A 125,441-nucleotide genomic window follows, 5' to 3' on the forward strand; every position below is an offset into this window, starting at 1 on the left:
CTGTGTCTGCTTCAATTAATTATATCCTACCATTTATTGAAGTGACTCAAATAAGTTAGGAGGATTTTTTTCTGTCTTACCCAAAAAATAGGAATTCCCTTGCATCACAAATTCATGGTACTGAAGATAAGAAAAAATGCCAAATTTGGAGTTGTTTGTTTACATTGATAAATATTCTAGGCACTTTGAAGTGCTTAAACTGTTGAAATAGATGTTTTGGAATCTATTTCTACAAATGAAAGCCTAATTAACTCAAAAGAACAAATTCACAATTAAATAATGGACACAACTAGCAAAGCCTAAATCTAGCTGGAAGTGCGATCAGGTGTCAACATGTATCAGCTAAAAAAGAAGTTCCACAAGCTGACCTTAATATGTGTGACTATCAGGTTTTCACTGCAGAAATAGGTATTTTTCAACATCCTTTTCTGAGCAGAAATCATGTCATTTATATGCAAATCAGACTATATTCTGCAGCTGTTTCATCTGTGCTGAAGCCATGGGAATTATTTGCACTTAATAAAGCCTCATAAATAGGTTTTGCCTCTAAATGGGTGGGGGAAGCAGCAAATATATCTTAGCCATTTGCAGTTACAAACATCTTTTTATTTTGAAAGTTATGTGCATCCTTTCATAGGAAGTTTCACAGTTATAAAGGAAATGTTGCTTCATTTATATAAACAAAGTACCCCTACAGCTTCAAACCAAAATGTTTTGCATTTTTCTCTATGCACAGCTATCTAACATGTAGAAATTTCCATGTAGCATCAATCAGAAGGACAGTCTGTATTGTCATTACATGCTAGCTCTATGTAATATATGTTAAATACAGGAAAAAATTCCTTGCTATATTACTTAGACACTTTTATTATATTTGGAAAGAACATATACCTTCTTTATACAAAGGATGTCCACCCAGTATAATCTGCATTTCTACAAAATGTGTACCATTTTCACATGCCACCAATCAGATGTGCCCCTCAAGTCCTGGCACATGGAAACTATTAAAAAAACTGCAGGAGGACATTCCACAAGACCAGAATGAAAGTGTAGTGGTTTAGCATGGTAGGTAGTAATACTAAAGTAAACTGGGAAACAGCTCTCCCTAATTGGTATAAACTGTCTGCATTGAGACCTCTTGTTAAAAACTGGAGTGCAAGGTAACAGTGGCATGGCTTTTCCGGTCACTTTCCAGCCACAGGGGAGAGCAACAGTGATCAGCACTATTTAAAGTCAGGAGAGAAAAGCCCCACAGCCCCTATCACTTAGGAGGATGCAGTCCTTACTCCAGATCATGCCATCTGAAACACCTGTCAAGAGCACACTGAGACCAAGAGTTACAAGACTGGGAGAAAAGTAAGGGCTAGGGCAGATGCAATCTTATCCCATACAGGTTTAAACAACAAATACACAAACATGACTCAAGTGGGGTGACCCCAAGCTGAAGAGTGGCAGCCAACACATCACTGCCCTTTTTCTATCTGATTTTGTCAAGCTGAATTTCACCACTGCAAACTGTCAACACACTGTGTGCCTCAGTTTATTCTCATGTAAGTCTCCAATAAATTTAATGTGGTGTTAGTCCTCTGCATGGAGTGAGTTTTGCTGTGACTAGTGTCTCCTCTTAGATGGGATCCTTAGAAAGGACCCATCAACTCATGGATCACATTTCCAGGGTGTAATTTAAAGATTCTGTCAACAAAACAATTGACATGATACTGCACTCTTGCAGAAGGGGTGACATAAAGAGATAAGGGAAGACACCCTTCCTTTTCCTGGTACCCCACCTGGAGTACTGTGTCCAGTTCTGGAGCCCCTATTACAAGAGGGATATGGACATGCTGGAATGTGTCCAGAGAAGGGCTACGAGGATGATCAGAGGGCTGGAGCACCTCTCCTATGAGGACAGACTGAAGGAGTTGGGGCTGTTCAGTCTGGAGAAGAGAAGGCTCTGAGGTGACCTAATTGTGGCCTTCCAGTATCTGAAGGAAGGCTGGGGAGGGACTTCTCAGGATCTCAGGTAGTGATAGGACTAGGGGGAATGGAATGAAGCTAGAGGTGGGGAGATTCAGGCTGGATGTGAGGAGGAGGTTCTTCACCATGAGAGTGGTGAAACCCTGGAATGGGTTGTCCAGGGAGGTGGTTGAGGCCCCCTTCCTGGAGGTGTTTAAGACCAGGCTGAATGAGGCTCTGGCCAGCCTGATGTAGTGTGGGGTGTCCCTGCCCATGGCAGGGGGGTTGGAACTAGATGATCCTTGTGGTCCCTTCCAACCCTGACTGATACTATGATAATGATGCCTTACAGAGGTTCCATTTGTGCTCTACAAAATGACTGATTTAAACTATTTTTCAGGTGCATTTTGGCTCCATACCATGACTTGTGTTCACTCTTTATTATTTCGGTGACTGCCTTTAAGAGCACCAACTTTTTGTACCTCATGTAGTTATTGTGTGAAGGCACATCTAAGTAAAACTACACTCAAATAACAAGAGTCTCGCTTCTCACAACTGCTGTTATTATTTTAATAATTAATGGGTTAAACATTATGGTCTTCAAATCCATGGGTAAAGACTACATAACTAAAATGATTATGGGACGTGCTGCATACAATTAAAATGCTGCCACAATGCATCTACAATATTCTATATGCTACAAACGTACTTTATACACCAATGTGTCTGGCAACATGTATAAACACTATACTTATTTTTCTACTAACAGTTTTCGAGGATCATGTTTTTGAGTGCATATTGCATTTTCTTCAGGCACAGATACGGCTGACCTCAGTTTGTATTTTGAAACCAATATATGTGATAGGACAAGGAAGAATATAAGGAAGTTGAAGTTAAATTAAAAGCAGGTATGAGCATGTATTTTATTACAGAGAATCAGACAAGATAGACAGTAAAATCTGACTTCTTGTCACGTTGAATTTTCTTTCACTACTCCATTATGAAAAATAGTATTTTTATAATGTAAATTTTATAGAATCATCCTCAGACTAAAGTCTGTGGCATTCTGCTGTATCTCCTAAAAATTACTCGTACAATTCCAATGATTCAAATTGAAGCTGCTCATGTAATGTTATAAACTCTATGCAGAATTAAACCCAAGGATTCTTTTAGACTTCAGCAACATTTTTACGTGTTTCAGTCTGCATTTTATCTACTGGTAGTAGCTTATTGAAATTACCTGACATTACATTGTTGAATTTAATTAGGCTGTTTTATCATCTGGGCAGCACCTAAAAGGAAACTGCAAGCAGCTGCATTAGTGGAGCACAGCCATCTTTTGGTGTACTGAAATAAGACTATTCTACTTAGAAAAGCTGGATAAAAGAACTCAGGGGTCTCATGCACAAGAAAGGCAAAATTCAGTGAGGCTGGCTGTGAACTCACAGCACAACAGCTTCTCCATGCTAAGTGTATGTGGTCACTTTCATCATACTTAATTTGCTGACTTCCACCAGAGAGCAATTCACCTCACTTGCAATCTGAATCATCTCATGACAGTGTCTGCCTCTTTCTAGTGACTAAACAGGCAGTCCAGGTAAATCAGCGCGTGGCTGAAGAGAGAGGAGGCAGCTTGAGGAGCACAGCTCTGGGAGTTAGCAGCCTTGTCCTAGGTGATCCTGCTTTGTCACGGGGGTTGGACTTGATGTCTGGAGGTCCCTTCCAACCCCTAACATTCTGTGATTCAGGACATTGATTTCTTGTGAAAAAGAGAGAAGAAACTATCTCATAAACAATCTGCAAAAGTCTTGAACGTACTGAGATGCATTTGCTCTCATGTATTCTGATGATGGATCACAGAAAAGTGGAAAAACACCTACAGTATAGAAATGGGAGCAAAAAACATATTTAAAAGGTATTTCCTTCGTACAGAGAAATATATGCATATTGTATTCATTTTTATGAACATCTAAGCACAATCAACTTCCACTATAGCTGCCATCTCACAATTCCAAACCTTTAGAAGAAGCTTCATGCAGACTACTGGGAAAAAGTGCAGCACCTGCCATCAGAGGCATCTCCAGTTTGCAGGTAAGGCCTGAGTAATCAGCAGATGAGTGAGGTTTTGGAAAGATTAAAGCTGTATAATTACAACATTATATAAATTATGTAATCATGATGTTGTCTTAATTGTTTCCTACCTCTTGTATTTTCCACGTTTGAGGTTCAGTTTCATGTTGCTGTGTAAAAGCTTTTGTCAAACGTCAAGAAAAGTGAGGAAAAGCTCAATTAGTTGTTGGCAGCTAAAACCCTAAGGAAAGGCAGAATACAAAGGCAACTAAAGAATACTATGTAAAATATGAGCTATAAATTGTGGTGGGGAAGTGCCTGTTTGAAACAGCAGGGAGGAAGTCAGGTGCTTAACCAGCAAGTATCATTTGAGATGCCATATAGAACCTGGAACATCTACATGTGGGATATTCATGCTTTTCTGGCACGGTAGATGGAGCCAAGGGGAGATTCTCTGGGCTGTGGTGGCTTGAAGTTTCCCCCCAGCATTAACTAAATTTTTAAACCATAGCCTAAAACCACCACACTGGGGCCACCTAAAATGACATTTGGCACATCAAGTCCAACCTATTATCCAACACCATCTAATCAACTAAACCATGGCACGAAGTATCACAGTATCACCAAGGTTGGAAGAGACCTCACAGATCACACAGTCTCAAACAATTCCAGTGATGGTGACTCCACCACCTCCCTGGGCAGCCCATTCCAATGGCCAATCACTCTTTCTATGAAGAACTTCTTCCTAACACCCAGCCTAAACCTCCCCTGGCACAGCTTGAGACTGTGTCCTCTTGTTCTGGTGCTGGTTACCTGGGAGAAGAGACCAACCCCCCACCTGGCTACAACCTCCCTTCAGGTATTTGTAGACAGCAATAAGGTCTCCTCTGAGCCTCCTCTTGTCCAGGTTAAGCAACCCCAGCTCCCTCAGCCTCTCCTCATAGGGCTTCTGCTCCAGACCCCTCCCCAGCTTTGTTGCCCTTCTCTGGACACACTGCAGCAATTCAACATCTTTCCTAAACTGAGGGGCCCAGAACTGGACACAGGACTCAAGGTGTGGCCTAACCAGTGCTGAGTACAGGGGCAGAATGACTTCCCTGCTCCTGCTGGCCATGCTGTTCCTGATACAGGCCAGGATGCCATTGGCCTTCTTGGCCAGCTGGGCACACTGCTGGCTCATGTTCAGCCTACTATCAACCAGCACCCCCAGGTCCCTTTCTGCCTGGCCACTCTCCAGCTACTCTGACCCCAGCCTGTAGCACTGCATGGGATTGCTGTGGCCAATGTGCAGAACCTGGCACTTAGATGTGTTAAATCTCACACCATTGGACTCTGTCCATTTGCCCAGCCTGTCAAGGTCCCTTTGCAGAGCTCTCCTACCCTCTAACAGATCAACACCTGTCCCCAGCTTGGTATCATCTGCAAATTTACTGTTGATGGGACTCAATCCCTTTGTCCACATCATCAATAAAGATAGTGAACAGGATGGGGCCCAGCACTGATCCCTGGGGGACACCACTAATGACTGGCTGCCAGCTGGATGTGGCACCATTAACCACCAGAATATAAATGTAAAGTTTAAGGAAACACTGGAGTCAAGTAAAATGTTATTAGCTGGAAAAATACACCCACATTAATGCAGCAAGACATAGTTGCATTTGGTGGCACTACAACCACTGCTGAAAGAACAGACAGACCAGATTCCTTTTGTGATTTTTTAACATTTTTATTCCACAAATTTTGAATAATTAACAGTAAAAAATAAAGTTCTCTTGGATTTTAGGCAATATAATTAATTTTTCTAACTACTGAACTTGCAAGGTCTACTGTTCAGATACTAGAGCTAGAAGAAGACATCCAAATCCAACGCTTGGTTGCCTAATCTTTACTAGGACATATAACCGCCCATTTTATGACCTCAGGTGTCAAAGTGAACAGCAAAGCACAATCTTAGACTATTATTTATAAACATTTTGTAACTGGTTTGTTGAGAGCCTGTAAACTCATTTGCTTTAAAGAAGTTGCACTTTTCTATTAACAAGTTGATAGTGCTGTCAAAAGGAATAAATTACCATGTCATTGCATTTAATTGTAAATCTGATTATTTTACAGAACCAGTACTTTGAAAAATTGAGCATTAGAGAAGCAGAGACACAAAAACAAAAAGCATTAATAAATTTCTGAGGAGAGACTCTTTCGTTCATTTAAAAAGTACTTGTGAGCAAGGCATGTAATAAACAGCTTCCTTTGTCTTATGTAATTTTTACTTCATCTATAAAAGCACCCTGAGAACTATTCTCCTTTAAAACATTCCAAAGTTTTCCTTTGCAAGCCTGCAAACAGCCAGGTCAAGAAACAAATATCAATTATTCACTGAAATAATATATAGCTAGAACCCATTAATTCAATGTTCTTATTAATAGACTCTGTGCAGCAATTCAGCTGTTATCAAACAGGTAAGCAAAAGAAACTAAATTCTTTTAAATGGATTTGAAGGCTTTGCTCTGTAACAATGACTGAAACATTTTTCTGCAGGACTTACAATGTATTTTGTTCATCTGTTTTACAAAATATCATCAAATATTCCAAGGAAGGGATTGACATCATTGATTTCATCATCAAGATACCTAATAAAGATGAAGCAACAGCAACAAAAAAAATATTGAGTAAATCAAAACCTGATGAATCAGGAACAGTGCACAAAGTACAGTCAAAAGATACATGACAATCCAAAAAAACTCCCTTCCCTTCTAAGAAAAGTTAGCTGCTGCTGTTACTGTGAAAAGTCATTGTTTAAAGTTGAAAATTAACACATTGCTTAAAGGTCTGTCTTCCATGAGGAACCAAGCACTGAACATTGAGTCAACAGAATAAAATAAAAAACCCCAAACCACAAACCCACAGCTTTTTCCTACCTTGGATTCACTTCTTTCTCATGCTCTTTAGTGAGAATAAAAAAATCCTCTTTCCTAGTGAATTTAGAAGAGTCTGAGATGATTTTTGAGACTGAAGAACACTGTACGCTTTCCAGCTCTTGTGACAGATTTGAACAGTTGTTTTCTTGAAAACTGAACTGCAATATAAATGTCATAAAGTGTGTATGGTTAAAATAACTAACCAAAAGAGAAACTGTCAGTGTGTTGCAGTATGTAGAACAGATATTTATACTGGTATTACGGTATTTTACAAGGACCAAGCACATGCTAAATATAATATTATACTAGATGACTTGCAGAATCACAATCAAACTGAGTAAATAGTTTTGAAGCCATACTATATATAAAGTAAACTGAAGTCCTACTTCTGTGTATTGTGAATATCACACTGAACATAGGATGTACATGTTTGGACAGCAAAGAAAGGTTCAGAAACTGAGTATGTTCAAACTGATTCGTAAGTTAGGTATAGTGAATGTATTTACATGTGCAATACTCTAATTACAGGAAATTCTGTTATCAAAGTATTTTTACTCACCATATTTATGTTTCCATTCTGTAAATTGACTTTCGATATGCTATTAACCACAGGAGTAGCTGAGTTCTGAATATTGGTCTCATCTTGCAATGTGCATGAACTGAAAATATTAGGTTAATACTGAAGTATTTTCACAGAAGAGCAAAATTATTTATTTTTCAGATCAGGAATTTCTATTTATTTCCCTCCACAGTTAAATAAAGAAAAATAAATTCAAATTATTCCACAATTCATACATTTTAAAAGTTGAAATTTCACTCACCTATGAGTGAATAACTTTCTATACGTTATACAGATACATGTGAAATACAAACAATATTCTTAACCAAATAAAACTGTAAGAACTTATACAATGCTTACTTTTTTGAAATGTCATTTGCAGATTTGCATCTTACATACTGGCAAAGTGGTTCGCACTCATCTGCAATTTCAAGGTAGACATTTCAGAGTTCCACATAAGAATGAAAGTTGTAAAAATCCCTTGTAAATATCTTACATAATAGTTTGAAAATTATTCAAATGTCTTAATATGTGAGATATTTCTTCTGTGGGGCTTGGGCTAATGTAAAGAGAAGCAGACATAAGCAGTCTGGTAAAATGACAAATACATAATTGCAGGCCATCCCAGAAAATTTTAATTATGACTCAGTCTCTTATCCCAAGTAACTGGCGACAAGAGAAGAGGAAATGGCCTGAAGTTGCATCAAGGGGCAAAAAATTTCCTTCCTAAAAAGGCTGGTCTGGAACCAGCTGGCCAGGGTACTGGTTGAGTCACCATCCCTGGAAGTATTTAAAATACATATACATATGGTGCTTAGTGACATGGTTTAGTAGTGATTTGGCAGCACTGGGTTAATGGTTGGACTGGATGATCTTAAAGATCTTTTCCAATCAAAACAATTCTCAGCTCTCTCTCTTAGGAAGAAGTTCTATACAGAAAGAGTGATTGCGCTATGGAATGGGTTGCCCGGGGAGGTGGTGGAGTCGCCGTCATTGAAGGTGTTCAGAAGGAGACCTGATGGGGTGCTTGGTGCCATGGGTTAGCTGTTTGGGTGGGTTGGATTGGTTGATGGGTTGGACACGATGATCTTGAAGGTCTCTTCCAACCTGGTTTGGTTTATTCTAAAGGTTTTATTCTCTCCCATCTGTATTAGCTATGTCTCAATACAGGTCACATTAAAAGGTCGAGTAATAGACCTGTCAGTCTAATCAATTAAGCAAAAGTTTCAAGTAGTTCCACTTACAGCATACTATAATAAATTGTTACAAAATAATTTGTGCATAGGAAACAAATTTTTAAAAATAACTGTACCTAATTCTCTAGTGGCAAAGTTGCTAGCAAATACTAGTTTGTCATCATCAATATCATCCCAAACATCACTATTCAATTCAAAGTCCACATCCAAAGCATCTGAAATGCAAGATCTGCTGTTATCCATCAAGTTATGTATTAAAGACTTGCAACATTTTTTTATGCCATTGTCTCTTGGCTCTTCTCACAAACATTGAACATTTTCAAGAGAAAGCTGTAATACATTTGAAATGGACAAGTACAAATTAAACTCTTCTATTTTTACAACCAGTTCAGAAAGAACTGTCACAAGTGCACTTTTTCCTCAGCCTTATTTTAAGAAAAGTTATCCTCATTATAGATTCTAGAAAAATTAACCTTCTAAACATCACTGCAATTTCATTCTTTCCCTGAAGGACTTCTTGATCCAAAATGTAGCACTTTTAATTCAGTCCTTCCTTCTCTCCAAAGTTTACCAAAACACTCTGAATGCTGGCTTTCTCTCATACAGATAATGCCTAAGATCTACCCATGATAAATGCATTTTTAAGCATTGTTGTTAAAGATCTTAATTAAAATGTGATAGTTAATGTTTTTAAATAGTTTTTTTTCAGGGTGCCAAGAAAACTTACTGTGTTTTTTTTTCTTACTCTCCTTCATTCTATTATCTTTTCATCACCAATCCAATTCACTCTAAGTTTTTTCTTCTCTCTTCTGCTGGAATCTTTATTCTGTTATCATAGCCCTAATGTGCCTAGGAAACCCTGATCCAGGTATCTCTTGCAACAGAGAGGGAAGCAGGACAGACTCACATCAAAAATCCTGTTCCACAGATATAGGCAACACCAGGAAGATACTGGTATTGTGGTTTTGGATGCATGCAGTCAGTATGGTGCATTATTGTACAGACACATGGACGTCAAATAAATTAGAGGTTTAGGTTACTCAAATTTCACAGTATATTATTAATTACCAGATTACAGATGCAGTTAACACTACCAAAAAAAAAAAAAAAAAAGTATATGAACCTTACTTTATTACAACTAACTTGTTTTGTGCATTTTTTTAAAATGCAGATGTTCCAATCAACATTACCTTTTCCAATCAGTTACCTTTTCTGCTACTATTCAGTGGACATGGGTTTTAGTCAGCAATATCTACTACATCCCCTTGATCCTGAATGATTTGCCTCAAGATGTCCTCAAGCACAGATGAGAGCTCTTTCCATGATTTCATTCTTTTAACACAATCATATCATAAACTGAGTCCCCATCTCCCCAGTTAACTGATGATGTTCCTATGAAACAGTCTTCCATTTTAAGACTAAATAACAGCCATAGCAGGTAAATCAGTATGTCAGGAAAATACAAAGCAGTAAAGGAACAGGATAAGAATCCCACTGTCAGTGTTAAATAAAAATGAAACTATCCAGCATAGGCACCACCAATTAGGCAGTACGAACTAAAAAACAATAAAATGAAAAAAAAAATCAATCCATTTCAACACAGTGTTTCTTATATGTCTGAGTCTGACCTAAATATCGGAGCTGCTACTTATTAGCTAAATTAGTCAAAGCTCGATTCGCATCAGTTTACTCTCATCAAATGCACTAGCGAAAGGCAAGCAGTGAAGAGAACATCACAGTTATATACTGATGAAGACTAATCATTTAACACCAAATGAAAAAAAAAATTCTAGCCTTCCCAGCAAAATCAAACCAGGATTTTTTTTCCCCAGTAGTAGTTACGACTCAGTTACTGAATGACATTTCGTCAACTACCAGAACAAAAGCTCATGTTTCACTGACTTCTTCCAGCAAAAAGAAGATACAGATATAGGGGTAAAATACCTCTTGTATTACAAGGTACACTTGAGATGCTTAGACCTACATTATAAATTCTTACCAATACCAGAAAGAAAGCCAATTAAGGCCACTGTATTTCTCCATACATTCAGTATTTTAAAATGCCATACTGTTTGCTGTAGTTATTCAAGGAATTTTCAGTTTACAAGTATAGTCAAAACTGGAAATAATAATTTTGAACATAAGCAGTAACTTACTACTCTTTGCATAATTCCAGGATTGCAGTTGTTTCTGAGATACTTCTATGCTATTACCATTATCCATCTGGTTCATTGAAGGTGATGAAGATGCTGAAGACAACTGTTCATTACTAGACCTATTAAAACAATAAATCAGTGACTGTCAGTAAAACAGTTGCAGAAAGTTGCAAAAAATTTATGAAGGAAAGAATATGTTAAGTTGTAACAACTAAAAACTATCTCATACATATCATATCATATTGTTACTTATATTAACCAGTACCTTGCCAATGCTGGTAATGAAGATTTAGGTGTAAAAACAAATTGCTTGAGGTCCACATTTTGAGCTTGATTTAACATCTGCATCTAAAGCAAGCAGATTCTGGTAACTAGAAGATATAAACTCTGAAAATTGTTGTTAACAATCTTCATGACTATCATTAATAGTATGTATCAAGTTATATATGATCTTTAAAAATAGTTCTAAAGACGTATATAAAACCTTTCTGATGTCTGCTTATCTAACGTAATCAGTTACAAATGTTTGAATTACATTCTTCTAAGTGGGGTTATTCAAGTACCCTGGCAAAGTTAGATTGTTGATCACTAATTCTTAACTGTATTTGAGGGATATGATTTAGTGCCGATCTGGAATGCTGAATTAATGACTGGGCTTGATGATCTTAAGGGTCTCTTCCAACCAAAACAATTCAATTAGCTACAGACTAAATAATTATTTGAAACAACCTAATAAAACTGTGAAGAGGAAATAAAACATTTCAGTATCTGAAATGCCATTTTTCCTGCAGAAAGAACTAGTGCAATACTGCATTCAAAGGGATAAAGTGTAAGCCATGAAATCTTCCAGAGGTTAAAACTAACTTATAAACAAGTGGATCTCTCTCAAACAAGTGGGTCTACCTGTTAAGGCAAAAAGATCTTTCAGTAGCATTACTCTGATAATACAACTGTTTTCATTCAGATCATATTTTGCCAAAACCAAGTCACAGTACATTACCTTCCAATGCCTCTGTACCTCACCCACCACAATCTATCAAATACCATAGAAGTAAAAAAAAAAAAAAGGTACATGCACAGAAGTGGATCATTTTTTGAAGCATCCCAGCAGTAGGAGACCATCTCAATGATTCCCGAACCTTTGATTTTTCCATTCCACACAGAAAAGACAAACGTGAATGTTCACAGTTATAAAAACTATGCAAACAATATATACAAATACATAAGAGATTGAAATGAATCTATTCAATAGCTGACTTCATTCAAATGAACCTTTAGCCGTTTTACTGGGGGTACACATAAGCTTGAGTTCCTGCTCCTTAAATCAGCTAGGTACAAAGAAAAATTTGAATCTCTGTTCATCTCTGACTTTGGAGGTACTCCAGTTTTACCTGAGGAAAGGAATTAAAATAATGGTTAGTTTAGAAAAGACAAGACTTAATTCTTTCCAGATCAATAGAAACTTTGGCACTAAGCATAGTATTTTCTGTTAAAAGATTCTAAAAGATTTAACATGCTAATATCTATATAAAAGTGTAATAAGCTTGAATTGCTCTTAAAACATATGCTAGACGTTGTGGGAAATACTAATATGTATTCGCTCTAAGAGTATTAATGACAAAGCTTTTTATTACTGCTTTTATGACTGTATCATAACAACAACTCAGGCCTGACTCTTGCTTACATTGCTTCTGTATGTGTAGCTGTTGGTATAAACAAAGCTATTTTAAGTTACATTTGTCTAAAAGTAACAGAAATAGTAGATTTAATGAAACTCACAGCAGTCATGTCCACACACATCTTTATTTTTACAGCGGTGGTTGCATTCTCTGTTTCCATATTTCTTGTAAGTAATCTCCTGTTTAGATCTGCTTTCTAGATAAACAGAACACGGAAACACATTGGGGTTTTATTTCATAGGTATTGTTAAGAGACTACTACACATGGCAAAAATGGGCTAGAAGTAGCCTGGGTCACTAAATTTTTGTGGCCTTTGACAAAGCTTTGGGCTGCTCAAACAATGTAATTGGAAAGCAATTCATCAATGTTACTTAAAAACAGAGGCAATATCACATTTCCAAATTCAAACCGTCATGCTAGATACAAAACACCTATAATTTTTCTTTCACATGCAAAGAATTGCTCTGCAGTACTTGACAAGTGGTAGCAGCAGCACTGTATTTTTATTATACTTGAGAAGGAAGTATTGGTAAAGATCTAGCTCTCCACTGAAAGCAAAATTCTTTGCAAAAAGCTTTGCTATTAGTCAGATCTTGTGATCTGTTTACCTGTATCTGCTTTTGCTGCTGGCAGACTTTGTGATGGGCCATAATACAGATCACGTGAAGACTCAGCTTTCAGTTTTTGATTTGTAACCACTTGATTTCCCACTGCCTTTGGTGTTAAGTAAAAGGCGGTATATGCTTGCTGTATATCAAGGCCAACTTTGAAAGAAAGACAAAAATACTTAAAAAAAATACTTTACATTTCTATAAACTGTTTCTAAGCAGATTACCTTCAGTTTTCTGAAGCATTTAAGAAAGTATTACAGGAGTATGACCAGCTTTGTATTGGCAAAGGGTAAAATGAGTATGTTGGTAGATGTTTTTCAAGTTGAATGACGATAATGGTTCTAGTTTTAATTAAACCAAAATTCATGTGAGACTATAAGAGACATCACTTGTAAAAAGGGTATTTTTGTATTTTACTCAGCAAGTATTGCTAGAAAACCAGACAGGCTTTTAAAACATGAAATTTCTTTCAAATCTGAAACAGAAGCAGACTTATATATAAATAGAGATGAGGAAGACCTGATTTTAGTGTAACTTGTTACCAATGTTACCAGTCTGAGAGAAAGTAACTGTTGTGTTGAGGTTTACTGAACTGAGTACAATGTGTAAACAGAAAAGCAGTAATAAAAGGACAATTTTTTCTTCATCTCTTTTCGTTAGAAAAACCTTCCTTTTTCCTGAGGTTTAGCCATAGGAATACTGATTATTCCAAGCCTGACTAATGTCACAGCTTCCATGATAAACATTGAGTATTGAAGCTATCAATTAATCTAGCACATGGCAATCTTTACAGGCAGGGCATGATGACAGAATTTAATACAGCCAGTCTATTTTTAAACTGTATACCAAAGTATGTAACTAGGACTGTTAGGTAATACTCAACACAGTAAAAACCATATAATAGAATTTTGTTTGCAGATAAAGTAATTTGTATATATATTTGGCTTGATATAAAGTGTATTAACAATGTATTCAAAATTATTATGCTTTTTTTTTTTTAATTAAAAGCATACTAATCAACCTACCATAATCAGAACTAATTAAATTTACACTAATATCCTCTGATTTAACAGCTCTTTTCACTTCAATTTTCTTTATCCAATTTCCAGTTTTCAGCAGCACAGAATCCCTATAATGTATCAGTAAAGTTTTGTTAGATATGGAAAATGAAACAACACTGTACACTATGGCATCTGTAACTAAGTGAAGAGCCTTTATTTGGTCTTAGTTCTTGGATTTTATTTGGTAAGTGGCTTAAGAATAACCTTCCAATAATATAAAATTTATGGCCATAAGAGAGCCAGGATCCTGCAGATTAGTTTCTGTTCTTCCAAAACCATCAGACTTCATGAAGAATTCCCATAAAGGTCACACAGCTGGAAAGAAAAAAATTCTTTTCTTTTTTCCCCCCATTTGCTCTAAGCATATCTTAGCCAACTGGAGAATTCAGTTCCATCTCCAAGTCAACAACAATTTCAACAATATAATTAAAAGAAATAGAGATAAGTAAGAGTAAGTAACAACTTGAGAATGTATCTTTTTAATAGGTATTTTACTTGTTTTACATGGAAATTATGATGTGTTCCATAATATGACATCAGTGTTGTACAGTTACACATCTTCCCTGTACTGACAAGTACAAAACACTGGTATGTTTGGGGGGGTTTAATCAATCTTGTGCAGCATTTTAAAATGACAAAAGTGACTAGAAAATGCAGTACCATTTGGTATCAGAATTGCAAAACCTGAAAAAGTCCCAGGAAGGACTGAAAGCCAACACTTTTGGAAAATGTAATGCATTTAAAAAATAAACAAAACAAAACACAACACACAAAAACCAACCAACCAAACAAAAACCCCAACAGATTATACATACGTAATTTTCTGATTAAAAATGACTTGGTTGTCAGCATCTCCTATGACCAATGTAACATAGTGAAAGTCGGTTGCTGTTCTTTTTGTCTGTAGCTGCTCATAGTTTGTTAACTTGACTGTTACTAAGATTTCAGCCAATGTATCACTGTATTTTGGGAGCTAGGAGAAAATGATATAAAAGACAACATAACTGTGTAAATATACAAAGTATTGTCAATACAAACACAAAAGTCCTATTCAAGTAATAGGAGGTACAGTTTTTCTTTGTTGCTCTGAAACACTGTTACACAGTACTAACTTGCCCATAGCTGAATATCCTAAATTTAATTATGTTCTACATTAAGTCATTGAAAAAAATTCTGTTCAATTGAAAAAGATGCAAGAAGAAAGCTAGGTCTACATTGGCATACTCTACATATATAACTGTTAAATCTTTCTTCTGAGAATAACTTTAAAAATATTCATCTGGCATTATGACAAATGAAAAATTAAAATAGAACAGGTCATTCTAACAACAGTTAATTCACACACTTATTGTTTGTCATGTCAAAGATGTCTTCATTTGTACCAACTTCATGAAACACTTTAATGCTATTTTTCATATTTTGCATTTCAGAAAGGCAGATTGGCTGTGACCTGTTTAAAGACACAATGCATTACCAGAACCTCAAAGCTCTTGATAGCACATGGAATCACACGCTTCCTTTGAAAGGGCACTAGCTATGTTAATATAGAAAAATTTACTGTTTCTCTATATTCCTAAGTGCAATGTAGAACATGCAGAAGTCAATGCTTCTTCAGTAAGTTTTACATAGATGTTTTGCTGTCTCAAGTTAATGTTCAAGACAGAAGAGACCTCTCAGACTAGCACAAAATTCTAGAATGTGGAATATACTAGTTTGCATCTGTAATGTTGAATGCAATTACCAAGACAGAGAGAAGCTAACGTATTACAGGGACTGTCTATTCCAAAGCTCACCCTTGAGGCTTAAGGGTTTGGCTATACACGTGAAGGTGGAAGGACATCACAATACCATGCAATCTATCAGTAAGGCTCAAAATTCAAGTTCGTATTTACTCTTTCGTTTAATAATACCAGCATAAAAACACAAAATAAATAGAAAAGCATTTACCTGTTCAATATCAAGCTCGTATTTTGGGAGGTGCAAAACAGATTCTTTTATCTGGTTTCCAAAAGGAGGATGCCTGTTTAAAATCTGGAAAGATTTGATTTCATTTCTGATACATTCAGCTGATCATAGGTGCCAACAGAATCCAAGGAATCAAAGTCACCAATGTAATTATGCTATCAACAAAAGCCCTTATCACTCCGAGTTCTCTAATGTCCGTGATGCCCAGAATAGCAATCTAAGCTAAAGAAAATTCCAGTATCTTTTCACATTGCTACCCCTTCTGTTCAGGTAACAGCCAGTGAACTGAAAAAACCCTGACTACTCAGGTTTTATATTAGATGACCCTTCTATGTTGCACTGCATTTAATCAAACAAAGCAAATTACAGAAAACTGCAAAAGAGTGCAGAAAAGAGAAACCAAATTCCTAAAGCCAAAACAGAAAGATCCAGGTAGGATTGGTTTGCTTTAAAAATCCATTATATCTTCTAGAACACTGGAAAAAAAAATTCCTCAGAAAAGAAGTCAAGAGCCAAAGAACTTGTCCTGGAGTACAATCTAACTTCCCTAAAGTAAGTGTTTTATAGATGAATCAGAGGAATTTTACTCTATGACTGTCTTTAACTAAAAGTAGCAATAATGGAAATTCAGGGCATTAAGAGAAACAGGCACTTGGTACCATGGTTTAGTCAATTAGATGGTGTTGGGTGATAGGTTGGACTTGATGATCTTGAAAGTCTTTTCCAACCTGGTTAATTCTATTCTAATATTCCCTATTATTGTTTAATAACACTTCCATAGGGAAATACTTCCCTTTGTTTCAAATCACTTTAATGATTATACATACTTAAGCAATTGCTTTCTGAAACCAGCCAAGTCAGTGAAATCGTACATGTTCTGTTTGTTGGAACAAAACATCATACCCATTTTCAAGGAAAAACAGGCGTAGTCACATTTTTAAAATTCACTAATATAAATTAATAAACCACTTACTTTTGCTGACAATAGTATAAGAGATGTAGATTAATCACACTGCTTGTAATGGATGGATACAGGATTAATATACAGTATTTTCCTTAGTATATTTATCTGAGTACAAAATAACAAATTACCAATTCAAGTTCCCTTGCATTGGTATCTTCTATTTTTTTAAATGATGTCAGCCCAGCGTTTACCATAGCATTTGACAGTGATACACCTGTGAAGAATTTAAGGTTTATGCTGTTATACACAATCACTAATTTTAAATTATTCTCAAGTGCAGAAATAATTTTATAGTATGAGTCCCAGCATTTTGCCCAGCAAATCACTAAATTTCAGTTGATTAAATACCTTACTATTTTTCAATTTTACTTATCTGTAAAGATGAGAAGAAAGGCAATAAATATGAAAACATTCAATATTTCAATACTGACATTTAGTTACATTTTCTAGAATACAGCAGATTTTAGATCACTTTCTACAAGAGTCAAGAAATGTGTTCTGCATATCTATGATGAAAAAAGTCCATCACACAAGCATTCTTCATCTCAGAACATCTTCCCTTTTCGAGGAAGAGTTTCACATATGACCTCATTCCTCTTTGTGATTCTCTGCTCTTTCAAAATTCCAGTCAGATTGGGAGTCATCATAGCATATAAAAAGGCATTTCTCCTACCTGGAACTACAGTCTACTACAGCAACTGCACTAATTTTAGTTGAAATACAGTAACAAATACTTAGAATGCATTCTGGCTTCATTACTCTCTAATATGCAGATCTCTACTGTATTGCTCTGTACAGAGCAGATAATGTCTTTAAAGAGAACACTGCAGTGAATTCTGAAAGCATAGAGGTGTAAGACCAGACATCAAAGCAGGAAGCTATACTAGATACCAGTACCTCAAACAATTTTAATTAAATTTTTGTAATAGAGAGGACTCCAAAACTTCTGAAATCTTTTTTGAATAATTATGGCAAGTCTATACTTCTAGCTAGAAGCTCATCAACTACCAGGAAACAATGATAGGAAGATTATCAGAAACTTGTGATCCTTGTGTATAAGAACCTCATACACAATACATTTATTTCTCTTTCATGATTCCTGTCCATGTCAATGCAAATTAAAAGGCTTTCATGCATATGAGCAACAGGATCTACAGTGGCAGCTATCTGGAAAGAAAGGCATAGCTCACTCAGAGATACTCAATCACACAAATGTGGAATATACCTAAGATAGAGAGATGAACACTAACAGAAGAAGAACAATTCTGAAATACTTTGAAAGCTGAAGAAAATTATTGAACTGATAACTTTTATCGTGGCAGACTGCTCTGATAGGTGTGGTACTCGATGGAAAATGAGTAATTAAGAAAGTAATTAAGTACATATGAGCACATACTCGAGAAATTAGCAGGGTAATTATGAGTTTTGATTTTTCATCAGATTACAGTTTGAGTTTTTTACCAGTACTTACCAATTTTTTCCAATTGTTTAGACACATGTAGTGAATTTTCCCAAAGTCTGCACCTGAAACACTTTGCTAAAATCAAAGAGTTTAATAAAGCAGAAAAGTTGTTCTTACATGATGCCAGATAGTCAGACAACCCTGTGAAAAAAAAAAATAATTGACTAGTATTGATCAACTAAAACTTAGCTTATTATTACATGCACTCAAAAAGGATTAAATTTTACCATACATCTAGTAACTCTTAAGCCGTTTCTAAATATTCTGCCGGTATCTTGTGTCAAAGTAAAGTCTTGAACAGGAATGCATCCTAGCTGAGCCTGAATAAGACTGGAAAAATTTTTTTTGGTATGTAAGCCATATTGTAAGCAAAGTATAACAATATAGAAGTTTATACTGGAAAACGAAAGAATATTCATTATAGAAAAAATAAAACCAAGATCTGGTCCTCAATGAAGTGATACAAATTCAGCAGAGACTTCAACAGACATGAAACAAGAGCTTTTCAATAAAAACTAACGCCACAATATAATATTTACCAGTTTATTTTCATTTCTCTTGTTTTTATCTTCCCCTCCATTGGAAACCTATGCACAAAAATAGATGTCTTTTCTGATATTTGTTTATTGCAAAAAAGATTATTTTCCTTTCTCAACAGATTTGATTTGTATACCTGATACTTATTTTGTCCTTGTCTTTATTCAAATTGTTCAGTATTTTCTTTTCATTTGTTCTTAACTTGACATCCAGAAATTCTGCACAGCTGGAGATCATTGTAATCTGTAACAATTATTTTATTGTTGTTTTTTTTTCTTTGCATTTTTTTCTACCACTTCTTCCAGCTTTTTAATTGCTTTAAAAAAAGTGTTATTGTCTCAACACTGTAAGCACGAAAAGATGATCAATCACTTCTTTCTAATACTAACCAACTTATTTTCATCTTCCTATAAAGGCTATTATATAGGAAAAGAGGAAGACTACGCTTTCAGCTTTTAATTACTATTTCACTTCAAAGTATCCACAAATCAACCACACAGCTAACACTTTATGACATACAAGGCAGATATAGTTTTTGCTGTTAGTTGCTTTAGTTTCTTCTTACTTTAGTAACAAAGATTGCTATAGGAGGACAGGCATTCAAATTTTTCATGGCAAGTCTGTCCTACCACAATATTTGCTTGGAAACAAAATGTCTTTTGAGATTAAACAGCAATAGCATGTTATCTGAGAGACGGAAAATATTTAAAACAGGGAGACAGTAACATTTATTTAAAAATTAGGTCTGCTCTCCATGCAACCAATTTTTGCAATAACCACCCCCCCTACTGAGTCACAAAACATTGCAGTATTTAATACATTAACATAACAGGTTCATCAACTTGATATTTTCATAGGCAATACTAGTGAGGGCAGAGTTTGAAATAGAAAGATCTCAGAGTATAAAGGCTCAAAAGTAAAACTTTATATCTAAGCAAAGTCTGAGCTCTTTAAAAGAAACAAACCCATCAGCTTCTTGTCTTTGATTTTTAAAATGAACTGAACATATGTAAATTTTCTTTAAAAAGTTACATTACCAATTCATTTAAAGTCTCTGTTCCCTTAACTGTGAAAAATTGTTTCACTGTATCAAATGCTATGTAATACCACGCCATTAATCTTCCAGTCTCTGTAAAAGAAGAATATACCTTAAAAACTAAGACTGTCAAGTATTTTTTAGTGTTTTTTAAGTCAGAATAATTTATTTTTTTTTAATTACATGGCTTAGTGAGAGTTACCAGCACTGACTCAGTATGTTATTGCCCCCAGAAGTCTGATGGGTATTACTGACTCCATCCTAGAGTGGCAGAAAGAAATGTGCCAGTTACAGTTTTCTCCAGTGGAGATGAATTCACACTAATATACCAGACTGTGAACTGTGGTTGCTGAGAAGCCAGCCACCTCTAGCAGAGGACTGTTGAGAAGAGCAGATAAAACCTGTCCTTCATTGCACTGTGTCACATCCCTATGCTAATGTTCTGTAATTTTCTCCTAATATGCAACAAAATTTCGAGCAACAAAAGAAAACCTATTCATAGAGTAACATTAAGAGAATAAACTTCAATGACGGATTAAAGAAACCTGTTCATACATTCTAGTCAATCTCTGAGATACTATGCTACATTTGGTTACTCTGATTAATGGATTATAGGAACACTTGTGAGCATTTGTTGTTCACTACTATCTCAAAACTTCTGAAATTAATTTATTTATAAAAAGCATTACCTGTTGGTTTAAAATTGTTTGCTTCATTCATCCTGATCAAATCAAAAGATGATAAATCATTTAAGTTCTTCAAACACAGCTCTGTCAACAGTGTGAAAATATATCCTTTTTTAGTACATGCAGAAAAACCTATCTATGTGCAAACCAGAAACATCATCAAATTGCAATGAGTGTGTACTCAAGTAATTCCACTGAACTCAAGTAAAGGTTTTAGAATATGATCCTGCTTCTACTAAAGTTGGTTGTTAATTTCTGCCTGGGGAAAGCTCATTCAAAAGATACTTGATAAAGGAGAATTTGACTCTTTCTTCAGCAAGGTACCACAGAAAAAGACACTAGATGCACAGAATGTAGGCTGCCATATTCAGTTCTGAATTTGAGTTTGGAGATCCCATAGTATTTATACAAAAGGTTTCCACAACAGTGTTAACACTTAAATGGTACCAGGCTCCCTTCCAGATAGTTAAGTTCCCAATGGTCTGGAATTATGCTGGATGTGAGAACTTTCACTGAAGAGAGAAAACTGCATTTGTATATTTGCTGGATTCCATTTACAACCTTAGCAAGCAGTCTTTTACTAACATACTTGTTTTGTATCTAGTACAAAATTTACATGGAAATAAATACTATTAAAAGAGAGTTATGCGTTATTTTCACATTTAAAGGTGAGAAGCACCGACTCCCAAACTGTTTAGTCAGATGTATGTTTGCTGATGGAATTGTAAATAACTTAAAAAGCAGTACTTAAATAAATCAGCAGTTGGGTTTTGTTTGAGTCTGGTAGAAAGACCATGGTGCTGCCTCATTCTCAAATTACTGGCCCTTAAAGACCACATGCCATTTCTTAATTAGGTATCTGCATTCTCTTGGTTCTTTGCTATTGTATTATGCATATACTATTCATATAAAATTTTTTTAAAATAAATTTGGAATTAAACATGCAAAATAATTCTTAAGAGGATCTACTGAATCTGTACATCTCAGATATGACTGATATTTTATGCAGTGTTCAGTGCACAGAAATCTTTGACAGACTCCAAGTTTTCCCTTGACACTCCTGAGCAAAATGAGTAGTTCAATCCATAAAAGGCCAAATTTCAGGTAACAAGCAAACAAACTAGAATGCACATCTCCAATGCAAAATATCATGGTCGTAGTGGAATTGTCAGATCATACCAGTAGAGATGTCTGAATAGCAGACATACATAACATGAATATTGTGACTCACCTGTACATGAATACAGAACTTAAGATTTGCTCCTATCTTCCAGTTCATTAAGTCCATCACAGCACAAAATCTACCATACTCTGGAGTTCTCTAAAATTCATCTTCGCACATTAATTATGGATTTTTTAATTGCTAATGTAAAAATATCCATCATAAAAAAAAGTGCTGTCTCTCTCCACCTGCTCTTTATTATTGCTGCCTAATATGCTATAATAATGCAATTTTCAACTGTTTCTGAATGAGGTGATGATGTTTACATTTTACATCCTTTGTTCAAAAGGCTAAACTTATAATACAGGGAAGATGACAACTTCTGAAAAGGGCTTTTTTGAAAGTATAGGAACAGAAATTAATGAAAGCAAATACCATTCATAGGAAAAATAAGAATGGCAGGCAATCAAAATTAAAGTGTTCTGCTCTGTATTTCTGAGTATGTATCTGGAGATGAAGTACCAGAAAAAATTCTCTACTACTCAAGATGTACTGATAGCATTTCAAAAGGATTAATAATAAAAATCAACAGCACAATATTGCAAAATACATTTGTTCTGGGAATGGATCTATCAAAATGAATGGAGATATATAATACACGTGGACGAACCAGCACTAAAACTGAGGGGGGAAAAAAAAAGGCTTAAAAGCCACTTACCTTGTAATTTTGCCTCAATTCCCATTTTATCCAATCCAGATGAAAAACCTTTATGAAAAGACAAAAGGTCTTTTAACCTAATACAATGATAACTTCCTCCTCAATATCATCACCCATCTAAACTGATTTGCTGATTTTTGGGATCCCAACATGAAAAGGTTGTAAATATTTATTATACTAGGAATAAGTCAAAAGCATTACATAGAGTAAGCATTTGACTATCAGAAAGTTAGAACAGATGTGCAAAAGTAAAAGCTGCAGATATGCCCCTAGGTAAAATATCAGAGGTCCTATATGTTGCAGAAGTGTCAGTGAGCAGCTTCACAAGTACAGTTTTTCCCTATGTTAGTACACCTAGTACTTGAATGAGTGTTCCAATGTTCCAGTCCCATCTATAAATCCTTAAAAAAATGTCTCCAGCAAGTGCCCAGTTATTTCATAACCACATGTAGAGTAACTGCCCACTAACAATGACATGGTCAGGGCTGAAAATGGAGAGGCTGTTCTGAACAAGACAAACTGAAGACAAAAGCATTAAGGTTGACATTTTGGTTTAGAAGAACTATGAAATATTACACAGTATCTTTTTTTCTTAGCAGCAGATTACATACCCAATGCTGAAAAGTACATTATGACATGGTCCAGTGTATCACATATCATTATGAAGCTGTAAAAGGCTTCCTTATATATTTTTTTTTTGTGTTATACATGCTGAAACTCCTATTAATTATATTAAAGCAACTGAAACTGTTCCGAAAAATGTTACAGGCATACTACATACCTTGTTTTCAATTCCTTAGGACACAACAGTTCATAATGAAACAGAAGAAACATGTAACAGGAATCTAACACATCCTAATGTTGTAACTGAGATGAATTATAAAAAAAACCCAAACAACAAACCATAATGAGATGGATTTTTTAAGGCTCTAATGTATAAGAATGTAGATCGTATCCATTCCAAAGCTACAGCGACATCTGTGACAGTATGTAGCACTATTTCTGCATTTAAGTGCTCGACAAGGTGTTTGTGCAAACTACCAAAAGGAAAAAAAAGTAAGTACATTTACAAGTGCTAAAACTCTTTTTTACAAACAAACACACAAGCCCACACAACAGAAAGCTGTCCCCCAAAAACCCACAAATTTTTTGGTTTTATTTTACTGTCAATCAGCAAAATCAACAGAAAACAGTAAATAATACATAAAGAATCAACAATGTAATTTATTTATCATGGCTTCATGTCCAGCAAGCAAAAAGAAAAAACCCTCTGTCAACTGCGACTTTTAACAACACTTTAGAAAAAAAGCTGCAACACAGTGTGGATGTTTTGAATATAGTGAAAAAATTAAACCTTATCAAAATCACATGAGCAACATTTCTTAGTCTACCCTGTAATGTCTTAACTTTCCTATGTATTTCTTGTTATACTCTGCTCACTTCAAGTATATTCTGTGGTCTGGTATTTTCCAGACTAAAAATGCAGAGTCACGCACTCTGGGTTCAAATCTTGCTTTCTGTCTTTGCAATATGTACTATTTCAGTTTCTTCAATTTTCCATCAGGAATCTACAACTATTGTGGGATCTTTTTATTCTGTTTCAGGCATGTTTTTAGTTGATAAAATACAGGCTGTTATCTTCTGACTAGATTGCTTTAATTTTCCTTGAATTTAAAAAATCTTGAATTTCCTTGAAATAAAAAAAAAAAAACCAAAACACCACCCCAAAACCCATCTGAGTTTTGTAGAAATAACAAAACATTGCTACTATCAATATAGTCATATAAAAAATACTGTTACCTGCTCTCTATTACATCAGCACCATTTAACATCTGTATATACCTCTCCCTTGTACTGGAACGAGTCATAATAACTGCTGTAGCTGTAGTATCAAACTGCAAAATAAAACCATAAACAAAACCTGCTCTCTAAATCTTAGCAAAACATTGCAAGCTGCATATGCATCACATATCTGTTGAAACCATTAAAGCTTTTTTCTTAAAATCCTTGTTGGAATGCCTGCTAAATGCCAAAGCCTTGCTAACTTAAAGGCAACTTCTAACTCATTTAGGTATCAAGCAGGACTCTGGACTCCAACCATTCCTGGCAGGCAAGTTAGTGCGCCAGCCTACGTATGACAATGTACCTGTGAGAGAGATGCATCAAGAAACACCACAAACATGAATTGTTACTGATGTCCTCACAAGATCCACAGCTAAGGAAAGGATTCCTAACCATAATCACCAAAAATAATTTACTGACAAATTCTTATTAGTAATCCCCAAGTAGTAGAAAAGTCTTGAATGAAGAGTCAGGCTTTTTAATTTTTAGTAGTCATAATTTCTCAACTCACCTCACTTAGATTATTTTATTTTGTAATGGAAAAAATACTGTCAAATTGATTTATTTGGTTTTGTGTGAAAAGCTTCCTGACTTTTGCATTTTTTAGCTCGGCTTAGTGTACTACTGAAAGGTAGAGCTTCGTAGATATTTGAGGTATTGACTCAGTAAGTTAAAGTAGAATTCTCAGTCACAACTTAAAAGGAAAAAAAAACTTACTGAGTTACAATCTCTGGCACAACAATGGAATTGCCATAGATCTTAGGTCTGGATAAAATACTGTTATGTACACAACCTATCACAGTGGCTAGTAAAAGCAGACCCTGTAAACACATGTGGAGTAAGGTATCTCCCAGGCTAGGCTTTATCTGTATTTCTAAAAGACTTTATGTGTAAGATTTAACATGTATTATTCACAGACTTTACAGAGGTATAATTAAAATAACTAATTCTAACCCTCTCCTTCCCTTTTTACAACCAAAGCAATGTGTAAACCCTTTCTAAACCTTTGCATTCTTGGCACCAGCTACCTCTTGTGGAAGTAAAATGAATGATAACTTTTTGAAGGCAGTGTTTCTGACCGTTCTCCTCTAGTCCACTTCTAATTTATTTTCTCATTCTGATACTGTGAGAACAAAAGCACATTGTTCTCTATACTATTAAATATTCCAGAGTTTTTGTCATATAATTTTTAAGTTGTGTGCCAGGTCCCTACTTTCTCTTTAATCCACATGCATTACATTACCCAAGTATAATCTTCAGATCCACAGCAACGTGAAGTGGTACTCCTTAATGGACAATATAAAAGCTAACAGTTGTCATTCTCAATTAACTAGTTACCCAGGAATAATAATAACAACCCTTTAAAAACCAAATGCTGCAGTAAAATTGTTGCCAAGAATAGTTTCTAGTGATCTGCCTATAGACAGCATCACCAGTATAATACAGTATTAACTTACTTGAGGTCTTCCTGCTCTCCCAATCATTTGCAGAATATCAGTTTCACTGTATTCTTGGAACACTCCTCCAACATAGTGCATTGTGGATTTTATAACCACCAGATGTGCAGGCAGATTGACTCCCATAGCTAAGGTACTAGTAGTAACTACATTAGATTAAAGTATATTGATTGCAAGGTGAGCAACATTGAAATGTCTGGCATTAAACAAGCAGCAAATAAGTGACTAACTCTTGATTCTACATTCTTACATTCTAGTCAAGCCAGTGGGCATTCTGCACCACAAAGAATTAGACACATTACAGATATACATTTGCACAATTTCTGTGTATCTGATAATCACAATTCACTTATTATCAAGTATTGTTTAATATATGGCATCCCAGAAAGGTGTGTTAAAACCCTACCTCCCATCATGCTTACATACATATAAAGGGGAATATGCCCCATACTTTCAGCTTCCCCTCACTTGTAAAAACATAATTCCAGTATCTCAAATGACTGAAACATTCATACAAACTATGAATTTCAAAGGACTTTAAGCAACTTTGCATCTTTTCATTGGTGGTTGGTATGTACACTCACATTGCACCCAACTGTGGTGCAGGGTCTCAAAGTGAGTTTTGCAATGAGCAATGGTAGAACCACAGCGTCCTGAGATTTTGGAAATGGCACTGCACCTGGCAAAGCCATAAACAGTATACCAGGCAGCCAAAGTACAGCAGATTGCAGGGATACAGAGACTTATTAATGCCGTGGGCACTGCAACTCTAGTAAGATTGCCAGATGACAGTAAGGGTATCTGCCTTAAGTTTTCACAATGAGTCATTACCATTTGTGGCAGTTCAAGGCTATGCCTTTAAAATTTAGCTGCAGATTTCGAGCAGAAAAGTAGAAAAACATAAATAAACGACTACTGGGTGTAAAAAGGAAAACAAAAGATTATTCTAAACAAATTAATTGGACAGAATGTCTGGGATAGATGGAGCTGTACCCTAACAGTCTTTCACATTTCACTTCCATTCTCATTCCTTTTGTTTTTCTCAGGCTTAGCTGTTCTACTGGGGGGATAATGCTTCTGGCTGGCCTTGAAGATAAGAACTAACATTTCTTCCTCTCAACTCCTCCTTTCTTCTCCTCTACAGGGGGGAGGAGGTTTTGGGGGGGAGGAGAGTTGGGGGGGGGGGGGGCAGCAGAGCAGCTTCCCTGCTCTCTAGGGAACCAGAGGGGTAGCAGGGGGGTTGTAAATATCTGTATAATATTGTAAATACTGTGTATTTTGTACATATCCATTGCATTCCATTGTAGAGTGTAGTTTTTGATTGTAAATACAGTTTTCATTTGCTTTCAACTGAGTTAGTTGTGCTAAGTTAATGTGATGGGAAACTTCAACCCACCACACCATTGTACAGGAAAGGAAAAATCCAGGAATCTTTCAGTGTTGTACATGAACCACACATACAATTCACCATGAGGTTTGAATGGTTTTACAGGAATAGAAAGCCTGGATGCAAAGAGACCATTATGTCTCAAAGAGACCCCTTCTCATTTCAGGTAACAGCAGATTAAATACTTCCTCAGAACTTCTCCACAATCAAAACACCCTGCCCACCTATAAGAAGCACAAAATATAGATTACCTTCTGGGTAGCCACCACTGCAAAGGACACAAACAAATAAAACCTCATGTGAACTCTGGGGGAAGGCACACTAGCAGCGCATTTCACCTCAAGAGGATGGCTCAGTGGTATGAAAAGGAAATTAACATGGTCAGACTTACATTAACATATGAGGTAGGACACCATCAGTGTATGCTGAAAGGAAGAAAGTTCTATGGTCTTTAGTAACAGTGCGTATGCATATTCACTGGGTAAAAGTGCATGTGAAACACAAACATACTTTTATCTGGATTTGAGAAAGTAATTCCAGAGTTTAAGCAAACTACAAAGTCATAAACTATAACCACTTCCAAACTGCAGTCTTCTGGGGATACATTAACAACATTCTTACTTTCGAAGTTAAATTTACTTACAAAGTACTGGTAAATCTCCCACAGTAAAAGCTCCTTCAATTATTTTTCTGTCAGATATCTCCATACCCGCATGGTGATAAGCCACACCACACAAAAAAAGATCTGATAATTAAATAATTACATCCATTACTTGACTAAATTTACTCAAGTAAATATTCACAGAGCAAAGAAGCAGTGGGTAATAATTACCTCTCAGTCTGGAATCTTTCAATGAGTTTGCAGATCTCTGTAACCTATGCAACAAAAAATAATAAAAATCAGTACTGGAAAAAATCACAAAATATTCACTAATGGAAGTGGCACATACAATGACACGCATGCTTTTAAAATGCAAAAATAAAGCTTCACATGAAACTAGATACACAACCACCTCACAAAAGATTGTAAGATGTATTCTTTAGCAAGTACATTTCTCACACACTTTCTGCAGTTCTACTGTATTTGTGTTTTTTACGGATGTTCTTAGCTTTCAACTACATGTTCAACTATCAAAAGGACATAGTCTCAAACTAACTTTTAAAATATAAATGCTTTGGATATTTTCAACCACCACCTTTCCCATCTTCACAAAGTGAAGGGATTCTCTGGGGCAGCTGCTGCAGCCTTTCCAGCCTAGTTATCTCTCCATGTCACAACCTACAACCTCGATACCTTGCTCACATAAGGCAAAGACAACAGTGTTCTAGGTCCAAAAATCACAAAGTACCTTCTGCAGCTGCCATGACTAGGCAACCCTGAAGTAATAATAATAACTAATACAGATCAGGGCTGTATTTATTAAATATGTGTAATAATGCAAACACTACTTATGGCATAACTTAAAACAGTAGAAAGACCACACCCAATTCAACTACTTATATGATTAATCTTTGCACTATGAGGCCTCATAGGAATTAACATTTGTAAGTCTAGAAAGCAGCTTTTAGAAACAACTTAATGTTTGTGAAAATATGAGAAGCAAATATAATTCCCCAAGAGCTGAAATATCAACTGTGCTGATGATTTTTTTGCACTCTTCCGGTAGAATTTGTATTATTACCTCAACAGCTTTCTTCACAGATGTCACAAGTTTACTAAAAGACCCAAACACGTATTAACAATTCAAATATAAAAATACCTTTGCTTCTGTTCTATACTCAGTAAAAACTTAGCATCTTTTGCAAGAACCGAAGCAGCCTGCTGTACTCCTTTTCTTGTGGCACAAAACTATAAATAAGAAAAGACTGTTTTTTGAATCAACACTTTCAAGAAAGAAAGAATTTAAAATGTGATGAAAAAGAAAGCTGTTGTACCACAAGTGCTGGTTTTTGTTCAGAGTATGTTTGTATAATACTAGCTATTTTGTAGTTAAGAGTTAAGTCAAATTTGAATTCCGTCTGATTGTCACTGCAGGGAAAACCAAGAACAATTTTGCGTAGCTTCACTGGTCGTTGATCCTCATTTATTTTCAGACATACAGCAGGTATCTTACTATCTGAAAGCCATTCTGCGATCTTCAAAAAAAGAAAAAATAGAATGGAAACAATAAATTTCTGCTTTTAATCATGCTATGTTACATGTAAACTATTAACACATTTGACATTGCTTTTATTATTAAAACCACAAGTGAAGTTCCGCTTTCTACAGGACCAAAGTAATTCAGATTGAAATCTCAAGTCTGTTGTGATTTGTATTTAGAGACAAATATCATGAAAAGAAATCTTAAAGCTTCAGCATGTCCATTTTTGGCTGAGAGTTCCATATGACTGCAGGTCATTTGCAACATTACCATCAACTGCATGGTTGTCTTCAGCTGACAGCTTTAGAATGACAATCCTGTTATCAATCTCAATTTATAACTTCAGGTAATTTTTATAACATGCAACTACATTAATTAAAATACAGCTAAAACATTAACTCTTACATCTTCAGCATTTGGGATTGTTGCAGAAACAGCTATAAATCTCAAGGGGGGAACAGTGTCATGACTTGCTGAAAGACGCCAAAGAGAAGACTGAACAGTCTTCATCCGACTGATGACAACTTCTAACGTTGCACCACGACTTTCATCCTTTATAACATGCACCTATAAGGAATTGTAAAAGATTTGCTAAATATTTTTTTCAGTTACAAACTAGGTAAGTTTCCTTTTACCTTCAAGAACAAAAATCACTAATTTTCTTACCTCATCAATAAGAAAGAGTCGTACAAGCTGAACTATAGAGTTGTCTTTCCACCTTCTCGTCATACTATCCCATTTTTCCTAGGAGAGTAAAACCCAGAACAACAACAGAAGGTGAAGGATGTTTTAAAGGACAACATATGCCAGAAGTATAGTACAAGCAGCCATGCTTAAACTTTAATGAATCTTTAAATAAAAATCAGTTAAATAAATTCAAGCTAACGTCATGTATGTTTCATCTGGCACATTATTGTGTTGTTCACGGTTTATATGAACTTGTAGTACACACGATAGCGTGCAGGAAATCGTAAGGATCGTAAAACTATTGCTTATTACAAAAAGTACAAAAAAGGGAACAGTGACAGTAGTGTACAATTAGTAGGCTACTAATGTCTGTTTATTCTAGGCGATTCTAAAACCTGGGATCAAAACCTACAGGTGTAGTGATAATGATGTCAGCATGATGTATTTCAAATAAATCATCCATCACTGTATCTCCTGTCAGTTCCTTGCAGCTGAGTCCTATAGGTCCAAATTTTTCTTTCCAATCATCAAAACGCTGACTGCACAGAGCTTTTATTGGAGCCACTGAAAATAACACAAAATAATCAGAGTCATATTATGAAAATCAAATCTTCAACTGTATTGCTAAAGATGCTAAATGCATACATTTAAAAAATGTCTTCTTGATTTTGATTCCCCTAATTTTCAGTTTTCCTCCCAGAACCATACAATTTGTAACTGGTATTGTTTTCCTTATTATCCTATTCCATGTGCACAGATCAATGCTGAGCTTTGGACCTGAGCTTTTTCCCTATAAGCCATCAGAAACAGAACCCTTTAATTAAGGTTATTTATGCTCTCCCTTACTCCTGATTTTTTTTCATCAATTCCACAAGGAAACAATTATTCAGCTATCAAGGTTTTTTTCACAGATGGAAGCAACCATAGGAAACGCATCTTTTCTAGTCATAAAAATGCCAACTCTTTTCCCGTTCAGAGTTATGCGAGCACTCTGTATTCAGAGAGAAAAGTGGTTAGAAATAAGAAACCATCCATGAGCAAGAGAAAAAATACCAGAAGAAATAAAAATCTATCTATACCAAAAGTGCCGTTAACTGTAGTCAGGATCATATCAGGCAGCTAATACTGTCAGTAGCAGCTAACACAGCAAATTGCAAAACAGCAGCTCTGATGCTGGTCCTCAACAAGACTCCTAAAACAATCTCTTTATTTTCTTATTTTCCTTTCTTTCTTTTTTTTCTTTTTATCTTTCTTTTTCTCCTAAGCACACATACTATACTTTTGCAGATGGTGGCTGATTTCTAGAAGCCAGAATTAATTTCCTACAAGGACTGTCAGTAGCCACACGTCAGACTATATTGGATGGGTAGTCTATATGGAGTATGCAGTGATTTAATTGAAAAAAAGTAATCTACATGTGATGTGAAAACAGCAGTAAAAAATCAGACCACACAGTGATTATATTCTAGGCTAGTTAGAGCCACTGGAGGATAAACCATTTCTGCATATCAACTGGCAAGTGATACCACTTCAAAAAGAGCTACAAAATTTCCTAAGCATACCAGTGGTCTATAAAGCAGGGCAAAGCACCATCTCAAAAAAAAAAAAACCCAAACAACAACAACAAAAACAAAACCCCAAACCGATTAAGCAGCTAGCAAATAACTCACAAAATTGCAAAAGTAGCAATATTCTGTTATGCTAGAAGCTAGTGATTGCTAGTGATTACTCCCAGCATGCGTTAAGGCTACTGAGAAACAACTCTAATTTAACACTATTGCAAGCTAATTCACATAGGTTGGACCACTGACAAACCAGGTACCAGAGCACATTCTGGCAGCATGTAATCTGATTAACACCTCTGTTTCAGCATTCAGAAAACTGAAATGCCTCTTTCTCTATTGTTGTTGAACCTGTAAGAGTCAGCAGATCTAATTCCACCAGCAGGTAACTGCTTCCTTACCAAAAGTTCCAACCAGCCAACCTCTATTAATTATACCAAGGCAATCAAAAACATTACTGAATGTTGAAGTGTGATCCACCGACATGCCTGTTTATACAGGATCTGTTTGGAATGCATAGTAAGCACTAAATCAACAGTAGTTTTATTGTAAGAATTTAAACACATTGGATTTAAAAAAAATAATTAACCTGAAACTTTTGTAAATAAGTAACTGCAAAACTAACAAGTATATCACTGTATGAACTGGGACAAACCCACCAGTTTAACCTTATTTATATGATATGAACTCAATTCTCCTGGAAGGAAAAAAAAAAGTGATTTCATGAAGATGACATCTCTCTTGCCTCTGAACTAGTACACACAAAGCAACAGTTAATCATGAACTCTGCCAGGAAAGTGAATACTGGAAAACTGGATCCTCATCTCAGGAACAACTAGGCATATCAGAGATACTACATGGTTTCTGTCTCTGCTACTAAGAATTTGGTTTAGTTTCCTCTGCTTCCTTCTTCCCTTTTCATGTATATCTTGTTTTTAAAAGTGTATAGGCAATGCTGAATATTAGACAGTGCTGTTAAATACTAGTAATAGTTACAATGGTAACACATTGGTGTCACAAATTCTGAAAGAAACAATTTTTTAAAAGAATGAGGTAGGTCACAATTTCTTAAGATATTTGATTTCAGTATTATTAAAGCATTCACTCTACATTTAAACAAAGACATTTTCTCCTGTTGTGACCAAAATGTTTAAAGCTGCATAACACTTACTATAAACAACTTTAATATTTAACCAAGGCAGTGGGGCTTCCATGAGCAATCTGGTAATAGCTAGCTCGAACATTACAGTTTTTCCAGAGCCAGTTGGAGCACAAATCACAAAATTCCTATCTGTATAAAGAAGCTAGGAAAAAATGGCAAAGTAGTAAATACAACACAGCTATCCTTTGTACCTGTTCATACATTCTGCAAGCATGTCTAGGGGAAAACAATACAGAGAAATTATTATTACATTGATATACAGAATCCTCTAAAAATTAGTAGTTGTGAGCTTTAAGCTACTGCAGAAGAAAGAACATCTGCTACACATCTGCCATGGAAAAGGTAAATGAGATACTGTTCATCTAAAGTTATCATGTAATGAAGTCTACCATTTGGCAATGAACAAAACCCCAGTATCTAGTAGATGACATTAATACAGAATCCCTGCCAACGTTCAACTGTAACTAAAAGCAGGCTCAGCAGCAGAAAGAGATATTTTCTGCTCAAAGTTATTTTTTTTCCCCGCTATAATTCAATCTGCTTTCAAAATTCCGGTATTGCTGAATATATTATTTTAATTGAATATATTTTTTAAATAGAGTAAGTTTTCAATAATGACTACAGTAGGTTATGTATGAATATGCTTCCTTCCTTCCTTTCTTTCCCCACATTTTATTTTCTACCACCTCAGAGATAGGTATGTCCATGTCAGGCTCCCTCATTTTGATTTGCCCTCTACCCTCCTTCCTCCTTTGCAGTGTCGTTAATCCATCCTCTCTCAATACAGCATGCTCTGTGCAGCTTAATTTCCCTCTTTCCTTCCTTCCTTCCCAACTTCTCATGAATTCTACCAATCTTACCTTTTGTTTGTTTGTTTACCCTTCTCTTGTCACTGTTACTGCTCTGTGACAGGAGCTCACAAGAATGAACAGAAGTCACCTAGTACTTGATGTATAAGCACAGCAATGAACAATGCTGGTGGCACTACTGAACTGTTCCAGGAATTACCTGTGTCGGTCATCTACCAGTCCCAGTTTTCCAGTGTTCACAAAGATCAATGAAGCATGAATACAAAATATCCCAATTTTTGTTAAAGTAATCCTTTGTAACATTCACTGTAAATCAACCAAAGAAACTCTACCAAGTTGAACGCTTATACCTTATTTCTTGGAACCAGACAGTTTCTACCAAAGAGAATTTTGCAGGCTCAACCACTTAAAAAAAACCACAAACAAACAAAACCCAAACCCAAACCACTATCCTTTTAATGCCAATTTCTCTTAAAATTTTTAACAGGTCATGTCTTATATACAAGAGATAAACAAACCTGGTACCTTACAAACAATTTTCTACTTAGGAGTACCAATACATGAGCTATTCCACTGAAAGAAAAAAATAAAAAGTGGTGTTTCTTTCCCCAAATAATTCTCCTGAGAACTTTGGTTTTGCTAATGAAAGTACACCTTGCTTATGGCTACAGTCTTCCATTATTCTAGGATCAGACAGTCACACAATATTATTTGACAGGCAAATATGATGTATAACTCTCATCAGAATATAAACACATGTTTGTATGTAAGGAAAAACATTCCAAATCTATGCATTAATCTAAACATGTAAGAAAAGAAATTTAAAATGTAGCTTCTCCTATTATTCAAATACAAGATTATTCTGCTCATATAAGCAGAATCTTTTCTTTATAAAACGTTGCTTAGTGGATAGGAAATTCAAATAAAAACATTTGCAACATCAAAAGTAGTTTAAAAAAACACGCTTAGACATGTTTGCAAATGACACTGGCATTTCCTGTAGAGCTGAATAAAATTTCAAATGCTGAAACTGGCTGCTTTCAACGTAAGTTTCTGTTTTAAAGAAAGAGCATAGCTGCTAAGGTGATCATGGACAAACATCACTTCTCCAAGACGACAACCTTTTCTAAAGTTCTACTTTTTAATATTCCTGTGAAAGTCATTAAAAAAATATTACTAATCTGTATGCATAAATACATATGTAATTCATATCCTCACACAAATGTATTAAAAGTGACAAAAACATTTTTCAAAGTTCTTCTGGTCTCTTTGTCTAAGTAACAAGACACTGGCTCAATTATTCCAGGAAAAGGTTCTCAATAAATTACAGTTTTCTAAACCTTTTCAAGTTCTGAACATCAAAATATCATTTAAATTCATCAACAAGGTACTACTTGCAGCTGTAACTAATGTTTCATACTTACGTCGTCCAAAGCTTTAGACTGTGCATAGTTAAAATATGGGAACTCCTTAAAAATGCTTCTAAACTGGGTTGCTTCAGTGTGTTAAGGAATTGAAAAGGAGTGAAAATGACAAAATTTATTTTAAAACTGTAAATATACATTTCTTGTAATTTAAGTGCAAAATTAAAATCTATATACCAAAAATTAATTAACACAATATTGTATGTGCAGTCATAACAGTAACAAAGGAATTCACCTGCAAACTCTTAGTGCTGACAGTGGTTTTAAAGATATTTTTGATTTCTAATATTGTTTATTTTTCAGACAACAACATTTTTATCTAAAATACGATTAAGAGGAAAGAGAGCATTGAGCATTGTTACATTACAAATCTGAATTAGTTGATCCTTGCCTGGCCTTGCATTGAAGCCACACAGGCAGACTAACTGTAACCATCTGATCAGGCTGGGGATGCACATACAGACATAACACCAACAGTAATAAGAACAAGGAACTGCCGAGGCATCAGATAGATGTTACATTAAAAAATTAAATAAATAGGAAAAGAAAAAGGAGTAAACCAAGAAATCATAGTTAAATATAAAGCAAGTAATACTGGGCTAAAGAAAAAAAGGAATTTTTTAAAAAACAAATATACTTATCTAAAACTACCTCTCTAAATAAGTGCTCCATTTTAAAAATGCAGAACGTTGATTTTCTAATTGGCAATATTAGAACAGCTGAGTCCTTACTCATTTTGGAAACGATGACACTTCCTAAAGGTATTAACATGAATTTAGGTTGCCTACATTTAGGCATTCTCTCTTCCTGGTATTTAATCTGCACTTTAATGGGTTACTCAAAACAAGATATTGAAGTCAGTGATAGGGAAAGAAAAAATAAAAAAAGTTTGATGAATGGGTAATTATGCTATGGGTTCAAGGCAGGGGCAAAAAGAAGGAAAATTATTTTAAAATCTGATTAAAGAACGGCAATATACTGTACACACACCAGAACATAAATACATATCCAAACGGAATACGTGGAGTTCATTTTCTCCTGATAAAATGGGACAAGAAGATTCACTTGATCTAATAAGCCTAAACATTAATACATTTTTCCTTTATTTAAAGTATGGGGGTATATGTATATGTGTCTTTGCATAGAAAATCTGTCCTGACATATGTATTATGCAAACTAAATGTTTTTATATTTTCATTCTTAAATGGTTCTGCAGATAAATTTTAAATGTTTGAAGTAAGAATAATTGTGCTTAGCAATGAATGATCCACAAGCTGTCCTACTTTCATTCTAGCTTTCAAGGTTCAAAGGGTAAACATCTATTCATCATCCAAGTCCCAGCATGACATTACAAATCAAAACTATTACAGTGAAATGCATGAGTTCCTACAGCTATGAACTAAATGCTCTAATTTTGTAAATGTAAAAGCATTGTAATAAAATCAGTAAATCAGACACAACAAATAGAAGGATACGTATTTCTGTAACAGCCCTTAAAATTTCCAATTTTCTTCCTGTAGTTCCTAAAGAAATAGAAGTAGCAAATTCTTAAAACCAGATTTGTTTTCAACAAATAATCATGGAAACTATCTTCCTGACTCCAAGCTATGTGTTCTGTGAAGAGCTGCAAGGCTATAACAAGGCCTAGGTGATACAGAAGAAGATGACAGAACAGGACAGGGAGGTCATGAGCTCATCATTTGAAGGACCATCTTAGTGGTTCCTTGCTATGAGGAACAGCTGAGGGAACTGGGATTGTTTAGCCCGGAGGCAAAGACTTTACTGCACTCTATAACCCTAAAGGAGGTTGTAGTGAGGTGGGTGTTACTTCTCTCAAGTAACTAGCAATAGGACAAAAGGAAATGGCCTGAAGTTGTACCAGGAAAGGTTTAGTTACAAGGAAAAATTTCTTTACTACAGGCTACCCAGAGAGGTGGTGGAGTCACTGTCCCTTGAGGTGTTAAAAAAAACATGTAGACATGGCCCTTTGGGACATGGTTTAGTGAGCAAGGTGGTGGTATGCTGACAGTCAGACTCCATGATCTTAAAGGTCTTTTCCAACCTTAATGAATCTATGGTTCACTCCAGTTTAAGAATATTTTGCCTGTACCAGAGGCTCAAAACTTGATGCAGTTCTAGAAATGTTCTGAAAAGTGCCAAGCAGGAGGAGATAATCACTTCCCTTAAGTTCCTGGCTTCATTGCTGCTAACAACACCCAGGAAGCCGTAAGTCTTTGTTATTGCTAGAGCATGTAGTCTGTCCAGGTCAATGAGCTGTTCGCCAGACCTTGGGTGAATTTCTAAACGAAGTTTGTCACTATTTTCTCAGAAGTCTCACCACTTTCCTCCATTTCCCCCCTCTTTAAAATCTAATTCTACAAAGATATGTGAGTCACATCACAAACACAGTACATTTTCATTTTCCGGTTTAAAGTGAAGGTAAGACACCACAATAAGGGAGAGGGCTGCTCTTTTTTCAGTTAGGGGACTGACTTTTTCAACAAGACTTACATGACTTGGCACTTTCAAAAATGTAACTCATCTTCCTAAATTGATTACTCAGCTCATACTAAACAATGGAATTAAGCTCCATAACATTGCAGTATTTTCTGTCAAGCTTAGCCAGTTATCTCACCTTCTGGTGGGAAAATGTTTTTCACTCTACTTCAAATTATGGATATCCATGATTGTTACATATCAAAGACAGAGACTGGACTATTTTTCTTGAACAATAATAATTACCTGTCATATCCAGAACCTCTGAAGCATTACGAAATGATTTTATTTTCATTCCATTTTTAGATGCAATGTCCCCACCATTCAGTCTATCCGGAGCAAAATATGAATCATCATTTATGGAAGTGCACTGATCATTTCCCCACAAACTTTCTTTTTTTATTTCTTCCATGTTTTCACTTTTATTTGAACAAGTATCAATTTCTTTCACCTCCATAAAACTATCTTTAAACTCTGTACTTTCATATGTATGATCAGATGCTTTAAATAAGCTGAAAAAGATCCAGGATTTTAATTAGTTTGCTATAACATCACAGTTTCTCTAATATTTGAAAGATACGTATGCTTGCTTCAGAAGCAGAACTAGTAAGGTGCAATCCTAAGAAAAGGTTGTACTTAACTTTTTTTTAACACTCTTCCATCAGAAGAAAACTCTTTTCAAGATACATTTTAATTCTAAAAGAGAACCTGAAAGAATAAACTGCCTGTCCAGAAGGGTTCCCAATAGCAGATTAACTGTCAATCTCTGCATTACTGAAAACAATGCAGACATACAGGATCTTAGGAATTATAAGAGCTGGGCAAAGTCAAAGAATTTATTTGTAAAACCTCTCCTCTAAGATAAGCAATGAAATCATGTTGAGAATTGCTCAAGGTATTTCTGGCTGCCTGACCTCTGCTCTGCAAAGCAAGTGCTTTTGCTCATTGCCATCTGAAAAATCTTTGTTATCCAACAATTTCTTAAAAGAAGCAAACATCATCTTCAATTTTCTCATGAGAGGCTGAGCTCAGGACACATTCAAGTACAGCACTAAAATACTGCTAAAAGCTTTTGGTTTTTTCCTTTATACTGAAAAGAATTAGTGTCTGGAGCACATTCAATTGAAAGATCCAAAACTCAGTGTTTAACAAATATATCTAATAATATGACTTTAACAATTCATAAACTATCAAAATAACTAGACACATACCTTTTTCTTAATGCTGAATGGACACTTTCATCATCACTCTTTTCTGGAAAATGACATAATATTTTATTTTGTGCTTGCTGAGAAACTCCTGTTCCTGTTTTAGATTCATCTTGGTCAGAAGAGAGAAACCATGAAGCCGTTTTCAGACCTTCATGATGAAAACTGACTTTCTCTCTTTCTCCTACACTTAACAGGAGCACTTCTTTTTCAGAGGCTATGCCAAAAGGAACAGGTGCTGCTGACTTATCATTTACTTCCTCAATGTTACTCTTACGTTGTTGTATACATTTCTGGTGTTTTCTTCCTCCTATAAAAACAATACATTGTTATTCCTATTAATATTCCTGATTTCTATTCATAGTAATTTTATCAAATATCTTCCACACAAAATAAGCAAAATTCACACATATTGTATGAACTGGTATTTCTGTGTTATTGCAAGAACTTGTGTATTTCACAGCTCATGCTGATGAATGCATCTGATGTCAATTCAAATATTATAAAAATAGGGTTACTTTCTATGCTCTCTAGGCAAAGTAATGGAGCAAAACTATTCCTCAGAACGGCAGAGTATTTTGTAAGATAGAAACTCTATAGCCTGTCTCAGAATAAAGCGTGTCTTCAAAAAACAAAACCAAAACCAAACAAAAAACCCACCCACAACCACAATGTAGTGTCCTAGCTTGAAGTTCCTACTACAAACAGCTGTGAGGTAAACCCTGCAATCTCAACAGTCAAAATTTGTAATGATGCTGATAACAGACTGGTTTCATAGTTCTCCTGGTTCACCATCACATTGTGTAGGGTTAGTTCTGAGTAGGACTGGTGTCCTGATCTCGCTGACCATACAAGTACTGCTGACAGCAAAAGGAAGGCAAGAGTGGAAATAATCAATTCAATAAAACAAGATTTCAGAACAGCTCTATTCTGCAGCCTATTAATTTCAGTGTTATCCATTTAGAAACTTAAAATTACAACAGCTTGTTTGTGGTGCAATAGCAATGGATCCAATTCTATGAACACCAGATATCTTATTCAAATGAGTATTTCTGAATGGAATTGCATAAAGTAGAAAAAAACCACTTCTGTCTTAACAACATAATTCCTGAACAGATAATATCATAAATCAATACAGCAGCTAAGAAATATGGAAATAGTTGACAGATAAAGCAACCAAGTTCTTTAAAATAAATTTCCTTGAGATGATCCTGAATGTTTAGATAGAAGGAATAATCCACTTAGCAGCAGTCTGTGAGCAGATTAAAATTTGGCCTCCTGCACAGTAATCTGATAAAAGCCTCAAAGGGGAAGAAGAAAGTTATGTTCATATAAACTCTTTAAACTCTTTGTTCCTTGGGTGGCAGACCAGTCCATGTCTTGCATTATGCTCTTACGGATGCTTCCCACTGTCTTAGGATGTTTCATGGAACAATGTGGAGTAGCTGAAATTTTGATCATATTTGTTATCTTGCTCACTTCTGCAAAGTAAATATGTAACCTGTATATGCCCCAAGAAGACTGCTAATACTCCAAACATATGTATGATCATCACTGTCAGCAAAAATACATCCTTTGTCTGTATTTGCATATCTAGAATATTTTTTATGTTACAGCATTAAGAGAAACATGAGGAATTATCTGTCAAGATTACTATTTGCTAAGCCATTGGAAATGAATGTCAAATATCATGGTTTACTGAGACTTTGCAGTGTTCGGTTTACAGTTGGACTCAATGGTCTCAAAAGTCTTTTTCAACTCATATGATTCTATGGTTCTGCTCTATGATAGTTTACCCATGTGAATGTTGGCTGCTTTTTCTTCCAATTCCCTCTGCAACTCCTCTGCAGCTGGCATTTCAGCAATAGCTGGAGCTGGTGCAAGACACCAAACCTTAGGCTTTTCATTTTCTAGATACCTATTTTCAAACACATAATGTTAAGGTTAAAGCATTCTTTAAGGACCCTCCAAAATATCTAGTTAAAAACCACTAATCATAATCTGTTTCTCCTGCTACCAAAAAAAAGAGTCATTTGTGTGATTTTTAATCACAAAAACTGAATGCGGCAAAACTTCTGCTACCCCCTATTTCTTATTGCCACAAGGCGTGCCTGCATCAGTGTAGCACTGTGTGCTACAAAAGAAAATTTCTGCTGTAGAATGATTCAGATTGTGGAAAATCTTGGAAATTGTTTATAAATATTTAACTGTAAAGAATTACCTTTGTCTTGTGTCCGGTTTTTCATAAAACAAGTTATCCAATGAAAGGACCATGTCTGCAGAGCTGAACATTTTTACATCAAATGTGAAGTCTCTTGATCTGCAGAAGGCAGCACAAGGAACTGTGATACTGAAATTACTAGAACTACTGTATAAGCAACAGAAAACTTATTAGTTCAAAGTGCCAATACTTAATTTTTTAATTCTTCTTCTTTTAGAGCTCTTGCCTTCATCTGTAATTCCTCTTCAAACACAGAACCTCTCTCCTGATAAAATATGGCTCCTATTACATATGGCCAAAAAATCCTCTAGGACTGAATTTCAAGCAACCCTTACATTACCATGACATGTCGGGAGGGAAAATGGGTAAGAGTGAAGGTCCAGATAAAGCTTACATTAAGTTGTTTAATTTCTAAGAACACTGCCTTTTATTTTTTTTTAATAAAACTGCAGACCATATGTATTTTCTGCTAGACTGTTCCTGTTCTGATGGAAACATATGATGTGGCATGATCACAATCTGTCATTTTTTTACAAAATAAAATTGTGTTATACAAAAATATCAACAGTTATTTTCATTTACAAGCAAATAATTATTTTTTAACCTGCATGCAAATTGCTTACCTGGATAATTGGAGTATGGGTCCAACTTGGTATTGTTGTTAACAGTTCTGTTCTAAAATATCAGGACCACAGATTATTTCTAAATTACTTATCATATAAACCAGTATATAAAATACTCCAGTTAATGTAATTGTTTTTCACTTAGCACCAACTCTATAAATTAAACATGTTTTCTTTATGTGCTTATGTCGAGAGATTTCACAACTCTTAATTCCACTTAATGCCTAGTTTAAAAGGCAAAGATCTCACTAACAGAATACCATAGAAAAGATTTTAGGAGTCAAAAATCTTAGATTAATTGAAACAAACTGTAAAATACCAACTCAACAGAAGTTACAAAACTTTAAATAAAGGCCAAATCTGGTGATAAAATAAAGCAAAGCTATGTTTTTTTACCTACAAGCCAAAGGCCACACTTCTTTTGTACTCCCGCATTTCATTATTAACATTCAAAAAAACACTTTCAAAGTGCTTTGCAAATAGGATTCAGATTTACTTAATTATTGCATACTGTCATCTGTGAATCAAAAATGGTAAAAAGATTTTTTTTCTTCCACAGAACCTGTGAAACTTCAAATATTCCAGAAAAATGTTTCAAATTTAAAACAGACAACATTTCACAATACTGGCATAATATAGAACATGTAATCAAAACTGTCTGTGAACACAGTGAAGAAGATAGGTTTTAGATCTTCAAACGAGGAATCTGTCAATGCCCCTCTTACATTTCTCTTCAGAGTAAGTCTGCAACACCACTTCTGCCAATTTCTGCCACTCCCCCACTGCCAGGTTTTGCCTTCTTTTCCTCTATGTTAATAAATCTAACACAAGTGGTTTAGACACCTTGCTTTTGCATGCTATTAGTGCCAACAATCTACAGCAACAGTTCTCAGGTTTAGGTAATCAGTAATGGCATTGGAAAGCTTCTATCGAGAGTACTATCAAGCTGCTGCCATTCAAGTAGCAATTATCTGCAATAAGTGCTTATCCAACTCAATAACCACCACTCCATCAGCTCCAAGGAGCTGCAAACACTGTATGGCAGTATGAAATGGTTTTCATACCTCAGGTGAGAAATCAATCTATGCAACTAATTTGGATTCATAATTCGCATCCCTGAGTAGCGTGTGTTATACACAATAGTTAATCTCCCAGACCCTTCAGCCCCCCCCAAATCATGTATTCTTTGACTGACTCAATTAACTCTAATTGCTTGAAAATGTAGATAAAATTTACAGAAGTCATTCTAAGAGAGTGGAAAACCCTGTCACAACACACCGTTATACATTTCTGCATTCATCCACCTGCTCACTATCAACTGAGGGCATCTCCCTCAAAATCCCCTGCCAAGGAATAGTTAAAGTCTTTCAGTCTTTTAAAGCAAAGGAAACAAACAAAAACAAACAAACAAAAAAAAAGGGAGGGGGGGCTGGGGGAGAGGGGATATGTCTCCAAGACGGGAAACTATGAAGGGTCTTTGCTACACTCTCAATGCTGTTTGATACACAAGGAAAATGCATATTCAAGATGGCAGAACGAGGAGGTACTGCCAGAAACAGCAGAGACCTTCGACTCGCAAGTACAAAGATATTTTTGCCAACTCCTGCAAGCCAAGTGCCTGCTTTTTGAAAGAGCTTTGGTTGGGGATTTAATCAGTTTTGAAGTCCTTTCCCTGCTTTTTTTTTTTTTTTTAATTCCCCCGCCCCAGTATCGAATCCTTTCCACAGTCCTCAGCGTTCTCTCAAGCGGACCCAAAGCAAACGCTGCAACCTTCAGGAGTGCAACTGCTCGCTGGCAGCTGTGCACCAGGTACCCTGAAGGGGCAAAGGATATCTCCAACCACACAGCACTCCAGTTCCGGTCCTGGGAGCCCCTAAGCTTCCACCCAGTGTCAGGCTCTCTCTCCTGCCCTTCTCCCTCGAGTGAGGAAGACCTTCCAGGGTTTGCGCCCACCTCACCAACAGCGCCTTTCTGCCCCCACCGCGCAAAATGGCGGCAGCGCCGACGCCGCGCGAGCAGTGCCCTGCAGCTGGGCCGGCCGGCCGAGCGAGGGAGCGGGAAGTGGCTATTGCCACACGGTTCCTGCCTAGCACCGTCCCGAAGGAGGGCCACCTCCCACAGCTTGTGGGAAAAGATCGGACGGCTCCCTCTCTTCGCCGCGGCGGGATTTTAGGACTCTCGCCAGCACGAAATGGAGGGCGCCGGCCCGGCTCCGCTACAGCTGCCCTTGCTCTGAGGCGCAGTTTAGCCGTAGCACCTAACAAATAAGCTACACTCAAATCCTGAAACCAATGGGTAAGGAAGGGGCTAAATCCACATCAAAATGCTGGAAAAGGAATGTGGAGAGACTCCACTGGTGACAGATTTAGAGCTTCTCTAAACTTGAATTTATTGGGAATTGCTCTCACTGTTGTAAAGTCCTTACTCACTTTTACCTTGATATAAATTAGGAAAGGCAACTGATTGCTACTCTGTAATCAAAGTGATTCCTAGAGGAAGAAGTAAATACCTTGAAAATACTGATCTTTAAATTACGTTTTACTTTCTAGATCCTTAAAATATTTTCTGTTTTCTTACATTTTCCTTGCTGATGAACTAAAGCCACAAAGCTGCCTCAAACAATGTATTGAAGCAATTATCACATAAAGTACTCCTAAGCCTGAGAAGCAGGTGCTGTATTTTCTTTTCTCCCCCCACAGAGATACTGCAACTTACAATTCTGGACTTCCCACTAGAGCATAGCTTTTAAATTAGTAAATTTAAAATAAATCGCAGCACTGTCTCAGAAAGACTAAATTTTAAGCTGGTTCAAAGCTTCATGCCATTCAACAAATACTATAGAAACAGCTACTGTAAATATGTATTTGCTCATACATAAATAGATGAAAAGGAGGCAGAAGTTTGGTTGGTTTTTTTTTTTTCAGATATTGATTGATTTAACAAATAATTTTTATTTAATCAACTTTGGTTTTTTTCTTTCATGAAAATATTGATAAATTTTTAACTTGGCATTTCAAATTTTTAGACATTGTGTGTTTACATAATGACACTGTGCAAGCTCAGGTCAATTAGAAGTATGCAGGAAAGGTTATGCTCATTTCTACAATTTTGTGCATATGAGATCCTTTATTGTTCTTAAACTAACTTGGATCAGAACTGTGTCATATTACAATATTCCAAAATTTACACCACGTTTGGATGCTTTAATCTGCCTCCCCATCTAATTACTGGGCAGACAGCCAAGGGTAAGAAGCACTTCATTTCTACTGCCAACATGACAGGATCTTGGCCTGCAGAGAATAACAAAAGATTTGATGATAAAGATCTTCGAATACAATCAGGATTGCTAATGAACCCATTGTCTGAAATTAAATTCTGAACCCACCATATTTATTCAGTGATTTGAATAAAAATGGGGAAATGTTTGTGCTTACAAACATTGAACAAGCATTCATTTTATGCTTACAATAAATTCTGAAACCAGAAAACATTTTTACTTCTTGCTATTAGAGAATGCCTTCTTTGATTCTGGCCTCAGGCAAATTTCCATCTTAGTTCACAACATCTGCTTTTAGCTGACCAGACTTGAAAGTTTAAAGCCATAATACAAAGAGTTCATTTTTTAAAGCTATTTTCTCCACAATTCCCTTCCCTAGGTGACATCTCCCTTAACACACACACACAAATCACATAAAATATATAGCAAAGCAGTCTCTCAACTGCTCTGAGACAGTTTAATTTTTGATTTTCCCCATGCCTCACATCTGATCTGCCATATGTTTTGAGTCTTTCCAGCTAGTGGAGATCACATACTAAGTCACAAACCTGCATGTTCTGGAGCAATGCAACTAGAAAAAGCACAAACACCAGACATTGGTCAGTGATCCATATGATAACAGAGTAATACCCCGCAAATACAAAGCTGTTGGAAGACTTCAGTTTTGTTCTGACTTACAAATAGAACAAATAATCTATGTACAAATTTAATACAGAAGAGTATCAAGAGTTGACAATCATTGGTGTCGTCTCTCGGCTTCCTTTGTTTGGCTTTATCAACACTTACAGAAATGCAACAAAACTGTTGGTCTCTAAAAAGTGTCTTAGGTGGTAAGAGAAATCACTATGAAGTATTACAAGGCCTTGAAATCATAGGCAACCCCTCAACTGTTAAGATTTTTACCATAGGCTTGAAATAGCTGCAAGCATTCATTTATTAAAGAAATTGTAAGATTCAAGAAATTAAAAAACAAAACCAAAACATTTCCAGTTGTAAACCTTTTCCAGTCCAAATTGGGAAGTAAAAATACAACAAAAACTAAGTTGTTTAAAGGAGGAAAAGAGGAGGCTCTTCCATTTTATTTTGTTAGATAAATGGATTTACAAATGTGGGCCTAATGTTGCACTGCCTTTGGAAAAAAACTTAAAACAGGTGAATAACTTGATTCGTGGCAGCTGAAATTACTCATGTGCATAAGCGTTTGCAAGATTGGGTCTTAAGAGAGCTAAATGCAGCTCCCGCTGGGACCTGGCAATACTGCTCTGCATGTCAGCCGGAGGGAATCTCCCAGACCTGATACAAGGCACTGCTCCCCAGGGCTGCAGGAAGCAGCCTGCTCTTGCCATGCCCCCAACATATGCTTCTACAGGAAATTTAGCTCGTGAACTTTGGTTTTCATGTGGCTAAAGTAAAACATACTTAACACCATTTTTTAATTTAAAAAAAAAAAAAAAAAATTTCATAGAGAGGCAGAGAGAAATTATTTTCTGTACTTTTAAACCTTTTTCTCAGTTTCTTACCCATACATTTCTTAAGAGATTAACCCTTCCCACTGAACTCTCAAGTATAGACTAACCATCAGAGACCATTTTCATTATGCATAATATTAGAATCTTCAAAACAACAAAGTTAGCACATTTCACACTCAACTCCAGCCTGAAATCTCATCACATACAAACATTATGTCACATACTATTTAGAGATATTAGAAATTTTGCACATAATCAAATATTACATTATTGAGTGTAGGTCTTACAGTGGATATAGCTGATATTTTAAAAAATCTTGATATTTAAATCATAGGCTTAGTTAATAAAATGAGATATATGCAGAATGAAAGGAAACTAGATTAATGGCATGGTGGTATTTGCTTCTTTAGAAAGCAATTAATTGCTGTTTCCCCATTTGTAAAACATAAAAAAACGTCTCATTGATGCAGTGTCTGTGGAGCCTGCTTTTGAATAAATGACAAATAATCCTCAAAGTTACATCTAAACCAAAAATTATTCAGAAGCCCCTGAAAAGGAATACATTTGTAGGTATCTTACTTTTTATTACAAAATCTACAGATTTTTTCATAGAATAATGTTATAATTTGTAAACATATAAGCAGTTCCCATAAAAGTTAATGGTGAGCTTTGTGCAGGAACAGGGAACTTAAGTGATAATGATTTCTTGTTGCAGCGTGGGCCTATTTTTCAGTGTGGTCTTTGGTTGGTTTTGGTTTGTGGTTTTGTTTGTTTTCAAACTAGTTCCTTAGAGAAAATAAAATATTACTCCCTATTTTGGAGTAATATGCACTGCTTATGAATTTCATTTTGTGTATAGTTTTGGCAGTTTGTAAGCCTTCCTGTATCACTCTGAAACAGTGAATTAATATGAATCCAAAATATTAATCTTCCAGATCCTCAGTGCTACAAATGCACATCAGTAATACTCACAGACCAGTTGACTTTGAGTTAGGATTGTTAAGTAAAAGCCTTGCTGCTCACTAAACTGGCAAAAAAACCCCAAACAAACAAAACCCCAAACATTATGGAAACAAAAGATCTACACTAAGGAAATGTAGTTCTCAAGAAAATGGATGTTTCTCATCTTGGAAAAGCCACCGATATAGACATCTTAATATGGCTGAGGTATTTGTCCACATTCAAGGGACAGAAAAAAATGTGTTGAGTTTTGAAAATGAGAGTCTGATAGAAAATTATTTTTTGGAATATATTTTGGTCTACACATAGCATTTGAAAGAGAGTTTCTGTCTGTTGAAATATTTATTTTGGCTGACAGTGTTTTAAGGAGCAGATAAGAGGTAAGATGACCTTGATTCTGTGATAATGTGGCCACTTCTGTAGGCCAGATGCTTCTCAAAACCAATTTAGTTTCTTGGTTTTGTGTCCTTTCCATTTTATTCAGGGAAAACCAACCAACCAAACAAGCAATAAACAAAACAAAACAAAAAAAAGAGTCAAATGTCTTAGCTACTGTCATCTTTGAAATATTTATCTGAAGATTTCTAGAAGAGCTGATCTTACTCACTTCCTTTCTTCCCAACCTAGTTCTTAAATTTGAAATGTTAAGGTGGAATAAAGCAACTCAGCCACATAAAGCACACTTAAAGAAAACACATAATCCACATGTGAGGTGAATGGGGTCCAACCAATATGATTAATGGCTTGATGTAGTCAGGGCTAAGGCACATACATATTCTAGAAATAATTCTGATAATTTTAAACTGTCTTTCCTGGAATGACAGCCTGCTTACTCAGTTATTTCTAGTAATCTCCTGTGCTGTAGCTGTGCTGTAGCTATGCTGTGCACTTTAAGTTAAACAGCAACAATATGCCAATTAAATTTCTGCAGACTATATGATCTGAACACCCTACAGATCCTTCGCTTTTTCAAAGTTGGTCCGTGTATACAGATTTTGTTTGATCTCAGGTTCATGTCAACCTGGTTTTGAAACATGCTGTAACTAGAAGATATTTCCTTATGATATGTTAGGTATTAGGAATATGATCTATACTGATGGGAAAAAGAGTTCATGCAGTGATCTTTCTTCAGAGATTAAGTCTGTTCTCTTTGCATTGAGATAAAAAGCATACATTCTTAAAAGTTTGTATTTTCTCATGTACTTAATGTATTTTAACTTTTATGACCATAAAGAACATTGCCTTGAACCTAGTGATTAAGTTTAATAATTTGATACTTGGTAATACTTCACTGACTGCATCATAAAAAGGTTAAGTGCAAAACTGCGTATATCTGATACACAGCTTTAGAAAGTGCAGTCTGGTCCTGAGTAGAGCTTATGATATTATGGCAGTGCAAGCAATAAACAGTAGGAAGTACAAGTGCAGAAGTAGTATGTGTCCTTGCAGATGATAGAAGGGACATAATGCAACCTTCCCAACTCTGTATTAGATATCAGAATTTATTTTACAGCACATGGACTGTATTAATTTAGGAACTTAACATGACATGGGTGTTTGAAAGGTGTAAGGGAAGTGTTCTGTTGTAGATACAAGATGTCATTGTAGTACACACAAAAACTATAAAAATACCTAATATTCAAGTATCTATTATGTTGAGTACTTTTTCATTGTTCTTGAGTTCACTGACCTTCAGATCTCAGATCTAGCAATTCCATTGCATGTCTCCTGAAAACACTTGAACAGAACTGTTTTTCCAATTTAACCAAATCTGTACTTCTGTAAACACAACCAATGTTGCAATTTCAGATTGCAAATCCTTGTGAAACAGTTAAAATTCAAAACTTGAAAACAGCAAGTATCCTACATCCTGCAACACAGTAACTTGTACACCTGTTCAAGCTTTCATTTGGGGTACTTGAGGTACCAGTTCCTGACATGCTACCTTGTGAAAATAGACCCAAAAAACAAACAAAGCTATAAAAAAAAGTAGTAGACTAGAAAGTTGGAGTACACTTGCATTAAAGAAATTGTCCATCGCCAGATGGGTTTGTTCCAAGCAAACTCTGGTCTCCACATGGCCAAGCATGTCAGGAGTAAGCATTGAGTTAGATCAAACATGTTCTGGGAAACTTCCAAACTAAGAAATAAAGACAGTGACTGAAGCCTGGGGACTTCTCACCATCACAAAAGCATTTGAGATCAAAATCCCACTGCATTTTGGCACAAAATGCTGAAGATGGTTTACACAGACTCAGCTTATCCTCAAAGTAGCACAAGTGCTTTGGTGACAGTGGAGAACCTGAGATATCAACATGTTGCAAAGAAAGAGAAAAACTTCTGTCACACAGAAGTTTTGATAAAAATGGAAGAGGCAGCAAGGAACACAGTTGAAAAATGCAGTATTTCAACACACTACCAAAAGAAACAGTTAGATATGAAACACTTTCATAACAAGCTGACTACTGACAAGGATACAGAAAGTAGGTGACAGCATTTCAAAGTCAAGACATTCTACATACTTGTTGATGTGTTTACAACATAGATGAAAGAGCAGCTTCAAGATTTCGCAGAGAAATGCAGGCAGACACATTGACATTGATAAAGTTTTTAAAGCATCTTGTCATATAAAGCCATGAAGAAAACTTTATAATTTACATATTTAGACCAGCTATTCACTAATCAGTCCTTTCATGTATTAATTCAGACTATACAGACTTACTGGCTATTTTTTTATGAGATATCCTCTCTCATGAATATATATTTAAATATATAAAGATGGAATGGTCAGTGGACTGAGGCTGCAGAACTCAGGAAGCCATAATACTCTGGACAGTTTTGTGAGTCTTCTGCTGGGATGTGGTGTATGGATGTTTTACTGTAAGGTCCTGTGGCAAATAGAAAGCCTTGTCTTCCTATGCAATTCTGGGGAAGAATTTCAAACTTGTAATCTGGTAAATCACCACCAAGTCTGCTGGGGTTCTCCCTTCTAATTTTTCCAAAAAGCATTTTAGTTACAGCATTCACTCAAGATCTCTTTCTATGACGTGATTTCAATCCACATGTCCTACCTTCTGAGTGGAAATTCCCCTTACTTGGTCATTGGGGGTTTATGCACCAGGCCTTTCTCAGATCTTCCATGGTAGAGCCATTTAAAATGGTATAGAATAATTAAACCTTATGTAGAAAGGGCACCTATGTGCCAACATGATTGTGTCGCTCAGGAAAATCACCTAAGAGTTGTCACACACACTGCTAACCACATTGCTGAATTCCCCTAGGCTACAAAGAGAATGAAGTCATGTGTACTCTTATCCAAATACTTAGTTCATGCAAAAGAACCCAACCGAATACCCACTGTAAGCAAGCAAAGTATTTCTAGTGACCTCAGTGAAGTTTGTATCACAATTGCCAGGAGAGTCAAAAGGTCAAATCGATATTTAAAAGTAGAAAATGGAATATGTGCACATTCTAATAATGCTGGATTGCAAGAGCGGATTTTATGTAGCTTCCAAAGAACATTTTTGTTGTATTTTAGAATGAAAGAAACCGATTTAAAGCATGTACCTCAGCAGAACACTCTTGCAAATCAGACTAGCTTATAAAAAAAAAAATTAGTAAGACCACTTTATTCCATTCTATTCTAACCTAAACTGTTCCTTCAACATTGCTAAATGCTAGAAAGCGTGGCCTTCAGGTGTTTGTTAGCATTCACTACTTCTTCATACTTATTTAAGCACCTTATTTTCCTGTAAGGCAAGCTAGATTTGCAACATCTAGGTAAATGATTTTAAAATTTGGTCTTCACAAGCTTACTGCAAAATACCCACTGGGGGGGAAGAGAAAAAAAAAAATAATTGTGACAAGGAAGTGTTGTTTTGTTTCATGAGAAATCACTGACAGATTTATTTTTGGCTAATTAAACACTACCTGAATATCAGGAGAATGTTATCTATCTCCTGTCACCTTACTTCAGCTCTTGTTTTCCTCTTGGCTTAAGCCTCTACAGAGCCACAGTTTTAAGACCAGAGAATCCATAAGAATCTCCACTGTGAGTTCCTGCACGTAAAAAAACATTAAATTTCACCAAGTCAACCTCTTTTTGAGACCTGTAACTTTTCATTTTCTCTTAATCCTTTTTTGTTTTCTCCAAAGTGTGACCTTTGGCCTGTATTCATGATTTGTGCATAGACTTTGGAAGCAAAGGGATTTGAGGCAGAAGCATTTCCTTGGGCAAGAGAAGTGGCAACAGCAGGAGTACCAGAGAAAACAAAGTGTTAGGATAAATCTCTTTAAAAAAAAAATAAAATAGATATATATAAAAAAAAAAAATCACAATGCTGAGCTATTTCTCCCAGCCACTACATACATGTAGGGAAGAATCTTAATCACCGGCACATAAAGTACAGAATATAAATCTACAGAGCTTTAGAATTTACTCAAAGTCACAGTGGTCACTAGAAATAATGGTTACCAAAAACCCCACAACACAACCAACCAACAACAAACAAACCAAAACCCAAACCAAACAACCAGCCAACAAACCCCCCCAAACAAACAAAAAACAGAACAAAACAAAGGCAAAAAGGGAGTGTGAGCAAGAGAAATATGCCAAAGTTTTAAAACACAGACCGAGTTTTCATTCAGCTTCAGAGCATGTTATTTGTCATGTTGCCAGTCAGCACAGTGCAGCTGGCAGCTCTGCTATGTGAAACTTGCTTTTCAAATGCCAAAGGAGTGCAAAGAGATACAAGGCTGAATTCTATGACCACAATACCAACCATACAATAAAACAGTGCACATCAGCTTGGTGGCTGAGACTCCTGGAAGGGGTATCTGGATCCTGACTTCCCAACTTCGATAGCATCTGCCTCGGTCAAAAAGTGTTTCAAAAGTAAATTCTTACTTCCTCAAATGCATTACAAGCTTTTAAGACAGGGTCACTACTACTGCTTCTTGTCATCTGTTTCACAAGTACTAAAGGGAATTTGCAGTGGTCTTTCACACAGAGCTTCTGCTTTGTTGTTAGCTCGTGAAGTGTGCATTGTATGTTGAAAGGGTTTAAAATATAGCCCAAGTGTTACCTGATCCTTCCTATCTGACACTGAGAGCATGAAATATGCCTCTAGCACTAAATGCAGACTAACATACATTAGAAACCTGTAAGTACACACATATGCCATCTCTAAGAGCAAAGACAAATCTACAGCAATTATCTTGGGGAACACAATGGCAGCAAAACCACCCCAACGAGACCGCCATTGGTGAATACCCATCCCAAAAAAATAAGTGTTTTAGCTATTAAACCTTTCCTGCTAATTAAGCAGTTGTAGAGTATGTCACTGAAATACAAAGAATTTCAAAGACTCAGACTAGTTTCTCAATAACTGCTGCCTCACATCACTGGCAGTAAAGCACTGCTTTATTTTAATTATTATAACTGCTGTTTCCTTTGTTAATTTCTAGGATGTCCATAGGCATTATCATTACAATGGAGAAGATTTTAAGATAGGAGATACTAGTGTTAGGCAGTTAGGTTGGCTTTGTCTTTACATTGGACAGTTTGGTATAGATTTAAGGTGATGCTCAAGAAATTGACTGTAATAACATTGCACTTTATTTTGTTAAAACTGTTACCTTTCTGTTGAAGACCATTTCAGATGATGTGGTGAAGGACGACATAAGCAGGTCTGTTCCACAGAGCAAGAGGACACCTTTCATTGCTGACAGAGGACAGATAAGTAAAAGCTAGTGAAATACCATGATCACAGTTATCATGACACAGGAATTAAAATAGCAGAATGAAGAAATATGAAATTAATTTCCACTTAGAGTGAGTTGAAACAGAGTTTTCATCCTGGTAAGATTTTAATATCTCAGATTGCTTCACTTTTAAAATCCAATTGTTTTGAGACTTCCATCAAAACCTTGGGCAAAGGTAGTCTCTCCAAGTGGAACATGGTTTTGCTTCTGCTATTTTTCATCAGTTTCTAATTCATTCAGAGCAGTCTTGTAGAAAAATGAGATTTTGCATTATCTACATATTTCCTATTTTTGTTTCAATAGTGGAAATCTTGTCAATGTTATATGCTGCTGCCATAAAAACAAGTCATCTTTACCATGATGATTTGTATAGCTCAACAGCATGCAGTATGCATCCAAAATCACATACAGTTGAAACTTGCATTTTTATGTTATATTTTGACACTATATGGAGAACTGCTGATTATCTGTTTGGAAGGGAATAAAAAGCGCTGTCTTCATTAAATTAGGGAGAGGGGCTTGCTACTTGTCATAGATATTGACTAGATATTTGGTATTTCAAGTAACCGCTATTTTAACTATCAAAACCTACAAGAAATTTCTACAGAAATACTGGAAAAAAAGAAAACAGAGGAAAAAAAATGACACCAAACACAAAAGATGATGCTACATTTTGTTACGGTAACTGGTGCATTAAACCAAGTTTGCAGGTTAATAATCTTCCAATTCTCAGAAAAAAAAAAAAAAAAAAAGAGATAAAATATTTCAGTCATATACAGCCAACTTCTCTGGTTTAAAATGAGTTCCTTTTAAAGAAGGCAACAGTTCACACTGCAGAGGGAATTTTGCCCCTTTGCAATGCTCTATAGTTCTGAAACACTAGCTGGAAATAGGACTTCAAGGCAGTGGAGGGGAGCATAAGCTGACTTCAGGAGCTTTCTGTGATTCTGCATCCATCGAATCATTAGTACTTCTGAAACTTGAGAAAACTGGGTATTGTGTAAAATAGCTTGAGGGAACAGCTTCAGAACATGAAAACACAGTCCACAGGCAATTCTCTAAAAGAAGCCCCCTTTCCATAGTTCTGTCCTCCTTTTTAATATTTTAAGCTAGATGCCTTAAGTGATATATGTATTACTTTTCTTTCAGTGTAAAATTTCTCTCTTTGATGGACTGCTTTGGTCTAGGGGCCCCAGCACTGCTGTCTGGTGGGGGCTCTGAACCACTTCCCTCAGCCCGCCGGGGACCCAGCACACCTCCACTAGGGATGCTGCGGTGCAGGCTATGGCAGTTTTCTTCACATGTATTGCTTTCTTCTTCTGTGTGTGGGAATGGAGCAGTTTTCCTAAGAACTGTGGTTCTTTGTTCTTATGTTGGTAGCTCTTCAGAACTGAAAGTGTGGTAGACACGTGGAAAAGACCAGACAGTACCAATGCTGGTCTTCATTACCCAGTGAACAGAGAGGTTAATTTACATCAGTGTAACAGAGGTGTAACATGGAGCAAAACACAGTCTTGTCTATACTACTAAACCCAGATTAAAAAAATAAATAAATACATGAGTAGCTGAAGCCTAGGTTTTTGGGGAAGGGAGCTGGCAGCTTTTTGAGATTTAAAGTTTTTAATTTTTATTTTAAACTGTAGAATTTAGAGGCAAACTTTCTGTGAGTGGGGGCAAGGACTGAAACCACATCAGTCATTTTTTTGTGTGGAAAGGGTAAGCTTAGAAAGAGTTACTGGGTTTGGTTGGCAGTTTATAAAATCATCTGTAGGGGAGTTCTGCCAAACAAGAATAAAAGAGCTAGAGTTTAAAAACAGGTAACTATAGTTTCTTCTAGGGTTAGAGTAGCTAGGCCTTGCATGCATAAACTGTAAGAACAAATAAGTGGGCACAGTTTTACTTGTATGCAAAACCAGCTGTTAAGATTAAAATAAAAAACTGTTGTCACATCAGTGACAGCTTTAATACAAATGCTGTAAGCTTATTAACTGTGGGAGCTGATTCTCCATCACTCCTTTTCACACCACTGATGCCAAAACACAGAAAATGTGAATAGTAGCATTTTAAAAAAATACCAAAACACCGAAATACTTCAAAGTGAGCATTCAAGGGTAGAATGTGCACAGAATCCATTGTTTTAACGTGTGCATAAACCCAGTATATTGTTCAAACAGGGTACAGTACCATGATTTCCTAAAATTATTTTAATTTGAAGAATTTAATTTTGCTAAAGCAGATGTGGAACAGGTAAGTGTTTACTGATAGAAGATACACAGGAAAAGAAAATCATCAGTATCTAAAGGATGGTACTAGTAACAGCAGGGGAAATCGTGAGGTTACATTTGCCCACAAACAGTGTAAGAGAGAGGAAACACTAGCCTTGTGCATTGATTTAAATAAAAGCCTGCATATATGTTGTTAGATCATATTGAAACTGGTATTGTGTTAAGAAGATTCAGCCAATGAAGTTGTACTGATGCAAGTTGGGGCAGAATTTGGCCCTGCCCATCACATACATTATACGTGCGCTGCTCAAGCTCTTTAGTTTTGCTCTATTCTGACCTAATGGTTGTTTCTCTTGTCTGTGATGCTGACTTCATCCTTGGCCCTGTCTTTCTTCCTCTCCCTGTATCTTCTCTGGCTGCATATTACTGTTCTCATGGCTTTAGCCATTTATTTCATAGTATCATAGTATCAGTCAGGGTTGGAAGGGACCACAAGGATCATCTAGTTCCAACCCCCCGCCATGGGCAGGGACACCCCACACTAGATCAGGCTGGCCAGAGCCTCAACCAGCCTGGTCTTAACCACTCCAGGGATGGGGCCTCAACCACCTCCCTGGACAACACATTCCAGGGCTTCACCACTCTCATGGTGAAGAACTTCCTCCTCACATCCAGCCTGAATCTCCCCACCTCCATTCCCCCTAGTCCTATCACTACCTGAGATCCTGAGAAGTCCCTCCCCAGCCTTCCTGTAGGCCCCCTTCAGATACTGGAAGGCCACAATTAGGTCACCTCGGAGCCTTCTCTTCTGCAGACTGAACAGCCCCAACTTCAGTCTGTCCTCATAGGAGAGGTGCTCCAGCCCTCTGATCATCCTCGTGGCCCTTCTCTGGACACGTTCCAGCATGTCCATATCCCTCTTGTAATAGGGACTCCAGAACTGGACACAGCACTCCAGGTGGGGTCTCACCAGAGCTGAGTAGAGGGGGAGGATCACCTCCCTTGACCTGCTGGCCACAATTCTCCTGATGCAGCCCAGGATCTGATTGGCTTTCCGGGCTGCAAGTGCACATTGAGAGCTCATGTTGAGCTTCTTGTCCACCAGCACCCCCAGGTCTCTCTCCTCAGGGCTGCTTTCCAGCCAGTCACTGCCCAGCCTGGATTTGTGCCTGGGATTGCCTCGACCCAGATGCAGGACCCTGCACCTGCCCTTGTTGAACCTCATAAGGTTGGCTTGTGCCCACCTTTCCAGCCTGTCAAGGTCCCTCTGGATGGCCTCCCTTCCCTCCAGCGTGTCTGCCGCACCACACAGCTTGGTGTCATCAGCAAACTTGCTGAAGGTGCACTCAATGCCACTGTCCATGGCACCCACAAAAATTTTTCCACCATAATTTCATCTTCACTGAAATCTCACATTAGGAAAAATGGTCATTGAAGCTATTTGCTTTCCTAATTTGAAATGCTTGTATTTTAACCTTAATGGTTCTCAATATAAGCACCCAGCAGAAATGTTAAAATTAACCCACGAGACAAATTTTAATATAAAAGTATGACCATTTTAATCTTTAGCTATTCCCACCAGCTCTTCATTGTTTTGAGGATCTGTTCAAGATGTCTCTTTTCCTTCACAGATTTTCTTCAGACTACATTTTCATCTAAAGGCTTGACTTCACATTGTATTCCTCCTTAGGAAGTAACTTTCATCAGAGCTGCATGGGTACCAAATGCTCTCAAGTAAGACTGTATTACACACAGCTTTGTTTCTGTTGTGTATATACAAACTCAGATAAAGTCAGTGGAAAATAAAGTCTTATTGGTTAGTACTATGCCAGGATGCCCTGGAGTAAACAGACCATCTACAACACAGAAAACCTCTAACTGTGTCCAAAGGGTGTATTTTGGATAAAGACAAGAGGAAATTGAGTTTTCAGAGGTGAGAGGCTATGGTTTGGACACAAAGCCCGTGGCTACAGGAATACTGACTATAATAGGAATTGTGATGAAGTAACTTCACAGCCTTTCTTCTGGCATGAAAGGGGAGAGAGCATTACATTTGCCTTATCTCTTTTCCCTTACTTGTACATCTCTGAAGGAAGACACCCTGCTAAGTTGTATGCTTCCACAACAGCTTAAAGATTCTTGCAACTAGGACAAACACAAAGACTTATCAGCTTTCTCTAGCAGCTCCAAATTGAAGCTGTAATGTTCCTGAGTTTTCCACTCCTCAATTAGCATAATTCTACAATCTGTGCTTTGTTACAGTTTTACTAACATTTTGTATATAATTGCTTGTAAGCTGCTTGTTACCCAATCCACACACACTCCTCTCAATCCTTCCATCTAATCCTATTGCTTTCCCATTTGTTTTCAAACTTCATATGGTAATACAAGTTTCTGAGGGAATCCCTTTATTTTGCTATAAATTGTGATTAACAGAGGGATAAAAGAACAAAAAGACTGCTGTGACAGCAAGTGACATCTGAAGAAGGCCATAGACTTGCAGAAATGCCAGTTTAGTACCCACTGGTACCAAACTGTAACATTTCAACACCTGTTTGTGGAATACATGTGCTAGCCACTAAGTAGCTGAGAACTCCAGTGGACACAGTATGAACAGCTGTGGTTGCCTCCCTTACTCCCTGTTTTGGGGAGGCTAGTAGGAAATCCATTTACAGTTAGTTAACTTTCAGTTGTCTTCCAAATATTAGGTATTTTAGTATTGCCTGTTGGGACAACAGTATTTCCATTTTCACAGGTAAGTGTTTTGGGCTTGCTGCTTTCTTGAACATTGCCATTATTTTTGATCCATTTAACCCATAATTTCCATGTTTTGTAGCTATAATAGGAAGTGATTGCATAACCAGCTCACACACTTCTGTAGCTGTGCCATATGGTGCCATGGCTTGCATACCCCAGAGTGATGAACAAAAAAGAAAAAAAAAAAAAATCAGAACATAGTCATGAACATTCTGCCCTGAAAAGCTTGTGTGTAGCCAAACCCTCTAACTGGAGCATGCCCACACCAAATTACAAGGCTAAAATATTTCCTCAGAGGGTATCCAAGAAATACGTAAACTCCAAAAACAGTGTTATGTAGGAGGACTTTTAGGAACACTAATGTAGTACATGCCAACCTGCAAAAGCATGCCACAAGCAGGCAAGGCAATGTGATAAAGTTTTCTAGATTAATTTCTATACTTAATAGAATGTTAGAGATTTATGGCCTTTGAGGAATCAAAACCAGTTCATTTTAAAATGACTCTCCTGCCCATTTTGGATGCAGCTATATGTGCTACTTGGTATTGCTCCTTACCTGTCTAGGGAGGGCTTCTCTCATAGATCTGAACACGTAACTTGATAAGAAGGGAAGTGTGGCTCCCTCTTATTTGCCAGAGGTCATAGCAGACTAGAAACACAGCATGATTTCTCATGGTGGGAGAAGAAACAGAACAGCCTTCGCAGACTATCACATCACTATCCTCCCTGTGCTAGACTCTGAGATGGGCCTTCCGCTGTATCCTGACACAGAGCAACACCTGTTGCAAGGGAAAGAAGCCACAATGAATTTCAACTCTTTACCAGCTCACAGAAGGTACCACCTTTTCATGTCATTAGAAAAGTCATTGTAGTTTTGCATATCATAACAATGAAGCTAGTTTTCATAGCATTACCTGTAGCTGACTGCAAAGAAAAAAGGGGGAGGTAAGACAATTTTCTTTAGAAGTAATTAGTCAAGTCACAGCAATCTACTCACAAAAGCATTCATCCTTGGAATTCAATACATAACAAGCTCTGCAGTGCAGCAACACACACTTCAAATAATGCCTTTCCAAGGCATGTTATCCTGTCCCCAAGTTCAATTCCTATTACCCCTATAGGAGGATAATAGGAATTGAACATTGGAGGCAGCTGACTTCAGGTATGACTACTTTCAGTATAGGCAGATTGCAAGACATTGCTTTTCTCAGATTTTAACATCGTTGCCCCAGGTGAAAACTGAACTGGCCACCGAAGTAAGCTACCAATGTATCACAACCTAGACTGAGCAATTGTTCCAATTTACTAAACATGCAACTTAGTTGTGTAGAATAGGATATATGGCTCTTGATTTAAATTTTACCATTTACAGTGTTTAGCCAAAGAACTTGAGAGCTTGAAACAAAAGAGTTTGTAAAGAAAGCTGTTGGGATGGAAAAAGACAGGTCAAGAACTACCTGTCTGGAAGATGTTCATGGAGAGTTTCTCCTGTGTGGAAGAGAGAAATAATGGAGAACCAAGATAAGTGCTAGATTTCTTCCTTGCTAAAATCCTGTTACAATAATATTCTTACCAAAGCACACCAAAGGTTTGCAGGTCTCAGTGCTGGGAGTTGGGAGGAATCTACAAGGTGGACACAACCTCATCAACCAGGTCTCACCCCCACTGCCCTCAGCCAGGTTGCTGGGCAGAGCAGCCAAGGATAGCCACCAGCACCCATGTCCCTGAGCACAGGAACAGCCCAACAGCCAGGACATCAGCCCACAAGTTGGCAAACCACCAGGCAGAAGACATACTAACAGCCTCAGTTTGGGTTAAAATAGGGTCCTCAGCAGGGTGGAGAGAAGCCCCAGGTGAGGCTCATCATCCCATCAATGCCCCCAGGGCCCTCACAAGTCTGAGTGTAACAACTTCCAAAAACCCCACAAAAACAAACACAAAAACACAGGGGAAGGGAAGCATCTTATTAATATCCCTGCTTTTATGCCTTGCAGAGCTAGGAGTAAAAATCCCTTTCATTTCAGTAGTAAAATTTAGCATGTGTTCTCTATCAGGAATGGAGACAAAGGAACTGCTCATGATTTTTTGATTGGTAACTCATCCTTTCCACTCAGGCTCACAGAATGATGTAATCTGCAGGTGATGACAACTGCCTCCAGATTAACTATTGACTGAATTCAGTAAGTGAAACTATGTAATTATATAATATTGTATGCACATTTTCTGAACCTATCTGTAATTTTAATTCTAAGCTTATTAGAATATTGCAAATGGTCTACAACATTACTTTCTGGATGATATATCTAGATGATTTCATTTTCAGTTTTCAGCTAGGGGGGATCAAACAGGAATGTCAAGATTTTTTTCTGCTCCTTTTACTACTGTCTTGTGGTTTTGGTGTTATTTTGTTTGTTTGGTTGGTTGGGGTTTTTTGTAAATTAAGAGTTATTAAATGTTCTAAGGGTTAGAATTGGAGTCTATTTTGAGAGATTTTCTTTTTGCATCTATCTGTCTAGCATGTGCCCAGTTAGGTGCCTTACAAAAAGGTTACATATGGTAAAAGTTGTGTTCAATTGGATGAGGCTCAATAGAGAGGATCACAGACCCTTACTTCACATGCAAAAAAAATGGTTCATGAACAGTCATGCATACAACCACAGGCTAGTTTCTTACTCTTGGTAACTTTGAGGTGTTGAGAGACTCCCACTAGACATGTTTCATGGTCATGCTTCCACAGAAGCACTAAAATCAGTTGGCAATGTCCAAATACAGCCAGCAACTTCTTCCACAAAAACATCTTCAGCTCTGCACAAGCCCAGGCAGACTGGATGTGCTTGACTACTAATTTACAGTAGTTTTGCTGTGGTGGATTTCAGAGGTACTGTGGGTGAGATTAAAGCTCATTTTGGATTATATCATACAGTAATAAAACTTTGTGGGCTAACCTGTAATTCCCAGCAGGTATTTCAGGTTATCAGCAGGTATTAAGTTATCTATAGGCAGCTGGGTGCTATTGTGCAATAGCACTGGACATCTTGTGACTGCATTGCTCTATATGTCTCATACTTCAGCTCCACAGGGAGAATTCAATACTAGTATTTCCAAAAGTGTCTATTTTATCTGCATTATACAGACCTAACTCAGACAAAGCAATTCACAGAAACTGCTTTTAGCCACTTCAGTCTCTACGGCTTGCTCTGATTTTGCTGAAGAAATACCCGAGTCCCTAAAGTCCCCTGCTGCACACATGAAGAAGCTGATGCCTTGACTAAGCAGAGCCTCAGGGCATCCCTGTTCTGCCTCAACCCATCAGGAGGTAGCAAACCTGGCTATCCCGAACCAGGGTTCAGTGTACCGTAGCCAGCCTCTTTCACAGAACAGGCAGGACTGAGCTCACAGCAGGAGTACTCTGACCGTGATCTGTACCTGGAGGGCACATCAAATGCTGGACACTTAAATGGTGGTCTAAAGGCCAAGCAGTTTCAGGCTGTGAATTGTGCTGTTACATATACAATTAATTCTCAGTCTGCAGACCAGGACCTCTGCCTGGAGGAGGCATGGCATTTTCTCCATGTGTCCCCCCCCGGCATACCTTATAGACTTCTTTAGGCATCTTTTCATTGTTCAAATTTTTTTCAGTGTCTATGATTACAAAAGGTATTAAATTGCTCTGTTCCTTTCACAGGCAGTTCTTGGAACTTAGTGACGAGGATGGGTTTAGTCCATTTTCCAGAAAGTGCCTCTGCCAAGGAGAAATGCATAAAAAGAATATGTCATCTGGATAAACCAGTGTTTCCATTACAATCACATAACATCTAATTATGTACTCCATAAATCTTAATATTTTGTTATGAAGCTCATAATAACAAAGTCTGATAAATAGTTTCTCTTCCCTGACCACTACCAATTGAGTAGAAAAAACCTACTTATTTATGATGCTTTATTAATAAAATGTGAATAATTCAAACAGCTTCTTCAGTGAAGAAACAGCAGTAGAGTATATTCCTATTTGCATATAAATGAAATGATGCTTTAGTGTCAGAGTGAAGAATTAAATAATATGAGTTTTTACAGTGCATTCCTGACAGCCTCATAAATATTATGGTCATAAGTTGCATCTTCCTAAAAATCTCATTTTATCTTTTATTACAAAAATATGACCAAAGGGACAAGTCCTGCTTGTTTTACATGTGTGAGTATTCCCAGTGACAACACCATTATTCAGTAAATGATGTTACCAGATTCAGCCTTATGTCAGAAAGTGAAGCAAAAGCACAGCATTATCTATGTATCTATTAAGTGAACAGAATCTCTTATTTAACCACAAGAAAAACATTGTATGTTGATAAAATACAGAGAACAACAAAGAAAACTGTAGCTCTACATTCTAACAGATGCTCCAAGTAAAGACAGTATACAACACAGGGAAAGGAAAAGCACTCAGCTAAAATGCCTAAGATGCCAGTTTTCCCCTTAGTTACACGGGTACCAGTTTGACCAAGCCCAGTGCTCCTATTAGGCTGTAAGCAATCACGGAAGCTGCAGAACATTTAAATGGCTGTAAATGTATTGCTGCTGCTGAGGAAAATGTCGGGATTGTCCAGTTTGATTTCTTCTAAAGGCTGAAAAAGCATCTGAAACACAACTCCAGACGAGCTGTACAGGGACCTGAACTGGATGAAATGGATTCTCCTGAAGGATAAATAAAGGCAAGGGCCAAGGACACTGCTTAAGAAACTCCTCTGAGAGATGTTCAGCACTCTCAGCAGCTGGGAGAAGAAGTGGGTGTCACCATCTCACTATTAACTGTCTGTGATATATTTCTGGCCACAGTGCTGTGCAACTGTGACAAGACAGTCAAATATAGAAAAGGCATACATGGAAATGAAAGCTAAGCCGAGGGTGGGAGGGGAAATTAATTATTTACAGAGGTTAGAAAAAGTTAATACAGTATAGAAATTTATTTATTAAATCTAGAAAAGAGGTATGATGAGAGTAAATAATCTGATCTTCAGTAAACTACAGATAACTATATTTAACCCTGAACTGAGCCTGGTGCACTCAAACACAACATAGCCTGTGTTTGGCTAACCTGCATTTTCCAGAAAGGCACCGAGTTGCAGTCTAAAGACATCAGGAGCCAAGCAATCAACCACATCCCTTAACTGTTTATTCCAAGGATTTATTGTCAGTGGTACTGCATTAGGTACTGAAAACTACACTATTTTAATTTGTTTTATCCCAGCTACTAGGCATTATTCAATGGCCCTTACTTTAAACCTTTTTTTCATATGCATATGTGTGTACACTGTTATCAACTCACCTTTCAATCTTTTTGATCCGGTGGATAGGTTGAAATTTTTAGTTCTGCAGTTGCATGACATTTTCTCTGACTTCAAATCATTCTTGTAGCTCTTCCCTATACTCACTCCATTTTCTTGGTATCTATCTTGCAGTGTGAGCACCAGCATTGTGCCTTAATCACTCCTGGTATTTTGTGCATATGGGTAACATTTGCCACCACTAGCACCTGCACTCTGTTTGTATGTCAAAGGCTGCATGAACCCTTTTCGCTACAGAGAACTCATCAGCTGACTCATCAGTCCTTTTCAAAGTTCTCCATTGTATAGGAGAGTCTAAATTTCTCATTCTTAAGTATATGTCTTCTACTATTTTGTTAAGCCGTAGTTGTTTGGATGAGACCCAGCTTATAGAAGGTCAAGAATTCCTCTGCATTTTTGCCCAAGGTAATTTTTATCTCTATTTTTAACTCCCTTTAAGTAGGCTGTAGAGGCTGTTACATTCTGGTATGTTTTCTGACACCGCAATAATTCTTGACATTTCAGATATAACTGATCAGAAAATACTGTCAGAGACAGCCACTGCCACATCTGAGTGCATATTCCAGGGCTGCGTAGCATTGGGAAGTGCTCATTTACATGTGAGAGCAAAGCTGGCGATCTCAGCTTTCCTCTAAAATGGTTAAGGTATGGAAACAGAAAAGGACTTTACTCCCATGGTTTTAAAATCAATCTCTTCATGTTAGTGCAAGACTCATGAGTCCTGAATGATTGAATTTGACAGTATTCCTAAAGGGCACAATAGCATGAAGAGATTTGTCTCAACCTGGTGCCAAAGAGAGCAAAATTCCACCATAGAATCATATTGCTTAACAAAAAGAATTAAATGTTGGGAAGCATGTGGCATTTAAGCTAATGAAAATCAAATAATACATTTACTAGTCTATACTATCATTATAATTTAATTTTGTATGTGTATATTGAATACTACCAGGACAATGACCATCTTTATTTGTTCATTTCCAAGTAGTTTCTCATTTCTAATTCTAAGTTTCTAATCTATGAGCAGATGTTGTTGGCAGCAGGGGGACATAAGGATCTCCTGCTTCTCTCTGTGCTGGATACAGTATCAATTATCTTCTATGTTTGTCTTTCCCCCACCCCAGATCTGGAGGACAGCACAAACACATGGAGACTTTTAACAGTTTCATTGACCTAGGAAAAAAGTTGAGAGATGTGCTCTAGAATTAACATGGATTCCTTTAGATCTGTCAGCAAATGCAAAAACATGGATTTAGCTGCAGATGCTGGCAGTAATGGATGCACTCACACAGCAATGTTTGGATCCTCTCTTGGCCAGCTCCCAGAGGTGGACTTCAATAGCTTATCAGCTGAAAGGAACATTCTGCATGGGCCTGGCTTGCCGTTTGGTTTCTCATCAGATCCAACCTAGACATTAAGCCACAAGAGAAGAGAGTGCAGCATTAGACATGCTGCTTTGTTTGTCATCTCCAGTTGATGTAATTTCTTCTCTTTCCTTCTGGAAAGTTCCTACCTTGGGGAATTTTTAGCACTGAAAGCTCAGTGTTGAATGAGAAATTTGATCCTCTTCTGTCCCAACTGTGAAGAAGGGGTTTCTTGTTATCCAAGCTAACAGGAATGTCTCAGGCTGTAGCACAGGCAAAGATGTGCAGAAGCAAAGCAGAAGTTGTGTTTTTACCTATTCTACATCCAGTCCAAATAAAGCAAAAATAAGATATACTATGCAAGAATTATAGTGCATACAATCTGTCAGTCTCCTGTGAAGGTGTACATGGAAAGACTTTGATGAAGAGGTGACTTTTGAGATGATACTCATATGAGAAAAGTCATAGTCAATTTGGGTGAACTTCCTCTTTAAACAGAGAAACAAGAAGGTCAAAAACCGGTTTTGGTGAGATAAATGATGGGAAGCATCAAGGCTGGCATTTCTGGCAGACTGAAAAGAGAAGGACAATAAAACAAGAGACAATACTGGATTATATTATAAGGGCAGTTATGCTCATGAGAACAAATAAATGTAAACGTGACATGACAGAGAACCAAAACCACTGGAAAGACAGCATGAGAGAGAGCACAACAGGTTTGAATGAACAAGAAAGGAGGAAATGGAGAGGAACAACTGATAAAGGTGAATTAATGACCTGGGTCTGAATGAAAGTTATTTTTGGTGTTGGAACCAAGGTAAATTGAGTATTTCAGGGAAAGAAGACACTGCTAGATAGGGTCTAGATCAGAAGATAAAACAGATTTTTTGCTGTGTATGAATGCCACTGAAGTGATAGGGAGAAAGGTAGTATGGTATGATTGTCAGAGAAATGCCAGTAATGGGAATTATAGAAATGGTGATGATTCAGTATTCCACATAATGACAACTCTAAAGCAGAGTTCAGGAAGTTGGCTGAAACCCTGACCTGGCCAGGAGGCAGCACAACTAAATCTATAATCCATAAATAACCAACAGCTATTTGCAAGTATTAATCTGAAAATGTAATACATGTTTCAATACAGTATTCAGAAATGTCTGCAGGTACGATAGTCCCAAGAAGTTAATTTAGAGTGACAGTGCCTGTCTTTAGCACTACGACAAGCCTGTGCTCATCAACATTTACACCGTCCGTCTAACTTCTGTATGATCACATGGGTAAAATAAAGAACAGAATTTGGTTCCCCAGTATTAAGAGTGTCTAATGGAGAGCTATGAGGATGATTGAAGGCCTGGAATATCTGTCCTATGAGGAGAGGCTGAGAGACCTGGGGCTATTTAGTCTGGAAAAGAGAAGACTGAGGGAAGATCTTATTAATGCTTACAAATATCTGACGGGTGGGTGTCAAGAAGAAGGTCCTAGTCTCTTTTCAACGGTCTCCTATGATAGGACACGGGCCAATGGATACCAACTGGAACACAGGAAGTTCTACCTCAAAAATTAGGAAAAACTTCCTCAAGGGTGACAGAGCACTGGAACAGGCTGCCCACAGAGGTTGTGGAGTCTCCTTCTCTGCAGACTTTCAAGACTTGCATGGATGCTTTAGGTGATTCTGCTTTGGCAGGGGTTTGGACTCAGTGCTCTCCAGAGGTTCCTTGCAACCCTTATCAATCTATGATTATATTAATAGAATATTCTTATGAATGAGATCTATGCATTATCAAATGCAGAACAGCCTAGTCTTTAACAAAAGTAATGCTATTTTACTTCAAAGAAAAAAAGAAAAAATAATTACCAAAACAGATAAAAGAAACAAAGTGATAAATTCTTTTAATTTGCAAACAGGCAGCCACATTCGCTTTGGCAAAGCCCATGCACTTTTAAGTAACAGCAAAACACAATTCCAATTAATGGTCTCTTTCTCTAGTGCTGTTCATTGCGGATCAGTGGCTGCAGCACAGACCACGCTCTGAACGCCTGTTTTTCATTTTGAATTCCGGGCTGTCCTTTTCGTTCTGTAATTGGGTAAAAAGACAAAGCTGCAGGCCAAGCTTCGTTCTCCGTTAACACTGGGGTAATGGAGAGTCGTTTCATGGCCTCTCGACTATTTAACCGAATTTATAGCAAGGCTAAAGTGAGGTGTTATGCAGGGCCCAACTGCGTTGCAATATGCCCACGTAAAAAATGAAAACTTAACGAGGAGCTGACTATTGTTGCACAGAGCACGAGTATCTGAAACAGTTCAGGACTCCAGGCGCTGTGGACTCAAGCATTCCGAATCACAAAACACGCTCAAATCGCCTCCCGCAGAGGCACCAGGGCCCCTCTGCGGGCACCATAGAGCACGATCAGCACCGGCTGAACGACGATCGCTCAGTCCCCGCCGCACGACGCTCGATACGAGTCCAGGCAGCAGCGGTGGACAGGAGGAGCCGGGCAGCGCTGCCCGCCCCTCATCCGGAGCACAGCTGTGCGAGGAAACGAAGCTGCAGCCCCGACCCAGCCTGACCTCCCTGTCGTCCCGCCAGCGCACCGGCTGCACTCCCGTACCGCTGCCCCACGCCCACAGGCCGAGAGCCAAATTCCTTACGGGTGCCCGAGCCCGCCGCACCGCCCTGCTCTTCTCTGGGCGGACCTCTTCCCGCCTGCCGACCAGTAGCAAAGCGACTTCCTCCTACCGGCTGTCCCATTGGCCCGTGCCGCGGCTTCCGCGGCGCGGTCGGCAAAAGGCGGCAGCAGGAAAAAACCCGGCGCGTACGGCAGCCCGCGCTTCGCGTGAGTCCTCGCTCCAGGACCCCCAGCTTTGCCCTCATCGCGCCCCCTCGCCCCGCGGGCGGCGGCGCCGGTCTCGCGCGGACCCTCTGGGGGCGGGGTGGGGGTGGGACCCGACCCGGCGCGGCCTGCTCGCCTTTGGGGAGGCCCCGCTCTGCTCCCCGCGCCTCAGGCCTGGCTGATCCCCGCCAAGGCAGTTCCCGTGGGGCCGATCGGAGCGGGCTCCTGGCCCGGCGGAGAGGTGCTGGGGAACGGCTTCTCGCGGTGAGCTGAAGCGTTGCTTCACCCCACTTCTGTCGGCTGCGGCCGCCCCGGACGCTCCACTCTCGCCGGGAAACTCGCGCGGATGCCCCACGGCCCTCCCTATAACTGTTCTCATCTCTCTGCCGCCAGCGCTGCCATTCGGCGCAGGAGCTCTCGGGCTGCAACTCGAATATAGCTGAGGACGTGCGCTTGGCCGGGAGTCTTGCTGTCAGGGAATGTCCTGTGAAGTCTGCCTGTTGTGATCATCTCCAGGCGTTTTCATTGTGGCTGACAGCACAGGCGAAAGTTCTGGATGTGTAACTTGCTTGTCTCGTAATAGACGGATTTATTGTGTAGCCATAGGAAACATCAACTTTTTGCAAGACTTAATCCAGCCACAATGCTTGCTTCAATAGCAAAGTAGAGATATTAATATCAACTTTTTTATCACGCTGAGCTTGCAAGATCAGTGGCAGCAGACTGTGTTCCTGTTAGCAGTTGCTTTTAGTCAAGGATTCAGCAGCAGCAGTATCACTAATTTCTGTGTGCAGAGTTTAAATAGCTGACTTGGAAGACCCCGAAGTTATATGGGCTGTTTGAATCTTACTATCTGGTTGGTTGGTTGGTTTGTTTGTTTTTATTTTGGTAGTCTCCCTCCCTAATTTTTCATCTCTAATGGTGTCTTTTGAGTGTTTTAATGTAAAAGCTAAATATCTGAGTCAAATTTTGTTTGATGTTCCATAACCATTAAGTCCAATTCTAAATTAGTAAACCAAATTGTTAATATACTTGAATATTCCAGATATTTGGTTCTGCAGATAGTAGCTTTTAACAGAAATGAATGGAAAGGGCACCTTGAGTTACTAAGTTCCTTTCACACCCTTCTTAAGGCCAACAAGCCATGAAATGTACCCATGGTGGTTTGCAGGCAGACAGAAACGTTTCCTTTTTCCAAACAAGGTATTTGTAGCTAGCCTTGAACTGTAGAGCTGAGGCTAGCGTGGAGCTGAATTGGAGCAAGTAGGCCGTGGTAAGCATTGGGGGCAGGGTGTTTGTATAAATTTGCTATTCCTTATACTGCTAATGAGGCTGTGCTGTTTCAAGCTTGGAACAGGCTTATCTGCCTACTCAGCACTAGCAGAGGGAGTGTCTACCTGTAGAAACTAGAACTATCTCTGGTTTCATTGCATTAGTTTCCAGGTCCCGCTGCACAGCAAAGCTCCCTTAAAAAAGAAGGCTATTGCCTGGTCCTGTGCTGTTACATGAGGATGACAGACTAAAGGTAGCTTGAATTCTTTGAGGAGAAAATACATATTTATAGCTCCATAGCTAAACTGGATGAATCCTTTAAATTAAAGTTGTTCAGAATATGTTTATGCCTTGTGGAAAAGTTCAGCCAGAAATGTGAACATTTAGCAAAATTACAAGCAGGGAAGGTCTTTGAATGGAACCAGCATTGGGCAACTGTAAGAAGGTGGTGATAAATGAGTCTGGGAGCACTAGCATCCTGCTGTGGGGCTCTGCCTTTCTTTTCCTCAAGAAATGTGTTTGTCAGGGGTTTTTAGTTGTACAATATTAGTACACTCTTGACTAATTTACTGTTTTATTTACAGTGTTTCCAAGATTTGGGAAGAAGCATTTCCAAAGAAGCATGTGCTATTATTTCCTGTTATTGGGGGACAGCAACTAATAACTATGCCTTTCACTGATCTTATCTAGAAGAGAGAAATCCCTCCTACTGAGAAGATACTATTTTTCTCTTAGAATTTCTTTCAGGCTTTCCGTCTTTGTATGGGGTTGCAGTGTGCAACATGGCTCTTTCTGTGTGCATCAGTTCCTTGCCTTTCAAAGCAAGCTTCAGAGAAAATAATGCTTTAATGTGAATGAGGAAACACTCAAGAGATGAAAGAAATCACTTGTCTCTAAGTTTATGCAGCAGTCTTCCTTTTCATCCCCCTTTTTTGACTCTTACAGAGTGTGTTTAGTTTTTCTCTGGGATGAGGAAATCCTCAGGCTCCATAAATCTCGTCTTACAGTGAGGAACTGAGTGCAGTGCCACGAAATGTCTTACCAAATATGCTTGCTCCCCCAGGTGTCCAGAAGTGGCCATCAAAGTCTTGGATTTTTTCACTTCGGGTTTATTTTGTGATGGAGACAGTGTTGAAGTCTCCCTGTGATGAACAGCACCCTCATCAGGCTGAAGACTTTCATGCAAAGCCTGAGCAGAACAGCAAGCTTTCAGGTATGTGCCAAAATAGGGGTTGATGACATGTTTTGTTCCTTTTGTGTTTCTTCAGGCAGTTTCAGCATCAGTTATAAGCCTGTCTGTATATGATTCTACTGTATAAAGAATTAATGAAATGAAAACATTTGAAGTGGCTTTTGATTTTAAGCTTGATTCCATCATTTCATGTATTATAGAACCTCCGCAGCAGTAGTTTGTCACAAATCACCAACCCTACCAATTATTACATAATATGTTATTATGGGGGCATACTAGAATTCAAAAAAGGCAGTCTTTGAGTATAAAATTCTGTGACCAGACAAGTACACAAAAATAGTATTTGCCTTTTAACATAAAACTGCCAGCCTTACCCTTAAATATCTTTAGACAAGTCTGTGATCATAAACACATTATTCTTGCTCTTACCAGATAAGCTGAACTATAAACATGTTTCAGTATGGTTGTGTTGTTGGGTTTTGGGTCTCTTTGTACAGTGCCTGTGCTCAGTAATTGTGGATGGTCAGCCACCTTTTATATATATGTATATATAGTGGCTACTTGTTTTAATACAAATAGTCTTTTGCAGTCCCCAGCTTATCCATGTCCAGAATTACATAAACTGATGCTGAATAGCGTTTACTTACCACACTGTGCAAATACTTTTCATTCTAGGAAGTAATGACTTTAAAATCTGATCACAAAAAAACATTGGTTATTGCCATTATTGTACACTAATGGCACAATGTGTGTGGTCTATACTGAACTGGGGATTCAGGTCCCCAGAAGAAAATAGATAATGTTTATGTTGCTATTGGCAAAGACAGTCACTGACTGTTTCTAGCACGTTGTGGGATCTTTCACAGAAGAAGCTGTGCTGGGTCACTAAAGGCCTTGAGAAGCACTGAGGCTTAGGATCTGCAGACTGTCTCACCCAGACATTAGTGCTCTCAGAGCACTGAACTTTTTCTAGGCAAGAGCCTGCATTGATTTAGATGAAACAGAGTATTTGGCAGGTTCTATAGGAGTTATTGATAGAGCATTTTGTGATTGTTAGTACTTGCTTTGGGACTGTTAGACTGGTGGCACAAAGCAACCCCCAAACCCAGGAAAGCAGAAATCTGCTGGTTTGTAAAGACTTAAAAGATGTGCCAATTGAGTCTTTGTTAAGAGTTCTGCTTTTTGCCAGTTAAATAATTTTCTAGCCAAGTAATCTTACTAAAAAAAAAATTACAGTGCAAATTTTATGTTTTAAGTCATTGTCAGTATATTTCCTTTTAGTAGCAGGCTAGATAGCAAACTAGTTCTAATCAATGTTGTTCTAACAGAGCCTGTTAGAAGTATTTCACTGAGGAAGACAGTTTTCTATCTCTGTTCTGTGTCTATTGACCTCTTGGGATGAAGTTTGTGTAGGATGTTTCAGAACCCAATAACAGGATTATCTGCCTGAGGGGAAAGGCCTATGGCTTTGAGTGATGCAATAGCATTTCAGTGTTAAGTTCTTTGTAGTTCTGTTAGGTGGTTTAATCTCTTAACATCTCTGAGTATTCCTGGGGAAAATGGAACATGGTACAAATATCAGCCTTTCCCCTTCCTGAATTTCCTGAAGACTTCAGAAAGCTTTCTTGGATGTCTTTAATTTACATTATGCATAAGCATTTGTGCAAGGAAAAGTTGAAATTACTATGCAAGCTATTTGGAAATTCCGCTTTTTAATTGATAAAGCTTTTAATCAACAACCTTTTATAGTGACAATACTACAAGAATTAACAGCAGTAACAGATAAATTTCTGAATCAAGTTCTGAGCATGTGGGCAGTATCAAGGCTACAAATTAAAAAAAAAAAAAAAGGTGTGTAGTAATATCTCAAATTTTTAGTGTTATTTTCAACATAAAGTTTTACTACGTCGACAGGAGAATGAAGAAATACCTCAGACTTCCAGTTGCCTGCTTTTCAAGGTGTTCAACTTAATCTGTCTCTGCAATATTGGGGAATAACTGTACAGTTGACCAGTTTTCCTTCAGGCCTTATTAGCCACAGGGTCCTGTACACCTGGACTGTTAGTACAAGTCTGGTCATTTTTATCTAGGGAGATCTTCAGATTTTAAAGATGTGATTCCTAGCAGTGCTTTTTAACCTTTTGCTTGTGTTTATTGATCAAATGCTAGTAGGTTTAATGTCTAGTGTAGAAGGGTTTTTTTATTCCTGTAATTAACTCCCCAGCTCTGAATTGACTTAATACAAAACAACTTGGAGAAGCAGAGGGAACAACTTAAAGGGAAAAAAAACGTGGATAGTAAGAAGGCTGTGGGCTTCAGCTCTCAAGACTATTTTTAATAGGTTTGTTTTGATCAATTTTTGAAACGAAAAGGATTACAATAGAAAGTTAACTATAACTTGAATCACCAACTGGTATTTTTTTTGGCTTTTATCAGGAAGAAAGGGTTCTTCAGATTTTGTTGCTGTATGAGAGTGAGCTAACATAGAAGATTTGGGATGCTTTGTTTCTAGCATGAGTGATATTCTGACAGTGACTCATTGCTGTTGACTTACCTTCCTGTATAGCATAGCACAGTTTACGCACAGAATGCAATGTTTACATTTGATTTATTTGTAGAATGAAAAAATGTATATGCATTTTGTGTTCAATTGGATTGACTTTCCAAGTACCAGTTTGTGCTTAGTTCTTCACGAATATTTACAGTGTTTTACAGAAATTAATCACAGCCTCTACATACTTCATAGCTTCAAAAAAAGTGAATTCTTATGCAGGATATAGAGAACGTTTAAACTACAAGGGATTCATCAGCTGGATGAAAAGCTACATCATTTTTGAACTGTTGCAGTACAACATCCTCCTCACGCCATCTAGTGACCGCAGCACAAAGTGCAGCAACTTAAACGCAGAGGGAACTTTTTTGGGTGTTGACCGTTTTAAATAACGGTGTGAAAGACTGCATTATTGAGCTTAAATACATTATTTTCGCACGGTTTTTAATTTGCATCTGATGGATGCGCTTCTGTGCCTGCAGAAACAACTACTGTAGTTTTGTCTTCTGTGCAATTGACTGAAAAATCTCATGAAAGCATTTATCAATGAGCTGTAATCTGATGATTTAGTAAGAATTCTTTTTCTCTCTCAAGAACTGTGAGGGAGCAGATAAGAAAAAAAAAATGCTGCACTTATAAAGGAGTGTGATGAAGAACAACAACATCAAGTGTTTAGATGGTAATGGCATCAAGAATAGATACCTGCCTGCTGTTTTCCCCCCTGTTTTTTATGTGAATCTGCTGTCCTATGATCTGAAGTGCAATTTGTGATCTCAAATATAGATCAGATACCAAGTCAAGAAATAAAATTCCTAACTTATCTTCCCCATTCTTTCCACAGCAGGAATAAAAAAAGATATTGAAAGACTTTATGAAGCAGTGCCACAGCTTGTAAATGTGTTCAAAATTAAGGAAAAAATTGGAGAAGGTAAATTGTTTTATTTATCTTACTTATGACTTAGATTTTGTAAAACTAAGATCCCAGTATATGCAATTAAAGTTAAATGACTCTTCAGTTTAATTGGTCTCTAAGAATTGTAATATGTGGCTGAGAGTATACATGTGTTAAAAGATATTTTCTTGAAAATCTGATATATGAAAGCCTTCCAAAATCCCAGCATTCCAAATTCAAAAACTATAGATGTCTGAGGTAGATTCAGATGAGTAAGTATTAACACTCCATTCCATATGCACTTACCTCTGAATTGCTTTGTGATACTCCACAGTTACAAAAAAGGTGCTGCTAAGAAGCTGGATTGTTTCACAACTGTTTTGTGATGGAATACCTATGTTGGCAGGTGGATGGCTAAAAGTTTTTGTCTCCCCCCTAGAAAACCCACCTCTAGGACCCCCAGCTCCATTCACCACAGCAATACAATATTCCAAAAAAATACCTTCAGTTGTAAGGGACCACCACAGTGATCATCAAGTTCAATTGCCTGACCAAAAGTTAAAGCATGTTATTAATGTAATTGTCCAAATGCCTCTTACACACTGACAAGCTTGGGGCATTGACTATCTCTCTAAGAAGCCTGTTCCAGTGTTTGACCACCCACTTGGTAAAAAAAAGCCTCCTACTGTTCAGTCTGTATCTCCCCTGGAGCAGTTTTGAATCATTCCTCTGTGCCTTGTCACTGGATACCACAGAGATTGACACCTCTCTCTCTCTACTTCCCCTACTCGGGAAGCTCTAGAGAGCATTGAGTCTACTCCTCAACCCTCCTTTTCTCAAAACCACACAAGCCCAAAGTTCTTACCCATTCATCATGGGACTGAGCTTCTAGCCCTTTCACCAGTTTTGTTGCTCTCCTCTGGATACATTCAAAGACTTTCTTATCTTGAATATTACTCTGATTTTGCTCTTGGGAGCAAACAGTGCTTTTAGAAAATACCACTTACAGTCCTGCAACATTATGAGAAAACAAGCTTCAACTTAGGCATCAACTCTGGAGTAATTTTCATTTCAGCAGTTCTCATCACCACCACCAAACTTGGCAACTCTTCTTGTTATAATCAATGCTGCTGAATGTATGGCAAGATGGCAAGATTTAGGGTTTTTGCTGTTATTTTGACATATGTACACACAAACTTGAACTAACATGATACAAGCTTGATACTTAAAATGTAGTCAAAATTAATATATATTGTTTTTTCATATGGAAGAATGCTTCAGCTTGTATGTTCAGATGTCTCAGACCATAGGACAAACTAACATCTGAGAGATTATCCTTAAAATTAAATGGCTAGGTGAGTTTGTCATGCGGTCTGAATACTCCCTTTCTCAAATGAGTCTATCACTTTATGTCTGTGCAGTAATGCTCTGGGCATACAAATAGTAAAGTTACACGTCATGTGAGAAGTCTCACTTTATAGATAAGGTAACAGAATTAAGAAAAATGTAGCCATTTCAGAAGTGCTTTCAATAGTAAAGGCAGTGCTTTCCAGGTTAGCATTATATAGCCCACTTACATCATAGGGAGAGAAGAGTTAGATGTCAGATGAAAGTAAGCTACCTAAACAAGAAAGCAAATCAAAGATAGGAAATTTACATTCAAAGAGCTCTGTGTCCCAGGCAAGTTAGACAGTGTTACATTTGCATTTTTACTGACATAAAAAACTTGTATACAAGATGACTGAATTCAGTAGTAGAAAAAAGGAACTGCATTTTTTCTCTTCTAGAAGCTGCTTTTGATGTATCAAGTATGCTGCAGGATTGTGTGAACAGTTAGATCACTTCTGTAAAAATCTGAATTGACCTAATTAAAAATGCTGAAGACAGTGTTTTTCTGCCTTCTTTACAGGTACTTTTAGTTCTGTTTACTTGGCTACAGCACAACTACAAACAGGATATGAGGAAAAAATGGCTCTGAAACACTTGATTCCAACAAGCCACCCTCTGCGAATTGCTGCTGAACTTCAGTGCCTCACAGTAGCAGGGTACATACAAAAATTGATTGTCACAGCTAAACCTCTGAACGTCACCTCACTGTTCTGGTTTTTTATCTGCAGAAATGTATATTCTTTTTATTAAGAGCAAATAAGACATGGAGTCTCTTACCTGTAACAGATGCCCTTTTCTGCTTCTGTTTGTAGATGGCAATGGGGGTTTCATCTGAGAAGTTTTTTCATGTATCTCTGTGATAAGAAAAATTACAATTCTGAAATGCTTGGAAAAAGTAAATCTCTTCATCAGAAAATGTGGGTTTAGGAATGAATACTTGTTGCCAAAGTGTGCTGAGTAGTGGCATCATGAAATTTAGGTCCTGTGTTTAATTACAGCAGTAACTACAAATTACAGCCCCACAAATAATCTTTGGAGCCCTCACTGCAAATTGCAGTAGCCAAATGGAACACAGCAATGAGAGGCAACAGTGTAGCTACCGACTGCTGATTGGACTGCTGTCAAAATATAAATTAGATTATAAAAGAAAGCCTGGCTGAAGTTTTGAAGAAACAAAGAAAAATAAACATTCATCTTCTGCTTTTCATTCAGTGGCATTACTTTTCTTCTAGGGGACAAGATAATGTCATGGGAGTTAAATACTGCTTTAGGAAAAACGATCATGTGGTTATTGTTATGCCATATCTGGAACACGAATCTTTCTTGGTGAGTCCCAGACTTTCTATGTGTAGTAAAATTTCTTAATTAAAAGCAGTTGCATAATTACAGTATCCAAATAATCTTTCAGGACATTTTGAATTCTCTTTCTTTTGAAGAAGTGAGGGAATACATGTTTAATCTGTTTAAAGCATTGAGGCGCATTCATCACTTCGGTATTGTTCACCGTGACGTCAAGCCCAGTAACTTCCTCTACAACAGGCATCTAAAAGAGTAAGTCTGTCCATATGACCATACTGTGATCTGATATGGGGACAGCAGAACAGAGCTTATTAGGCTTTTTGGGTTTTCCCCTCCAGCTGTATAACAAGTGCTTAAGTCCTAAAGCTAAAGAAAGATTATTATTTTTTTTACCTGTAAAGCTTTTCTGTGTTTAGGGTTTTGAGGAGGGAAGTACTATTTTTTTTTCTTCACATTTAATGTAGTATCTGCCTTACAGAGTCCTAAGTACCTGAACAGATAATAAAGGTTTTACTACTGAGTAGAGGTACTATATTTTTTAATAAGAATGAGAAGAATTATTTTTGTTTTCTTTTTTTTAATAAGAAAGCTAATAGTGACTTGTACATAGATTGGTACTTGTAAGTTTTTACTCAAGGATAGAGTAAAACTGATACAGCTAATAGCTGGATTTGGGCTGTTTTCATCTTACATTGAATTAATGTTTATGACTAGTAGGGTTGAGATTGTTGCCTGGAAGTTACAATATTTAAAGACTTTAAAAAGCAAGTCACTGCTTTTAGTAAAGAGCTGGGTGGATAGAATAAGGTACAGTTTTGGTGCCAGCAGTCCTATAGCTGTATTTGTGAGTGTTGACATTGAGCTGCTGGATTCAGCCCAGAGAAAGGCAGGAAAGATGGTGAAGGGTCTAGGTCACAAATATTACGAAGAGCGGCTAAGGGAATTGGGGTTGTTTAGTCAGAGAGAAGGAGGCTTATTGCTCTCTACAACTACCTGAAAGGTTGTAGTAAGGTGGGTGCTGGTTTCTTTTTCCAAGCAGCAAATGATAGGACAAGAAGTGGCCTAAAGTTATATCAGGGAGGCTTAGATTGGCTATTAGCTTGTAGAGCCCTGGAACAGGCTGCCCAAGGAAGCACTGAAGTCACCATCCCTGGAGGTATTTAATAGAATTGAGGAATTTTGAGAAATACTGATTTATTTTTTCTTAATTTGTCAAAACAAATTCATGCTGACATTTTGCTCTTTCAGCATTTGTTTGACCTTAATCTCTACCAGAGTGTGGAGGTCATGGTGTTGAGTTTGTTCGAGACCCAGAGACAACTTAAATGTGTCTGTACTGGTTGCAGCAACTAGTGCAGTCTTACTTATTGAAGACTGAAGTAAATTCAATAGCATTGCTTGAAGTCTGGCAAAACTCCTCTCAACATTGTTAGTCTTGTCTGTCTTCACTGCTACATTTGTCATCTACCAATGGAAATCCTGCAAGGGTCAAGTCATTTGTACTACTGGCTGAAGGTTTGGGGCTACAGGATTAGAAGAATACCAGAAAGGAGCAAATAGGAATATTGGAAGAAAGTTGCACATGAAAAGATTTTGGGACGAGAAGCAATGAACTAAGTTGAATACAGGGTAAAAAATATTGAGGGGACAGATAAGACATAGCAAGAGAAGGAGGAAAATAGGACTGTGAAGCTGACAACAGTACAGATAAGGAATATACTGAATAAAATGTAGAAGAAAGATAAGTAAACAAGCAATAAATAGTAAATTGAATCGATTGATGGATACTTTATGATTTCTGATTCTAAACTGGTGTCTTTCAGGTATGCCTTGGTAGATTTTGGCTTGGCACAAGGAACCCCTGATACAAAAATTGAACTTCTCAAAACTGCCCACTCTGAAGACCAGCAGGGAAGTTGCTTGCAAAATAATCCCACCATACCCTTGGGAAATGGGGTTTCTGTCAATGTCACAGTACCTAAACAGATAGATCAACAGTCAGCCTCAAAACCAGCTGATAAAAAGTTCATCTCACATTCAAAAATACAGATTAAAGAAGGAAGAGAAGGAAAGGTTCTCAGTCTTTTTTAAATTTTGTTGCATGTTTTGTGTCCTACTTCATCCAGCAGGGGGAGATGTAATACCTGAGCCGAAGCTTGCATGTGTAGCTTGCAATGTCCTAATGTGATGCACAGAATCATAGCTTTTATATCGGTGGCTAGCTTTATGCAAGCCTGTTGGCATCATTGATTATCTATTAGGTGTAATATAATGCCAAAGCTGTATGAAACCATATCGCAGGTTACTATTTAGGCAGCCCTAAGGCTTGTTTTAAGTGATGTACAATAGAACTCCTCCCCAAGACAGTAACTATTTATCTATGTTTAGTTACTTAGTTGCATAACAAATGCAGGGCAGATGACATTCAGATCGTCTCAGGGCACTTCTGAGGTGTGATTCGTTTTGTAAGCATGTTTGCTGTTCTGTCTAGATTGTGTTTTCTTCATCCCCAGTAAACTGATGCCTGAAAATGACTTACCGTGCAGCTGTTCTTGTTTCATGTCACTTCACACTTTCTTTTTCAAACTGTCAGAACCCAGCTGACTGTGTGTTAGATAGGATCCTTACTGTCCTTTTTGTTGGTCTTGTAGGAGGGTTCTGTGCACCATTCTGTCCAGCGCTCTGTCTTTGGAGAGAGGAATTTCAATGTATATAGTTCCACGTACCAGCAGAACTCAAGTACAAAAGTAAGAAGCATGACTCATCAGTAAGAGCAATCTGTTACATACTTGAAAAATTGTAGAACTGGTTGTTCTGTAAGACTGGACACTACTCCAGGACGCTCTGGAACTAAATGTTTTTCAGCACATTATTACGTGTGTCTTTGCTGCAAGATAAAAAGAATTTTTCATTTCTGTTTTGAATGGGTTTTTTTTCTTTTGAAACTCTTAAAGTACTAGTTATGTAGCTGTCTCCCTAGCTGACCTTGTTTGCATGCTAAATTAGTCTTTTTTCCTACATGTTTATCTATGCAACTGAGATATAAGAAGATATATGTCAAACAAAAATGAATTCTTGAAGCCGTATACTAACTTGAAAACTACTTGTCTTGTAGCTTCAAAATATCTATATTGGTAGTTAGTAAACACTGGAAAATGTTTTCTGAACCTGAAGGGGAAGAATTCAAGATCTTTAGAAAGCTTCAGGGTCTGTTTTATAGATGATGTGATATTGTTAAAAAGGTTTGTTGTCTTATCTGTTCATCTGTTCAGTCTTAGTATTTTAGGAACTGGCCCATCTGTTATGTAAAGGAAGATTCCTAATTGTGTCACCTTACATTGCAGGTCATAAAACATTCCAAGATGATAGATGTTTCATCTAGGAAATTAGTAACAAAGAAGAAAATTATTTCTTCTAAAACACTGAGTAATGGGGCAGCCAGGAGAGCTGCCAGTGGTCGTCCTTCAAACATGATCTGTGACTGTTATGCAACAGATAAAGTTTGCAGCGTTTGCCTTTCAAGGTAATTTGCTTTGATAATGTGTAAAATTGTCTGCTGTGCTGTCAAATAGGGTCACAAACCTATATTTACTAGACAGTTGATTTAGTAGATGAAAGACAGCATTTGATCTGTGCAACTCATAAAACACTTTTTAAATGAGAGTGGTTCATGGAATTCATGGAGTAATTGGTTCACTTCTATCTGCAGCAAGAGAGATTCACTGTTAATGATTTTTTTGTTGTTGTATTTAATTATCTACCTATATGCATTGTAGAAAATCACTTGGGTTAATTACTGCACTTAAAGAAGACAATACATCTATCTGTGCTTAGGAGCTATTGAACAGGCCTCAATTATGTCAGTGGATTCTGGAAATCATGAATAAGGAATCATTAAATGAACAAATACAAAACACTAAAGTATGTTTTTAACAATAAAGAGGTTAGAGAATCTCAGTTCCACTCCATCCCTCTGCAGTTAGTTTTGGTTGTGAGCTGCTATAGCCTTTCATCCACACATTAAGGAATGCTTATTACTAGGCATAGTCCAAAAACTGTGGTGTCCCTGACTTCCCAGAGTGTCAGAATGTGGTGATATCAACTTCATTTCAGAAGTAAGAAACATGAGGAATTTGCTAGACTCAAAAGAGAAATGACCCAAAGAAAGAAGGCACTTCAAGCTGTACAAGAAAGTTGGGGGCTTTAAAAATAATTATAATCTCACATCTTTTAGTTAATCCAACAAAAAACAAGTACTTGTCAGCACTCAGAAACTGTGAAACCTTAGTTTGCTGTGAACTAATACAAAGCCAGAGCATCCACATTCAAAGATCTTGTGTACTTTTTGCCTTTGGTTAATTAGTCTCAACTTTAAAGTTTTCAGTGAAAAGAAGCTTTTAGCAAAAATGATGTAGCTATTAAATAAAACTAAAAAAGGTAATGGTGAGTGAAGTATGAACTAAACATTTCTGTGGTATTCCATTATGCCAGATGATGTAATAAAAAATTATTATAATAGGTAATATAATGCTATTTTATGCAATATAATTATAAGATTCTACAGACTTCTATAAAACTTGAATAAGGCAGGCTTAGGCTGTTTTGACACTTCTTACACAAGTGTAATCTAAATATAATATTATGCATTATTATAACTAGAACTCCTGTATCAATTCTTATATTTTTAATGTATTTGTCTCTCATCACAAGGTGTCAGCAAGTTGCTCCCAGGGCAGGAACACCTGGATTCAGAGCACCAGAAGTATTAACAAAGTGCCCTACTCAGACCACAGGTACAGCCCACCAGACTGAAATTAATGCCTCTTTTCACCTCTTGAATTTTCTCATTTATGCATATTATGTTGTCTTTTTTTATGGGAAGAGTTTTGTTTACATGGAGAATTAATTTCATCATCCCTTGTAACATTTATCAAGTACTTCCTAATTTTTAACTAGGCTTATTGTTCAGATTAAGAACAAATTAGGAATATTTTTCGTGTGCTTGAAACCTGGAATACGTCTTTATTCATTTGAAGGCTAGTGCTATATGCAGGAACTAAATATAGTTTAAAAACAGTTAATTAAATACAGTTATAAATACAGTTTGATTACAATTAAATCTGTTTTAAAAAAGCAGTTTAAATACTGTTTAAAAAAAACCCCAAACCTGTAACTTTTATCAAGTTTCTTGGCTTACTGGCTTACTTATTTAAGTAAAATCTTGAGTAAATCATGGGGAGAGGACATAATTCACACTTTTCTAGACAGGCTGTCACGGAGTTTGCTGTCATAGAAGGCATAATTAAAAGTATGATTGTGTATGTGCTTTAGAAAGCATTAATACTTTCTACAAGATTTTTTTTCCTCTTTGCTAGTGCTTTAAGAAGCTAGTCTGTAAATATAATACATTTTTCTTGCTGAGTTTTTTATTTCTCAGGATTAAAAACTGTCAATAAGTTTTAGTAGTCTAGGTAAACATCAGGGCAGAGCAGAGAGATGCTTAACTGATGCAAGTAGGATGGGAGAGGTTGTGCCTACCTGGAGGACCAATACAAGCAATGTTACTTTTTAAACATTTGGTGTATGACCAGGAGTTTTGACTTACCAAAAACTGGATTTAAAATAACTGGGTATAGCCACTGTTTAGCTGAATGCCTTTTGAGAAAGTGGTCAGTTTTCAGTACTTAAAGTGTGCATGCACACTAAGAAAAGATTTAACAATACATTTGATCAGCTTATCCCTATATAGCTTAATGTTGTTTGAAATAACATCTGTACTGTGGTTTTGACTGGGATTTCATGACATACTGCAGCCTGTTTGGAGTTACTGTGCCTGTTCTATAATAACCAGCTTTATGGGCTAGAAGACATCCAGAGAGCCAGGGCAAGTTTAGACAATCTCTGAATCAGTCTAGACAGAATTTAGCAAGAAAGAAGACATGCCTAAGAAATCTTGGATATTATATGCTGTTCTCTGTGGAGAGCAGGGTAACAGAAAATATGGGTAAATCTGGAAACTTTTGGGTGTGGCACAGACAGCCCTAAAAGTAATGACTTAGTGGTGCTGAACTCCTGTGGCATGTCAAGAAAGGCCCTAATTAGATCTGGGCACACTAATACTAATATTTATGAGATTATGTTGTATTTGAACTAACAAATCTTTGTCCACTTCCATCTGGGACTGCTGTAATCATCTTGTGTTCCTGCCAGTTGCACTACTAGTTCTGGTCTCTGTGCTGAGACCAAGTTACCAGCTGGATCCAGCTGACACTGTCCAGAGCTCTCTTTAAGTGCATCTGACCCAGGTTCACAGTGCAGGGACTTAGTCTAGTTTTGCAACTGAAATCAACCTAATACTTTTTTTTTTCCCCTCCAATGTCCTGGGCTAATAATTTTTCTAACTAAAATATACAAAGTAATTACTGCCTATTTTGGTACTTATCTTTTTGAAGAGAAGTAGAGTAACTAGGGGTTTATTTCTCAACTGTTAATTTTTCTCTGTAGAGTTTGAGAATCCTTTAAACTCTCACCTTCACTTTCCTTGCCATCTCTCAAAATGTGCACCTTAGTGAGCCAAAATATTATGGCAGGCAGGTATTCTCATAACTTTCCGTATTAAAGTTTCCATCATGCTTTGGCATCTATTCCCTGAGCGCTCTCTGTACTCTTCATAACACAGCGAAAGTGAGTAAATTCTAACTATTACAGTTCTTAAACTGTCTATCTTGTCAAGTGATTTCGTATTAGAGAGGAACAAAGTTCATAGTAAGATTTTGTTTGTTTGTTGTGGGTTGGGGTTTTTTTGTTGTTGGTTTGAATAGAATAGACCAGGTTGGAAGAGACCTTCACGATCGTCATGTCCAACCTATCATCCAACACCACCTAATCAACTAAACCATGCAACCAAGCACCCCATCAAGTCTCCTCTTGAACAACTCCAATGATGGTGACTCCACCACCTCCCCGGGCAGCCCATTCCAATGGGCAGTCACTCTCTCTGTGTAGACCTTCTTCCTAACCTCCAGCCTAAACCTCCCCTGGCACAGCTTGAGACTGTGTCCTCTTGTTCTGGTGCTGGTTGCCTGGGAGAAGAGACCAACCTCAGCCTGGCTACAACCTCCCTTAAGGTGGTTGTAGAGAGCAAGAAGGTCACCCCTGAGTCTCCTCCTCTCCAGCCTAAGCAACCCCAGCTCCCTCAGTCTCTCCTCATAGGGCTTGTGCGCCAAACCCCTCACCAACTTTGTTGCCCTTCTCTGGACATGTTCCAGCAAGTCAGCATCCTTCTTAAACTGAGGGGCCCAGAACTGGACACAGGACTCAAGGTGTGGCCTAACCAGTGCAGTGTACAGGGGCACAATGACCTCCCTGCTCCTGCTGGCCCCACTGTTCCTGATGCATTGGCCCTTCTGGCCACCTGGGCAGGCAGTTTGGTTTTTTTCAGTACTGCGTAAGTGTGGCAGCATCAACCCCGGGAAAACTTCAGATTCACATTTATTTGTGAATTAATTTTTGTGATCCTTATGTAAGGTTTTATGTATATAAAATAAATTACCAAAACCAGCCAGTTTTCCCCTCGCTGACCTCTCCAGGTGAAACAACCTCAAACATTATTTTAGCATGTTTTAAGTTTAGCAAGTTAACGGGATTACTCATGAAAAATTCTATGGAAAAGCTTAAACACTCTTGTATCAAAGCAAGAAATTATTCTTCTAATTATAGTAGTTTCCACTGTGTTTGCTGAAGTGTTATCTGTATGGCCAAAGTCAGTGTTTGCTGAAGTATTAGCTCTGCGGCCAAAGTAAGTACTTCAGAACACAAATTTTTCTGATACAAACTTTTCATGTCATAATTTCTTTATAAAGAAAGTTGCAGTTTTGTTTGTGGCAAAAATGTGAGTTTAATTACTATGAAGTTTGCTTTCCATTGCAGCAATTGACATGTGGTCTGCAGGAATCATATTCCTTTCTCTGCTCAGTGGACGGTATCCATTTTACAAAGCCAGTGATGATTTAACTGCTTTGGCACAAATAATGACAGTTCGTGGATCCAGAGAAACCATTCAGGCTGCTAAAACTTTTGGTATGCAAACCTTAATTATAGGGAAAAGGGGAAAATGTATGCTTGGTCTGCTGTTGAATGCAGTGACTTACAATCAGTGATTATTTTATATATATAAAAATATATTAATAACTTTTTATAGGCTTGGGAGTAATTTTGGAGATAAATCACACTTTGTGCATCTAAAACATTAAAAGTGTTAGTCTATACATACAGAATTATGTATTTTTCTCTCTTATAATTTGTATATGGGGTACTTCATGCCATAGGTTTTGCAACCCTTCTACTGTTTTTCACTAAGGCAGGGCCACTTGAGATGAAATATGCCAACTAAATGTTTTCTGCTGGCATTTGATTAGAATTCTTGAGGCAGTGTTTCTATTCCTGCAAAATTGGCCCTGGAGGCTTCAGTTAATATGACTTAATATTTAGATGATGTAAACTTTGGTTTCTTTTCTCCTCCCTCAAGAATGGCTAGTAAAAAAACTCAAGCAAACAAAAAACCCCAAACAACCCAAACCTAACAGATGGCTTGTTTACAAAAACAGAACCACCACCACAACACACACAAAACCCTAAAATAACCATTCCCCTGTCTGCAGGCCAAATGCTGCAGTGCTTGCTTCCTGGAAGTGTAACTGACAGCATTGATTTTCATTCTCCAGACATGGATGTAACAAAACCAGGGTATCTAATTTTCTTCAGTTCTGTTAAAACAACAGTGAAATGCAATATGATGGCACATGGAGTGTGGGACAGCCTGTCAGTGCATGACTTCATGAACAAACCCAAACAGCTTTGTTCTGAACAGAACTGAAACTATTACCCTTCTGACTTGCTGGGATATGGCTGTAGAATATATCTAGTTTTGTAGGAGTTAGGTAGCTTGGTTTGGTTTTTTGGGGGGTTTATTGGGTTTTTATTTGCTTTTAATGCTGGTTAAACTTGAAGACTTTGAGTTTCTCTGTAACAAACTTAGAAGTAATAGTTGCTTAGAAGGTGTAATAAAATGTCACTTAAAGTGTTTTTTCTTTCCCTAGGTAAATCAGTTCTGTGTACCCAAGTTGTTGCAGCACAAAACTTAAGAACTCTCTGCGAGAAGCTGAGAGGAACAAATAGCAACTGTAAGAAATCCCAGGGTGAAGTGCCCAGCAAGCCTCTTAGTGACTCAACTTTGCCGGTTGCAGTAGACAAGTTGTGTGCTCCTGAGACACTTGGAAAACAAATCCAACCATTAAAGAGTGTTCAGGAAGGTGGTGATGCTTTGGAAATGAAAGCAACAGATATGAAAGGATGGGATCAGGTTCCTGATGAAGCATATGACCTACTTGATAAGCTACTAGACTTAAATCCTGCAACAAGAATAACTGCAAAAGAGGCTTTGCGGCATCCTTTCTTTAAAGACATGAGACTCTGAGAAGATTCCATTTTCTGTTACTGCTTTCATATGTTTTATGTGGAAATGAGGTAGTTTTACCTTGTTGCTCTCAACATTTACACTCACTGAAATCCCATCACATTGTGCACAGAACTACTGAAATTTTGTCTTTTACAGTTGGACTGCAAATGTCAGTTTAAGACATACTTGCAGATGTAAACATCTCTAACATGGTCTTTTCCTAAGACACATTTGAGGGGTTATTGCTGTGCATGCCTGTTCTCTGAGAAAGTTGACTTTGATTAAAAACTGCAAAGAAAAATAGCTTCACAAGCACTGTGCTTAATTCTCAAGACACTCCCTTAAAACTTACAAATTTGCCTTTAGCCATGACTGAAATAAGAAAGTGCTCAAGCGACGTTTTTCCATACTTGCATATCTCTGCTTTGTTCCAAAACTGGAGCAAAGTGTGTTAATTTTGGTCAGACTATTCAGAGAACAGTATTACTTTGGGAGTGTTGCTGGAGGAGGGGCCAGGTGCTGGAGGTTATACTATCAGAAGAAAAACATAACTGTTTTAAAAGCACATTTTTGTTCTTGTCTGGTCTTCTACTTAGGCAATAGTAATAAATGCAGTTACTAATTTGGTATAGTTAATGTTTTCTCAGTGCCATGGGTAACTGTCAGCTGCTGCCTCCAGAATGTACTGTGACATGCATAAGTTTGATTTCTATTCTCAAAACTGATATTTTTTTTTTTAAAGAATATCTGTTAAATAAAGGATTTGGTTTTATAACTTAAGATTTTCAAGAGATGCTTTGATAAAGTTTAGTCAGGTAAGGTTTTCTTGTGGAATGTTTCTGTTCAGGAAGAATTAGGCATATTTGTTTCCTGCATTAATTCTTTAGTGATAGAAAACACTTTTCAGATACCTCTAGTGTCTATGACTGTCACAGTGGAAATGTCTTGATAATCAAGGAAGTCTTACCACAAAGTTACAAGCCAGCTGTTTTCTGGTCTTAACTGAGCAAAACAGTGTTAACCTCTAACCTCACACAGTCAGTCTGCAAAGTTACCTTATGGTCAGCAGAAGTTACTCTAAAGCCCTGGATAATGCTAGAGACTGAGACTTAATGCAGTGTTTCTCCACGTGCATTTCTTGAAACACTGGTGGAGTTGTTGCTCCAAGAGGTTGCAATCCATTCTCAGTGAAGATTGCTACTTTGGTAACTTTGATTGCTACCTTGATAGCCTGGTATAAGCTGGTGGTTATGATACTGCAAGGGTCCTGACCAGGGCTGAGGCTGAAGAGACACAATTTCAGTACATTCAAAATCATGAATACAGAGGACATTATGGTAATGTTGCTCTGTTCCTGGCATCAGCTGTTAGAAAAAAAAAAAAAAAAAATAATATTTGCAGATGTCAGAATACTGATTGCAGAAAATCTTGAAACCCACAAGGCCCTGGGGCCCAGGTCTTAGTAATTTTTGCTGTTTATATAATTTCAACACAGCACGTCACTGAGAAATTATCTAGAGGAACTGTGGCCAAATTTGGCAAGCAATGCTGTCTGCCAGTGTCTGCAGATGTATTGTTTCCTCCTACGTTCACTAATGCTGTCTATGGTCTTATGAGAGCACTAGCTGACAACAAGCACAAATATGTCAACTATCTACTGTGAACTTTCTAAACAACTTTTGGAGCTCACAGCGATGAGCAGCTCCCTGCAGCAGGCTCTGCAACAATTAACCACTGCATAAGCTGAACAGTAAGAAAAAAAGGGAAAATTGCTGCTACTGGTGTTTCCACCAAAGCATTAAAGGCAAATAAAATGCTATAAGGAACAATTCTAAGCTCAGTATATTCCACAACAAGCTAGAACCCCCTGTTGTTACCCCTTCTTCCAGACAGCTACTTTAAAACCTGGAGAGCTTTTTTTTTTTTCCAATGGAAGGATAAGGTGAAAAGAAAAATGGCTTTGAACAAGCATATGCTTACACATTATTGTTTGCAGCATTCTACAAAAGAATAGAAACCAAAAGTAAAGTGTTAAAAGCAGGGGTCTCCCAAAGAAGAAAAAAATTCATAAGGAAAACAGTAAGAACATACTAGAGGTGAGCTGTGGTTGCCACTGAGCTTTTTTCTTCTCTTTCCTGTGGTTCTAAGAATCTCTCAATGCCATAGGTAAGAGACACATGCCACCCTTCCTTTGAAGTTTAATTACATGATTTGAGATGTTTGTAAACTGGATGTGAATCTCCTAGCAGAAGAATCACAATTAGAAGGAACTCCACACAGAAATGACATTGCTGCAACACCTGTTCAGCGGTCTTGAGGCTGCAGCTGGATTGTGGACACCATGCTATGATAAGTGTATTAATAAAAGCAGCACACACTGGGAAAAGACGAAGAGAAACTGGTACCTGAAATGCTGGGAGAAGATCTGCATGCATTGGTCTATCTACTGTGGGGACAACTGACTTACCCTCAGTACTAAGCCAGGCTAGGTGAAAAAATTGTGACCTGTCTTAACTTCATGACATCTTTCCTAGGTTTAAATGATAATTATGAAACGGGAAGGCATCTTACTATGTGTGAGAGAAGGAACATCTGCAAAAAAAGCAACTTTCTGAATAATACTGATAATAAGGGGTAAATGAAATTACACATTCTATTGAGTTTACAGTCCTATCACTTTTGGAATTGGACTCAATGAAGTATTTAAAGCAAAATACTATGTGTCTAAGAAAATAAATGAAACATCAATATTGTGTCTGACCATATCCAGTATCCCTATTTTATGTATTAGCTATATCTGGAAGTTTACATACTCTCTGCTCTTCAGAAAGAAAAAAGCAATGTGGAAGCAATATGCAGTCAAGACTTCTGCACAGGTGCAAACACTCCCCTGAATCCTTGAGTGGCCTTGAGAGGCCACCAGGTGTGATGGGATCCTGAAGTCTTTCCCTAACTGACCAATATCCAGCCAAGTTCCTACGATCAGAAACTATGTTGGGCCTAAAGGTAGAGCATGAAGGAAAAATTTCTTGCAGGGTGCTTCTGATGTGAATAATCCACCAATGCGTGCACTGTAGTTTTGCAGAAGTAAAGCAGACATCAAACTCACAGTGGACTTTGTAATCTGCTCTGGCTGCAGTGAAACCTCATACTTTGATATGACTGCCAGGCAAAAAAATATTTCCTTTACAAAGATGTTTTATTTTCCTAGCATCATTCTGACCATTACGTTCCATGAGTCAACAGAAGAAAAAAAAAAAAAAATCTTTAGAGCTTGTCTCAATTTTTTTGGTCATGAAAAAGTATCCTGAATTATATGACATGTGTAAAATGGTTTTGCATTTGACAGGGCACACCTGAAATTTTCTTGCCTCCTGAAGGGCAGAGCAGACAGGACAACAGAAGTTAAAAAAGCATCCAAACCAACAATCAAAAATTTTCTCCCACTTGTTCAGTTTATCACCAAGTTTCAAAGACACTATGGGAATAAGATGCTGAGGGCACTTAATAGAACAGAATTTTAAAGGACATTAGTGCTTAAAGGCTTAATGAATTCCTATTTTATAATAGAAAAAACATAGTTCCTTTGGTAATCTTACCTTGCAGAATTGTCCTTGCTATGTTACTCAGGTAATGCTTTTATTGCAACATCGTTTTATATGTGCTTTTCTTTCCCCTTTGATTGGTTTGGTTTTGGTGGTGGTTGTGTTTGGTGAGGTTTTCTGTTGTTGTTTGTTTGGGTTTTGTATGTTTGGGTTTTTTTTTTAAGGCACATAGCAAATTTCTCTACTAATGTAGCCACAGCATTTTCACTTAAAATTTCTTTTGTACCTTTTCCAGAATACAGATAAGGTACCAAGTCAGTGGCAGTACATAGGTGGTTCATACTCCTTTCTGGTGCTGCATTCATGGCTGGCCAGTTCAAGGAGTAGTAAATATTTAAATTAGCAGCTTGAACACTGTGCAGAAATTTGATAGTCCCTTTAATCATATGCTTACAAAAGGCAGCATATAGAGATTTGTTACTCTAATAAAAAAAAAGTTTTCTGATGCCACTGAGGTGGGGGTCCAGTAAAACAGGTATTTTGCATGAGGAAAGTACAACATAACCCAGATAATCAGGGGCTTTTAAATGTGCCTATTGAATACTTGATTCTATTTCTTCATGACTCATCCCTTTTATAATTTCACTTCCTTTGACTCTGCAAGCATATTATCTGTACACATGTGAAAAACTAACCATAATAAGCACTGTTGTGTATCCCCTGAGCATTGTTTATTCCATTTCTAGAAAGACTTAGATCCTCCAGTGGGGACATGGCAGGGAAGAGGGTGGTTTTGTAACATGCTATTTGCTTTCTTGCATAAAGTTCTTTCGTGGTTTTCAGAGGAGTCAGATTTTTATCTAAGCCATAATTACAACTTGATTTCAACAAAACAATACTGGTGTTAGGAAGCATTTACCTAAGGTACTCATCTGATACCACTTAATCCAAATAATCAGCTCCAACAAGCTACTTGTAACCACAGACCATCACAAAGGTGTGCACAGGTGCTTCCTCATGTCTCGGGCCCTGCAGGGCTTTGGGGAAGGAGCTACAGGTGCAGAGGCAGCAGCAGGTAAGTGCCCCTGTGCAGCACACCCCCACCTCCCTCCACAGACCCCCCCTGCCTGGCCCTCCCACTCAGCAGGAGCAGCCTGCCATGAGGCCCTGCATACAACACGACCAGCAACCCTCCCTTTCTCTTCCCACTAATCTTTTCCAGTTTATAAAACTGACAAACAGGGTGATAGATGGCTTTTAAAGATATGCAGCTTATTTATCAGGAGGAATGGAGTTAGATACAGCAGCAGAGGATTTTTTCCTTATCAAAACAGATGAAGAACTGAAAGATAGATGCTCCCAGATACCACAATAAATTCCAATTCCCATCAAACAAACTGTAATGAGTTATTTACATCCCCCCACTCAGATGGATGGAGTAGTATATTAACAGGAACATATCTTTGGTTGTTAAGTCTCATTTCCCTCCGTTTAGAATTAAGCCTTTTTAGTAGCAATAAACAAAAGGCATTTCCCTCTCGCCTCCTTCAAATTCCACATTCTTCTTCCCAAAAATGAGTTTTTGAGATTTATGACATGTAATTAAATGCACCAGACCTAAGCATAGGAAGGGTCTTTAGCAACTGTTCCAGTCTTGCTGGTGACCAGAGAATTGGAAGAAGCCTTTGTGCTGAGTTCCTTCATTTGGATGGAACAAAGCAACAGTTTGTCCTGCTTGGGAGAGCACAACTGAACTGAGAGGTTTCAACAGTCTAGTACTATTTTGCCAGTGGCTTTTCAGGTACCACATCAAAGTCAGGGCAAGTATGTAATTTCCTCCAAGCAGCCTCAGCAACAGTTCTTATCAGAAGGTTTCTTTGACTCTGCTATCATAAGAGCTAGGACAATCAAGATTTTAATTCAGAACTTTATTAGAGAATAATATATAGAATGTATGTACACAGACCATTTCACCTATTAATCACCATGAGTACAGAAAGAGCCTGGAAGAAGATAATAGATGAGAGAGAAAGACACAGGAGGAGCAGCACCAAAATGAAATGGGAATGGAATTAAATCCAAAAGGAAGATTTTTTTTTTTTTTTTTTTTTTTTTGATAGCTTGTAGGAGTAAAAGGAATAAGCCCACTGCAGGTTTTCACAGACAGAGTCCCTCAGATAATTGCATGAATAATGGTGTGACCGGTTGACGTTGTCCCCTTAAGAAAGGGAATATGGTGGATGGAAGTTGGTAAATGAAAAGAATGGTCTAAACTAATTTCATTGGTGAAGTGGGAGGAAGCACCTTCTGAACTGGGAGTGCAGGAAGGTATACTGGGCTTTCCAGCACTTTTCTGCAGTCTTGCTTCCGCTTCTCCTTGGGCAGCAGCTTTCTGTGCTGGGCTTCCTGCCAAGGCTTCGGCCTTGAAACTGATAAAGGCCTGTATTAACTCCTTTCCAATTAACACAAACTACTTCTAACTTTTTTTCCTCTTTCTCTCTCTTTTCTAACCTACTCTGGGGAAAGGAGGTAGAGAGGGGAGAGCGGAGGTGGGGAACTCCCTCTGCTGAGGGGGGGAATTCTCATTTCTGTGCTACTTTATTGTATATCTTTGTATATATTGTAAATATTATAAATTTGTATATATTCCCCTGCATATCCTACATTGCTTTGTACATATACAGCTCCACTGCTTTGCTAATTCAGCTGTGAGTTTTTTTTTTTCCCTTTCCCTTCAATTTTCTTTCCCTCTACTTTACAAGGGGGAAGGGAGGAGGCTTCTTGGCCTTACCCTTCCAACCCCACCACAAAGGGCCAGCCCGTGAACTGAAGTATTACTGAACACATCACACCACCTGAAAGCAAAATGAGAACACTAAGCATTTTGCAGGCTATTTGTAGGCTGTCACTAGCCCTGCAGTACCCATCCCTTCATTTTCCAGATTGGAGATTTACACAAACAAGTTACAGCTTTCTTTTAGGCTGGGATACCCAAGGTTCCCCTGTCTCCAAACCTGGCATATGGAGTAAGAGAAAAGCAAGAGAGAAACTTTGGGAACACATGCTTACATCTTGCCTCACTATGCAAAGGCAGGCTGAACCTAGGGAATAAATTCCATCCTGATTGAAAAGTTATGCATAAGCACAATCTTGTGAACTAAAGCACTCAGAATAGTGATTAAGACCAAAACCACCTCCTTACTTAGCAGCTAATGTCAAAAAAGCTTAAGCACATGCTTAAAGTCAAACAGATGTTTAGGTTTCTGCTGGAGTGGGGCCTGTGCTGATTCTGCAGTACTGCAGATTTACAGGACTGACTAGCAGCAACTGCAGGCCCTTAATTCTGCTGGTACCTCGGCTCTGCTGATATGTGCTCCTTGGTATGCACATGCTGCAAACACTGACTCAGATGCCAGATTTCTGTAATGTACACAAAGCCATAAAAGTACTTTCAAAACTTTAGCAACCCGGTTGCTCCAAATCAAGCATGTAAATTTCTTGAAAATTAAATATCTCTATTTGTGTGCTATATAGGTACAAAATGTTTTCGTAACCTGATTACTGACCCAAATATCCTAAAAAGGCCATATTAAACTAAGAGTAGATAAGGATGAAAATGCAAAAGAAGGTGAAAAAATAGAGTAAGAATTGTTACAAAATGCCCTTTTCAAGTAGTGACATTTAAAAGAAGTATTGTACCCACAGTGTCTAGAAATAAGTGTGCTACAAATAATTGAGTTTAATCTCTGAACTATTCTTCAAAACTCTTTGCCCTTTTTAAGCCTAAAGTCTCAAGTTGTTCCAAATGGATGTTATCTGCTTCAGGGACAAGCTCCATTGTGGGGAGAAGCTCTAGTTGCCAAGTACTTGGCAAGACAGGTTTGCAATTAGGTACTTCCCTCTGCCCCAGGGATCCTGGGCTATAAAAAGAGAGCAGGAGACAGACCCAGTTTTAACTAAATGAACTGCACCCACTCCAAAGCAGTATGCCAAGTTTCAAAATATTCTGGATTTCAATAAAGCTTTAAAGATAAGTTTCCAGCAGCCCTCTCAACAGCGTGCTCAGTATGCATAGACATGCTAGGATTTCATACAGAAATACAGTTCATAATGTGGCCTGGGTAATGCAACTTTTCCCAGAATTAGGGCATATATAGAGAACACGCTCATGCATTGCCTATAAAGCTCAGGCCATTAATTACAGTTGGCAAGCAACACATGTAGGAGACAAGGGTCATTATGAAATAGATTGCAAGACCTTCTGGTAAAAAAAAAAAAGGTTTTAAGCAGCCTGTGAATAAATGTGTGTGTTCCTGCAAAAGGTTATTGACCACAAAGACAAAACTGGCACACAGATCATTTGCTGGTGCTCCAGAAACGCAGCAACTGACTCACTAATCACATTACCCTGAAAATACAATTTTTTTTACAGTTTTATTTAAAAAAGGCTGAAGATTCACATGTCTTTTTGGAGGAAGAGGTAGGAGGGTCACAAGTTGCTTGCCACAGTTAAAAAAAAAAAGAAAGGGATTTTTTTTAGTCTTTACTAGTTTCTGAAGCATACAGTGAAGCAACAGGTTAAATGATCCATTTCAGAGGAATCAACAGGGAAAGCTTAAGCCTTTCTTTTAAAAGGTTAAATAAATGTATTCCCTTCACATGTGAGAGTTGCAGTGATGTGTGCAGATTCTCCCTTTCCTACCTGGTGGAGTTTGCTGGAACAGACTAGTTCCCTAAAAACTTCAGCTGCACAAAAGACAACTATCCATCATAGAGATGAATGCATACATGTAAGCGCAAGCAATCTGAACAGAAGAAATATGCCCCAGACAGAAACAAATGCAATATGGAGCATTTAAATATACTGGGCTTTAGAGTGTAGCAGCATTTTGGTGGAGTCATCATCATTGGAGGTGTTCAGGAGGAGACTTGATGGGGTGCTTAGTGCTATGGTTTAGTTGATTAGGTGGGTTGGATTGGTTGATAGGTTGGACGTGATGATCTTGATGGTCTCTTCCAACCTGGTCTATTCTATTCTATTTATAGTTTTTAAAAAACTGTCATCCCCAAGAACCACAAAAACAGAACTATGAAAAGATAAATTTTATATTGTTTATAAAATTCCTTCTATGGAATTTAAAATCAGATCTAAAAATGATCAACATCCTGTTTAAGTGTTTGCTGTACCAGCCCAGTCAGGCCAGCACAAAGGACCAAAGCCCTGCTTGGATTTTCACACAAATTCCACCACCTCTGTACAGAGAAAGCCTGCAGCAAAGCAGAAAGGAATGGACAGGAGATCTGTAGCAGAAGGGATTGAAATGATTTATAAAATTGCTGGATTTCTAGTAGCACAGAATCTACATAATGTATTTTCCAAATCTGTTTTTTTTTTTCCCCATTAGCTTTCATAATAACAACCAGTGCTAGAAGTGTGTAAGATACTTCTTGTTATCCCTAGAGAGCCATAGTTTTTAAGTGATCTCTCAGATGGGGCACTGCTTGAGGCACTAGACTTCTCCAGATTCAGGTTAACAATCTTTTCAAAGGAAAGAGAATTTACCCCCAAAAGATAGGGGCAGTATCTCATGACCATCTAAATGTCATACATGTATTTTAGCCTGGGTTTAAAACTGTAAAACTGTAATAAAAGAAAAGTTTACAAAGTGTCTTGCTTAGGGTGTTGATGATGATAGAAGTATGCCATTTCAAAACAAAAACAAGTTTAGTTCATCTTTAAAGAATGTACCGTCCTGATAATGATGCTCTCCAAGTAAACTGAGGAACCACTGTGAACCACAGCAACGTGAAATTTGTACTTCTCTGAAATACATGGGAACTGTTTATTTCTTGATGTGCTCAGACACAATCTGGATTTTCATTTAGTTATTATTGTAGCCCAGTGAAATGAGAGCTATAGCATTCTGGTACATTAATTATGGCCCAATTCCCCTCCATCTTTTTTGTGCTTTGATTCCAATACTACAGGACAGGCACACTGTTCCCCTTCCCCACTGTTATTTCTGGTCAGTCTTTAGAAAGGACCACCTCACAGGTCAGTGCATAATTCACTGATTTTTAGCAAGATTTTACTATATATTCCCTCCAGTCATTGCTGTGCTGCTGGTCCTGGTTCAGGTAGGGTTACCTGTCTACAATACAGTAACATAACCTTGGAAGGTAAACGCTGAATTACCAAGGCTCAGGTAGGCTCTGTCAGTGGAGGCCTTGCTTTCTGGGGCAGAGCCAGCCAGTATGAAGGAAGGAGAAAAGGGAACATGCATGAAACAGCAGGTTTTAGTACAGTACTACCTGCTCCTTGGCACCCACATCACTGACCTCACCCTCCACTGCAGTACTGCAGGACTATCTCACTTTAGGTTGTTCATGCCAGGAAAAAAGTAGTCAGGAGCTGTCTTTTTGAATTCCAGCAGAGAAGATGACAACTGTCCCAACCTTACCCCCATCAGAGATCAGGCAGCCCCAATTTAGATATTCGGTTAAAAAAGACGATTCCTCCTTCCATCATCTCGCCTTTTTTTTTCCAGGGAACTTATGATACTGTTTCAGAGTTCTATCTGCTTAAGTCTAAGATACTTTCACAATAGCTATTGAACCCTGAAAGGCTCCAAGTATCACCACGGGCTATGAAATACTTTTCAACAAATGTCAGCAAGGTTCAGGCTGGGAGTAAGAGCCCCAAAGCCTGGTAACACACTGTTGGAAGAACACTGAAGAAACTGAGTGTTGCCCATGCTCTGGTCCCCTAAACAACAAGAAATTTGTTAAACAAATGTCTGAGCTTATCCCAAGATGCAATCAATGCCCCCAATACACACCAAAAAATATGACCTGGAAAGAGAGGTCAGGAAACATGCTGGCAACCGACTCGTTCTGAGTACATGTGTGGCCAGACACCTCAAGAAGTTTTGTTAGCCCTTGAGATACATAAATAGCCCAACTCTGCTCAGTATGAAGCTAATTTCCATCAGCTTCTGGTAGCAGTCTGATGAAGCGCAGCAGAGTTGGGCAGACACCCTGCTGCAGAGCTGGTGTGTGTTGCTGTGGGCCAGCTGTCCGATACCCTCCAGTGCAAGCATAGGCTGTGATTCAGAAGCAAGCACTGAAAGCCAGTAAAGAGTAGCATTACAGGGAGCAAAAGCAGAGCTGCTTCGTAAGAGAGTGTGAGCCAGGAACTAAGATGAGCACAGTGTGGACAGCCTTCTCACTGACAAGAGACAGTTTTTTACAATATGAACAGCACAGGTAGAGGTGGGTACTGGCACATTAGCACTCCCTGACAACAAAAGAGATACAAACTAGGTCTATGCAGAGGGTCCAGTCAGTAGCAGAAGGATATGATATGGAGCTGGAGACAAGGCCACAACACAGATCCAAGACCCATCCAGACAGCAGGGCTAGAGCTGGAGGAAGACATACATAAAAATCTTGAGCTGAAGCACAGCCCCTGGGGAGGCTGCTCAGGGCTAATGGTGCACTTTGAGCCTGGTGCAGTGGTTCCAGTCTTAACTGCTCATCTACTTATAGGAGGAGGTTACTATTGTAACCCTATTGCTTTTATCAAGTTTCCCAAAAGAAAGACAGCTGCCTCAATACTTCTATCCCTCTCTTAGGAGAGCCATTTTCAGAAGAGCTGTTAGGATAATTTAAGCTTATGGTGTCAAATAAATTCACCATACAATTTTTGAGGTTTGCTTCATTTATACCTTTTAAAAGCAGCCTCAAGGGACCCTGGAGTTGCTGATCAAGCAAGTACTTAATCACCTTAACTTAGTAGTGAAAACATACTACTGTTGTCTTTCAATCTCCATTTGAGCCTTTCGTACAATCTGCTTCCTGCCACGTCACACTCATTCATTTCTTGTTTTCTGTTTAAAAAAAAAAAAACAAACAGAAAAAAGCAAAAGAAAAAGCCACAGCCCCAGCGTGTGCCTGTTACATAACCCCCTGCTCAGGAATTCGGGATGCTGAGCAGCCGCAGCTGAACCAGCAGACTTGGCAAGCTCGGATTCTACTTCCTGTGGAACTGGAATGCCGAGCATCTTGCTGGGCTTTGGAGTTTGCACAGTAATTAATCCACTAAAGAGTTAGTCTGGGAAAGGAAAATACAGCAGGCGTTGAATCGAGTCCTACTGCTAGGTCTGCAGAGCAGGAGGACTCACTTGGAAGCAAGTATTTTAAAGAAGGTCAGCACTATGTGTTTCACGGAGGGGTAAGTGGTCACTGTGGTCAAATTGCCTGTGAGTCACTGGGCTGCAGCAGAATGTAGAAGAGCAGACCCCCAGCTGAACATGACTCAGAAGAATCAACCTACCCTGTTCCATTACTCCAATCCTGGTTTCTCCTTGCCCAAAATATTTTTGAGCTGCTTCATTCTTAATCAATTGGCTGCTCTGCACAATCAAAGAAGAGTAGGTTTACTGGGGGTGCTGGATCTACAGGGAGGTGCTTATTCTCAGGCTCTGGCACCAAGCTCCCCAAATGTTTCCAGTTGCCAGGAGTTGACCATTGACCTGTGCAAGACACCTGCTCTCTCCCAGCACCAAGGGGCACTGTGGAAATGGAGCACAATAAGCAAAGAGACTCTGTAATACACTAAATTCACAGACATCAGATATTTGTGAATCCCCTACCCCTGAGCAAACTGAGCTGAACTGCTGCACCCAAACACCAACAACCACATTTCTCAGTAGGAACACAGAAACATGTGTCCTCTCCCCAAGCCCAAGCCAGGTGGCTCACATTTTGCACAAATACTCAAATATAACTGAGATAATAAGTTTCATACTGGCCCCTTACGGCAGTGTTATCTCCACCCTCGGGAACTCTGGAAGGCGGAGGCTAGTTGGATAGGTTTGGATAAATTGTACAAGCAAAACTGCAAGAACAGTACATTCTTGTAAATTTAGCTAGTACAGAAGGCAGAACAGAAGTCTACAACCCATACAAACATCCCTGCAATGGTGGTTCCTACAGTGGGTGGCAGAATCCACACACCTGCTGTTTCCAGGAGACCAGACCTTCCAAATTGCATTGCTCTTTGAATGTCATCCTCTCTCATACCCAAGCAAGTGCTCCAGCATTGCTTGTCACAGGCTCTAACTTACTATGTGACCCTCTTCATTTCTGTCTCTCCAAGCACAAATGTCTTTCCCTAAGGGCTAGAATCCAAAACAGCTGTTTGTAGCAGGATTAAAGGTATGATCATTTCTTCATGGTCTGAGGGTTTATCTGCTCTGTGTAGCCTAGCAGGTTATTGAGAGATGCACCATCTCTACTCAGCACTGATGATGACTCAATGATTGACAGTTAACTTTTATTTTCCCTTGTTTCTTAGAGGAGTTATCCATTTGTTGTAAGCAAAATGTAGCACACAGACCTTTGTAGCTTATATCCACTATTTTGCTGTTTCCTTTTAACCTGGCACAGGAGCCACTACCTTGGAAGTCTTCTTAAGTGAGGTCCTGCCATTGCTGAGGTGGTGGGAAGTGAAATACAAGCTCCTCTGCCCACCACTTTTATCTTTTAAAAACCCTAAGAAACAGTGAGGTTGGTTGGTTATGCTAAAGGTGGGAATCAAATCCTCTCAAAAATTTCATAGATCTGTTGCAATTTGTATTTTACAAAGTAATTTCTGTAAGGGTCACAAGGAACTTCAAATATATTTTCCAGAATTCAGCATTTTCTCCATTTTTTTCCTGCATGAATTTGGAATAAAAATGCATTACCAGTTAAGAACAATATCTAGCAGGAGTTAAATATTCCTCATTCCCCTGAAGATAATGGGATTGCTCACATGAGACCATGTTGAAGCACAGCAGATTTTAAAACACATTTCTTCTGGCTTAAAATATTTAGAATAGGATCTCCCAATTTTCCATCAACACAGCTGTTCTGTGTCTGGCTTTTAATCCAAATCTGTTCATATCATACAAAGATTCCCTGTGAATAGCTTGCAAAACCTCAAGGTTGATTTTCCTTATCACTGACAATCTATCCTTTAATCAAGGAATTTACTTTTTTTTTTTTTTTATGGACTACTTCAGTTAAATTTCCTTAATTTCATTTTTGAGGATGCATTCTGTCAGATAAATAATTGATGAGATTAGATAGGGATAGCTCAAGTCTCTAGTCCAAAACCTGAAAGTGAGAAGTTTTAGCTAATAATATCTCAGTATCATAGAATCAGTCAGGGTTGGAAGGAATCACAAGGATCATCTAGTTCCAACCCCCCTGCCATGGGCAGGGACACCCCACACTAGATCAGGCTGGACAGAGCCTCATCCAGCCTAGTCTTAAACACTTCCAGGGATGGAGCCTCAACCACCTCCCTGGACAGCCCATTCCAGGGCTTCACCACTCTCACAGTGAAGAACTTCTTCCTCACGTCCAGCCTGAACTTCCCCACCTCCAGCTTCATTCCATTCCCCCTACTCCTATCACTACCTGATATCCTAAGAAGTCCCTCCCCAGCCTTCCTGCAGGCCCCCCTTCAGATACTGGAAGGCCACAATAAGGTCACATCAGAGCCTTCTTTTCTCCAGACTGAAGGGTCTGTCCTCATAGGAAAGGTGCTCCAGCCCTCTGATCATGCTCATGGCCCTTCTCAGTAGGAAGCTTTCATTTCAGGGGAAATTTCTTCACAACGAAAACATTTTTTGAGAAACGTCCTGACAAATAAAACCCAGAAAGCAACAAAGAACAGAACCCCAAACTCAAAGCCAATGTCAAAATTTGGTATGCCTATATCAAGAAGTACAGTTTGCATCCAACATTATACCCACTTAAAAATTTTAGTTAACATGTTTGAAAGGTTAAAACATACTTTTTGTTGATTGAATTTATTTTTATAATCATTTGCATTCACACCTCCCCCCCCAAACATTCTCAATTATTTAATATCTGTCTTGCAGAGAAAAAACAAGAAGGGAGGTTTTTATTTCAAGAGACCTTTCCTGTGCTTCTGAAGCTGAAATCAAATAGACTTTGAGTTTAATAAAGTACATTTATTTCTTTGAGGTATCAGTGAAAAGGAGAAAGAAATTAAACTCCCTCAGAATCCTGCTTCCATCTGCATGCAAGCTAAATCAGTTTTATCCAACAACTTCCTGACTGCTGGAGGCAGTGGGAAATACTTAGCCATATGGACTTTTTTTTCTTCCAGACAATGGTTACCCTGATAGAAAGTTATGCTATACTACAGCGGGAATTATGGGTAGTTTTGTGTAGGAAAAAAAACTACCCATAGAAATTGAATATTTTTTCAGTACTTGATGGTTCTTAAAAACCCAAACAAACAAAAAAAACCACAAAACAAAAGAAAAACCCACAACCAACCCTAAAAAACCCCAACAAACACTAACCCAAACAAACAAAGACAAACCCTCAACCCCCCACATTTTTAGAATCTGAGCTTGTAAGCTTTTGAATATCTTTACTTCATTGGGAACTGAAACAGACACAGAACAAGATTTTATTCCTAATTTAGCTTTACCAATCATCTAAAGTTGGCTTTAAAAGCACAATGTATTTGACTATGCTTTTATTAAAAGTACAAAGTTCAGGTTGTAGGAGAAACATGTAGAGATATTTAGACCAGAACTCCACAGATTAGTCATTCCTTTGACAATGTAATTAAAACTACTTTGATTTATGTTATGTAAAGTGTCAGCATACACTAGGGAACCTTTTTTGCCCACTTTTACATGCTAGCAGCTACCATGGAAGCAACAGTCTCTATTTCCCCATTCCCCTCACAGGCACTAGGCTATGTTACTCTATCTATGGAATGTATATAACACATGCACAGTTGTTACAGAAGCCTCATCTTTCCAAAGGTACCATGTACAACCATTAGATTTCAGAGATGCAAAGCTCACATTCTGTCTCTGCAGCACACTGTCTAATCTCCTGGCAAAGGTCACTGAACCTGCAGTTCAGTCCAGGTTTCCTCAGCTAGGTACAGTCTCGTATATGCACAACACCTCCTCTTAGATGATAAAGAGGAGTCATAAATAAAGATTTTCCAAATAAAAAAAACCTTTATCTGAACAAGACATTCAGAGTTTGGACACACCAGAGCATGAAGGGATCCAGCCATTACAGAACAATATTGCCTCACAGTACATTTTTCATATGACTTAGAAAGCAACAACACAGTCTTTCAGCTATCAGTTCCTGGCTTTGTAGATCAGTCCAACATTGACTCACTTGTGCCTTTTGCTTTTGCTGCTATTAATGTATTTCTGTAACTGTGCAAGGTTGTGAATATTCAGACATCCCCCTTTGCAATTACTGAATTGCATACAAGGTAACAGCCTTCTGGCAAGCTGGTATGACTAATCTCTTAATGTCTTTGGTCTGAGACTCTTTGCAGAATAAAATTGCCTGAGCTATTTGTGGTCCCCAAGAGCAGTTCAGTTTCAAGTTAAAACTTTAAGTAGGAATTGAAGGACAATCAATATGTTCTAGAGAGAAATGCCGTAGACCCTTGTGGCCAGCATACAGCACATGACTTTTAGTGAGTTTCCACAAGTCACCTGTAGGATCACAAACCATAGATGGTATGAGCAATTGTAAATTTCACTACGTTTACCTTCTGGATTATGATAGTAATCTGCAGATGTCAAACACTTGAGATGCAGTGCCTGAAGGATGCAGTAATAACCTTTCCTCCAAAACCACTCTTGGTTTAAGAGTACCCCTCCTGCAGAGGAGCATCCTCCATACTCCTCCTCCCCTTTTCTCTCATACTGTTGGAGCTTCTTTTTTGACCTTGCTGCAAAGTGAACCATTGAAACAAAGGAGCTGCCCCACTGTTTTGGAAACCTTGGTGTATCACTTCAGAGAAGCAGACCAGTCCACAACTGCACCAACAGCTGCAAGCATGTAATCAAAGGGATGGCAAACTATAAGGAGAGTGCAGGCCAGGTGAAGGAACTAGGGTGTGGGAGGGCCAGGAATTTTTTTCTAACTTAATTTTCTAGAAGAACAAAAGTATCAAGCTATCTTCAAATTCACCAATAACACAGCCACTGAAAAGGGCACATCAAAATCCCAGCCCATGTGTATACAGAGCACATATATCTACTACAGTCTCATTTGTAATTTTTTCAAATAAATATTATCTGCTCTACTCAGTACTTTTGAAGGAAAATGATTTGGCTGTTATTACAATTCCAACTGTGTTGGTTTTGAAGTTCAGATCAGAAATAGCTGATGAACTCCTCAAGTTTGGGGTAATGTAACAACATCGCCAAAGCAGTTTTATTATCACCTCACTGTCCTATCCATCTTCAGCTTTGAAAAGACAGCAAAGCAGTTTTGCCTAAATTATAAAGGGTTTCAACATAAAAGTAAACACACAAGAAGCATCTTCTCAATTTTAAGACACTGCAATGCTGCTACACCTTCTAATAGTACTACTTTTTCTTATTAGTTTCAGGGTTTACCATTTCTGTACGTCTCCAGTATCGGTGATTTCTGTCAATTAAGAAACAAACCAAACCAAAAACAAACAAAAAATTCCAACCATCCAAAAACCCCACCCAAACCAAGAATCTCACGTGTATGCTGGCTCAATTCCATACAGAGAACATAGGGTTTAGCATGTTGCTTCGGTGCATTTCTGCAAGTTTTTACTCAAAACACAATGTGTCCTCAAATGCTTGTGCCCAGTGGAACACTGCATGCAGAGCACTAACAGAAGAAAGGAATTGAGATTCTCCAAATACTTATACATTTATACTTACAGTGAATATGCTGGAATTTGCCTTATCAAATAGTATTTGCTGGAGCAAATAGCTGATGCTATTCTTCCCACTGTTTCATTCAAGTCAGCAGACGAGCATTGCTCTCTTGAGAATTTCTGGGCTTTGCAGAAATCCTGACGCTATTGTCTGGTGCTTTGAGTGTTACAATCAAATGAGTCCCAGATGTTCATTCCCTTGCCCAACATGTTCTTTCACTCAACTCAGCACACCCTTCCATTGAACAACGGGAAGATTTCTCCTTGCATTAATTAGTAGGCCTTACTTTTTTAGTTGTCTCCCACTGTAAGGGCTGCTCTGCTTGTACCTCTACCACTTGTTTACCCCCACACAAAACCACTTTTGACCTTTTTTACCCAAACTGCTAAAGAGTAGAAACCTCTAATATTTTCCTATACCCGGTCCATAGATAGAAGAGAGACCCAAATTCATTGTCCATAAGGGCATTATCTGTAGCATGTATACAAGTACAGTATAAGACAGCAAGAAATCTACCCATGAACACGCTAGGAAACTTTTCAGCAGAGAGCCTGAAGCATTACATCAGCACCCAGTGGATTTCCACACACTCAACCTCAAATTTTACAGGCATAGGGCACATTCATGCTTCAGAATCTGCTGAAGCAAACCATCTAGTACATTTGTACTGGCAAACTCCCAAACCCTTGAAACATATTAGCAGAATTGCACATCTTGCTGTTCACTTTCTTTCCTGTGTCTGTGTTCAGGATGGTTTGTTGTTCTGTTCCTTTTTTAAAACAAACAAACAAACATACATTTTTTTCAAGTATTACAAGTTTGTTACTATTGCTTCTGTCTCCTATCTCCCTACTAAAAGGAAGTTTTCACCTTACCATTATATTTCACACTGCTTTAGTATGGGAATTGCCTTTCATATAAGCAGTGTCACCAGTTAAAGACTGCCATTTAATCGTGACTGATTGTTTTGCAGACAGGAAAGATCCTGTGCAACCTGCTTGCATCAGCAGTATTTTCTGTGTTAAGCACAAATTTCTAATGGTTTTTCTTTCACTGAAAAGTTTTAAAGGTAGAATGCATTTCATTCACAGATTTATCTATTCCCTTCTTTCTGCTTTGCTTCTTTAAACTGCATTGCTTTCTGCTGTATTCCTCTGTGAATAGCATGGTTTATAACAGAAAAGACTGAAACTGCTTTTGTCTTTTTCCTCCAATCCCTTGCATTTCTTATTTCTATTTCCAGTTAAAACAAGCTTATTGTAGCCAGCAACACTAACTGTTGCTATGGTTTTGTAGCACTTACTTTTCTTTCCATTTCTACTGGTCCCTTTTCAGCTGTTTAACATGTTTTAGTTGTTTCACTTATGGTTAATCTCTATTGCTTCACTTGCTTATGTATCATTTGGATTCAAATTATCTGATTACAAATCTGGAATATTTTCAGACTTCTAAAACCAGTATTACAGGAGATAATGCTTAGAGTTAGAGGGCAGTTTCACTCTTAGCTAGGTTTATTTTCCTGCTGGATGACTACAAGTCTTTTTAGGAATGTAATGTACTCCACATTTTTTATGGCCATATTGATGATCTTTTTGGTCTTCACCTGAAAATAATTCCACACTCGATTTGTCCTTGTGATGTGCAGCCTCAGGATGGAGCCTTTGTAAAATAAAATCTGCAGCCACCATTTTATTTTATGATTGTAGCTTCTGGTAGCTTACAGATGGGACTCCAGTTGCTTTTGTGACCTTGCCTGGAGAACACCAGGCTCGATCCTTTCTTGGTCTAAGTCACTTCCAATAGTTCCAGCACTTATTATGGAGTCCTATGTCAAAATCCCTTCAGGGAAGGCCATTTTCATCTTTAAGCTTGTGACCAATGCCTCAATACAATATACAGCTTCTTCCTATAGATGGTTCAATCAAGGTTGGACAAACATAGGAAAGCTAGATAATAGAGTTCATAGTGTCAGTAGATCTTATTCCCACAACCACTCCCACCAGCGCCAAAGAGATGACCCATATATATGCTCACCATCACAATTGCAGATGACAATCAGAATCCTAAAAATAGCAGCAAAACTTACACAAACATAGAATTATTTTGAAGTCTGCATCCAGGCAGTTCAGACTTCCAGATTTTGGGCCAAAGTGCTTTCCATACACAGTCTGTCTGAAAATACTGGTGAATCTCTGTTTTAAGCTCTCTCCAATACAACCCAGCCCTCTATCATAGGTAACCATTCAGCCAAGATGGATCATGGCATTATAGTTGCTAAATCTTTGGACATACTAGACAGAGGACAACAGAGAAGAAGATTCAGGTTAACCTTCTGGTGAATACTCATTGTCTACTCTGCTCATTTGGGATGCTTCCTGAATTCCATCCACTCATACTCGGTAACCTTTACCTCTTTCCTATCTCCATCCCATTTTAATTACAGTGGATATGGGGTGTTAACATCTGCAGCACTGAGACCAAATCACAAAATTCTGCTCTCTCCCACACATTACAAAGTGTCCAAGCTGTAACCACACTTTACTTTTCACTTCATAAATGCTTATAATTCTTTATGCAACACTTCTACACTGAAAGAACAGCAGTTTGCATTTTCTAGCTGCTTCTTAGTCTTCTTTTTTTAAGAAGTGTTTTGAATGGCACACAAGAGTCACAAATCATAAACACAGGCACTCCCACCTTTGCAAGAGCAGGGAGACTGAACATGTGCACATTTGCTCTCAGTATTCATGCTGTATTATTTAATGTATATTCTCTGATACTACTTTCTAAAAAAGTTCTATCTTCTATGTTCTCAACGTATTCAATTCTGCAAAATACAAGCATGCACAAAGAGCATGTCTAGGCAAAAGACTGCAAGCTTTCTTTTCCAGAGCATGCACCCTCCTCCCTGCATTTCTAAGTACTTTCTTATCAGGCATTCAGAATTTGCTGATTACAGTTTGCTGTACAGAAACAAAATCTCTATCAAAATCCTACAGCTGGCAACATCCTTTCTAATTAAATATTTATTTAATGGTACAGTTAATGTATGGAGTGTTTATAACATACATCATAATTTACTAAGTAGTATGCTTTCTATCAAAATTTTATAGGGAAAAATCTACTTTGCCAGACAAAAAAAGTTACTTATTTCTCAGTAGTGAAAAATCACAATGAAAATCCAACTATTAAAATACCCTTCGTAAACATTATCAAAGAATCATACCAAATAAGGTTTGTAAGGACCTTTTATTTAAATAACTAACTAACTATTTATACTTTTACAAGAGTCTGTCCTATTTTAGTAAATATTTGGCAAAGTTATTTGATTAAGAGAGCAACCTGACCCTCATTTAATGTGGTCATGTGCCAGAACTTAATCTTCCATCTTTTCAGTTTCACTACAGAAATAATCTTTTTATATCTTTAGGTTAAGTAATACTCTTTCATAGCTTAGTTAAGACAGGATTTGCTGAGATAAGTGACCAGGGATCTTTGAAAAAACTTTTATCCAGGCATCTGAAAGCTGAATTCACTTTCAGCAACATAGTGGTAAGTGCTTTGTGGAGAAGAGCATCATCTTGTTTGATCACTAGATTTCCATACCAAGGCTTGCTTTAGAGGATATTTTTCAGTCTCTGAAAGCTTTTTAGATGCTGTGAAATCTTTTCTTTGCCCAGACATGGAAGAGTACCTCTTCCCCATGGCATACTGCCTAATGCAGTGTCTCAAAGCGATTTGTACCTACCAAAATCGAAGGAGAGCTTGGCAAGAAAGCCTTGAAGAGGCAATCAGGCACCATCATGTGTCCTGCAGTCATCTGTATGCTGTCTTCTGGGATTTACCAGCCAGCAGTACTTGGGCATATTGTACTCCCCAGACAGCACCACCTGCACACAGTATTTACAGAACAACTCCAGCTCCTACCATGCCACACCATTTGCTCTCTAATACTGGTCACGGCTACAGTGCACCAGCATAGCTGTTAATGTTTTAGCTTGACTTTTCTGAAGGAATTTAGGATTTTTCTTTTCTACAGAGCACTTGTCTTTGTAAAACTGGAAACTCAATTACTTGTTCTTTGCACATGAAGGTACTGGTTTCAGTGAGAGATACTAGATGCCCAAGAGATGCAGCACTAGCTTTACAAATGGCTTTTGTATGGCTTGTAATGTCAAACAATTTCAAATAAGTAAAACTGTTAACAGATATTAAACCCTCTACACACAACTGGAAGAACTTGGTCAGAGAGCATTTAACTCACACAAGAACCCAAACCAGACCCTCAGGTTAAATGTGTTTCATTGTATTTTGTTAGCAAGGTACTAATGTGACTTCTATTTCAGAGTGTACAATGGCAAACATATTACAAAATAAATTTGTAAATCTGGGTTAGAGGAATGGTCAAATCACCTTACAAACAGTGTAGTCAAGAAGCTCTGCTACAACATGGTTCATGTACATGAACTTTAGCCTTATCAAGATCGTGTTGTGATGGATTGGATCTACTCTGCAATCATCTATGAACACTCAATGTTTACGCAGTTACTGGGATGTTTATTTTATAAGTAGATGAGAGGAGAGCAGGGTATGGTCTTCTCTGCAAACACTTGAGTGATGGTAAGAGACAATTATAGCTGATGGTCCATGCATATTGGAGGTCAAAAGGAACAGAGTAACTTGAAGTGGGTTTTCTCAAAGAGACAAACAAAGGAGGATTTGGAAAGAATAAGGAGCAAGCTGACACCTGGTCCTGTTTGGATGTCTATGGAAGTTAGATCTACCATGCTACAAGAGATTTAGAAGCCTTTAGACAGATAGCAATGCATGCAGACCTCAATAACCAGTCATCTCAATATCCCAAGCACTTTCCTCTTCCTGATTAATTGAACTACCTGCTATTAGGAAGGATGTTTAGGAAGCTGATTACAACTTTGAGAAAGAGATATTTTCAGGACTCACTCAAATTGCAGCAATCAGGATTTTGTTACTATCTGCCTGTAAACCCATCTCCAGTGTGGCAAAGGGATAAGGCCTTAAAGCTGCACTCAGAAATCAAGTAGCATTTGTGGAGTTTTACTTGAGGCACTTTATGGGTTTTGTGTACACATTCTAACCAGATCAGAATACACCTATGGCTTCAGATCATGTTAAGGCCTTATGAGATATGAGAGTATTTTGAATATTAATACCTTGCACAAATTCTGTACCAATTTTTTCATTCACTGTTTTTGAGTAAGTCAGATGCTTTAAATGGGAACCCAAAAGCTATGGAGAAATGTGCTTCTGATTCTCCTGTCAAATGTGAGAGCTGTACAGACAAGCAGTGGTTTTACATCTGCCTTACACTGACCCAAGTGCAGGCTTCTGTCAGAAGAGCTGATTTTTATATTCTTCAGTTCCTTTACCAGTAGCAACAACAATGCAACCATAAGACAAAGCTGGGAGATGTTCTGGTTGAAAAATAACTTGTGCCATTCCTTCTTTCTACCCCAAAGTTTCATTTGTGCACAAGTCCCTAGTCTGCTTTGCCAGACAGTCATGCACCAGTCCTGGTGTTAGGGCAAGAATTACTAGAAGGGCAGGCTTGCCCCAGTTACAGCCTATGAGTCTTTCATCTGATGAAAGCATTAGTGTCACCATGGCCCAGGCTCCACAGAGACTGCAACAGATGACTTCTAAGAGGAGAGGAAAGAGAATCTGCTTTAGACTACGTATCTTGCCAATGTTATTGTTTTTCTTGACAGAAACAGGGGTAGTCTCTTCAGAATAATCCTGTGGGTTTTTTTTCTTGTGGGGAAGACGTAATGTGTAGAAGCACATACTCATTTACCTGTGATGAGAAACAGCTTCACCGAGTACATACAAATGTCCATTTTATCACATTGAAAGCTCCCAAAATAGGAGGTGGTAGATGAAATGTGAAATTCTCCTCAAACTCTGAGCTGGTCTAATCTAGAGGGTATAAGAAATTGCTCTGCAAAGGACTATGTCAGAAGTAGAGAAGCTTGGTTCAGATAACGCTTCTCTTGAGTCCTGCAGAATAAAAAGATGCTAATAATATGGTGAGAGCAAATTGAAAGCCATAATGGAGATTAGCCATCTGCACTGATCACTTGTTGCTTGTGTCTAGCAAACCTTTTTGTAGTACACCCCACCCCCCCGGATACTCTGCTTATCTCTGTGAGGAGGATTGTTTATCAGGACATAACTTCAAACTGTTGCTGCCATTTGTAAATATTTGTACATACTACCAGAGCTCAGTATGTGTAAATTTCTGACCATCAAAATAAATCAAGCCATTGCAGTAAAAAGCCTCAAAACTCAACCATAAAAGCAGAAAAAACCATGAACTCTCACCATCCCCCAGCAAAGGCTTGAAAGGAAAATGTGCTTGTTTTGGAAAGCAACCTCATAAATTTAGTGAAGTTTTACACTCCAGCACAGAAAAAGCATGCAAAGAGATTTTATAGAGACTAAGTCTTCAGTGGGTATCTCCAGCACTGGGGAGAAAGGTCTTACAAGATCAGCAGCACGTGGAAGAAAAGCAAGTCTGAAGTAAGAGGCTAATACACAGGAAGAGAGCTCGGTTCCTACTGAAAGAAAAGGTTGCTGCCGCTCCTCTGGCCCCTCAGCCTCCTTAGTTGCCAGAATAATCAGAATAACCTCAAAAGGTTCAAAAGATAGATATCTCTAATGGTGACTGATGACATCATTCCAACAAGAATTTCTTGAACTGCTACTCACAGGCATCTTATGAAATCAGATCTCTGCACCATAAATCTGGAATAATGTTCAAGATACAGGAAACAAAAAAAATCAAAGCACGAGGCATTATGTTTTAAAGAGTGAATGTTGAAGAAGTAAAGCACCAGACCAGTCCTTTCTTAGCCACAAAACAGAAGAAAGAAACCCACCCTACTTCGCTCTGCAGCAGAAGTAGCATCCATTCTAGAAAGTTTATGATACTTTAAATGATTCTTAAACTACTTATGAGCAACACAGGCCAGAGTTTTCCTGGTCCTTGGCCCAGATTTCAAAATTAATTATATTTCAGCATATGTGGTCACTATTAAACCAACACATGAAAACACTGAAGTACTGCTACTGTGTTTTGAGGTACTTGGCACCACTGCTAGAGAAGCACAAATGTATGAAGAATTTTAAGGTTACCAAAAAATACTTGAGAGCACATGAAGAATGGATAAAGCTATATCCTATGTCAATTAGTAGTGACATTCACTCTCTAGCATTAACAGGAGTTGATGTCTGTACTGACAAAAGGTTTCATTGCTCAGAGGGCTGACTTCAGTTTCAAAACACTAAAGGGAGCAAGTCCATAAAGCAATTATAGTCTATTTGCTAATGTGCCCATTCTTTCCAAATATAGGGGTCCCGAGTATGCTTTATTACAGCATACTTTTCTTTTAATGACACAGCTCCTTTGAACAGTATTTGGACTCTGGTTTCCACACAACTAGAGTGTTTCTTCAAAGCTGACCTCCAGGATTTGCCTTCAATAGATGGGGTGGAGTTCTCCAGACGGGGTGGTGTTTGTTGTTGTTGTTTTTCTGGTTTCTGGGGGTACTTTTGTTGAGGATTTATTTATTGGTTAGTTGATTTTAGTTTGATTTTTTTTTTCTTAAACTTTTTAAAAAGAACTGCATAGTGTTCTGGTACTTGAAAGGGAGTCTGTAGATTCTACAAAACTAAAGAGCTGTGCTGCACAGCTTTATCACCTTCTACAGCTTTTTATTTATGTATATCCACAGGTGCCTAGGACAGACATGATGTATTACCTGATTCTATGCCCACTGAGGTCAGCTGGAACATTTCCACTGTCTTTAGAGAGCTTTGCACAAGGCTATTAAAAGAGGCTTTCAATGAGAGAGATGTTGCACTGTCAGTTCTCATTAGTATTAGCAACGTTAAACTGTGAAACCATTAACATTTTGAACATTGCAATACAGTCAAGGGGAGCAGAGAATATGCAGTGCCATGGGAGAGAGCCCTGCACCCAGAGGCTGATGCTGCTTTTGAAGTTAAATTTGTGTCCCCTTAAAATTAAAGGAGAAACTGTCCCTTATTTTTAACTTTCCCTCAATATACTCTGCTGGTCTTATACTGACAAACACCCTTTTCCCTCAAGAAATGGTAAGAAATGAATTTAAGCAAACATCATATTTCCCAAGACAGCTGCCTTGCATGCACAACAATTTGTCCCTACAGCACACAACTTTACAGTCACGGCAGCAGTGGCACTCTTGTCTGCTCTGCTTAAAACTCACTGTAACCCTCCTGAGGGCATAGCTTTTCTACTTAACATGCACATATATCTTTCATATAAAAAAAAGGTTTCAGTTAACATTCTAGACAAAAACAAAAGCCAAACAACCCTCCCCAACAGACTATAAATAAGGAAGGAAATACTGACTAAAGAAGAGAAGAGTGGCATGGAACAGGAACCAACCTATGCAGCATCCATAGGGAATTGAGAGCATTCAGCAACTATGAGTTTCAAGCCATTGATATTTCTCTCTTTTACTGTTCACCTCAAAGTAAACTTCTAGCATGAATCATTACCCCAAATATATGCATTGGATCCACATGATTATTTCCACAGTGTTCACAGTTTCCTGCAAACTCCACATCTTTGCATTTTCTGTGCACAACCCCTGGCTGTCATTGGCACTCCTGAGACCCAGGCAGCATGAAGCTGTCTCGTTAAGGGCCATGCCAGTGCAAGCAAGCTAATGACAATGAAGCGCTGACAGAGTGTTCTCCACATATGAGGGAAACATGCTGTGGTAAGAGGGAAAAAGAAGGAATGTCAGAGTGGGAAATGATTCAACAGCTTGTGCATTCCCAGGCCTCACTCCAGTTAGAACATTTTTGCTTAAGCAGACTCCTCTGAGGTATTGTTGAGTTTAAATTTTTCTCTCCCTTTTTTTTTTTTCATTTTTAATTTTAGTAGTTTTCAAAGGTTCTAGGATGCCACTGGAGGTGGCTGCTGTTCACTACTCTGGCACACACACCACAGAATTACAAATTACAGCATGAACATACACATCTTGGGCATGCACCCTCCAAAAAGCTATGCAGAGAAGGGAGAAGATGGCCTTTGCAGGGCACTCAGGGAACTAATATGGCAGGCTCTTGGAGCAGTGCATTCCCAAAATGAACAACTCAAGTGTAGCATAAGAAGGCCACACTGATGGCTCCCTCTCATTTATTTGGGAGGAACTCCAGATCAAAGGCTTCTGCTGACCTCCAGGGAGGGAGCACTTTCTCTGCAAATGAGATTTGAGTGATGGAAATGTACTCTCTCTTCACTGAGAGAGTCGTTTGCCATTGGAATGGGCTGCCCAGGGAGGTGGTGGAGTCACCATCCCTGAAGGCGTTCAAGAGGTGACTGGATGTGGCACTTGGTGCCATGGTCTAGTCATGAGGTGTGTGGTGACAGGTTGGACTTGATGATCTTTGAGGTCTCTTCCAACCTTAGTGATACTGTGATTATGATGTCAGGTTATGTTTTATAACATAAACCTGAATATAACTATACATTAACTCATCTATTCAATTATAGTATAAGCTGGGGGTGGGGGGGGAAAAGTATACATTGGAAAAATCCCACATACAAATTGCTAGGAAAACTGCAACAGCTAATGGAGCAGTGGTTCAAGAAGCATGTTCCAAGGAAGTGCTGTTCAGGCAGCATCATTCTGCTCTGGCCCTGCCTTCCACATCACAGAATTGATGCTTCCTTCTCTCCTGAAAACCTGATTTACCATATTTAGAAAAAAATGATTTTGCTCCTGAGATGTAAAAAGGCCATGTGTCATATATATCACACCAAATTTTATCTTTTGTTTTCCTATCTACATCTTTCACATTTCAAGATTCCTCCAGAAATGCAGGATAAGATTAAGAAAGTTCATGCCTTTGCTTCATTTGATCGGTTGTTTGTACATTCTCCATCAATTTTTCCATCTACTGCACTTAATTTTAGCACTCAGCATTTTGAGAAAGCCAGGAAAGATTATAGTTCCTGGTATCTGGAAAAAATGTCTTCAGTCAAGCCCTGGTAATCTGCTCAATCTCAGCTTTCTCTCTGTCAGCACCCACAGCAAGCAAGGCACCCTGCAGCATCACCCAGCTGGCACATGATCCATCAGGCCAAGGGATTTGTCTTTTTTTTTGCAGACCAAAACTTAGCACGTTCCCAGGAACAATGCAGGTAGTGTCCTCCACAACCAAATGTTTATAAATGATGGGATTTAAATTTTAGTATGTTCTATCCTGGAGCAAACAGATAACTCCACTGGACTCTCCTCTGCCCTTCTGTCTGTCATGGTGGCAGCGTTCAAAGAGTCCCTACATGTCACACTGGTGCAACATCACAGCTCTATGAGTTTTCTTGTGTGAAATAATCATCTAATAAAGAACTGTAGTAACGACTAAAGTACATGCAATAACATCTGTAACCTTTCCTAAGCACTTATGAACCCTGTTGTATGCTAATGTATTTGCTAGGCTTCTGCTAACGGCAGCTTATATCACCAGAAGGTGTCTACAGTGTTTTCCTCAGCACTGAATGAAGCAGACCTTTGTGAATGATGCAGAGGCAGGAAAAAAAAAAAATCATCTGAATATTTAAAGATCAAGTACCTTTTAAAAAAAAAACACCATTGCCAAAAGAAATCTTCCACAAAAGGAGATGACAACAGCCTTCAGATACCTGTGAGACACCAGAAAACCATATTCAGGCTAAATAAAGCAACAATTTAATAGCTCTGCCTTTCAGAGAAACAGACACCAGAAGCGACTGCCCAGGATACAGGCTGATAGATGGCAAGGCTTGGACTATTTGAATCTGAACTATTTGGCTTCAGCAGTTCCCTTGGAGACAGAGTGCAAACACGAGGCTGGGACACTGGCAGGCTGCAGCTGTGGAAGCTGGAGCCCCAGCCCATCCAGTGGCATGAGGAACTGGGGGCTGGGACCTAGGCATAGCTCTTGCTAGAAGGAAGAGTTGGCTCTCTGAGCAAGAAAACAGCATCATGCTCAGTACCACTGAGGATAAAGGACATTGTGTACTACTATTCCCCCCCCCTCCTTCTCTCAATAGAGCAAGTTGCATTTCTGCCAAGGAAACACATGTTCCTGCCAGCATCTCCTAACAGAGCAAGCACTGACTGGTCTCCTGAGCAGAGGCAAGAGTGAACAAGCAAAGGAGTCCCATAACCCTTACTCTCCTCCCCAGCTAGTGACATTCATAGACATGATTATATCCTAATCAGTTCTTGTTTTGCCAGAAGCAGGGGGGGGGGGGGGCAGGAATGTGTGGGTAAATCAAGGGAGTACATCAAGGGTAGAGGTTATTAGAGCCTTTTACTACAGACTGAAGTCAGATTTCAGTGTGAGTGGTTAATGTGCTTTAGTCAGCTATTTGTTTTTCTCTTCAATTTGTTCCTGACTGCTTCGCTTGCGGTGAGGTATTTGTGTCTTTTTATTACTAATTATTTATGTGAGACATAAACCAAACACTTTCCACCCTAACTAGCAAAACAGTCCAGTGGTCTGTTTCCCTTGTAGAGAAATGGTCTGGAGGCATGACAGCTGTCTTTCCTCTCGTTATGTTAGTCCTTAAACAGGCAAGGCTTTCTCCAAGGCCAATTGTCTAGATGGTATCAGCAAGATCATACCCCCATAGCAACATGATGAAATACCAGCTCCTGCCTAACTTGTGTTGTTTCTCAGCATTGCTAATGGGTCAATATCCTCAATAACAGAAGAGGTTAATGACAACCAAAGCCCACCAATCAGTTTTTGTACAAGACATTATTCACTCAAATAGGATATAAATCAGCAGTAGAGTAAATTAGTGATTGCCATAAACACAGTGTGCATACTAAATTGTGTGCTGAGAACTGACTTCAGAAAGAGCATATCATAGCCTGGTCACACCTAAAATTGCTTTGAAAGCTAAGGTAGGGAAGACCTCCTCTTCATAAAGCTTTTTGATGGACAGAAAACCCCCAGAGCAGAAACAGCAACCAGCTTTACTTTCTGATGTATAAAGGGGTAGATGGAATGTGGAAAAAGAGACATATTAAGACTTTGTTTTAAGCCCATGTTGGCAACTCTTGTGATTTTTATCACCACTTTTCAATTTTGTCCTGGAGATTCATACGGGTTCTTAAACTATCAGAATATTAATAGTGAACTAAGTTCAGTGCTAGGGAAAAGTGGCTGGACAAAATGAACTTGCTCACATCAATACTTGTTTCTAGCAGTTTTATATACTATGAAAAGTTGCTGCTAATGACCTTCCACGTCTTTGTTAAGTCAAGGACTAGCAGACCATGCTACCTAACCTTGAACAAGGCAGCTAAGATAACTGTGACTGGACTGTTGAATATGCGCTTCTCTTATCTGTGTTAGTACAGTAGAGATCTATAAATCTCAGTACCCAGCCTTGATTTTTATATAATCAACATGCATAAGAATCTTGCTACAAGCATCAGCACAGACCAATATGGTCATCTGGCTGGCTGCCAAGCAGAATAGGCCTGGAGAAGAGGCATTTCTTGTTTTATCTTATGTTCTCTTTGTAATGCACTTGTTGTTAGGTACATGATGTAATCAGTGTTGGATAATCACCACCCAATCTGCCCTTGGAAGAATAGCTACAATTGTTGTGAGATTAAAAAGGGCTGTTGAATTGAGGGGTGGGGTGTAAAAATATTTCAGCCATGGTCTCTAGGCCATCCACGGTGCTCATGTATTAAGGTTCTAACCCTAGGTATGGAGTGGAGAGGGACAAAGCTCAGAGCAGGACCAGAATACCAAGGGGCAGCCAAAAGAATAGAGCAGGCCCTCTTAGTCCAGAACAGTCTGTCACACAAAAAAATTACTTCCTGTCTTACTTCTCTGGGCATTATTGTATGTTGATCAGCCAACATCTTTGGTTCCTGTTAGAGTAAACAAGTCCTAGGGAGCACCAGGTGGTGTGGGGTAGCTAAGGGTGGCCCAAGGGAAGGGTAGGCTTTGCAAATATTTGACACCTGGAACTTTATTCCTCTGGCCCACGTGGGTTCAGCCCATGACTAGGATTAAAGTTCAGGTTTAGGTTAGTGTTTACCTGGGCTTTGTGTCTTTTTTAACACTAAGCCATCCATTAGTCATTCCTAAGCTGTCAAGAACAAAGTCCCTGCAGACCACCTTTTCCTTTGCTAACCACTTTTTGCCCCTACACCAGCTGGGGCTCTTAGATATTCCACTTCTCATCCTAACTGTAACCCTGGGCTTGGTCTTAGACAAATGACCTAACTAAGATCACTGGAGCTTTTTCAAGACTTGATCCTTACTGCTCTTTTCCACCTTTATAGTTAGTCTTGTCAAATCCAAGCTGTGAATGTGCAGTTCTTGCTAATCTTAGGGCAGTTCCACCAGCACAGGGAGTTTGTTATCCTGGCACTGAGTACAGGCTATATTTCCTGGAAAGAAGATCAGAAATTGGACTATCCTTTTACTCACAAAGGTAGATCAATTTGCAGCCTGCTAGTGTTGCAAGCTGTAAGCACAATGCTGTTGTAAACTCTATTTGTGGCCATTTTCTTGTCTGAACATTAGTATTTTATGAAGTTAAAGTACAAATATAAATGCTGTAGTACTTGAACTCATTATCTGCTTTCATGCATTTGCATGGACCTTTGATGCTGGACTAGGTCTCCAGAGAATTAACAGCTCAGGAACACTGCCCTGCTTGCTGGAGTCCTAAGACAGTAAAGTGGGTGAAATGTTATTTCCGTGTAACATCATTCCACTTGCAGAAGAGAACAAACAATACTCTTAATGGTGTTAATAACTGCAGACCTGTAAACACTAGAGCAACTCAGGCAGCTGGCAAAACCTCTTGAAAACTATGGCAAAATTCTAACTCCAAAAGCAGAAATACAAATCAGTTGTCACAAACAGCATACAGTATGTTGAGAAGTAGTCATCAAGATTCCTTGGGAGTTAGATGCATTTTGCAACAAACACCACCTGCAGGAGCACTGCAGAGCCAAGGGATATAGGGGGTAAAATGGGAAAAGAATGACAGAAATCTTGCTAGCCAGACTCACCACTTTCTGCAAATACACCATGCCAAAGTGCCTGGGTTGTTTTTCTTGCTTTATCATTTCATTTTCCATATGGTTTAATAATTAGCTCCCTAGATTTCATGAAGATGTTAAATGATACCATGAACTATCCTATATTTCCTCAAAGCAGCTCATAAGTAGATAACAGAAACTCCATAATGCTGATTTACTGCATATAGCAGTGATAGAATTATCCTGATCCCTGGAGGTCTGCCATAAAAAGTCTCTCAGGTCTGCTTAGCAGGCAAAACAGTATGGAAATAGAGGGCAAGATGGCATGGTTATACCAAGCTCTTGTAACTCCATCAAAATAATAATAAAAACTTATTTGGTGGAAACAGAGCGCAGGCTGCAAAATACACCTCCCCCCCACCCCCAACATCTATTGCCTCAACAAGCCAGTTGACATTAAAGAAGAAGCTGTACCCAGGTTATTTTCCATTGTACAACAGAAGTATTTAGTGAGCTCAGGCTGTTGCACAATACTGTCTGCACATAGAAGGAGGAATTAGTTTTTCCAGACTTGGAGCTGTATCAGAGACAGCTCAGATGCATTCACAGCTGGTTCTTTTTGGACTTGGCACTGATGTGAGTGAGCACCAAGCAGAAAGTGATCTGATACATGTTTGTCAGTGGAACTTAGAGCAGACCAGGACACCACAAGTACTTCACTGGCCTTAAAATCAAAACAAAACAACACAAAACAAGCAAAACACCCCCCCCCAAATATAAAGATTTAGTCATCTTAAAAAGCTTAAGCAGCAATAAACAAATATAGCAATGACAACTGTTGGCTATGCTTCCTTATTTGTTTCTGCAGCTAAATCTGCTTTCTCTTCAGACTTTCTGCCAGCACTGTGTACCAGTTCCCCTGTTTTTTATTAAAATCAAGATTATGTTGTAAATTAACCAAGTTTATGCTGTGCTTGAATCACCCTTTGCCACCATCCTCCTGTTTCAAACATGATGACATTCAACTGCCTTTGCAGGCCTGTGCCAAAACCAACAAAACTTCAGTACTTCCTAAGCGTTTCGGAATGGATTAGCGTCCTCAACCCTGCTCTTTTTAGAAACATGGAAAAGTTTACTGAATCAATGTGTTTTAATATAGTTTTAGAGTTGCAAAGTGAAAGAAGCATAGGTGCTGTGACAGAACCTATTTGTGTTTGCCTGTATTAAATTTCTTTCCTCTATTTACCTTTTCTCTTGAAACCTCATTCAACAACCAGTGTTGCTTGGATAAACAACTAAGCATATCCAAAAGAAACAACTGTAAAAGTCAAAGAAAACTCTTAGGTCAGCAACATTTTAAAATGCCATTGTTTCAAACCACCAATATTTTATGCAGGCCAACATTTTTTTATGTCATGTTAGTAACACAGTTGTTTAGGGTTGCATTTTTTTTTCCTCAACAAGTTAGCAATGTATTAAATTTCCTGTATATTAGCAACATTGCCTGCACCAGAAAGCCAGCTGTCTTTTATGCCTTAAAATTAAAACAAAACAAAAAAAAACAAACAAAACCCCCCCATCACCAGTCCAGACTTCCACCACTTGAGCTGGCTGAGAAACCATTTGCATGGGACCCTGCTCCATACTAATAAATCTACAGCAAACGCTGGTAACTCAAGCCTGCATTTGTAACCCTGTTGGAATGGCTTTGACTGCAGGAAGACAGAGCATGGTCAGCACCAGATGTGCTGCGTCCCATTCTGGCTGTCAGCATGCTTCTGCCTTTCTCTTCCTGAGCAATGACCCCAGGGAAGATCGGGCCCTGGTCACTACTCAGGCACTAGGGCAGAGCACTTCTGCTTTGAGATCCTCCCAGGGAATCCCTAGGATTTATGTATTAATTCAAACACTGAATAGTATAAAACCACAGGAAAGTGGAACCACATCTAAGGCAAAGCAGCTGGGCTCAGCTCTGGGAAGATCAGCTCAGTATCCAAGTCTGGCCTTTGGCTCACAGTTGCAAGGGACAAGAGCTGGAGGTACTGCTCAGTCCTGCATGCTGCAGTATGATCCTCCTGTCTGAGCTGCCACACACTGAGGCTCTGCTGCTTTCAGTCTCTCGGACTTTTGCTTCCATGAGAAATCCTTTGGTATTACCTTGTTGGCCAAAGAAAGGAAGAGTAGACTTAACTCTCTCTAGTGGCTGGTTTGCCCCTCACCCCAGCCTGCACAGACACACCTGTCCCTCTGCCAACACCAGCAGGATAAAGGTCATTATGATCTTTTCATTTTTAATTGTAAGTTAAATGGAGTGGACAGAAAATTGAGCCATAATCCAAGCTTCTGCTCCACAAAAATCAGTTTTTGCACAGACTTCAGAGGAGATACTCTGACATGTGACTTTATCAAGGATTTTAAAGCTGATACTTTGCTTTGCTTAACACGCACATTTTCCCCCACATTAGTTTGCCCTCCAACATCTCTCTCTACTAGCAAAGAGGCAACATATTTCTTCCTGAGTCTTGTGTGAAAATAAAGGAATGCAGTGCTTATCTGACATTTTGTTTACTCTTATATATCACCATTGTGTAAGAGCTGTAAATATTTTCCAAATGTTAGCTAAAGCAATCTCTCTGTTTCAGCATCTGCTAGATCTGTCCACACAGCCTTCCAATTTAGCCTTAATACATTATTTTAGACAGAAATTCAATAAAGACAGTTCAAGGGCTCTTTTTTCTTCCTATTATTGGATACAGCTTTACTCTCACATGCAAGAACCACTGTAGGGTCCACATTCACTGTACCTCTGCAATTTCAGGTCCAAAGGCCTGATTTCAAAACTAAAAACCCACCATGTTAATTTTGTTTAGCTGCCTTACCTTTGCCTGCTTATCTCAGAGCAGCCTCTAACGTGGAAGGTGGTCAATTCCTTCCCTCTGCACCCTTTAAGAGTCCCCAGGCAATGACCCCACCCAGGACACAGAACTCACACCTGGGAGCCTGGTGTACCAGGCACAGGCACTTGACCTACTGATTATCATTTAACAAACCCTTTCCCTGAGCTGGGGAAAGAAGCTGTGCTCGTTTGTGCTAGCTGTTAATAGCAAAAGAAAGCACATAGGAGGAATATAACTTAAAGACAAAAATGCTACTTTTGGAACCAGCGAGCCAACCTGATGAGGAAAGAGAAGCATTAGAATGATTTCATGTAGTCCTATTCCACCAGAGTCACCATTCAAATGAGCTGGTTTCCCCTCTGGAGAGAATCCTATCTCCACGTACAGGTTGCTGTGCCCAGTGGAATTTGGTAGGCAATAGGTTCTTACTGTCAGAGTCAAAAATTAAAGTAAGATTTATGAACATAATATTCCATATAAACAGATACTCTAACAGAGCCTTGAATCTCAGTACATACTCAGTATGTCAGACTTAACTGGAGGGGGTAAAAAAAAAGCCAACCATGAACCATACTCTTGTGCCTATTCATTTAACTGACTAAACAGATTTCTGTTAGGATAACATCTGGAGGAATATATTGTAGGAAAGTATTTACGCAACCCAAACCAACCATAAATTGCAATATATGGGAAGTTCTAATTTTAATTAATCTTCTTTCTGCCCTCCACCTCTCCTTCCTTTGCTGTTTACTCATCTCTCTTGTAGCCCTTATATTAAGCTGGCTGCACAAACAGAAATATGTCATCCTCTGCAAGTAAAATCATCACTAGGCTGAGAACAGGATGAGAAGATTTTTCTGAAAAGTTAAACCAGGAATCCCTCAGAGAGTTTACTAAAGAAAACTCAAAGATTCCTGCAAGGATACAGCCACCCCTCTGCACCCAAGCAACGAGTGAGTCACCTCCACAATGCACCAAGCATGTGCTAATCAGATCCTACAAAATAGATGTCTCAAAAAGCAGCCAGTGTTTCCAAGGGATCTCCAAAACAGTTGGGCTGCCCCTTGCCACTTCTTCCAATTTCTCATCCTAATTTCAAGAGAAGTCATCATAGATAAGGCAGAAATCCACCCCCTCTTCCCAGTAAAGCTCCACAGCTTTTTCTCTACCATTAAGTTCTCTTGTTTGTTTGAATGTGCTTGCTTTCCAGTCTGGGTGGAGTGCACAGTAGGAAGAATGGAGAAGACAGTCTATGGCAGGAGCTTTCTGGTGGGTTGGATATGTCTGGCTAGAGATGGAGGAAGATGTCCCAGAGCAGGAGCAGTACAGTTTGGTGCAGGACACTCCAACCTGTTACAGCAGCAGGGGGTGGTTGGCAAGAGTCTGTTAAATCCCAAGGGGTCAGGATACCCTCTGTTCCTAGCAAGATGATAGCATGACAGTGCAGAGTGCCACAAAGGGAATGGCAGATTTTGCTGTCAAACCTTCAGACTTCTTAGAAACAAAGGCTGTGTAAAGAAAACTGGTACAAAAAGGAAGAAAAGAGGAAAAGAAAAAAGAAAAAGGAAAACTGTTTAGACAAATTATAGAGCAGACAGAGGATACGATCAGACTGAGGTATACCAGTTCCCAACCTCATCCTGGGAGCTGGGAAAAGTGGTTCTGACCCTCAGCCACACCAGAGGCATTGGCTGTGGTGCCACAGGTCTCTAAATTGGAGGCTGCTTTGTACCCAGTGTCTCAGGGGATGGTGTGATTTACCCTTCTGTTGTGCAACATTCATCCCTTCAGCATGAGGAATTTTAAAACAAACTAACCTTGGTGTAAGTGCAGAATCCAGTGTATTGCAACATACTTTAGTCATCTATGGTGATTATTAGACTAATTCTCTTGACCTTGAAATCAATGTGAGTAAGCTGGGATATTACCTATGTCCATCATTTACCGAACATTCTTGTATAGAAGAGTGAAAAGTTTATTAAATTATATAGAGCATGGCATTCAGAGCCAAAGTGATCTCAGATCTCGGAATTAGTTTTGTAATATGGAGTCAACAAAACACATTTGGTTCAAGTTTACCCTAGACATTTCCTCAACACATTAAAAAAAATCATAGAATCATTGAAGCTGGAAAAGACCTCTAAGATCATCAAGTCCAGCCATCAGTCTGACACCACAATGACCATTAAACCATGTCCTGGAGTGCCCTCTCTACCCATGTTTTGTACACCTCCAGGGACGGTGACTCCACCACTTCCCCAGGCAGCCTGTAACAATGCCTGACCACTCTTTCAGTAAATTTTCCCCCCTAATATCCAATCTAAAACTGTCTCTCTTATACTGTGGTGCCCCAAACTGAACACAGTAATCAAGCTGTGGTCTCACCAGTGCTGAGTACACAATCACTTCCCTACTGCTGCTGGACACACTATATCTGATACAAGGTAGAATGCTGTTGGCCTTCTTGGCCACCTGAGCACACTGCTGGCTCATGTTCAGCTGCTGTCAACCAGCACACTGATGTCCTTTTTGGCCAGGCAGCTTTCCAGCCAATCTCCCCCAAGCCTGTAGTTTTTCATGGGGTTGTTGTGACCCAAGTACAGGACCTGGCACTTGGCCTTGTTAAAACATCATGCATCTGATATCAGCCCACCAGTTCAGTCTGTCCAGATTCCTCTACAGAGCCTTCTTACTGTTGAGCAGATCAACACTCCTGCATGATTTATTGTAATCTGCAAGATTACTGAGGGTGTCCTCAATTTCCTCATCCAGATCATTGATAAAGGCATTAAACAAGACTGGCCCCAAAACTGAGCCCTAGGGAACATCACTTGTGACAGTCACAGCTGGATTTAACTCCATTTATCACAACTCTCTGGGCTTGGTCATTCAGCCAGTTTTTAATCCAACAAAGAGTTTCACCTGCCTAAGCCATGAGCCACCAGCTTCCTGAGCAGAATACTGTGGAAGATGGTGTCAAAGTCCATGCAGGCAACATCCACAGCCTCTCCCTCATCTACTAGGTGTGTCACCTGGTCATAGAAAGAGATCAGTTTGGTCAAGCAGGATCGGCCCATGCTGGCCGGACCTAATGCCCTGGTTGTACTGCATGTGCCACGTGAGTGCACTTAGGAGGAACTGTTCCATAATCTTTCCTGGTACCAAGGTCAGACCCACAGGCCTATAGCTCCCTGGATCCTCTTTCCAGCCCTTTTTATAGCTGTGCATCATATTGTCAAGCCTCCAGCCATCTGGGACTTGCCCTGTTAAACACAGCTGCCGATGGATGATGGAGAGTGGCTTTAGTATGTGATGCCTGCCATTCCTGGGAGTGTTTAAATTACAACCTGATGTTAAACACATGCAGATTCACTCTTCCACAAGTTCTGCTTGTTGTGACTGACAGACGCACTGTACTGTAAATACATCAGCTGATAGCATGGAGCAGAAAAGAGTAGGTCATATCATAGGTACTCTCTTTTCATGCAGCATATGTATTTACAAGTGAACATTAGTTTAAAAACTGTCAGCTTTGACAGTAAAGGAATTGTGCCCATAAAATAACAGCTCTCCAGTTCCATGTCTTCATGGACATACTGTTGTTAGTGATACAATTGTCACATGTACTTCTAACCCACAGTGTTGTATGCAGTAGGAAACAATACTGGGTATTTCACTGCTTTACTTGTGCAGATAGCATGAGGAAAACAAATTAACAACAGGAACAAAATATCCATACTCCAAAACTTTTAGGGAAATTTTCTTGTGGTGATAGTTTAAAAATACAGTTAAGGATTTATTTATTTATTTATTTATTTATTTATTTATTTATTACCTGGCCAAATGTGGCTTTCAGCATGAAAAGTTAAAAAATACTTGCAGCAAAGTGCTATAAATTTCACATTTTCCTCCATATTTCCATTGTTAAAGCAGAATAGAGTCTTCCCCCCCAAGAATGTCAGTTCCCAGTTGTGCTAAGGCGGATTTGAAAGCCTCATATGAAAGAAAAGCAAAGCAGTGAAAAGTTAAATGCCTTGGCAGGGCAACTGGCAGAGCTAGAGCATTGTGCTATGCCCTGCAGAGTGGTTTACATCACTCCATAGGAACTACAAAGTTATCTTTCTTGAATGGCATTTTGGCCAGAACCAGTGCCTAAATGAAACAGAGCAGTTAGAACTGCTCCCAAATTGTTTAAAATAGATTGTGTAAATCTCACACGATATAATAACACTTTCCAAATCCCCTGGATTTAGACCTGTCAAGATCTGCTCTGAGTTTCCTGTGTCTGACCACCAGAATCTGACTCTCTTAGGTAATAATCAGGAGCTGTGTCACAGAAATCAGCACTAATTATCTGCTATAAAATCTGCATCAAATCTCCAGATGTCTCAGACATACAGGCAAGGTGGCCTAAATAGATATTTTCTGTGTCTGATTTACAATGTGTGAACCTATTATTCTAAAGGTAATTGTGCTGCAGCACTTAGAGTATGTAGGAATAACAAACACCTAACAAGAGAGAGGCTGCTAAGTCCTATTTGCCACTATCAAGAATTAAAAAGAAAGGAAATAAGCACAAGCTGCTTTTATTGCAAAATTAACTCAAACTGAGAGAAAGAAGATTCAATAAACAGGGATCAACAGCAAATTGTTCAAGTGATCTGCAGAAGAGAAATTTACAAGGGAAATTCTCATTAAGGCTCCAACAATTCATACACAACCCCCCATGTGCCTTGACTGGAAAACAGACCTGCAGTATCAGGTACTGCTGACATTCCAGCAGGCAATACACTTTCAGCTGTCTGGCATTTGCGTGTTTGCATTGGCCTGAAGGAACATCAAAGAAAAACCACTGCCACGGAGAGATGTTGTTCTTAATTAGCATCACAAGTGAAAGGTTTCTCTTATTGTGTTATAGAGAGTGAAACCTGATGTTTTCACAAGATGCGTGTGCTAGCTTTGATCAACCAAGCTTCATAAGAAAACAGAACTGGGCAGCATTTCCATTAGTGTGTTTTTACTATCCCAATGACATTAACATGAAGTTATGAAATTATCAAGTACTTTAGAATAACACAACAAAGGGATGAATATTCCTCAAATGGCTGCAAGTACACATCTGAGGTCACAGTCAGAGGCATGACACTGTGAGAAGTGATTCTGTAAATCAGTTTAAAATAGGCTTCATTTTAGCACTACAATTCTTCAGGAAAAAGCAAAATTTCAGGGAAAAGACAAGATTTCCCATGAAAGACTTGGTCAAGCCTCAGTTTGAATCACACATTTTATAAGCCTTTTGTCAGGGGTCATGTAGTGCTGTGTAATTCTACGGCAGTCAGT

General features: G+C 38.3%; 2 protein-coding genes across 4 annotated transcripts; one reads left to right on the forward strand and one right to left on the reverse strand.

Moving 5' to 3' along the window:
• Positions 1-5,761: 5,761 nt before the first annotated feature.
• HFM1 (helicase for meiosis 1) lies at positions 5,762-79,041 on the reverse strand. Its single transcript, XM_068141243.1, has 45 exons — positions 78,874-79,041; positions 75,813-75,889; positions 61,794-61,943; positions 59,659-59,689; positions 58,758-58,980; positions 53,094-53,179; positions 41,751-41,802; positions 41,128-41,226; positions 40,703-40,824; positions 38,910-39,216; positions 37,945-38,210; positions 36,678-36,725; positions 35,203-35,273; positions 32,979-33,111; positions 30,658-30,809; positions 30,225-30,302; positions 29,964-30,125; positions 29,353-29,553; positions 29,178-29,266; positions 28,250-28,293; positions 28,061-28,162; positions 26,031-26,176; positions 24,532-24,626; positions 23,635-23,768; positions 22,732-22,779; positions 20,855-20,935; positions 20,167-20,258; positions 19,266-19,372; positions 19,132-19,179; positions 18,825-18,922; positions 18,602-18,733; positions 17,259-17,344; positions 16,149-16,232; positions 15,017-15,174; positions 14,166-14,269; positions 13,138-13,293; positions 12,629-12,724; positions 12,122-12,240; positions 11,115-11,197; positions 10,850-10,968; positions 8,810-8,908; positions 7,858-7,918; positions 7,498-7,597; positions 6,939-7,096; positions 5,762-6,650 (listed from the first exon to the last, which is right to left on the reverse strand). The coding sequence occupies exons 8-45, from the start codon at positions 41,196-41,198 to the stop codon at positions 6,587-6,589; spliced, it is 4,314 nt and encodes a 1,437-aa protein (XP_067997344.1). The 5' UTR covers positions 41,199-41,226; positions 41,751-41,802; positions 53,094-53,179; positions 58,758-58,980; positions 59,659-59,689; positions 61,794-61,943; positions 75,813-75,889; positions 78,874-79,041; the 3' UTR covers positions 5,762-6,586.
• On the forward strand, positions 67,684-86,571 carry CDC7 (cell division cycle 7). 3 transcript variants are annotated; one of them, XM_068141244.1, is made up of 12 exons: positions 67,684-67,742; positions 70,075-70,224; positions 73,596-73,682; positions 75,556-75,691; positions 76,268-76,361; positions 76,444-76,586; positions 78,158-78,407; positions 78,986-79,081; positions 79,679-79,857; positions 81,045-81,127; positions 84,264-84,413; positions 85,433-86,571. In XM_068141244.1, exons 2-12 carry the CDS (start codon positions 70,131-70,133, stop codon positions 85,807-85,809), a joined length of 1,689 nt encoding a protein of 562 aa, XP_067997345.1. In that variant the 5' UTR covers positions 67,684-67,742; positions 70,075-70,130; the 3' UTR covers positions 85,810-86,571. The 3 variants fall into 3 exon arrangements, with proteins under 3 accessions (XP_067997345.1, XP_067997347.1, XP_067997346.1); XM_068141246.1 differs by having other exon boundaries at positions 73,599-73,682; XM_068141245.1 differs by lacking the exon at positions 67,684-67,742 and adding an exon at positions 67,959-68,003.
• Positions 86,572-125,441: the final 38,870 nt, after the last annotated feature.

Source organism: Melanerpes formicivorus, unplaced genomic scaffold (genome assembly GCF_026170545.1).
Source record: "Melanerpes formicivorus ecotype bairdi unplaced genomic scaffold, bMelFor1.0.p_v2 SCAF_7, whole genome shotgun sequence".
Lineage (NCBI taxonomy): Eukaryota > Metazoa > Chordata > Aves > Piciformes > Picidae > Melanerpes > Melanerpes formicivorus.

Coding starts and splice junctions, on each gene's coding strand:
- CDC7 (XM_068141244.1), top strand. CDS start 70,131: ATGGAGACAGTGTTGAAGTCTCCCTGTGATGAACAGCACCCTCATCAG. Junction 78,408..78,985: donor AAGAAGGAAGAGAAGGAAAG/GTTCTCAGTCTT, acceptor TTGGTCTTGTAG/GAGGGTTCTGTGCACCATTC. Junction 81,128..84,263: donor GTGCCCTACTCAGACCACAG/GTACAGCCCACC, acceptor TTTCCATTGCAG/CAATTGACATGTGGTCTGCA.
- HFM1 (XM_068141243.1), bottom strand. CDS start 41,198: ATGTTCAGCTCTGCAGACATGGTCCTTTCATTGGATAACTTGTTTTAT. Junction 23,769..24,531: donor GCTGATGTAATAGAGAGCAG/GTAACAGTATTT, acceptor TCCTTTTGGTAG/TTTGCACAAACACCTTGTCG. Junction 12,241..12,628: donor TGTGTGTGGACATGACTGCT/GTGAGTTTCATT, acceptor TCCTTTCCTCAG/GTAAAACTGGAGTACCTCCA.